Source organism: Manacus candei, unplaced genomic scaffold, assembly GCF_025592945.1.
Source record: "Manacus candei isolate 608988 ecotype Guabito, Panama unplaced genomic scaffold, ASM2559294v1 h1tg000060l, whole genome shotgun sequence".
Classification (NCBI taxonomy): domain Eukaryota; kingdom Metazoa; phylum Chordata; class Aves; order Passeriformes; family Pipridae; genus Manacus; species Manacus candei.
In genome coordinates this window covers 641,383-785,561 of record NW_026138108.1, presented here as the reverse complement: position 1 = coordinate 785,561, position 144,179 = coordinate 641,383, and the positions used below count along the sequence as shown (strand labels likewise).

Below are 144,179 nucleotides of genomic sequence, written 5' to 3'. Positions count from 1 at the left end.
AATACAGTAAATAAATACTATATTACTATTTAAAAAATCTTGTTATATACATGATATAATTTTTTAATTGAGTTTATCATTATATTTATCTGAGACTATTACAGCTGGACTGAGAATATATAGGAGTCAGAAAGAAGCAGAGATTAAAATATGGCTCTTTTGCATTCACAACCTGTTTTCCACTGCTGAAAACAGTGGACAAGGAAACAAGAAATCCACAGTGGGCATTCATCACTGTCCCGCTATCTAATTTTTTGGTCATGGTGTTTGGTGGTCTGACCTTCCTTTTCCCAACAGGACTCACTTACCTTTCAGGATCACTATGTTTTCTACCCATTTAAAGCCTAACCCCTTCCATTCCCAGAGGATCCAAATCCACACTCCATACAGATAACTGAATTGAATTTTAAATACTGATTCTTTCCCTGCCTTTTAGCTAGAAGGATAAGTACAGGCACATGCCTACATAAAGGCCTTTGGCATGAAGAAACTCAAGCTGAAGGACTTGTTTCTAGGAGGTGAATCACACTGGACGCACCTGCTTAGGCAAGTCTAAACTCCACACTGTGTGAAGTTTATCACACCTGGGTGTGATACTGAAACTAGGAAAACTTGTATGTGTCACTTTCCTTGGCAGCACCACGGCTCCTTAACACCCTGTTAGCAAAGCCCAAGCTCATACCTGGCTGAAATCACCACTTTATGAAAGGTAGTGACAGAAACAAAGTTAAATCTTGGAGAGAAACAAGTCTGTGCATGCATACATGAATACCAAAATGGAAATAAAAATGCTAACTCAAGCATACTGTAGTAGGACTTAAAAAGTCAGACTCATGGACTTCACATGTCACCTTCACCTGACACCCTGCTGCTGAGTGAGCAGTGAGAGAGAGGAGTATCTGCTGCTGAAGACAGAAGGGAAAACCAATATGTTATCAATACAGGGCTGTAGCAGAGGAGTAAGGACTCTGCAGGTCAGGTGAGACAAGGAAAGATTTGTACTGTTGCCTTGTCTTTTTTTTTTTCTCTTTTTTCTCCAGTGTGTCAATTATCACCTGAGTTTCATGGAAATCAGGTTCTGTCTGGGAGGGCTAAGAAACTGAAAACTCATATTTTTGGACAGTTTATCACAGAGTTTTTAGCAAGCTATCACCTCTGCTTCTAATCAGCTAAGAGAATGCAGGACAGGCTTTTTTTCCAAAACTGTCAATACTCAACTGCTAAAACTGCTCTGTTTATGCCTTGTCCCCTTCACTGTTTAGTGGGGTAAGTCTTCTGGACAAAAGGCACCAGAAAACATAGGTATTGGTCTATGAATCCATTTTTCCCCAGGCTAGCACCTGTTGGGTCTGCCCGAGTTAAGTCAAACCTGCTGGTACCTCAGAAACTATCAGCTAGGATCTTCAGGACCATGAATAGACCAGGGCTTTTCTCCTCCTTCATCACTGGGTGACTGGCTGAGAGGGGCAATGCACCAGCTGGAATAAACATCTGCAGTTGGTGGGAGAGCAGCTAGATCCAGGAGGCAACAAAGACCTGACTGGAACAAAGGAGCAGGGTGAAATCACTAAACTCAGGAACACTCATGGGCTGTTGGGCCACAGAGACCAGTCAGAGCACAAACCAAAAGGAAAAGGAGGCTCACTGGTCGAGGCTGGGACTGCAGCTAACAAGGAAATTATTTTCCTGTTGCACAATCTCCTCCTCTCACACAGTCTAGGAATTTTCCTCCTCCATTCAAGAGGAAAACCCCCAATCAAAATGAGCCTTTCAGAGCTGCACAACCCAAATGGTTGTTTCTGCAGAACGAGGGGGTTCAAAGAACATGATCACTGAAAGACTAGACAGTGAAGTAGGGTCCCAGAATTTGAGCAGAAAGATTATCTTCATGATGCTGTAGCTCAGTCTTTATCTGCCACCCCTTCAGCACACAATAGCAAGGTAAATTAATTTTTACAACTTTTTTTTTTTTTTAAACGGAGAAAATTGCAGTCTTTTAGAAGGGATGAGAAGTGGTGGCAACAGTTCTGCTTGGGATAAAATAGGAGTGAGGAGGGACTCAAGATATGACTACTACTACTACAGAATCTTTCTGCTTCCTTGCACACAAGAGGAAATGTAAAAAAAGAAAAGATGGGAGAACAAGGACAGTTCTGTCTGTGGGTTAGCTTTTTTATTGCAGTTTGCAAACTGGAAAAGACTGCAGAACTAACACCAACTCTTCACATATCCTGAGCCCTGACAAGCTTTAAGCAACTTAAAATAACTTAAGCATATAGCTGCCTATATGCTCAGAGACATATATACTTATCAAGGAGGTTAGGTTTAATTATAAAAAAACTTAAAACCAGTAAAGGAAAAAGACCTGAAGGCCACAGATCCCAGCATTTGGTATTTCAGGTCACTAACTGTCAGATCCTGTAAGGGTGGTGGCAGCACCAGGGTCCACTCAGTCCAGCGTGGTCAAGCTGCTCCTTCCAGATGGAACAGACAAAGACCCAGTGGTGGGCAAACGGTGAGGGTGAGACAGTTGTGACACTGAAGTGTTTCCTTTGATAATTTTTTTTTTTGCCAGCATAACAATTTCCTATCTGAGTGGCATGAGTGTGGGTTTGGGTTTCTTTGGCCTTTTTTTTTTTAATCGAGGATGACTAACAGGCAGAATTCATCAGCCATCTTACTCATTTCATCCAGACAAACCTAGATTCCCTACTCAGCATTTTTGGTCCATTAACCTCCCATTCTATTGCCTTGTAATTATTGTATATGCTAAGAGCACACTCAGGGCTAATTTACTAAGTTTTGTGGACTTCTGTAAATGCTGATTTGGAACAGGCTAAGTAGTCACAGCTTCTAAGCGAGAAACACAGCATATAACAGCTGAAGTCTAGCACTGTGTGTACTCATGTACTTACCCAGGATAATATAGGAAAGAATGGCACAGGGAGTTTTCTCTTTCCAGATGGAACAGCCTCTAGTGTTGGGCTAGTGCTTTTCGGGGATGAGCAAGGCAGCAGAGCAACTGGTTTGGCACTAGTAAGGATTTAAGTAAAAACAAACACATTCTTCTTGTGAAGTCACTGCAATGAACTGGTATTTGCCCAATAAAATATTCAGTAAAAATATCCTGGTCCACATCTAGCTTAGCCTTTTTTTTTTTTTCAGAAATGTACAGGTATACAGAGGTGTGAACATACTTTCATATTGCTGGCATCTTCTGTTTCTTCATGTGGACTTTCCATTCACTGGTGCATCTGCAAACAGGCTAGTTTTCCTGCTTAAAAACACGTCATTAATACTCCATCTCATCAAAAGAAGATTTTAGTGCCCTCAAAATATGAAACAATAAAGATGTATTAACAAAACAAATAACTGGTAGCTGACCATACTTTCCTATCCATTACTCATGGAAGCTATTAGGACCAACCTGGATGAAAGATAAAGTCATAATTAACTTGACATTAACCGCAGTGCATTAGATATTATGTCTATAAATACCATTAAGGTTACTCAGAATTTGAAAGTTCGGAATATCCCTTCCTGCAGATGCTGTTAAAAAACAGATCCAGCATGTCTGTGGTTGAGATAAATCAGCAGATTGCAATGAAGCACTTACTTCTCTTACTCAGAGAGGAACTCCCTTTGGTTTCTGCTCTGAGTATCTTGCAACAAAGCTTCAACCCATAGTTACTTTTGTCACAAATATAACAAGCAAGCAGATGTGACCATCGAGGTGACAGTGTGCAATTTTTTCCAGATTTCTTAAATTACAGGATGATCATGAGAACATTTAGTTTATTATCAACTACATAAGCTATATCTTCTAGTATTGAATTATCCATGCCTGTTATAAATGCCAGAAGTTTTTATCTTGAAATATTTGTTGCCTTCTTGGTGCTATATGATACATGGTCTCCTGGATTAAAAAACAGCCAACCTGAAACCCACAAGACAGAGAAACTACCACAGAAGTCCTGTATCAGTGAAACTTTTTGAATAGCCCTCCATACAAATAAAGATGCAACATGCAGTGCACAGTTTACTTAGTTTATTTTTTAAAGTTCTGTCAGAAATATTGCTGTGCACTACTACAAAATATATTAAATTATTGATCAATACATCAAAGGGAATAGAAGTACTTTCCTTTTGTTCAAACATAAACCAATATAAACCTTTAACATTGAACCCAGAATAATCTTTAAAATCCATCATAAATGTATTTATTCTGTCACCATCTCTGGTTTCATCAGCAAGTTGAATTCATTGATAGCAAACATGACCAGACATATCATGAGACCACTTAAAAAACAAGTCTATACATCTCACATTATCTGAGCTCCCACATATACATCACACATATTATTTTTAGTAAAATAATTTTCCCTGCCCTGCAGGTGAAGACATTCAGAGGCAAAAAGATAACATATTTGTAATATATTATCACTGGTAAATTTGTGCCGTAGCAGCTTTGCAAATACACATATTAAGTGGGTGACTCAGGACACATTAAAGACAACAGAAATTTGGAAAAGAAGCTAAGCCACTTTTTAAATCACCTTGAGATCCAGTGATGCTGGAGTTACAGAACTAAAGAACTCCATTGCTGAATGAATTACACAGGAAATGGGTTAAATTCCCATTCTTCTTCAGTTTTGTTTTAGAGACAACTCTCAATGCTGCATACCTTTCTGCTTTCATTTAAACAGTTCTAGCAATTATACCTCAATCTACCATGGTAAAACAAGTTCTCAAAAGAAGAGATTTGGAGAAAGGGGAAAGAGGAAAATGGAGCAAGTACATGAATATTATGAATAAATATTTCATTAACATTTACAAGGTGTTTTTATGACAATAAGATCTAACTGATACTTAGCAAATTAGCACTGAAAGTCTCTCATGTAAAACTCTGTCATTACAGTAATTTGACATCACTCAGAGTTCTAGTGGGTAATATAAAAATACAAAACCAGTAGAATAGCAGCAGTGAATAAAGCATTCATATTACTGTGGCCAATGCAGTACTATACATGCAGTAGCCTTCTATTCCCTATTGGCTTGTGCTATTGTATTAACCTGAATCACTTAAAACTCTGCCACCAAACTGAGTTTCCTCCTCAGAGGCAAAGCACATCCGATCTTGCAGATATGGCTCAAAGTAAAAATTCCATTCAGAATGCAAATCTTCAAAAGCAAAGGAAGTGTTAATGCACTTAGTGGGTCTTGGGTATAACCAATGTGAACACAGAGCAAGGACATTTTTATTATTACCACTAGGGCTGAGAAAGGACCTGGGGCAGGAAGAAGCTCTCTAATTACAAATGTTTCTTCTGACTGCCCCCCACCCTCCGAAAAAAAAGAGAAGAGGGGAAAAAAGGAGAGAATGGCAGTTTTTGAGCATCTTGAAAAAAATAAGTATAACTAACATAGCTTGAAAATGGAGAACTAGTGTACAGCACCTTCTGTATACAGTGGGTCTGTGCACTGCTATGTACATTAACAGCTCTTGGTTAAGAATGGTTTAACTGGACATTCTCTAACTGAAGACACTGAAACAATAAAGCTAATAGAATGAGGCTATTCATCAAGACTACTTAAGAAGCTTAAGCCCACAGTTTTAAAGCAAGGATCTTTTCCTATTTTGAGTAATATATGCTCACCCCTCCCCTAATCACAGAGAACACACTGAAGTTGTCAATGACCAACTGCATTTACCATTAGCCAGGAAGTTCATGTTTCAGCAGTGACAACTGCTGATTGAGGGATTGAACACAATCCCTCATCTAATAGGTTCTATCTCCAGAAGAAGTTTTACTCATCTGGATATGATGAACGTGGTAGCTTGGGTCCAGGAACTTTTACATCTCATGCAGTCAGGCAGAGTATCCTCCCAAATCAATATGCTACAGTAGTCTTTCTTTACTCTTGTATGTATGCGTATGTATTAAGCATATGCCCTTTCCCCACTGATGATACTCATGGTATTGCTTTGATGAGGCCAAATAGCTGGAATACTCTTTACTATTTTTTAAGTGGCAGTCTTTAGGTTGCTTCACTAGCATGGATGAATAATACACACATGCTTATGTATCATTTAGTTCTTTCTGCTGTATCAGAATATCTGTTTAGGTTATGGGGTGAACAAAACTTTTTTCTTCCCTCCTTTAAAGACAAGATTCAGAACTTTATCAGCACCATGATAAGTTAAAATTTTAAGCACCAGTGAAATTGAACTACTCAGCTTTGACTGGTCAAAACTAACATTTATGTGGCATACAGTCAGTACAGAAAATAATAATACACGCAACATTAGGAAGCTCATGAATCCCTGACATAGTGAATCTAGTGTTTGATAAATGAGTAACTATGGAAGCCAGATTTTCTTCCTAAGAGCAAACAGGACTGCAATTTTTCCTCACACTGTTGAACTAGCAGGCTTTCCTTCCTCTCCAAATTGCTGAGAGTGGCCCAGCTTCTATTGTTTAAAGGGACAGGAAATACCCACAACAGTTGGATGTTGATATGGCCAGCTGCCCACTGAGAATTCATAGGAGGTGACATAGGTCATATGTCACGCACAACACCAAGAGATCACTCGAATAGAAGCAGGTCACAAGTTCAGCTTTGGTACAAATTCAGGTTTCAACAACAGCAAAACACATCCTGCATCACCCTATATAGTTACATCCCTTTGCTCATGTATCCACTCATAAGCTGAAAAATGTTCAGCACTAGGGGGTTCATCAGCACAAAGGTATTTCATTCAAATGCTAAACTTTTATATCTCTTGTCAATTGTGATTGACACTCTGGGCCTAGAGCACACACTTATAGAAAGATTTATCCAAGTAAAGAGAATTAGGGAGGTACTTTCAGACCATATTACAAATATTTCTTCAGTGAACTCAGCTCATAGTCGTTTAGCCTTCTCCACAACACTACCACACGTCTTTTGGAAATACTAACATCAGCTGTACATCAACATGCCACTTCCTGAAGCTAACTCCAAAGAAGGGAAGGGCCAAAGCATACCTGAACCCTAGGTGACGTGAGCAAAGTCTTGACTTCAGATTTCAAGAAAAGCATAACCAATGCAAAATTCTAGATAAGTCAATATAGAAACTGTCTCAACTTTCCCAAGCTCTGTAAAAAACAAACAAAAAAATTCCTCATCTTTATTAATTTAGCTATTTCCCTGTTACAGTATCTATTCTGAGGCACTAGGGTGAAAAGACTTACAGGACTTCTCAACATGACTTACATTTTACCAGAGACGTACAGGTTCTGCAACAGGATTTTCCTTTAGGCAGTTAAGTTTTGGTTAACAACACTTCATTTAGTCAGCTTGCTACAAAAGTAGCTTATTATTTTAATAGAGAACCATACCAAATATTTAAATACATGACCTCATACAGAAAAAAATAAACCAGCAACAAGAAAGTTCCATTCAGGTGAAGATCAACTATGTTGGTAACTATGATCTTTTACAAACGCAGCCTATATTTACAATGAAGCACTCTTATAACCTGTGGTGGAAGAACATAACTAGTGGCTCCATTCCTCTGGATAAGACTTACAGGCTACATAGGTCCATCCGTACTGCGAGCCTGAAATCCTTCTCTGCGGACACTGTTCAAATCTAGACGTGTTAGAACCTCACAGCGCACCAGAAGTGTATCATCCTTTATGAAGGTTCTTTGTTTCAAATTTTGCAGGTGCATGAAAGTCACATAACCAAAACCTTTTGGATTGCGGTGAACTGTCGGTCTCTGGAAGGCCAGTAACTCTGGCTTGGCTTCCATTACTTCTTCATGATTCTGCCTTTCTGGGCCTTCTGATTGATCCAAAATAGAAAGTCGTATCGTGCCTTGGAAAGGCCATGGCAGATGGCTGTCATATTCTCCTTGCATAGTGTGGACAAACAGAGATATAAAATTAGCACAGCGCTGAGCATTCGGTAACTGGATATGCAGGCGCAAACACAGCTTGTACCCAGGCTTTCCAGTATAGAAGCCAGGGCTGTGCATCACAACAGGTCTCTCTTCTTCCTGGGCTTTCTGAAGTCCGCTGAAGTTCTCAATCTTCCAGATATAAATACCATTACATTGCTGGGCCTCCATTTCAGTGATCTTTCCCTCCAAACTTCGGATAGTACGTTTGAGTTCTGCCATGTGAGTGTTCTGAGTCTCCATTTTAGCAATGAGTTCCCTGATTTGGTGATCTTGTCTTACCAGACGACCTTCCAACTGCTGAATAGTTTCTTTGAAGTTTTCAACTTCTGGATTACAATCGTATGTGGCACGTGACACGTGTGAGAAGAGGGCAGGCTCAAAGGGTAGGCCATTGATGAAGGGTACAGGATTTGTAGCAGTGACACTGATATTTTGAAAACTCTGAGCCATCATTCTCATGTGAACCTGAGTGAACTCCTGCATATGTCGTGCCAGTTCATTCCTTTGCATCTAGAATTTAAGAGATGTAGCATTAGGAACATATCAAACGTAACCAGAAATCACATTTTAAACCTGCACTTCAAATGGAGGCAATTTTGAGTAAAAGTCATGAGGTATTTCAGTAGTACATACAATGAGAAATAGAAACAGTGTATTTCAAACTGTGCACCTGAAAGTAAAAACAAGATATGAAGAAATATGGAGTATTTTATACTGAAAACATTCTTGATAAATATTCCAAAGGCAAGCATTATGTGTATATTCAGGGTTACTTTCTTGTTAATGAGCATTCATGATAAAAAGATTCAGGTTTCGTAGAAGTAATTATTTCCCTATTAAAGCATCATTAATTATGGTGTACACTTTCAATAACACTGTTCAACTCAAAAAAAGGTGTAGTGAAAGACTGTTAGCGATAAACATACATTTATTATTTTTTTCTGTGCTTTAAATTAGTACTGTATTCCCTTCATTGATTTGCTACAATGTTCTGTTGTACCAAATGGTGTATGAAAATTGATGTGGAAACAATGAAGGGGAAAGATCCATTTTTACAAAGAGGTAGTAAACAACTAGAAATAAGAGTATCCAGTTTAATAACTTTAGAATTTAATAAAATTGGTTTTCTTCATGGAACTCTAAGAGCCACAAGTGTATTTGGCCACAACTTTGGAAGAAATGCTGGAAGCTACTTTATTGATGTGAGAGCTGAGAAAACAGTCAGTCATGGATTAATAAAAGCAAGTTCATCAAGCAAATAGTCCACAGTTTTTAAATTTGAAAAGCCAATTTTGAAAACATGTAGTTGTTGATATCAAAAGAAAAAAAGACAAACCCACAAATCACTGAGGATTTGGGCTGGTGAATGAGACAAGAATAGGAAAACGCATTAAAAAAGCCCCAGACAAATGCCTGCAGAAGGTCTGCAACTTATGATTCTGATAAAAGGCTTACCTTTTCAGGACATCCAAAGGCACTATAAAAACATGGCACTGGGGCAGTAGGACAATCATTGTTGTAATGGTTAGGCATCTAAAACAAATGAGATTTGTTATTACTTTTTCATCAAGAGTATGCTTTTATAACATCCAAAAAGGATACAGCCGGATGGATTCTGAACTGGTACCTAAAGTCAGATCAGTTTATACCTACATAATTTCTCAAAGGAATATGGAAGTTTTGAACAAAAATATTAGCTGATGATAAAAATTCTACATCCTACTACTACGTCCTTTAACAATTCATTGACTTTGTTCTTACATCAGGCATCAGAAAGCATTTGAGTTTCCTTGCTAGACCAAACACCTTTCACTGCTAGCCTATCCTCAAGCTAGATCACAGTCCATTTCTTTCCTTTCTGAAGAACTGCTTGCACATACTCAAGGTATTTCTCTTCATTACCCTCTTCCTCAAAACATGTAAGTTACTTCAATTTTCTTGTAGTTTCCAGATCCAGCCATCTCACTGCTCTGGACCCACCCTATCCACCCCCATCTCAAAAGCATGACAACTTCAGCTGATACTTTATGAGCCCTAAACAGAGCAAAGGATAATTCTAGGTTTCACAGGCAAAATACCTGTTTATATAACCCCGTATGCTTGCCTTGTTTAAATATCATGATGAAGCAGAACACAAGTTTAATACAGGTCAGCCATTAAATCTAAACCATTAGCAAATTCACCATTCTCTGTTCCCCATTTCTGCAGTTGATTATCCTACCTAACAACACATTTTTGCCTTTGTCATTACTAAGCTCAATCCTGCTTTTCAGAGTATTTGGGCAATTTGACATGATCATTCAATATCATTTGACATGATATTCAACATAGTTGCCATCCCATTCAAACAAGGATAGGCTGCATATCAAATAACATTTATCATTTTTCTGTCAATGAAGTTATTATTGACTAGAAGAAATAATAATGGCTATTACAATAGTAATGGACAAGCAGAATTCTGATCAGCATCTGCAGTTTCACAGTGAACTACTTACAGCTACTTCCCAACAGTGGCTTTCCAATTACAAATACTCTCACTCTCTGCCCATTTTTTAACCTCCATTCAACATAAAAAACATGCAGCATGTCCCCTGTCAAGAAGCAGTACAGCTAAATAATGTGATGCGCAGCCAAAAATCCTACAGAGGTCTTACCAGACTGCAACTGCAAGCTGGAACAGCATTTAAAAGAGTACTACACCTGTACTGGACATTTTCACAGAGAGACAGGTAGAGATTTATTAGCTAGTAGACAAACTGTTTCTCCAAGTTTAAATTCATATTAAAGAAGCAATGTAAATACAGAATACAAAAATCTGACTGAGATTAAACACAGAAGGTGGTAGTCTCTTACCTGCTCCCTGATTAGCACTGTGTTGCAATATTCACAAAACACGTTGGCAAGTGGGCAGGTTTGGTCATGAAGCTTAGTGATCAAGTAGAAAAAGAGAGGAAAGAAAGAATCAATAAAGTTACAAAATTTAAGAGAGGCCTAATCACCTCTGATCAAACATCAAATTTTTATTTACATTTCAAATTTTGCATTTACCTGTATGCAACTGTGAAACAAAGTCACTCCCTTTACCCTGAAGAGTATGTTTTCTATTACTGTTTTTTCCTGGACTTATACAGGAGCTTCATAAAGTTGAAGATATTTTATTTCCTAAAGTTCTTATGCTCCAAAGAAGTCTGAATTTAACCAGAAGTTTCTAAAATACACGTTCAATTGCAGTGGAACTATATTAAAGATTTTTTTTTTATTGTTGAACTATACAAGGTACTTTTGTTTGACAATTCACAATATGAATTTCATAAAATTTAACAGTCCTTGAGATAAAACACATCTATACAGAGATAAAGAAAAGGAAACAGAAAGAGGAAAATACTATCCTCAGTATTGCATGAGTAAAAAAATGCAGAACCAGGAAAAGAATTCAGAAATTATCGTGGTCTTGTGTGTTAGCAGAGATCCCCAAAAGATTTATCTCCTGCTATATCCGTTCTCCCAGGCATAAAATGTAAAGCAAATGTAAATACTGCCTTTTGTATTCATTTGGCAGTAGATACAGGCCTCTCTGGTGGCCAAAAATCAATGGTTCTTTCACAAGTCTCCTCAGACCACAAGGTTCCCAATAAGTTTGCATTTAAACACAATCTCTCCCCATCTTTTCCTGTTCTAGGCTAATATCCTGAGTTTGTACCTTCTCACCTCTGCAGCAGCAGACAGTGCTCTTCTAGACCAAAAACTTTGTTGCCTTTTTTTTTTTAAACTGATATTCTATTTACAAGCAAACCCATGTGAATGAAGATCGAAAAACTGAGACTGTTGCTAAGTACCTCTTTATCTTCATAGGCCATAGATGTGGCACAGTTTGGGCAACACACTTGACGCCTCGGACACTCCTGGGTCATGTGCTCTTTCAAGTGGTTCTTCTGGAAGGTTCCTTGGCACTGTGGACATTCCACAGTGGAAAATTCACACTGTAACTGGTGTTCCTGCAAAAGGACAGAAGATGGATGATACTACAAACAGGTACTATCATCTCATCTGTTTTCAAGAGAAAGCACAGTACAAGACAAACAAATCACAATCTTTCCTTCATGCAAAGAAATCCTTATGCTCTTATGCTGACTTAGTAGCCCATTACTGTCCCATTACTAAGATCAGGGCTTCACGTATTCAGAGCTTTAAGAAGGCTCTCAGGTAAAAATTTAGTTTTATATTTATCCTTTCAACTGCAAATATTATTTTGCAAAGTAATTATTTCAACTAACATATGTAGCTACTTTGAGGGAATATTAAACTAACTTTAAAAAACTTGTGTGAAGTACAGATAGAACTGATCAAAAGACAAACATGAAAGATACCAAACAGAAAGCTGCATTAGTATAATTTTCATGCACTACGATGTTCACTTGAGAATAACCTACCTACAATTAAAGACTCATCAAAACCAAACACGTGCAGTTATAGTCTTGAAAGAACAATGCATTGAATCAGCATAAATGAGTACCAGGTATGACCATCTATTTTAAGTTATTTTGAATTTCTACTTGTTCATGAAAACCAGGTTTCCACGTTTTCAAAACTAATTCTCACCTCTAAGTGCCTCAGCTCCATCTTCATACTGCAGCCCTTGTTGGGACACTTCACCATTAACGAAAGGATCTCCCGTTTAGCAAAGTTGTCAGGAAAAAGTTGATTTTCAAGTAGAATTTCGTTGTCTACTGGACATTTGTGACCTGCATCTCTATAATGCAGAAAACCAAGGAAAAAGATATTCTAATATTTCTAAGAGATTTCCAAGCCTTTATTTTAAAATATTTTTACACTAGTAAGATATTAGTGGCCAAGTTAAGACACAGTAAGAAAGTCTTTGAAAACAATGGCATTTATGTGGTAATGACCAGAAAGTACGCAACGTACACTAGAAAAGTTGACAATACACAGTTTCACTAGAGGTGACAGCCCTTTTCTAACTCAATATGTTTTTTTTGTACAAATGCCGTGTTAGGTACTCTGGAAACAAACTTGAGGAGGATATAAAAAAAACTAAGAACTTACAGTCCTGTTTGTGTGAATACTTCACATAGCTCAAACATCAAAGTATGTTTCACATGCTATTTCAAAACAATTCTTTAAACATTCTTGGACTTTCTCTAATTTTGTTCACACTTTATAAACATCCAAGGTGACCGTAGCTGAGAGAAAAAGTAAAATTTTCTTTTCTTCCAGATTTACTTCATCTATTTGTCATTATTTCTCATATAGCTCATTTTGCTGGTTTTGTTGTACAACCATTTGAACAGTTGGTTATCCTTCAATTTATTTATTTATACAGCAAATAAGAGTGAAAAAATTCCAGACATGAAAATTACTAGTAACTATGAAAATTACACTGGCTTTGGAACTGAGTGTTGCATCTGAAGCCATTTTAACAGCAAACAGACTGGAAGTGCTAACTGGCAAAAGTTTGGAACGTGACGGTGGAACATGGATGCATGCAACTTGCACGAGGTAACTAAAGTTCCAGTTCATCAGGTTCTGTCTATCTGCATTTAAACACAAAAATAATTAGAAACAGACTAAAAAAAGGGATCGCCTCCATCAAATTTTTCAGTATCAGCTCATTCTGAAAGCAGAAGGCCAACATATTGATTCACAATTAAGTAAGGCAGTTAAAAAGGCATGAGGGATCAAAGCTCTGAGCTGAAATGCTAATGGAAACAGCAATAAAATGGAAAAATACATGAGGCAGAAAAATGTCAGAGACCACTTGTGGTGCAAGGATCAAAGGCCAGATCGTTGTCACTGCTTGCACGCATGAGGGGAAGGAGAACCTAGAGGGCTGTGGAGACCAGGAGGGAATTTATGTTCTTTGTTGGAAAAGGAAATAATTGCTCAGCAACTCGACTAGCAATGCGCTAGAGGAAGTGGAGGTAAAGCTGAGACCTCAAAAAGAGGCAATGAACTTCCTTTCACAGGTTTTACTTGTAAGAGCTAGCTCACCACATGCCTGGTAGTCATACTCCCAAACAAGTGGAAGAAAATACCCAGCTTGCCATTTTGTTTCAGAGCTCCCTGAGCTATGATCAGTGTGCTGATCTTTGCACAACCCAGAAATGTTCTCTCACTTCGCAACCTACAGGAAATCAGTTTTCACAGGTATAACTTGGTTACAAACACCCTGTTTAGTAGAGTACAAAGATCGCCCAGTAAGCCTGCTGATAAGACAGCAGCTTTATTTCTACACAGAAAAGCTAATCATGTATAATAACAGCCAACAACAGAATAATGTAAAATAATGATTACCAGTTCTCCAGTTTAAATAATAGCAGACAAAGGGTAAAATAAGAATGCATGGCAATTTTCCAATGTAGGAAAGTATAGTAAACAAAGAGCAATAACTGACTGTAGCATATTAAACAGGCTTCAAATATTACTTTTAAGTATGAGGATTGGGCTTAAAATGCTGCTTAGATGCACGGGCAGGCAAAGACATTGCCATACATTTCCTATCACAAAACTGAGTTTATGCACCGCAGTTCTAAATTACATTACAGTGAAGGATTTCCTGTGCTAGAATTATTTATCACATAGGACTCTGCCACCCACAACAGTACCTGTAAAACAACAACCATCTGCTACAAAGTACAATGAATATTCCTATAATTTTCACTGAAATTAAAATGCAGGTATAAAGAGTAAAGCCAGAATAATTTTGTTTGCAGAAAAAGCCCTCTTCGTGATTTTAACAGCTGAGTGGCTTAGCCTAGAAGTTGAAACAGTTGGCATACACTTTAACTGCAGCCATGCCAGCTGCTTGACAGACTGCTAGTACCCAAAGCTTTCCCTGCTGCCCCTTGTCAGCTCACAATTCTGCTTTTCCGATAAACAGAGGTTCTGGTATTTGGCAAGCTCTACAACAAACCCTAAGTCAGCTTTGACAAAAGATACAGGAGAAGAAAGACTAGAGTGAAATTTAATTACCTACTGCACCTGAACTTAGTTCTTCTAAAATTTCTAATTGAGTATTTTGTTTACAGTAACATTTGTAAAACAGTATTGGTAGTTACTTAGATAGATAAGCTTCTCCTCTACCACGACTTAAAGCACTTCAAAGCATTTCAGACAGCTTTATTTAAAAAGATGCCAAGACTTTCTGGGAGGCAAACATTTACTGTGATCAAATACATCAGGTCTAATCATGTCCCTCACACTGTAAGCTTTAAGAGTCCAGTTTTTAAAAGGTTTTCAATTTTTTTTTTCTAGTTGCAGCCACAACTTCAACATGAACTATAACTGCTTGTCTAAGTTACAAGAAGCGATTACTCAAGAAACGCTTGTACATCCTTCATAATTTAAATTTCTTAATCTCTGTGTTCACTTGAGCTAAACAGTGGGGAAGTGAGAAATAAACAGGAAAAATTTTTTCCTGATCAAATAAAGGTTGTGACAATTACTTAATGAAAAAAACCAGTACTTAGAGAATGTAAAAATCACTTTCCATTTTCATTTTTGTTCCATAGAAGCTTCTCAATGACATCAATCAATATGGTACTGTGGACAGCACATACTCCAAATCGATATTGTTCTGCAGACACTACATAATCCAAATCAATAGCTTGATCCATGGATACCAATTAAGCATGCATTCAGCCCTTCAGGGATTCAGGGAGGTCTGGCACTTTATGCTGTCTGCTCTGCTTTCACAAGCATTCATTCAAACTGCACTCCAAAGACAGATTTCATTGGGGAATGAGGGAAAACTTTTACTATCAATGAAACAACTGAAATATTACAGCGATGATCTATAGTCTCCAAGGAAAAAAATGCTTTCGACCTGTGTTTAGTATTCACTGAAACAGTCAGCACTATTTAGAGAAATGAAGTAAAATAAGCAAAGGGTGTAAAAGAAGCAAAAGCTTCTGGCCATTGAAACTTTGGAGATCTAAAACTTTGAGCAGAGCAAATGCTCTGTTAATTTAAAAAGGAAGAGAAACCACTTCCCATGCCTGGGGTTTAAGAAGGAAATTTATCTTCCTGCTAGGAGATGATGTGTTCTGAGCTTGGGTTCACTGTAGTTTCTTATTCAGTCCTGTAAATTCTAACCAATGACTGTAACTGTGCAGCTCACCAGCAGAAGCATAAGGATTAGAAAACAAGATCACTTTAGCTTGTAAAGATCTGAAAGACTGGAAATGAGACACCCATTTTTGGTAATTTTTAGTCATTTTCCCCTCAGTTTTCAACGTAGGAATTCTGTTGTCTTTGAAATGATTGCTGAGTAGACATTTCTAAAGCTCACTATATTTAAGTACTGATTTACCTTCAGAATCTATAGACATCATAATCTCAAGAGAAGATTCAAAGATTTATTTTCTTTCTTCCAGAAATACCCATGTTAAGAATATAAAACTGCTACTGCCAACAAACAGAGCAAACTCAGAGAGAACAAGTAAGGAATTTCAAAATTTAGTGGCCTTTACCATTACAACTGTCTTGTAATGCCTACAAGCATTCATGAAATTATGTACATTAACCTCTTGAAGAATTTGGGTTGGAATGTGCAAAGCAAAGGCCAGAAAGTGAAGCCCACTACTTGTGCCTAAGGAATTGGATTACAGTCAAAGCTAACAAGTTCAGGGGCTTTTTGCCTTCTTCCATGCATGTGGGTAACATGTATACCACCAAGGGATGCAGTTGGGTGCAGTTGCTTCTGCAGAATCCACAGGTGAGTCACTTGTCATGGGTGAATACTGGTGGTGTTCTGCATTTTCTGGATCCTTTTCTGAGAAATATTGATGAAACTGATGTTAACAGGAACTGTGCTGCAAATGCACACAAATTTCTGTGCTAGCTAGAAAGAATCCACTATCATAAGTAGGGAGTGCATATTAAATTTGTCTTCTCATTCTCAGCTCCAACACTTCCCCCTCCTCGATCCAAAAGGTATGCTATGAAAAAATACAGTAGCATTAGATACAACAGTGGCAGAATCCCAGAATTTTTTAGGCTGTAAAAAAGAATGCAAGTCCAATCTCTGACTGATCACCACTTCATCAACTAGACCATGGCACTCAGTGCCATGTCCAGTCATTTCTTGAACACTGCCAGAGATGGTGACTCCACCACCCCTCCAGGCAGTCTGTTCCGATGCTTAACAACCCTTTCCACAAAGAAATTCTTCCTGAGAATTTATGTAGCCGAAGTTACAGAGAAGCCCACAAAACATACAAAACACTGTATTTAGAGAACATCACTGCTGGTATACTATTCATTTAGTGAGCTACAAATAATGGACAATGGAGAAAAAGAAATGGAATAGAACTACGGACAAATGGTATGAAAAACCAATCAAGAAAGCACTGTCCTTTTTTCATGCTAAAAACAAATGCCAAGGAGAAACACGGTAACATTGAAAATAGTTTAATGATCTTTATACAAGTGTGCAAAGTAAGGTTAGAAATGAACCAATTATATATACGGCTCACACAGAATTAAAGGTATAGATTCCTACCAAAGTGACATTTGAGCTAAGTGAGCAATTGATAAGAAAAAAATTTGGCTTATGCTGAGAAGGAAAAATCCTACAGCATAATATCTAGCCTTCTATCAATGTGATCCAGTACTCACTGACACATGTGGGACATGTGCACTCTCTGCCCTCCTTGCTCTTTCATCCATTTTTATAAGCCCAGCCTGGTCTTGCCTTTGTACCTTGTTCCCGCTCCTTCATATGCCACTTGGTTTCCTGTCTCAATGATTTTTTCAAGACTATTTCCTCATCACATTCTTTCTTCCAGCTCAACAACAAAGCAGCTAATTTCAAGTGAAGAACTGAAAGCATGAGTTGCCTTATCTGCACCAAGAAACCATGTTGTCTATAGTTTCCCGTAGTTATTAAAGGAAACAATCCTAGGCAAAATACAGATTTCATAATCCTGGACAAAAAATAATCCTGGACTTTATTTGGAGGATTTGGCTCCTTTAAATAATAATTAAAAAGAAAAAGTTTAATCAATCAAGTTTTTAGATTCATAACCTGGATAAATTTGTATAAATGGTAAAATCTAAAGCTCATGAAACCTCCAAACTCATGACATTTTGTCCATATATAGTGTTTATTAGAAAGCATCTTTAATGAATTATAAATTTCCAGAGTTCTATTAGCACTCATTGGTAATGGACCCTTGGCCAGTTCTAATTAGTTTACATTGACCTTAAACTGTTCTGGTAAGTGACTTTCTTCTTAAAAGCAGCTTCCATAAATGTTTTTTTACCTTATTGATTTGACAATGCAGCCTTTGCAGAAACGGTGTCCGCATGGTGTCTGCACAGCCTCCCGAAGAGCCATCAAACAGATTGGACATTCATATTTACTTTCCAAGGGCGGATCAAACTCCACATCATATCCCTGTGTTTCTTCTGTGAAAGAACTTGGAGGGTTTCCAGTCCCACTGCTGACACTTGTGCTGTCTTCTTTGGCTCCAGCGCTGCAGGCACTGGCCATGGCTGCACAGCAGCCGCTTTCCACGTCTCGGGCTCCACAACTGCTATCACTGTGTAGCAAGCTCATAGTAGCTAATCAAGTGCTACACAGAAATGCACTGCAAGATGAAAAAAAGATGTATTAATTTAAAATATTCAAATACCTTCCTTTCAAGTCAAGAGCAAAATTTATTTCTGACCAGAAGCACTGGAACAGTTACAGATTTGGTTCTACTCGAAATCACTGGTTTGGTTTTCTCCCAGTTTCCGTTATCTTTCTAACTTATCTTGTGATATATAGGTAAGAACACTGCATCCAGTCAGTACAGTTCGAACAAACACACCCCCCTTTCTGTTATCTCTTTCATCTAACTACCTGATTTCTGTAAAAAGAGGAATACTCTTTGTCCTTGCTATGTCTACTGAAAGCATCTCTTTACCCCTTCCACATTATTTACTTCAAAGGCATTCAAATAGACTTTGCATGAAAAAATGCTGTACAGAATCATGTTTTATTGGGCGACAATAGCTCAATTCCATATTTTCCTTGCAGTATATATATCTGTTATTTAACATTTTCTGTCTACAGCAATTCACAGTATAGGTTTCAAATCAATTTAGGTGCAGGTCCACAAATAAAATACAAGTCCAAGTACCCAAACCAAGCAGATCCTCTGCTGCAATGAAATTCAAATATACAGCACTGCTGATAACATTTTAGAACTGCCAACAGGACTTTCAATGGGATAAGAAGCTACACATGAGATAAGGATAATAATTCCACAGCTCAAAAGCTATCCACAAATTACTAGCACTCAGAGTTCTTGCTCTCCTTTGCCTCTTCTAGTCTAGCTGGCAGGGAGGACAACGGACATGATTGTAAGAACAGAAGATACAAGTCACCTTTCCCTGAAGAGCAGTGAATGGCATACTAAAGCCTGTTTTTAAAACACTGCTCATCAAGCAGGTTGAACTCATAGGTATCCCCAAACAGATGGCCAGTGTTTCTACACTGAAGGAAGGAGCTTTAAAAAAAAGATCTAAACAAATATAAGTTCTAGATGTCCAAGAAATTTTCCTCTGCCTTGATTTTGTAATGGTCATAACCATTTTCTCAGAATCCTACTGTGGTTAGTTTTCTATAAATGAAATTTCTTTGAAAAACAGAGATTACCACCAGTTTCAAGGCAGTATGAGTAATCTGAGGGTTATGGAGCCAGGCATGCAAAACAAGTCCACTAACCTCAGATTTGACTGGCTTTTGCACAGCAGTATAGGCAAAGTCTTTTGTAATGTTCACTTACTGAGTTCGCTGTAATACCATTGCATCATTTAAAATATATTAGGGATGCAAATGTAATCAAGAGCTAAAGTATAAGGATTGTTCATCTGCATCACAACTGCAGACGGTGGGGTCAGCAGAATGAATAGGGCTACCTTGAGCACAAGCTCACAAAAGTAAAAATTTTCCTGCCTTTATCAGAATTTGAATATCACAATTCATTTTTACAAAATGTTCATGGATAGGAGGAGGACAGACAGGTAGTTTTACTTGGGTATTTATTATATGACACCTGAAGATTACATCAATAGAAATATTAATCACACAAGGTCTCAACTAGCATTTACTGGGAATGTATTTTGAACACATGCAACATCACAGAAATGTGCTTTAGGCCATCTACATGATAAACAGCTGGCAATACTGTCCATGCTAATACTGCATGAGCTTTTTTTCCCCAGCTATCCAGATCTTAAAAAAAAAAAAAAAAAAAAAAAAAAAAAGGCAGATCTACTGAACAAAACCAAACAGGCAAAGTTACCATATTTAGGTCAGCTACAGTCAGAATCAAAACAGAACTTTTATTTTGTTCTGTAAATATGTAACTTTCCATATTGTTGAGATATGTAGAGGTATGAGAAGTATTTGAAGATCAGCGTTCTTGACATTTCCAAAATACCATTAAGGTACAGAGCCTCAAAGCGCAGTTTGACAGCTTTGACTTGTAGTGTACAGGTCAGCAATGCTCACTTTATGCAGAAATAACTCTACAGCAGAGCTGCCTGGAACTGCACTCAAGGAGAGGTGTTCACTTCTACTGTTCTCCACCCCAATGTATTATCCCTATACATTATCTACCCACAACAGGCTTTATTAATCAAGGCTCCTAAGCACAACAGCAATACACACTAAACACCAAGTACATTCTCACCAGCAGCTTCAGCCAGGTCATGATCAATTTAATCCCATGAAGGGAGCAACTCTCCCAATGACTTAGAATGGAAGCAGAAGAATCAATGTTTATAAAGATGCCTTGTAACAGAGATTTTTTTTTTTTAGAGTGCCATCAGTAGATCTTTCTGGAGGAAAAAACCCAACTTGCTTCCATTGTTAAACTAATATAACTTATTTAGCAACTGCTGCAGAGGATGTTTAGTCCACATATTATGAAAAATCACAGGAATCAAACTGGGCCAATGGAGTGGGAATGTTGGTATGCAGCATATTAGAATCTACTGGCCAGCCTAGGACTGAAAAATTCACATAAATCTAAGCCACAAGGGTATATTTACTGAGACTAAGAAAGGGAAGAGGAACATATATCCCTTTAGTGATGTCATAAAGGAATTCAGGAAGTCGCAGAGAGAAAAATATAATAACTTTACCCAAATTCAGTTCTCACATTAATTGAAAACAAGTGTGTGACTCTTCTCTTGGGCTGTTACTAAGAAAAAACCCATACTATTTCAAATATTGCTCTTATAAGGAAGAAAACAGGATCTGAGTCGGTATAATCTCACTAGCTGAACGCTTTTTGAACTTTTTGAACACTAGCTGAACTCTTTACCCCCTTATATTGTTTCTACAGAAACAGCAGTATGTCCATTCAGTTTACAGAAAAAAACTCCTATACCAGAGTCATTTTAATGAATGAGTCACTGCAACCAGTCAACATCCCAGACGCACACAAAAATCCCCTTATTCAGTGATATACTCCACTTCTACATAAAGCTTTTTGTCAGCACATGACCGAGTGGTTCATAAAAAAAGAAGTGCAAATATTATTGGCTCTTTTTAAATTGGGAAATTCAGGCACAAAGAGGCAACTTAAACAAGGTGATTTAAAAGCCAGATTTTAAACTTTGTTCCTGTTTTCTCTAAGACAGGATTCCTCCTACTACTCTTACCCATTTCATCTTATCTGTGAAGGAAGTCTTTCCTCCACACGTATTTATAGGTGTGGGGCAAGGCACAATTTTTCAAATAAAAATGCATACTGCTGTTACTCCGACCACTAACCGAGGTCTGATTACTCCAGCATAGTTTAAAACAATTCCTCTGTGAGTTCTAACTACTATAGTAGGAATTAGTTCTGTTTCTTGTGGCAGTTACTTTACCCTCCAAGAGCAGGAACACAGATTCAATCTTGAACAGAGCAGTGCTAGTGCAAAACTGACTACAGAAAAGTATACTTTGAATGTTTAATGATAGGTGTTTTCCCCAATGAAGGTGGAGCAGACAGTTTGTGAGCCTACTGAAGCAGTTTTTCATGTTCTTCCCTTGGGGAATTTAAAAAATGCTTTGGCTGGAAGAGGATGGATTTTAAAATTCAAACTAATATATATCCCAAAACTATACTAACATCTCCCAAAACCCACATCATTCTTCCTATTGATAATAGTTGGTATTCTTCCTCTGTGCCAAACAGAACTGAGTCAAATGCAAGCACAACAATATCCAGGTATTAACTTACACCTTGTGTATACCACAGCCTTTACAACTAATCCTTTGTTCTAATGTTACTAGTTTAATACATTAAACACTTTGCTAGACTGCTCTCTAAACCTTTTTTGTTTGCCCAACAGCCAGCTTTCAGATCCAGGAACAACAGAAATTAAACTAGATCATTATATGGTAATTCTTGTTTTTGCTAGAGTGAAGTTTCTCAGGCAGAGAAAGCCTTAAACTGTGTTTGGTAATGTGCCTGAAGTACCCTCTTCTAAAGCTAGGAAGTCCTATCACGCCTGATGGGTAGAGAGATAATGGGCTTTAGCTTGCACGGGAGGTACCCAGTCCTTGGGCTAGCAAAGGCTGATTTCACTCTCCAAGGCAACAGCTGTATTGTTTGACAAAAGAAAGGGAGGTGCTTTCCAGGCCAAATGGTAATGGTCAGAACTTGTCTGATCATTACCTCTGCTGCAGAAATGTGGGAATGCCCTAAAGATCAAGCTGTCATGCCCCAGAAAAGACAGTTAAGACTACAGGGAGTCCCCATACTACTCTTCCAACTTCAAACCATAATGAACCCTTTCTTCACTAAATAACCCGTGCTATGTTGCTATCTACACTGCTGCATTACAAAGTGATTAGGCTGATGTGAGCTAGCACACTCAAACCAGAAGAGCAAACTCCTGCAAGAATAATGTACCTTATGATTGACAAAACAATGATTTCACAACAGAATTTAAACTGCCCATATTTTAAATTAACGCATGCAACAAAACTGTCTACTCTGATTTGTCAAGTCCCATAGTATATGGTGCTTAGGTAGAACTTTTACAGATTTTCATGCTCCAGAGAGCCACGGGATTAATTCAGAAATTCCTCTAAATGAAAAAATATTGCTGGTATCAGAAGATATCTTCAGACTGCCTGGAAAATCACATTATCATTAGAGTAATAAGGAGGAAATAAAATTAGGCATTTTATCCTATTTATACTGAAATATGAAACAATACCTTTGAGCATTTGGCAAAGGTGAAGGAATACTGTACAGAGAAAGTATCACTTTCCATAAGATAAAAAACTTTTAATATTAATCATTAAGTACTGAATACAATTAATTTCCACATGCCCTTTCCTAGAAAATTCACACTGATTAGCCATATAAATAAGGAAATCAATACAGAGGACTACTCCAAATCCTTTTTCTTACTTGAAGTTCACAAATATAATTAATTTGCTTGCAGCCTGGCCAGCAGATATCCAGAAGGGGAAATGCCTTGAGCACCACACCAACAGAAAAACTGGCCAAACTCCTCTCTTTTCGTCTTTTCTCCCACTGAGAACAGTTTTTTATGTATAGATTTCTGGGTCATGAGATTGACGGACCAGTGGAGTGACTTTGGATAATTTTATGGAGCAATACTTGCAACACTTATTCCCAGGCATAATAATTAATGGTCTACTGACAACTTATAAGCACCATGTGTTTCCATTATGAGGTTTGTAACTATCATCACTGTGGCCTCATCCAGGCAGAACATATGAAAATATGCAAATTCCTTTTAATTAATACCATAAAACACTTTCATTTAAAAGCTATCAAATGTCTAGACAAGCCAAAGCAATAAGAGATTTGGGCAGAACTTGTAACTGCAAAAAACAAATTCTGGTTTCTTATAAAAGTCTGCAAGCATGCTGCAAATATTTTGTTGAGGTAGCAATTTTTTTTTTTTCTAATAGCAGTACCCGCTAAGACTTTCAAGTCTTTTGGATAACCACTATACTTAACATTCTAACATGCGAACATGAAGACTTCACAGAAGAATTTTTGTTTGAGGCAAATAGAATTGAACAACATTCAGAGCTCATTAGACACTATCAAGAGCTCCTGATGCTGAAGCAGAGCAGCTCTTGGGAGTTTTGAAATTTTCCAGGTGATTTCTTTTTATTTGGAGAGAATGCTGTCAGGCTCTAATCACATACGTATTTTCATGCTGAATGTTACTTAGGAAACTAAATGGTGGCACACTCAGTTACATTCATATTTTATCCTACTTAGGTATGTCAAAACAAATTTCATTTTAGTGAGCAGTGGAAGCGTACTATACTGTATTTAACACCAAAATATTCCATGGGTTTTCCCATAACCAAAAAAGAAACCCAAGCCAAAATCCCCCAAACCTTTCTTCGGTTTATTAACTTCTAGATACAATCCATTGAGAATTGTTGAGAATAACAATATAAGGAAAGCATTGTTATTGAGAAGAACAATACTATTTAATTCTTTACTTTGGCAGTGACTCTGCTCTTTGGCCTCTGTTCTCCCTTTGCTCTCCCTACACCAAGAACACACTGAGATATGCATTGTGCCTTTCTACATCCCTCAAAAGATCTGAAGAGACTTTAAGGTGCTGCCTAATGGGGACAAAGTAAACACCAGGGCAGAAAGCACTTCAAGAGGCAGGGAGAAGCATGGCTATGAACAAATGTCATTTATGTTAGGTACAGTCTCAGGGCTAGATTTAATTACCATCTACCTCTACAAGCTTGTATCTGGCATTAGTAAAACAATCTGAGACTGGTAAAACAAACAGTGAATTAAGCAGACATTCTGAAACAATTAAAACATTTCTCCTTTTCAGTCCACCTTATATTTACTTTCATTGTCTTTTTGACATGCTTTATACCCAGAATCTTTTATCACCAGTTTTCACAGACTGGATCTAAAACCTTTTTGTATTTGCTTAGCTAATCTAAAAAAGCTATTTCTGTCTTGACAGGTTGCCATTCAATGGAGTCTGACTGAGCTTCACAAATCTTCACCTGCTGGGAAAAGCTGAAGGTAATGTGGAGTATGCAGAAGAATTATACCCAAAGCAATATCTACAAAATAATACAAAAACTAATACAGCTTGTTTTATCAGCATGTTTTTTCCTTCTTTTACTATAAGGACTAGTTCTATGGCCTTTTCACACAATGGAAAGGCAAAACAGTTTGCTTGCAAGTGTTAACACAGTTGGTGAACACAGCATAAAATGCATGGGAGATGTTCCCCCATTCCTTTTCCTACCTGTCCCTCACCGAAACTTCAAATCAACCCTGTATTTATCACTCAGTCAATGGTATCTAAGACACAAAAACCACACAGCTCATAGTTCTGCAGCATGCAGAACTTGTCAGAGGCAAACACGAAGAAATATTTTCGGCAAGCTTTAACTACTAGGTATAAGGGATATAATTAGAACATTTTCCTCCCACCTACACTGAGATTTCCGTTTAAGTACGAAAAGACTCGGCATGACCTATCTAAACCAGACGAAATTGATGGAAAGTACTACTGAAGTCGTAATTTATTACTCGTGTTAATTATCGTTAAACATAAAATACTGCCAGTCTCTACTAGAAAACAGAGCTGTCGGTTTTAGAATAGTAACCCATCTTGATAATTATCCCTTAACGTGTTACCGAAGAATTTACTTTGTATCTTCACTTCACTTGGGAAAAATAGAGCCCACGTTAAGCTGATGTGCTCGAGACAAGGGGGACCACAACTCGAGAGCCACGGGCTGCTCACGCTCCCACCGCAGTGCCATGGGGAGCTAAGAGGCAACACAAGGTCATTTCAGCCAGGCTCCCAGCCAGGTAAACCAGCGTATCTCGGAGCCCGCGCTGGCCGGTCTCAGATCGTGGCACATTTTCAGTTCCGGAGCAGCGCAGGCCGGCGCCTCAGCCCCATCACCGCCCTGCCCTACCGCAGGCACCCCCGGCCCTGCTCCGAGCCCCGAGCCCGCTCTCGGGGAAGGGGCCGCAGAGCTCCGCGGGGCTGGGCGGGCGCAGGCTCCGCTCCCGAGCCGGCAGCCCCGGCCCGGCGGGGGAAACGCTCCGTGCCGGGCGCCGCCACAAGCCCGCGCCGGCCGGACTCCCGCTCCCGGCGACCGGCCGGGCCCTCGCTTCCACGTACAGCCGGCCGGGCCCGCCGCAGCCCCCGCCCTCCCGGCCGCCCCCCGCGGCCCGCCCGGACTCACCCCGACCCGCGGCCGATCCCCGCCCGCCGCCGCTTCCGCTTCTCCTCGGGAGGCGTCGGAGCGGCGGCTGGAAGCGAGCGGGGCCGCCCGAGGCGCCCCGGCCGCTGCAGCGCCTCCTGCCGCCGCGGAGGGGAGCGACACGGGGGGGGGGGGGGGGCGCCTCGCCAGGGCGGCGGGAGGGCAGTGCCGCCGTCATCCCGCCCCTTAAAAAGAAATAAAACCGTCACCAGCGGTGTTTGTGTGAGCATCGAATGTTTATGCTCCGCCGGCCTTTACTCCGCTGCTGAGGCTTCTGTGAACAGCCGTCAGGATGCTTTTCTGGGCTCCGTTGTGAACGCTGTTAAAAACGAGGCACTGAAAGCTGGAGAGGGTGGGGGTGGTGTGTGCGTAAAGGGCTCGGGATACGCAAAAAAGCCGTTTCTCTGTGTTAAACAAATTCTTATCAGAAATAATTTCCTCTCTCAACCTCAGCTGGCCCTTGGGAACCCCTGCAGGCACTGAGGCCGGGTGCGCTCCTCCCTCGGGGCGAGCGCTGGGGGGAACCTCTCCCGGGGGTTTGGACAGCGGCCAGTTGAGAGTGAAATACCGGCACAGTGTGAGCACACAGACATCTTCATTTCCTTAGAAACGAACGAGGGGAATTCGATTGTTTGCATCGGAGAGTTTTCTTGGCAAGAATCTCATATTAACGCACATTTAAATCCAAAAAAACAACTGCTGTTCCCAGCGTTTGGGAGGATATAAGCTGGGGGTGGAGGGATTGTGAAACCACTTTTTCAGTGGTTTTCAGTGTCTCTGTCCACACGCCACAGTCCTTGGGAGCTGGAAATCAGTGGCCGGTGCCATCGCTACAGTGCCTGTCTCCCTCCGAGTGTTGAGCTCTCAGACTGCAGGGTGCTGCTGGAGCCAAGGTGCATCCCAGGCACTAACGCACCCCTCCGAGCACTGTTTGTGTCCAGAACATATTTACGTTTCTTGTTAGGATCTGCCAGGAAGTTAAGAGTAAGGGCGGAGAGAGATATCTGGGCCATTACATAGGGCTCCAAAATATCACAATAAAGAAGGAATGATATTAAGAGTAAATAAACCAATAAATACTTTGTGGACCCTCTCCTGGACAACTAGCTGAATTTCAGAGCTATCCTTTTTCTCCTGCCCAGTGATCAAACTGCATGCTACTTTCATTAGCTGTAAAACGAGGAAATTTACCATTATGGGGCTTTGTAAAACAAATATCCTTAGATGGAGGGTTTTCCATGACTAAAAAAATACTACTAATTGGCAAGGTGCCCAGAGCACTGCTGTCCAACCTATTTTAATTGAGAATTCAAGGAACTTATCTGGAGTTTTTATTCCAAGTTTAAATTAAATGCTTTTATTGAGAAGTTTCCAAATCTGTATGGCTTAGGCCCCTGGTCATATATTAATGCCCATGCTGTAAGCGAAAGCAATGCAAAAATGCTTTTCTCCACTCGGTGGTGCCAGTGGCACAGGAAAATCATTTTCCAGCACTAGATCTGTGCAGCTGAAATTGTATGAGCAATTATGCTCATATGGACATAAACCACATCCAAAGCTGTAGCAATTTGAGATAAATTAAAATCTTTAGTTGCCTGCTGTATCCCTACAAGACAATATTTTTTCAAGGTGATTTCCTGGCTACTTGAAAGTAAAGCACTTGGTTAAGCTTATGTATGCTCATGTGGTTCCTTTGATAAAGAAGCTGATGCCTGTACAGTGCAGTTTTGCATGCGAACTCGAGCTCCTGGGGGAATGGTAGAGGTAGCCAGCTACCTGGGTGAAGTTCTGAATAAGTACCCCAGAGGGCGAGATTTGCTAAACTTCTCAAAGAGCCCTGAAATTCCTTAATGCTAACAATGTGTATTGTCAGGGAGCGGTGCCTGCCATTTCAAGATAAGAGAGGAATTCAGTATGTGACTGCAGAGAGTGATTTTGATTGATATCTGGTATTGCAGTCCGATCTGATATTTTTTTGAAAAGGTCTCTCCAAATGCTAGGGAGTGAATAGTAAAAATAGGCAGGTTGATAGGAAGTCCAGGCAAAACAATTGAAGAGCTAAGCTCAAGCCCTAGCCAGCTAATATTCTCAGAGGTATATAAATGCCTCAGACATTACATCCTTCTCCCACTCTGCCTTGGCCTGGAATGATATCTATGACTTCTTTTCCACCTTATCCTGACAATCCCATTCAGATGGTTTTGGTTGGGATTTATTTCATATTAGGGTTTTGCGTGTATTAGAATCTAAGCAAGGATATGAGGGTTTGATACCTGAACTTTTTTTACTTTCTCCATGCATTGCATATTCCATACATTATTTTCTTTCTCTATACATTATTTGCTCTGGCATGAATCATTACACTAGTTAGTAGGAACTGTTGGTCTCCCATGTGGCACAAACACTCAGGACTAACCACTTCTCCAAGACATCATCTTATGGGAATTGATGGCACTATGGGCACAGACCCCGACGCTTGGGGTTCCAAGTGTCTGAACCAACTTTATTGAGAACAACGGCATCTTATATGGGCAGTTCAAAAAGTAATAAACCATCCTCAGCCAATCACATCCAAGGAGCATGTGCGATAGAGCATCAGGAACTACATTTCCCAGAGTGCCCCTCGGCAGTATTCCTGTGACACTAACCACCACAGAGAATGACTTGGAGAAGAGTGTCTAGAAAGCTACGTGGTGGAAAAGAACCCGGAGGTGCTCGACAGCCAGCTGAACATGAACCAGCAGTGTGCCCAGGAGGCCAAGAAGGCCAATGGCACCCTGGCTTGTATGAGAAATTGTGTGGCCAGCAGGGCCAGGGCAGTGATTGCCTCTCTGTAGTCAGCATTTGGGAGGTCTCACCTCAAGCCTGTGTTCAGTTTTGGGCCCCTCACTGCAACAAAGATGCTGAGGTGCTGGAGCGTGTCCAGAGAAGGGCAACTGAGCTGGCGAAGGGTCTGGAGCACAATTCTGTGAGGAGCAGCTGAGAGAGCTGGGATTTTTTAGCCTGGAGAAAAGGAAGCTCAAGGGAGACCTTACTGCTCTCTGCAAATATCTTCCTTTCAAGGAGGTTGTACCAAGGTGGGGGTTGCTCTACAGAGGAAATGGCTCACCTCAAGTTGCACCAGGGGAGGTTTAGATTGGATATTAGGAAAAATTTCTTCATGAGAAGGGCTGAACAAGTGTTGGAACAGGCTGCCCAGGGAAGTGGTTGAGTCATCATAGCTGTGGGTATTTAAAAGACATGTTGACATGGCACTTAGGGACATGATTTAGTGGTGGACTTGGTAGTGTTAGGTTTGCAGTTGAACTTGATGATCTTAAGGGTCTTTTCCAACCCAAAAGATTCTATGATTCTAAAAATTGAAAGCGTTGTAACATCAGAGTGGATAATAGAGTGGGGATCCTCTCATCTCTTTTAGATATAGCAAATGTCAAACAGTACAATTTTGCTGATTTTTCTTCTGGCTGACATCAGATGCTTTCAGGTAGGAGGCACACTAACTGGGAGATCCTGACCCGCAATCAAAGCCCAATGGCCTGCCTCAGCCAATTTCTCAGGGAAGACAGTGCAAGTCGAAAATGGGTTTGAGTCCTGCAGGATCACAGAGTCTCCCGAGAAAGAAAAATGCTTGGGTGTTTATGTAGTTATGCAACTATTGCAAATTCCTACTTCTGGAGTGTGAACTTATGTTCACATTTGAAAGGACTTGATGGATCACTAGAATTTTCACACAATTTTATGTGTGGAGACTGAAAACTTTCAGGGTGCTGTTGTATGAAAAAATTTGGTTTCTTTCCACTTTGAGTCAGTTTTTAAGACGGTTGCTCTGTGGAAACTAAACCTGAGTCTTCTTGGGCTTCTCCAGGAAAGACACTCTACTGGCCACTGTTTGTAGCCATGTATGGCCTATACCTGGTTAAGTATCTAACGGTTACTCAATATGTATATAGCTAACTTCCATATTATTGATTTGTCCTCCCTGCCCAGGGCTTTCAAGGCCCCAGACATACACCACCAAAGAGGCAATATCCATGAAAATTAAATACTGGTATCAGAAGAAACACATTTTGTGATCCCTGTTGTCAATTCACCCTTGGCTTGGCTGCTGTTGACCTGAGGAAGTGGGACATTGATCTTCAATGAAATAGCTTTGATGTGCAACACCAGTGTGGCCAGAGACTAGGTTCTGCTCTCTAAGAGTTAACAGTGAAGAAATCAGCTATGAAACTATAAAGAAGAAAGCCAAATGCAAATCTTTGTGTTAAAAAACAGTGCAGGTGCTCCTCAGAGAGAGTCTGCATACTTATCTCAGCGCTCAGGAGTCTCACACAAGATGAACTTGTTTATGTGAATTTTGTGGTTAAGCCTCATAAATTGCCAGGTGCCACCTGGATTTGAGAGTTCTGTGTTGTGTTTAGTTCAAGTAACCTGTGGTTAGCACCAGGGTCATACTGGGAGCTCAGAGGGACAGGGATAAGTGAGATAAACAGCACTGCGTTGTCTTTAAAAAGCAGAGGGAACACAGAAAGAGTGAGAGCATGCATGAGAGAGCAAACAAGCTTGACATTCGGAACAAACTGGGCAGACATAGCAGCAGCTCTACAAACTGACAGCAAGCTGAAGGTAGGCTAGTAGTATTAATGACAGCATCCCAGACGCTTGTAGGACATCCTAGTGTTGGTTCCTTTTCCTGGTGTAATGTGCAGATCAAGATTTTATTTTATACATGCTTTGTCACTTTGGAGGTTGTTCTGTTCATTTTGGAGAGACTTTCTATAAAGCAAGGTCTTCCTTGATGTGAACAAAAGTGTTGCAAACTTGCTTGTCTTCAGAAGTGTATGAAATACTGTGATCTGGGGAGAAAAGGGATTTCTTTTCCCTTTTCAAGATAAAAGGAGGCAATACTGAACACAGCTGTTTGACTCAATTAAATAACCGTGGCAGGAGATTCATGCCTGGGGTTCCCTCCATAAGAATCCGAGTGAGAAAAAAGATGTGACCCTCAACTAGAATAACAGAACACAGGCAAATTTAGCATGAGTAGCATGAGTAGCAGGAAATATTCCTAGCACTGGAAATATTTCTAGCTCTCCTAAGGGAGCTGCTGAATTCAACATTGCCTGGGAGCCAGGCAATTCAAAGTGTTTGATGAGTAGCCTGTTGTCAACAATTAACTACTGCAGAAGGTGAAGATCACATGACCTGAGAGGGCTTCTTTGTCATTCATTTCTTCCAGAACATGTTCAATGAAAGAGAGAAGAAAAAGAATGTTTAAACTTTTCCTTAGCAGGAGTAAACCCTGTCTGATTCATTTGAGCTGGTGATTAATAACAAGGGTCAGGTCATGGGTTTGGAGATGAGCATGGCACTACAGTGGCACTTACTCAAAGAGTTACAAGAGTAAAGAAAGTATTAAATATTTTGCTCTAAATATGCTGGGTGTTTCTTTATGATGACTTAGATACCACCCAGAAGAGAAATTGCTCGTGATTTAAGAGATTCTGAAGGTGCTGCTGTGGATGGTGAAATTACAGAAAATTGCATAGGGTGCTATGTAGAATAAAAGGATCTGTGAACAGTATAGGGCAACCAGCTATTCAATTACTCTGCAAGTGGTAGGAACACAGAACTATTCAGGGGCAAATGGGTTGCTGCTCAGTGGATAAATTTGACCAAGTCAGTCACAGGATGCAGCCAAGACAGTGAGGCAGTAGTAATGCTCTGAATACATCTGTGCACAGCTGCACATCACAGAACTACGAACAGCAGAATACAAGCAAGCATCTTGCTGGGTTGGATTGGTGGTGGACAGGAGGGGACTGCAGTGCAGACAGAGATATTTAGTAGCACAGGCAGCTGGACGGAACAATGTGTGCAGATGGGGGCAGTCGTATGGGCAGCTTGTTCTCAGTGGGATGGAATGAAGAGAAGCTGGGAAGAAAACAGACCTAAATTTTAGTTGCCAAGGCCTAATGAAAGATTTTGAAGTAAATCTCAGCTCTTCAGGAAAGAACTAAGCATACTGATATGTCATTCTGGATGTGGAACTTAATTAATTCATGCAGTCCCTTTCCCAATGGACTCTGAAAGGCTGTGCTGAAATGATGCTTTATCAAAAGGTTATAAATGAAATAATCTCAGAAACACCCTGGGCATCATCACTTTGGACCATGACTTGGATGTATTTCTTTATGAAGGACGCTTCCTGAAAAGACACTGAACTAAGGTTTCTAGCAAGTTATGTGGATTGCTACGTGATGATATAATCTGTTAAAGCAACCACAGCCATACCCATGTGATTTCTAGTTCTAGTACATTGTCTTAATATGCAGTTTTCCTCATTTTTATTACACCAATTGGATCAGTAAAAACAAAATAAATCAGAAAACATAATTGAATTTTCTCTATACTGTTTGTTTACTTTGTGCACTTTTCACAGCCAGGTAATGAAAAATAGGTTAGTTACTCTTGTTGTTGTTTCTACATGATTTGATTTTCTGAGACTGATGCAGTAGCAAAAAGTTTCAGTGTTTGAGGTGAAAGTCTGGTATTTACTTTTATACACACTATATTTCCATGGAAACCACATTGATACTACTTTTGGTTGCACCTCTATGAAAGCTAAAATTGGGGTCAAATTTAAACAGACATTTTCAGCTTTGCAGTACCAGTAATCCTTACAGAGAGAGTTCTCAGCAGGGTACTTAAACAGATGAGTAGTGTACAATCTATAAATATTTTCTCTACATCAAATTGCAGCCAGTATACATTTCCATATCTCCTTTAGAGTTCAGGGAACTGTAGTGCTTTGCAGCAATAGATGATACACTCTTCCTGCTTTAATGGAGCTACTCACATTCATTAAGCACAGGCTAAAGCACCTTACAAAACTGGAACCTTAATAAAGTTTGCACTGGGATTGAGTAGTATGTGCTGCCCATGTGGAATGGCATGTATTAGACACTTCAGACCAGATTCAGAACAAGTAGTGTGAGAGGAATGGTCTTGCTGATTTAGATAATACAGCACGAGACAGACAATATTGTACCTTTCAGACACCAATGGAGTTCAGTTTCACATAAAAAAATCATCAACTTTCAGAATTTAATTCTGTTGTCTGTAATAGCTTTACTTACGGTAAGTTCGGTCAGGCATAAGAAGGAAGGGGGCAGATTTAGATATTTATACCAGATTGGTGATCTAATAGACACTTAATGCATCAGGATCAAAGTCAAAACGCAACTGGGTACTTATCTGAGATATTGAATGGTCAACATTGTTGGAGCCTCTCAGTTCAGTAGGTGTCTTGGATGAGTAACTCACTTTCAAAGCATTTCTCAGGTAAAGTGATTAGAACTGTTCTATTAAAACCCATAGCATTATTGTTAATTTGGAAAATAAGCTAACCTGCATCTTTCTATTTCTCAGGTGATCTGGTTTCTGTCAGATTGAAGATGTCAGTAGCATCCCAAATGGGTCTACCTGAAGAAATTCAGCATCCATATAAAAAATTTTCTGAATGGAAATTCAAGCTCTTTAAAGTGCGATCATCTGAAAAAATGCCCTCTGATGACAGGCAGGACATAAACAAAGATCAGGCAGAAGGGATTGCTTCTTCAAACAAAGAAATCATACTGCATAAAGATGAAACAGTGTCAAGAGAAGAAAAGATGGAGTTAATGACCAATAGGCAGGCACTTGAGAAAGAGGCCCATGACATGAAAACACGAGACAATAGAGCTCATCAGAACAATCTGAAGCAACTTTGTCGCATCTGTGGAGTTTCATTTAAAACTGATTGCTACAAGAGAACTCATCCAGTGCATGGGCCGGTGGATGATGAAACTCTGTGTCTTCTGAGAAAGAAAGAAAAAAAAGCAACCTCTTGGCCAGATCTTATTGCTAAGGTTTTCAAGATTGATGTGCGAGGGGATGTTGATACTATCCATCCCACTCGGTTTTGTCACAACTGTTGGAGTATTATCCATAGAAAATACAGTAATACCCTATGTGAGGTATATTTTCCTAGGAACAGCACGATGGAGTGGCAACCTCACTCCCCAAACTGTGATGTATGCCATACTACCAGTCGAGGGGTCAAGAGAAAAAGCCAGCCATCAAGTGTACAACAAGGCAAACGTGTGAAGACCATTGTGGAACGTGCTCGACTAAACAGAGGCGTAAAGAACCAGGCACAGATAAACAACAAAAATTTAATGAAAGAGATTGTCAATTGCAAGAATATACATCTCAGCACCAAGCTGCTTGCAGTTGATTACCCAGTAGATTTCATTAAATCAATTTCTTGCCAGATTTGTGAGCATATTTTGGCAGATCCAGTGGAAACAACATGCAGACACTTGTTTTGCAGAACTTGCATCCTTAAATGTATCAAGGTTATGGGCAGCTATTGCCCCTCCTGCTGGTATCCTTGCTTCCCTACTGATCTGGTAACCCCAGTGAAATCCTTCCTGAACACCCTTGATAGCCTGGGTATAAGATGCCCTGTAAAGGAATGTGATGAAGAGATTTTGCATGGAAAATATGGCCAACACCTCTCCAACCACAAGGAGATGAAAGATAGAGAGCTCTATAGCTACATAAATAAAGGTGGCCGACCAAGGCAGCATCTCCTATCTTTGACGAGGAGAGCTCAGAAACATCGTCTAAGGGAACTGAAACGTCAAGTCAAGGCTTTTGCTGAGAAAGAAGAGGGTGGTGATATAAAGGCTGTATGCATGACTTTGTTCCTTCTAGCTTTAAGAGCAAAAAATGAACACAGAAAAGCAGATGAATTGGAGGCTATAATGCAAGGGAGGGGATCTGGACTTCATCCTGCTGTCTGTCTGGCAATCCGAGTTAACACATTTCTCAGCTGTAGCCAGTACCATAAAATGTATAGAACTGTAAAAGCTGTCACTGGGAGGCAGATCTTCCAACCCTTGCATGCTCTTCGCACTGCTGAGAAAGCCCTCCTACCAGGTTATCACCCATTTGAATGGAAACCTCCCTTGAAAAATGTATCCACTAATACAGAGGTAGGAATTATAGACGGTCTATCAGGATTGCCACTCTCAGTTGATGACTACCCAGTAGACACAATTGCAAAGAGATTTCGATATGATGTAGCCTTGGTTTGTGCCTTAAAGGACATGGAGGAGGAGATCTTGGAAGGCATGAAAGCAAAACATCTGGACGACTATTTGAATGGTCCCTTCACTGTGGTAATAAAAGAGTCCTGTGATGGAATGGGAGATGTCAGTGAGAAGCATGGAAGCGGGCCTGCTGTCCCAGAGAAGGCTGTTCGCTTTTCTTTCACAGTTATGAACATTGCTATAGCACATGGGAATGAAGGCAAGAGGATCTTTGAGGAAGTAAAGCCAAATTCAGAGTTGTGTTGCAAGCCCTTGTGCCTTATGCTGGCTGACGAATCAGATCATGAAACTCTAACGGCAATCCTGAGCCCCCTCATAGCAGAAAGAGAGGCTATGAAAAACAGTGAACTGCTGCTTGAAATGGGAGGCATCCTGAGAACATTCAGATTTGTCTTTAGGGGTACAGGATATGATGAGAAACTTGTGCGGGAAGTGGAAGGGCTGGAGGCCTCAGGTTCCACTTACATTTGTACCCTGTGTGATGCAACCCGCTTGGAGGCATCCCAGAATTTGGTCTTCCACTCCATAACCAGGAGCCATGCTGAAAATCTGGAGCGATATGAAATATGGAGGTCCAACCCATATCACGAATCTGTTGATGAGCTCCGTGACAGAGTGAAAGGTGTTTCAGCCAAACCTTTTATTGAGACCGTTCCCTCCATAGATGCATTGCACTGTGACATTGGCAATGCAACAGAGTTCTACCGGATTTTCCAGATGGAGATTGGTGAACTTTACAAGAATCCTGATGTGTCTAAAGAGGAGAGGAAGAGGTGGCAGTTGACTCTTGACAAACACCTCAGGAAGAAGATGAACTTGAAGCCTATGATGAAGATGAGTGGAAATTTTGCTAGAAAGCTCATGTCCAAAGAGGCAGTAGAGGCAGTATGTGAATTAATAAAGTGTGAGGAAAGGCATGAAGCCCTAAAAGAACTAATGGACCTCTATCTGAAGATGAAGCCAGTGTGGCGATCCTCATGCCCTACCAAGGAGTGCCCAGAACTGCTGTGCCAGTATAGCTACAATTCACAGCGTTTTGCTGAGCTCTTATCTACAAAGTTCAAGTACAGATATGAAGGCAAGATTACAAATTATTTCCACAAAACACTTGCTCATGTTCCTGAAATCATTGAAAGAGATGGATCCATAGGGGCCTGGGCAAGTGAAGGAAATGAGTCTGGAAACAAACTGTTTAGGAGGTTCCGAAAAATGAATGCCAGGCAGTCCAAATTCTATGAGATGGAGGATGTCTTGAAGCATCACTGGCTATATACCTCTAAGTACCTCCAGAAGTTCATGAATGCTCATAAAACATTAAAAAGCCAGAGCTTCACCATTGATTCAGAGGATAGTTTAGGTGACTCCTTGCCAGTGGAGGTCTTGGGAAAAAATGATTCAACAGTACTCTAAATGTAAACCACCTTTGGTGTTTGGTTTGTAATGATGTCTTTCTGCAAGGAAGCAGATTCTTTTTCAGATCTGCAGAGGTACAGGGAAGTCTGAAATGATCATTTTTATACTCCCTATCAAAGGTGCTGAGAGGAGTTTAATAAACGCCATGCCTGTTGGGAGTTTCCAAGAGACAATGCACTGGTGCATTTACTAGTTGTTAAATTACATGAAAGCAGAAACAAATTGCAAAGAAGGGTCTCTGTTTTCTTTTGGTCTTGGAGTGTTGTTTCTAAGTGATAAAATCAAAGTAGACAAGGTTTTATAGAGAGTATTATTTTGGAAGGAATACGATTCTGGAGAGTTAAGACAGTTGCTGAAAAAGGGAGCATGGCTGTTTGTTCTGTTTTACTTTTTAGAGCTATTTTGCTATTTACTTTTCAAGAGGGTTTGATTATTTTATTGATGGTTCTTTGGTTTTTATAAGTAAGGATTCGTCAGTAAGACACTTGGATAATTGATTTGGCATAAAGTTCAGTTATTTTTGTATAAAATACTGACTAAAGATGCAAACTTTGATCTCACATATTCTAAAAATATTATTTAACATATATATTGTAGTACTGCTTAGGAGCAGATGGTGATATCGCCATGCTAATTTACTATATGAAGATATAGGAAAGGTAACTGAAGTTTTTAAAATATATTTTTATCATAGCCTCTTTACTCTAAAATGCAAACTTGTTCTCCTAAGTCAGGATTTACAGTGCCTTGTGGTTATCTCATTATACAAAGCACATTCAAGCTCTGCTGTGTAGCTTACTGCTTCATGAGCATTTTAGATTTCTATGGTTACTTCAGTATATAGTACAATTTGTATTAGTATAGTTATATTGAATGAATTCCTGGCCTCACTGAAGTCACTAGTAAATCATCATTAATACCAGCAGGCCCACAGTTTCACCAAGTGACTTTAGTCACAGCAGTCCCATTTGTCAGAAGATGTTTATTACTTTGATAAGATAGATGACAGTAGGATATTTCACTGACTACTGCTGATGTACTCCAACTGTATCTGACAGGGAACTTTTTCACACCTGGGATATAACACACTCACAGCCTCATTTTCCAAATATGTGAAAGCGGAATTATATCTATTTACCTCAAAGATAGTTGCATTCATGACCAGTTAAAAAGTAATAAACTGTCTTGAAATTTCTGTATAACATATTTTACACTATTACTCAGTGTTTAGTTGGTATTTATCTCTCTGAAGTGATATTTAGTATATTCATATACTAAAATTATATGACTTCAATTACATATTCATGAAACATACTCAAGTACCTCAGATGCCCCAAAATCATCTGGCCTTTCAGATTTGCATCTGTAGCTATTACTCTGATTGGAGTAATATTTCTGAAACAAGATTAAATGCGGAAACAATCAAAGTGTGGATCTAAAAGAATCTACCTGTTTTTTTTATTTTGATGTGGCAGAAGTTGGTTCCTGAGTGTAAGTGAACAACAAACTTAAAAGAATTAATGGTCTGAGGTTTGTTTCATAGTAAAGTTTCTTTGAGGGTCTGGCATTTACCATTTATGGACAATGAAAAATAGAGTTAAGTGTTAGTAATTAATACAAATATTAGTGTTATTCTAATTATGCCTTTCTTTTGGTTTTTATTAATTAAAATAATATTTTACAAGTGTTCTGTAATTTAGGATTTTGGTTTAACATGGTTTCTTTAAACATAGTATAAATGTCAAACCTGCATTTAGAAACACAATGTCAAAACCTGCAGTTGGAAATAATGCCTTTTTTCTTAGCAGTCATAAGGACTACAACGTCTTTTGTATGGTGTACCCTGTATATCTGTATATCTGTACTTACTGACTGTTCATTTCTAGATTAATTTTTAAAAAAAATTTCTTTGAAAACAAATATTTCTCATATAGCATAACAACTAGTTTTACGTAAGTATCATTCTTTACCAATAAATGTAGATCACAAATACATCTGTTTCCCATGGAGTATAAATATGAAGAAGGAAGAAAATCTTTTAGCAGTAAATGCAGATACAGTTTTCATTTTTGGTCAACATATATTTTATTATACAGATAGTTGCACACTTTTCTTTTTTCTCTTTATGTGTATTTGGGACAACTGTATTACCTTATGTTTTATCCTTGACTTTGCTTGAATAAATTAGGGGTTTGTTTAACAATCTCAACTAATTTCATGGTGATTTTCACTCCATTTAAGTGGTGTATATAATTTTTGTTGCCTTTTGCATAGGAATGAATTTCACCCCCATGTAATCCAAACTTGTCCATTACAATGAATATGTATTGTGGAATGACAGACCAGACTTTGTTAATTTTGTACATGTAATTTCAGTGACTCTGTTAACATTTTCAAATTCCAAATTCAATTTAACAGGCTGCTGATGTAACAGCAAGTGATTTGTCTCACTATCTTTAACAGGGTTGAGTAAGTTTTATCCTTACATGTATGATTTCTTAAGACAAGCCTTATGTCCCGGGGTAACTCATCAGACTGAACAAAACCTGGATGGGGATAGAGAAATGCAGTGGGACGTGAAAGTATTCTTTTCTGAAATATTATTAAGCCATAAAGACACATTTCACATTCTACCAGCTCTGGGCAGGATAGCTGACACAGAGAAGTACTACTATTTTTTTTTTCTTTTCTGTTTTTTTAGATTTGAGTCTAGTTTAATCTTCTATTTCGCCATTGTTGACATCTTCTGTAAATCAGTTGAGAATTTTGAGCTCATTAGAACTAACAGTACTGAAAGGGTAGGTACCGTCAAGTACAAGCTTTTGTAAACAGAGCTAAAATAACAATGCTGCATGCACTGAGCCATGCATGGGAGGGCAAACAAATCCTGACTGCAGACAGGTGCATCATTTGGTTATGCAGCCTATTGTTAAGCTTTCTGATTTTGAAGAGGCTTTAGAAATATGGAGACACTTCTATTCATGGTATTCTTTCAAACTTCCACATTTTCTTTTTTACATTAATAATTGGTACAAATCCTTCAGTAATTCATGGTAAATAATTACCATCTTGTTATGAAATTGTATTGGCTGTAGTTTTTATACAATCACATGATGTTTCTTGTTTTGTTTTATTCGAGGGCTTTGTATTGTGAATTGACATGTTATGAAATGATGTGAACTATGTTAGAAGCCATGATCTTTGTATCATATTTTTTTTCTCACAGGAATAATTCTATTGCCTTAAAGCAAATCAACTTTGACTTTTAGTCTGGTAGTTCAGACACAAACTCTAGATATTTACAGCATCCTAATTTCTGATTACATTGAGTTCTTTGCTTTGTCTCACTGATGGTTTCATAATTTTACTTTTTCTTAATGTATTACAGTTTCCTAATTAATTTCCTAATTCAGTTTAAAATAAAGGTCTTAAAAATATTTACGCTTCTGACTTCTGATTTCTTAACAGTTTTTCAATGATGCACATAATTTCATGGTATCAGTCTTACTTTTCATTCAAATTCTGGATGTTTTTCATAGTTAGGCTGTTCTAATACCCAGAGGCAGCTGTGATTCCAGCCCTGTTCTGGAATTCACTAAATTAACACAAATGAAGATTCCTCTGTGAGTCTCAGCAGTACTTTCAGCACCCTTCCTCACAGGCAACTGTGTGACAGAAAAATAAACTGATATAAATCCAGTTTTATTTAGTCTGTAAATGGCTTTTTCTTCATTTAAAAATACCACCCCAGATTTTATCTAAAATCAGACTTGCACTGTTATCTACATGATGAAACATTAAGTCTCTTTACTGGTTTCTGTGCATCCTTTTCATCAAATTTTGACTCCTTGTCAGAGACCGAACTGTAAAGATTAGTTCCAATCTACCTTTCAGTTCATTATTTGAAGTTAACCTTTATTCTACTTCAGAAAAATCTTTCTTTCTTCCTTATAATGATATTTCTGGGTTAAAAGATTTATGTAAACAAACTAGTTTGGATGGAACTAATGATGAGCAAATTAAGCTACCTGATTTCTTTGTGTAATCAGATAATTAGACATCTCATATCTGCACTTTATGTCACCAACATATTTTTTTCATCTGACCTCAAATAAAAAAAATGTTGGATGGAAAAAACCAGAACTCATATAAAACAAAAAAACAAGCCTGAGAGAGTTTTCTGGTAATGATTTAACTCCATTACTCCTAAATCTGTAATAACTGACTGAATTTTCCTTTCCATGTATTCCTGTTGGGATCAGATGAAGAATAATGAGGCCTGTCCCTGCTCTTCTTCAGAGTGCTGTTTTAGAGGACTGAATATGGTAAAATTTTCCAACAGCTGACCAGCTGCAACTCTGTTTCCTTAAGTGTTTAGGGAGCTTTTCTACTTTTGCATCAAGCTTAATATTGTTCATGATCCAAAAAGACATATTAGGAAGGATTTATTTAGCACCTTTTCTAGCAGCATCAGGAGAGAGGTCAAGAGGTGTGTTTTCAATGCCCAGCTCTTCCTCTGGAGATGGGCACTCTGAGCAAGTGGACAAGGAAACATGTGCACATCTGTGGCAGTGGCCAGTGCCCTGTTTTTCCTGTGTATGTATATGGATATGGATATGCGTATAGAAACCAGAAAGTTTATAAGGTTATTGCCTTGCTTTTTTCAAATTAAAAATGGGCTCTGGTGTCACAGTTTTCGAAGTAGAGACAACAATTGGAGTTTGATTTTCAGAGGCTCAAGGCTTTCCCAAAAGTTCAGTCTTGTTTGAAACGGAATAGAACAGGAAATCAAATATGGAGGGAGGTATAGCCACCAATCATTAAAAAAAAAAAAGAAGTAAGGCAATCCTTTTGTCTTTAATACATAGGGTCTAGGAGTAAATAACTTTACAGATTCCATTTCAATCTGAATTCAATATTTTCCTTTTGCTTTAGGCTCCCAGTTGCATTATTTCCACTCATTCTAATGGTCAGTGAGTCACTCTGAACTACGACACATGCTTTGGTGCTACCACTAAAGTTTGTGCTGTGCCTTTGCTGTACATTAATCAGGTACTTCAAGGTCCAAGCACCTTTCAATACTAGTAAAATCCATATATTATTCTCATAAAAGCTGATAATAGCAGTACAGTATTACTAAAATCTATCTGGGAACCATGATGCTGTATATTGTGGTTACAAAACACACAGGTCAGTTGAATGCAGATACAATAGAGATTTATTTCTGCACTCAAATCTACTTCATTTTATCTGCTAATTCAAACCTGCCTGAGCAAGAAACATCTTGTATTGATTAGCTGGTTTTGAAGACAATGAATGCTTTTAAAGTACATGACTCAGTAAATTAAGTACTTTCTGCAGTCTTGAATGCTATGTCAAGTGTCTTCTTTACAGGCTGAAGTTCATATATCTCTTTATGTTCGAGTGCTTTCAAGTGTTTTATATTTTACTTACAACTTCCTCTTTCTGCAGTAACTACAGTCTCTGAACTGTGATTTAATGCTGTTTGTACAGCCCTTCACTGTGAGGCTGGGACATGGTTTAGCCAAGCAATTTCTCCCTCCTACTCAAATAAACCACACATTTTAAGAAAGCACAGCTCAAATATATAATACACTAATGTTATGGGCCCAATGAGGTATAACATAAAGTCTGAGTGAGAGTTGTTCTTTCATAGCCACAGTGTTAAAGAACAATAACTCAGGTAACAACTGAAAGGGGCTGCAATGTGTGCTTGTGCTTGCCACACGCTGAGTGTACCTGCTCTCAGCTCCCAGGGGCTCAAGGAGTCACTGAACCTGCACGAGGCAGTTCCGGAAATTCAGAGTAGCTCCCAACACACTGCAACCACAACACCAGTGCCCGAGTCACCAGGCTTTATCTCAGGCTGAACATCACTTCTGCTAAGGCAGTGTCAAGCTTTACCTCAAGAAAATGTTTCCATCCTTTCGTCTGCACTAGCAGACAAATTTGTCACACAATATGCTGTCTGTGGAATTTGAGATAATGACAGTAACTGGGAGAAATAACAGGCAAAAACTCAGACTGGATATTGCCCAGGAGTTCAATAACTGTGAGGAGTCCTGTTATTGTAAAATGGCAAAGTGATAAGGGGTGGAGTTTTGTTGTGGGAGTATATTGTCACTCTTTGTTGATGTCGTGATGATGTGGATTTTTTTTTGTTTTGTTGATGTAAATAAGCCCATGATGAACATGCATGACAATTCAGCTCACTAACACCTCTGACTAACCTACAAAAGGGGATGTTGCCAAATATCATTGGTTTGAAGGGACTTTACATGGGCATGATATTAATTTCTTCCTTGGAAAAACATATAGCACTATATACTCTGAGCTTATGTAAAGTAGCATGACAAAGGAAATGGGAAGTTGGCATTGAAATCTATGAATTAATACTCATATCAAAATGTTGAGAAGGGAGTTAGGGTGATATACTTCCCATTTACAAGCTCAACCCAAACCATCACCTCCCTCAGCACATGAAAAGGTTGGAAATGGAAATTTTGTACAGTTGCCTTTTACTTTTCTCTACTGTTGACTGGAGTTGGTAAGGTTTTAAGGGGAGTACTGTGGATATACATCCACGTTGATAGGAACACTGTGCTACACAGGCTGCTTTGTAAAGGAGTGGCTGCTCAGGGTCTGCACATAGTGATCAAATACCTGACAGCTGCTGCTGCTCCTGTTTTTCTTTTTTATTCAGGGATCCAGCGTGAGAGTTGGACTGTGAATACTGTGCTATTATTGTTGGCTCACAAATGTTGAGCTGATGGTATTGATTTTCTGAAAAGATGTTTGGAGCAGTAATAAAAATAAAAGTCAAGAGTGATGAGGCTTTACAAATAGCCAATAAAAGAATCCCCCAAAAAACTTATTAAACTCTTGGGCTATTCAACCTTGACAATGTCCTTTTCAATCTGAATTTAATCTTCTCCTCATGCTTTGAACAGCCAACAGCATTTGTTTCTACGCTCACAAATGCTCCACTGGCCCAAAGGATCACTTTCAGCTACAGCTTGCACTTCTAAACTTTCACACTCTACAGAGTTTACTCTGGGAGAGCAGAGAGGGAAATGGGTAGTGTAGGACCTGAGTAAATGATAAAAGTCCTCTTCATCAGAAGGAACTACTTCTAAAGTCGGTGGGAGTTCCAGCATGGAGTGTCTGTGAAGCTAGACCCCTTATTAGGCTTCATGTGGTTCTCCCAAGCATACATGCTGTCCTTTTGTAAACTTGAGGATTTACAATGTTTGATTTCCCCATGAGTAGGTGAAAAAATACAGTCATTTTTATTAAAAACTTTATTAGGTTACTAGATTTTTTAAAATACAAACACAAAGCAGTTGATGAGCACACTACCTTTAAAAAGAAATTTGATTTATACTGTGAGATGATATTCCTCAACTGTAGGCAAAACTGACATATGATCATTCAATACCTCTCAAAATAAAAAATTAATTATCCAGCATTAAATGCTCCACATGTAAGCTTTCCATAATGGAGTTCCCTGAAGAAAACTGACCTTCAGTGTCTGAATATTTCATTATTTCTGACACAAGGGACTTATTCCACTACTTTTGTTTAAGACCAGAGTAATTAGTCTCATTTTATTTCATTACACCAACAAAAAATTGGACTAATGCAGCTATAAATTAGGTGAAATATTTCTAGAACTACTAAGATAAAAAAGTAAAATGGGTAACATAATGTTCTTTATGGACAGATGCTAACAGTACTAAGTACATGGGATAATGTCTCATCCTACCAGCAGTTGCATTAAGCTTACTGGGGTGTAAGTTATAGCATAAAATACAGCATACAGTTACCAGTATCTGACTGTGTGTTTGCACAATTCCCTCTATGAAGGGGTTCCTATCTGGAGATTACAAAAATACACATAAGAGACAAAATAAATTAATGAGCTTTGAAATGTAAGAGAAACACTGAGATAATTGAAATAACAAGATCTCTCCAAGCTCCAATAACCCACCCTGCTTCAACCATTACTGTCTTTGACTGTGATTTCTTTTTCTCCCAGGTGAATTCAAATCAGCAGTGTAAATCTACTCAAACAGTCTCCGAAGAAAGGACTTTTTTGCGGACGTTGCTAACTTCATGGTTTTCTTTTTGCGCAATGGTTTCATGGGTTGCTTTTTCAGGTGCACCACCTTTGGGGGAGTTTGTAGCCCTTTATTAAGGTCAATGTGCTTGTTGCAGAAGTACTTGACATTTGCTTCGGAGAGATATAGAAGCATGGTCTCTGAGAGATCCATACATTGCGCATGGACCCAGTGGCCAGTCCCGCTGGAACACAGGATCATTGCAGGCTTGTTGAGTTCTGTCGAATAGAAAGGGACCCAGGAGTTAATGTCAATATTGCAACTGGCACAGCAGGTGATCCAGTAGCCCGTTTCTGATTCATCTTCTTCATCATCCTCATTGTAAGTGTCAGTATCATCAATGTCAAAGCTACTGGCTTCAGCACTAAAACAAAACTCCTCCGAGTCTTCAAATGGAGTGGAATCTCCAGGGTCTTCGCTTGATGTCTGACTGCAAATTTGTGTTGTCAATTCTTCTTCCTTGTCCTCTTCTTCTCGTTTGCATCTCAAAATGTAGAAGTAGTTTGCATCTGAGATTAACTGTTTGTTGGCCCCTGGAATGCCCAGCAATACAGACCCTTTGCCCATATCACAGCCAAACCATATTCTGCAGTGTTTAATATCTGGTGTCCACTCTGGGCTCTCCCTTTCAACAATCTTTATCTTACTGTCTTCCAGAACTATGGTGTTACACGCCAACCGTTTCTCGTTGTCAGAGTGGTAGCCACCGACAAGGACAAATTCAGTATCACTGATTTGAGTCACTATAGCACTTGACACTGATATCCCCCCTGGCAAGATGGTGCAGGTCACAGATGGGCTGCCCAGTGGGAGATCAACTTTTAGCTTGTACAAGTTGGGGCACCTGGTGTTATTTTGAAGTGAATGGCCTCCCAAAATATAGATTGTATCATCTCTGGCGATTGAAACGTGGAAAGAAAGTCCATCTTGAAGCTCTGGAAGCATGTATGATGTACAGCATCCAAACTCAAAATCAACAAGAAACACAGATGGCAAACAGTCGACTACGCTGTTCCATTTTTCTGTGGTTCTTTGTGCAAGAGGAGTATACGATCTCCCTCCAAATATAGCACTCATGCTTTTTCCCCGGCTATGAACTACACTAATTGTATGCCCATATCTACCTTCAGGGACATCTCCACCCAGGTCTTTCTCAATGCATTGGAACGTCATTTTCTTGCTATTTTTGCTTACCAGACTTATAAAGTAAATCTTATCAGAGAGGTCATTGTTAGGTGTTTTACCACCATGGATGATATACTGGTACTCATCAGACTTTGCATTGTTTCTGAGTGTGCAAAGAGCAGGGTAGCGGAGAGGGGGAAGGTAACATGAGTCTTTGGAGAAGGCGGCAGGTTTCATTTTGAGCTCATTCTGCTTTATATCGAGGAGGAAAACACCAGTGGGGCAGGATCTCTTTGGCCATCCTTTCTGCCCAAAAAAGAAAACATGCCCATCAAAATTCAGGAGAGAGAAGCCTGGCTGAAGCAAGGATGAGTTACTGACGGCTGATAGCATCTGCAGTGACATTTCATCTGTCGACTGGGCCATATTTTGCCTTCGAAAAGAAAAAAAAAAAACAAAAGAAACAGATCAAACATGTATTATACCCTATGAGAATTATTTAACAGTACTTGAATAAATCGTATTAAAATCGCGCTTCAGCTCACACTTTGAGAACTGAAAAGACACCCTTTCCTGGGACTCAAGAGATGAGTCAAACATGAGCTGTGTGCCAGTTATGCGGGATTTTCGACAAATTATGGCCTTTTGGCACGGAGATCACCGATGCGCCGCCAGCGCTACGCTTGGGCGATCCCCCGGGACGGGCGCGGCCGGTCCCATGGGAACGCGGCCCCGCGGGATGCTGGGGCCGGGCGTTCTCGTTGGGCTGCCCGGCTCGGCGCCGCTCCGCTCGGCTCGGGGCTGCACGGCCGCCAGTTGGCTCAGCCCGGGCGTGGGGCATCGGGCCCGGCGGGGTGAGCGGGCCGGCGGCGGGTGAGTGTGGCCGCGGGGCCGGGGCCGCTCTGCTGGCGGCGGGATTCGGCTCCGGGGCGCCCGGGGGCAGAGGGAGCAGCCCCGGCGATGCCGCAAGCCGGGCTGGTTCCTGCCCCTTGGTTGTCCCGCGGCGGGCGGGGGTACCGCGCTGGAACCGCCCGGGGAAGGGGCGCGGATCCCCGGCCTGGGCGCCCGGGAGCCGCGTCTGCCCGCGCCGCCCCCCATCCCGCGTCCCGAGCGTCTCCGGCTCGCCCGGAGCGGCAGGAGATCGGGGGACTCCTGCACATCCAGGTCCCTGGCCAGGAACATGCCCCAGTGCCCTGTGGCCAGTGGGCTGAAGTGCGTGCACAGCCGATGCAAACTTCAGTTACACGGTTTGCAGGGTTACAAGGGGGAGAAAAAAAAAAAAGTCAAGATTTGTTGGATACATTTAGAAGCGGTGATGCCCGCTCTGTTTCTAACCGTGCAGGTATCACTGAAGCGGCCGAGGCTGTTAGTGCCAGGGTGAATCACACTTGTGCTGAACAGTCCACTCAGAGATCTGGGTGGCTTGCGAGTCTCCTTGCGGTGTGTTTTCGATGTGTGGTCGAATTCTTTATCTTTCACGTTTACTATTTGCTCATACTTTCACGAGTAGGTTTCAAGGGGTATCTTTTATAAACGTGTTTGTTCAAAAACCTAAAAGAGTTCATGTAGTCAGCCTGGATAATAACACTGAAAGAGCTTTGGAGAGCACAGACACCAGGGAGGGAAATAACTGGCCTATTCATTGACACTGTCCTATGGTGACAGCAGAGACGTGCCTTTTAGTAAATGTCCAAGTTCTCTGTCCCAGCCTTTGCCAAATCCCCAAAATTTAAAGATGTGAACTAAATATTAGGAAAAAACCCTAAATCCTTCTACATTTTAAAATGTTATTCCTTGTTTTGAAATCTTTAGAATTCATATTGTCCTTGTTCCTGCTTTTCATTCTGCTGTAATAACAAAAACAAGACACAGAGGATTTCTTTTTTAAGGAAGGATCAGTATCTTCTGGTTATGTGACATCAGATCTCGGGGAATCGGGAACAACATTGCATACAGGAAGAGTCACTGTAAAAACATGGGAACTGATGACACTGACTACATCAAATTGCCATGTTCTACCATATTCCTGCACTGCCTGCCCGCAAACTGGTATGCAAACTGCTGTGCTAAAATATGGATCTGCAATGGAATGCTTTCAAAAGTGAGATGTGCTTAGGCCAGAGCACGTAGATGGAGTAGGTATAGCCGTTACTGAGTCCATTTGAAAAACAATCCATGGAATAGCTGTCTTACAAAATTGGATGTTGTGGAATCATCCAAAGATTATGGTCAAGTTCTGTTCACTGTGCCAGTCCTAATGCCTCTTCCATGAAGGTAGTAGTTTTTTCTACATTTAGGTTCCTTTTCAGAAGTACTGCACTGTAAGATCAGTTATAAGTTAATTAAATTAGTGAACCCTGTTCTGAGCATGTCAGTACACACAGCAGGTTTTGTTCTTATTATGCATGAAGAAAGATTTGCCAGGTTATTTACCTTCAGGTGATATGCTAAACAGGAATCTCTGCTGCTTGTTCCTTCCAATGATTCAAAAATGGTGTCAGAGGAGCTTGCACTAAATTGGGTTTACTGGATTAGATGTCCTTTGTCTCTTCTTTCATGTTGGTTAGTTACTTCTTTGTTTTTACAGGATCTTTAGAAAAGTAAAATGTCCTCCATACTGAAGATGCCTTAAGAAAATTAGTGTTCTTTATGATCAAATTAGTGTTCTTTATTGTGTAACACTACTGTTCTACATTTGATTGCTGGTTTATATTTGAAGTCTAAGATCAGTGAAAATTATTAAAAAGTGAGATTGATAGATACAAGTAAATAAACACACTTAAACACACTTCCTCCTTGTCATCTCGTAATATTTCTTGAACTTTACATAAACAAGCAGTTCAGTCAGTAACAGAGAGAATATTTATCTGAGATTTTTGACAGACATGGTTTCTTAGGCACTTGCTGGAGTTGCTTTGGCTTTCTGTGTTTTTTTCATGCTAATTACAGTGTGTTAACACAGTGTGGTTGCTCTTTGGCTATGCTGACCTCCACCTCTAACGTTCCAATACCACTGGTTCCTTTGGGCTTGTCTGACCCTGAACAACTTCAGGGAACCCAAAAGGTAAAACTCTAACCTCATAACCACAGAGTTTAAAGTGTTTTTGGTGGTTTTATGCTCAAAACTGTGTCACTGTGGAGTCGGATTAGCATTAGAGTTAGTGCAGAGGGAAACAGATGCCTTTGTTGTGGTGCAACACAAGTTACTGGGGAAAAGACACTACAAGAAGATAAATAAATAGAGAAGGGTGGAATTACCAGTTATGGTGACTTGAGTCATGCTTCATCATATTTGGTGTTTTTATAAAAGGTAAAGCTGCAAGGATTATACAAATATATGAGAATCTCAGCATTACTATTGTAACACCTGTATTTGAGAAGCAGTAGAGACCCGAGTTAAAAGCTAAGCTAACAGGAAGAAGAAAACTAATATTCTTCCCTATTTTATTTTAAAATCAAACAGTATTTTGAGCAGGTTTTTTGGGGTAATAGTTGTTTGTATGGCAAGATGACAATACAAGGAATTCAGATTTAGGTAGGTTCATTGGCAGATACATTTACAGAAGGATCAAATGAAGAGAGAAGGTGCTTTTTAAAAACACTAGCTAATGTAATTTGAAATTTGCTTAGTATGGAAATAGATGGATATTGTTACAATTTTGCGTGGTGTATCATTTCAGAACTATAGTAAGTGTTCATGGAGAACAGGATGAATGTCTTTTAGAAACAAGGGTTAGGATTCAGTCACCCGAACATCAAGTGACGTTTCATATACCTTTGGATATTCTTCCTTGTCTTCTAGCTTCTGCTATGGAAGACAAGTTTCCCATTGGTTCTGTGTCCCAGGTCCTATAAATCTAGGGTTTATAAAATGTCACTAGATTACAACGTTTAGGCACTGAGTCACTCCCAAGCTTATTGTCCTTTTTGGCTCCATGTAGAAATTGTTTACCTGTGTGCTTTGCCTGTTACCTGATTAGGCAACAAAAACATTCTAATCAGGAGAACAATGAATAATCAGTGCTGCTGTTTGGTGTGACATCTCATATTTTTTAACGTTAAAAGTAACGTATTTTTAATAATTTCACGGTAATTTGAATGCTGGCAAATAATGAATGATGAATGAGTTGACCTTATGAACTGTAGCAAACCCAAAGAACCTTTTTTCATTTACATAAAGATAAGATATTTGAGCAGTTCTGATTGGACACTGAGAGAATGGATTGCAGGATAGCATGGAATCTTAGTTGGTATATGCCCATTGCTGACCATTAAATTCATTAGTTTGCAAGTATTTTTAATTTGACATGAACACAAATATTTATGGTAGGATTAAATTTATTTGGCAGTATTGTATTCTTTTTCTCTGACTGATCTGCTTTTTCATTTCCAAAATGGAGAAGCATACCCCTAAAAAGCAAGTACTGTTTCCAAATTCTCTACAATCAAAATCATATCCAGACACTCAGAGAGCTCTGAAGTCCTCCATAAACAGTCTTAAGGAAGGAGGTTTTTTATATAGTATTTCTCCAAACATATACTGAGTGTATCAACCAAGTTTGCTTTGGGCAAAACAGTAATTTAGACATACCTGGCTGATAGTGGTTTTTTGCGTCCTCCGAAATCTTTCTGTGTAATTGGGATTCAAATGTGAGCAGTTTGAGGAATCTTCTCTGACAGCGCAGGGGGTTCGTGGCAAAGAGAGACAGCCTGATGGAGGGGAATCTATCTGCTTAATTTGCAGATATGCTCCTGAGAACTCGGTCTGCTGTGGCTAACAGGCTGTGACTGTTTTTTTTTCTTTCCTCTCTTGTCTTTAGATGGCACAACAAGAAACCCACCAGCCTCCAGAAGCTTTAACTCTTTGCAGTAGAACAAGATTAGAGTGACAGAAGATGTCTCTTAGTTAGATTGTAAATGTCCGCAGCATACACTTCTTTAGGGTTTAATTTTTTGTACTGTTAAACCTGTCAACCTCGTGATCTTTTTTGGAATATTTCAGTCCTATTTTAAAACGTAATTTAAAGTAAATTTTGAGTTAAAAGAAAAAATAATTTTTATAGCTAGTAAAAGAAAACAACTCTTGCTGATTGGCATATTACTTCTTTCCCCAGGAGTGCTCTGCCCCGAGTAAGCAATGACATTGAAACAGAGCAAAGTAAATGACAAATGCATGCAATTCAGTGAGTGAGGGCTGACTGAAAGTCCAACTTGAAGTCCACTAAAGTAATTAGAAGTGTCTTTTTTTTCTACTTCAGTGGCCTTCTGATCAGACCTTAAAAGACTAATAAAACTTTGCACCCTTCTGTGGCATTTTTCATCAGTTTCACAATGCTTTTCTCCAATAAAAAGTAATTAGACTCTGTGAAGTCCTCTGGGAACATGTCCTTTCAACAGCTAGCAGTGCTGGGGCACAGAGGATAAGCTGCTTGCATAACATAGCACAACAAATAAACAGAGAAACCGTGAAAACAATTCACTCTTCATAGCTCCCTGCTTTTGTTTTCCTGGCCCTACTTCACCCACTCCTGAGTTACAACATCTGCTGCACAGTATTTTTGAAATATCTCAACTCCCATTTGAAACTGCTGTGAGAATAGAAATAGAAGGAAATGGAATTTGATTAGTACAGCAAAGCAAACATACCAAATGTTTGTGAAAATTGTCTTGAGACTTTGAATAACTGTAATGCAGATAGGATGTGGTGACGTTTCTCATCTGAAATACAGCAGTGCTAAGGCACTGTGCTCTGTAGCATCCATATAGGCTTTTTACTTCTTTACTGAAAAAAGATGAAAGGAGACTGTACTGCAGAGCTGAATGCTGAAGAACTTTGCCCAAATTTAAAGGCATTCAGATCACATTTATTTTCAGTAGGGCCTAGATAATCTTGACAGCTTCTTATCTAAGTGTTTGACATAGTCTGACCCTTGTTTGGGTCTCTGATCAAAGATGTACTGGAAAAAAAAGATACAAATGTTTAAGTGAAAAATCCAACCCCCAAATTGTGTCACATTAATATTTTACATTCATTTTACTCTCTTTCTACCAGTTGACATGCCTTATCTTTAGAAATTCTTTTTCCAATTACTGTGGTTGAGAAGATGGAGAAATTAATATTTGTTGGTTACAGCATGTCAGTTTTGGATGAGGACATGGTCTGTCCAAGCTGGTCTCTGTAACTGTAAATGACGAAGTGCTTTAGAAAAGCTGCAGCAAGTAGCTTCAGAATAATGTACTTACAAGGTAGGAAAACCATGTTCAAAACTGTCCAGGTCATAGCAAGAACATCTTGGATTTGTATCCCGAATTCAACTAGCAGAGAACCCATGTGAAAATGAATAAATAAACTTTTCCTTCCCAAATTCTATTTTAATAACATTGACATAGGTAGTATGTTTTCAGCAGATTGCTCTCTGTTATGGAAATGCTTTGTTTCACTTGATTTTCTACAATTAATTTCTTAAAATAATATGTAGTTTGCATCTTCTTCATCTCAAATCATTCCAAATTGCATTGAGATATTTCTAGGCTTTTCAACATATTTTCTACCAGTGAAACAGAGTCATCTCTGAGCTGGAATGTAGATGGCTTCCTGTGGGTTGCAGTAATGCATTCCAGCTCAGCAGGGAAAGAGAAGGCTGCCTTACTCATTTGTGTAGGGTTTGCCAGCCAGAATGCAAATATGCTGGATATTTAGCCGGGACACCCAGGCTGAAACCTGTGAAAAAGGGCATGGGGAGTACAGCATCCTACAGTCTTCAATTTTCTGTCTCATCTAAAAGCAACAGTAAACAGTATTTAAGATGTGAGGGAGAGGGTTTTATTTGGAGGTCTTATCTAAAATAGCTGATTGAATCCAACTGTGCGTTGACTGTCAAATCCAGGATGATCATCTTCCAGGGTGCAGTGGCTACTGTGGTTTGGAGGAAACATTACCCTTGCCATAGGCCTCTAGATGGTCTTTAAAGGGTGCAGTGCTTTTGAAGCCATTGAAATTCATTAAAAAAACTTCTGCTCAGGTGTGGGACTGATATATTAGCACTGAAATCAAACAGGATGAATGTGCTTGTTTACAATTAAAGCCCTTAGATGTAAAAGCTCATATGAGCTGGGCACAAGAAGCATATGTTTTTGTCCATCACAGAGGTTGGCTCTCAGGCTCAGTAATGCACTTAGGCAAGCAGATGCAGCTCCCATCCACACAAATTGCTGTTGCATTAAGTGTGTACCCTTAAGGCCTCCTGCGGAATGCAATGGCAAACATCCAGTTGATTTTAACGGGATTAGCTGTTGTAGATCACATTGAATTGAGAGATGCTGGAAGGAACCTCATCTGAAAGGTTTTCTCCTTTGCAATTGAAACTTTTAGTTTGTTCCCTTGGTTCAGTTGACCTACACCTGCTCATGGGCACAGCTTGCTGCTGTTGGGTTCGCTCCAGGAGCTCTGCCTCCCACAGGTGGTGTGGGTAGCAGGGAGGAGGAGGGAGGAAAGTAAGGCAGGACAATAGGGCAGGGAGGGCTTTGTTTTGCAACTGTAGCTTTGCAGATGTCTAGACAAGAAGGAAACGGTTGGCTGTCTTCAGGAAAAAGGGTAACCTTCCTCTGCTGACTGACTGAAAATGTTTTATGTCTTTCTTGAGCAGGAATTGAGGTTAGCTCAGTTGGTGAAAACTTGGTGCTAATAACTACAAGGTCACGGGTTCAATCCCCTATGTGGGCCATCCAGCTCTTGTTGGACTCAATAGTCCTTGTGGGTCCCTTCCAACTCAGAATATTCTGTACATTTCCAGAATCACTCCTTTCCCTTTACCCTCTTTTAAAGCACCACCCTGGGATGTTTGTTAAGGTAGCAGTCTGTATCTAACAACAAGAATTTGTTAAGGACAGGCTGGAATTCCAGCTCTGCCTGCCTCTTTGCACCATGGGAGCTGATGATCTACACTCCAGGCTCTGGCTCTAGCTGTGGGGAGTGTAGGAGTGCCCTGGTAACATCTGCGTTTGTTAGTGAGGAGGAAGCACAGCTTTCTGGGCCATTTGTGAGGAGTGTTCCTAATGAGGCTGTGCTTTCACAGTTGCATAAACAACTATGATAGGCTGCCAAAAGGGCAATCCTGCATCCTTCCCTTTTTCCCACTGCATGTTCCCACTGTCTGCTTGTACAGGCACGATCATATAGCTGTAAGGCAGATCAGGAAATGTGTATTTAAAACAATTTATGCATTTGCTCAGTTTTGCTTCAGGTTTTATATTGGAAGTTTATATTGTCTGGCCAAGAAATGGACTGGAATGAAAAACCTAAGGGTGAAGAGGAAGAGAAGGTGGTGGTGGCTTTTTTGGGAGGAGCCAGGATCTAGATAAGCTTAAATTGATTCTTACGGCACTCATCTGATACAGGCTTATTCTTTTTGCAAAGGTACTATCTCATTCTTCATTGCTGTAAGAATATTGTAGCAAATCCATACTCCTCTAGAGTCTGATGATGATGATCTCATTCTTCATTGCTGTAAGAATATTGTAGCAAATCCATACTCCTCTAGAGTCTTCATCACTAACTAATGTGGTAAACAGCAGTGAGACAGCAAGGAGTGGAAATCACATAATTTTGCTCCAAAATTAACTAGTTTGCTCTTGCAGGTTGAGTTTACTTTAGTAACAATAAAGGACCTAACAATATGGGACCTAGGTCATTTATTTTGTGTGACTAAACCAGTTTTCTTGAGCAAGCTTTACACAATATTATTTACACATATATTACGTGGGATGACCTCTCCAGTACCGTTGCCTAGAGGGCAGAGTGGGATGTTACAGGGTTTTTTGTAGGAGACATCATGCTGTTACATAGCTTCTGGAACAGGTTGGAGGGGACTCTAATGTCCTGAATCATAGTGTGCTTTCTCATTGTCCTTAGTAAACAGGAAGCATCTCTGTTTTTGTACTTGGTCTCCTGACAGTTTATTACACTCTTAAGACTTGCCTGTACATCTGCGGTATTGCCAAACTATGTGAGAAGCCAACCCTCAGGGACAATTTCTGCATTAGCAGCCCACCTCATCACTATGACAGCTACTATGAGCTAGTTGCTGAACTAGCTAGCCCAAGAGAGTCCCCAGAATCAGGATCTTCATGTAGACTGACTTGTAAAACCTTTATGGATGAGAGATGTTTCAGAAATGCTTGTCGCTTAGGGTTACTTTTATGAGAGGTTACTTAGATCTGAAAAATGTAAAGACCCCTTTGAAAAAAGCTGGTTGTGACAGGTATAATTACTGTGATAGTTTTATAGGGGAAAAAGGATTGAGCAGGTACTCTGGTAACAGACTGTAAGATTTAAAATAATGTCTTTGTGTTTAGTCTCATTTTTGCAGACATAGATTACACAATCTTGATAACAGGTGTACCTAGTGGGTATTTTTCATGAACCTGTGAGTGATCGATAATAAAACTTTATGAATAACCCTATTTTTTAAAATTGAGAGTGAATTCTGGGAGAGCAAATTCGTAGCTTGAAAACCTGACTTGAGCCTATGCCAGAAATGCTAGTGAGATATTTTTTTCCCAGAAAAATAAAATTAGAGAAGATTTTACTGAGTTTGTAGAGAGGATTAGCTTACTGCTCCTTCCATTTAAAAATTCAGAATCTTGATTTTTTTTCATTGCCTTTATTATATTTAAGAGAAACATAATAAAGCACTTGAAAATGCAGCATAAACCAGGAAGCCTATATTTCACCACATTTTGTATTGTTTAATAGAACTAATCACTGCATAATTGAAATCATGCTAATATTCACTTGACCTGCCTCTGTGATTCAATACAGGGCCCTCTGATTTGTTCTAAACTGCTGGAAAGAAGACTGCATTTTGAGAAATAAAATTGATTTTGCACTATCTGCTGATGATCATCAAGGCTTAATGAACAATTACCTCAAGAAACCTCATTAAAGTTACTTGGGTGGATGAGCAGGAGTGAAATGCAAAAGGAGAAAACATAGTTGCTGTTTGAATGCAAGAATGATATTTGACTCTAAAACTATCCAAAGCCAACATAGGGAAAGGATCAGATATTCTTACCTTACTTGCCTTGAAACCTCCAAGTTAGTTTGATGCCTTTTGGGAAAAATAGGGTAAGTTTTTGATTTTAATAATAGCTACTCTCTAGCAGAACAATGCAGTCATTTCATTCCTAGTGGTGTCATTGTATCCACTTTATAAATTGTGGGGATTCCAATCCGTTAGTGTACATTTTTTTCATGACTATTTAAAGAACTCATTGCCTTGAGGCTGTGAATTGTGTGATTGCTGAAGCCCTTTACTTATGTAGAATTTACCGGTGAGCTCCTTAGCACACGTGAGAGTCTTCTTGTTATCCTGGTTTCAGCTGTTCACATCAGAAAGCTTCTCTGCAACTGACACAGCGTGGTATTCATTTAAGAGAGACTCGGGAATAAAGTAGGTGGGAGGCAGCAGAAAAGCAAAATGAAATTAAAAATACCAAAACCTTGGTAGGTTAAGTTTTTGAACACTATTGTACCGTTCATTCTAACCATATGTTCAGTTTCAGGGATAGTAGATGTTCTCCAAATACCATCCTCTGTGCTTGCTTTCATTTAGGGTGATGCTATAGCGCCCTGAGGTTCTTCAAACTAATTGAAAACGGGGGACAGGTAGTTTCAGCTACCAGTCTCTCCTCTCTATTGTTTGAGTGAATGGCTGTTTTTCTGACAGAACCTAAGCTGTCATTAGGACCTAGCTGATTTTTCTGCTCCATGAGGAGATGATTCTGTAGACCTCAATAACAGCTGTGCAAGGGAAAATCTGGAGTGAAGTTTCCTAAGTTCTGTAGGAAGTAGAGGCTGCACGGCAGAGTAAGAATTGAGATGTGTAATTTTGGTGCCACCTGATCTGGGTGCTCAATCTCAGGCTGCTGATCCAGTGGTTGTAAAGCATGGTATTCACTGAGAAAACTGTCTCAGCTTGGTTAAGGATACAACTATTCCCCCAAACTGCATATTAATTTTCTAGTTTCCTAGAGCATTTTAGGATGAAGTAATCTAAGCTTTATTGTCAGCCCTCCACTGATCTGTTTTCAAGTCATTTAAACTCCTGGTGCCCCTTTTTTTTTAATCTGTTATTGGGAATAATATTTGTTTGCTTTTCCTCATGGGAGTATTGTTAAGTTTATTTCATTAGTGTTTATAAGGGGCTTGGAGATCCTAGACACCAGATGCCGAAGAAAAACAAAAGTTTGTTATTAACATTTTCTTAATTAAATATATATATATAATTTTACAGTAGCCTTACAAATCACTGTGTTATTTCATATAATGAAATTACCTTAAACAATGATTTTAATAATTTAACCATAATGATGAATAGAAGACATTGCTTCCCTCTCAAACCACTGTAATACATAAATCACTCTGAGAGTCTGGTGAATTATATTCTGCTTGGTCAGTCCACAGAGAGATTAATGCTGATTTGATTTTTGTAAAACATCAGAAAACTTAAACTTTAGGTCATGTGGATATGCGTGTATTTTTATATCTTCAGAACATTAGTCTTCCTTACAAGCACGCAATCCAACAAAACTAGAGTTTTATATTTGAAATTATCCTTCATTTTCCTGCTGGGGTCTGAACAATTCTTTTTAGATCTTATATAACTTTAAAATCATGTTGGCAGCTTTTCCTTAGTGTAGTTGATTTGAAGTTTTACTGAAGAATTAAGCTTTCATCCTCAAAATCCACTTCTTAATGCTATGTTAAATCAAGAGAGGAAACAGAGGAACACAGGCAAATCAAACACTTAGTGTATAATGCATTTTTGCATCTTGATCATGTTTATGTATGCAAACTGATAATTTGCATTTTTTATTTAAGTTACTACTCTGTGAGACAGTGTGCCTGTTATGTGTGTCCATGCCCTCACCTATGTTTTTCTGCTTACAGTAGTGTGGACCCATGTGTATCAAAAATTAATAGTATAAGTAACTGTTTAGGATCACACAGCTTTTATAAGTAAGGGTCAAGGTTAACTTCAGCAAACTTCACCGTGAGCTCTTTCAGGGCCGTTACTTCCTGTAGAGTCTGGTTAAGTGATGAAGATCAGCTGGAAAGCTGTTGCCGTGTTACTCTCAAGTCAGAAAAGCCTCTGTGGGTTTCCCTTAGCTCTCATCATTTGTTCCCTTCTCGAGAGTGGTCCTCCCCTGGGGCTGCCCCTTTCCACCATACTCCCCTGTCCTGTGTGTTGTCTCAGCATACACACACATGCCACCGTGATTTAACATGCTGTTCAAAATCTGGGTTAGTGGCTCTGATGGTACAGTGAGCAGTGCATCTGGAGAATGATGGATTCAGTCCAAGTTTTGAATGTACAGATGTCTCAGTTGTTAAACGCAACATGCTAGTGAGTGTTGTTGCTGTTTCTGTACAGAAGGCAGGGGTTAAAAGACTGAACAACTTAAAATGAGGGAATGAACACCACTGAGAGAAGATGGCACTTCTGTGACCCATATTACCTGAGGTCTTAAATTCCAGGCATAGACAATTGAAGTTTCTCCCTTTGTACTTAAAATTTCTGTCTGCTTGAATTTTTTGGGATCTGTGTAAAGTTCCACTGACAAGATCAGAACTTCACTAGGAGAGAAGAAAAATTTGACTTTCTGCTGCCCATCTATGTGAATTAGGGACTCTTCAGTTGATTTGTTTTTTGCCTGCAGATACATATGGCTCTTCTCTTTCTATTGCAGAAGCAGCCTACTAAAGCAAATCCACCTGTTCGACTCTCAAGGTGAGGATCATGGGAGAACAACTGTTAGAGAACAGCATCCTTGATCAATTTATTAATAGCCATGAGCAGTCACATGAAGAGTTTCTAAATACATTCACCTGTCTTTTGAAAGGTATGTAACTTCCCAAATCTCCCCTTAGAAATCACAGACAGAAGGGAAGGTAAAAGGAGAAGCAGCAGTATCTAGTGTTTTTCTGCTTCTTACTTGCTTTGTGACCTTAGGCAAATCCTTGTGATGCTTTTGTTTCTCCACTCAGCAGTGGGAACCCTAAGGACAACTTTCCTTAGATTGGTTCACAGACTGCTAAGGTAGGTCTGTACTGGTGGGTAACTACGTTTTGCTTGCTTTAGGGTGGTGAGGGAATTATCCTATGGAAGGATAGATGTTTCATAAGTACATCCTGCACTGTTTTGCTTGAAAAGTTTCCATAAGAGAAGAGCCTAATTAAAGTACTTAATAGTATGAGATGGCCGAGGTTAGGGGTGTGCAAAACTTTCACAGGTTTACTAACACTAGCCTGCTGTGCTATGCCTGCGTGTTTGCCTTCTACAATGTGATTGCCTTCTGGGATTAAACAACTACCTGGAGGGATGAGGGGAGAGCAGTGGATGTTGCCTACCTCAACTTCAGCAAGGCCTTCGACATCATCTCTCACAAAATCCTTGTAGACAAATTCAGGAAGTGTGGATTGGAGGAGTGGGCACTGAGGGGAATTGAGAACTGGTGGAACGGCAGAGCTCAGATGGTCATATTCAGTGACACAGGGTCTAGTTGGAGGCCTGTCACTAATGGTGTCCCCCAGGATACAGTACTGGGACCAGTCTTGTTTAACTTATTCATTAATGACTTGGATGAAGGGGCAGATGCATCCTCAGCAAGTGTACTGACAACACAAAGGTGGGAGGAGTGACTGATAACCCAGAGAGCTGTGCTGCCGTTCAGAAGAACCTTGACAGGTTGGAGAGATGGCAGAGCAGAACAAAGGCAAGTGCAGGGTCCTGCATGTGGGAAAGAATAACCCCAAGCACCAGTACAGGCTGGGGGGCCAACCTGCTGGAAAGCAGCTCTCTGTGGAAGGACCTGGGGGTCCTGGTGGAAAACAAACTGTCAATGAATCAGCAGTGTGCTCTTGTGGCCAAGAAAACCAGTGGTGCACTAAGAAGAGCGTTGCCAACAGATTGAGGGAGTAATCCTGTCCCTCTAGTCAGCTCTGGTGAGGCTGCATCTGAAGTACTGTGTCCAGTTCTGGACTCCTCAGTGCAAAAGAGACATGGAGCTCCTGGTGTGGGTCCAGCAAGGGGCGACAGAGATGACTGAGGAACTGGAGCATCTCACTTAGGACAGGCTGAGGGAGCTGGACCTGTCTAGCATCATGAAGAGATGACTGAGAGGGGACCTCATCAATGTATATAAGTATCTGAAGGGAAGATGTCAGGAAGATGGAACCAGGCTCTTCTCATTGGTGCCAAGCAATAGGATAAGAGGTAATAGGCAGAAACTGATGCACAGGAAGTTCCACCTGAATATGAGGAAGAAGTTCTTTACTGTGCGGGTGACTGAGCACTGGAACAGACTGGCCAGAGAGGTTGTGGTGTCTCCCTCACTGGAGATACTCACATTCTATCTGGATGCAATCCTGCGGACTGTGCTCTAGGATGACCCTGTTTGAGCAGGGAGGTTGGACCAGATGACCCACTGTGGTCTCTTCCAACCTAATCCAACTGTATCCATTCTGTGCCGAGCTAATAGGTAACTTGGATGAAGGCACATCAGATTAGATGATTGGGCTGAAAAGGTCTCATGCTCTGCAGATGAAATAAAAGGTGGTGCTTAACCTTGATCTCAGCATTGCTTAATTACAGGATTGGAATTCTGTAGCTCAGGTTTATTTCTTTTAGCCATTTTAAGTCCGGTGCCGTAAAAATAAATACAAGCTACCCACAAATCTCTTTACCACCACTTTGCACTAAAAATGATGTTCTCATATTATTGCAGAAGCACTGTATTTTTCAATTACATCATGTGGCATGCTCCATTGATTGGCATTCAGAGGTCTGTCCTGTCCTTGTCCTTCAGGCAGAACTAAGTGTCAGTCACAGGCACTGAACAGAAAACCTTTGGGGGGGGGGGGTTGAAGCTGCCACAGAAATAATCTTTTGGCAACTTTCTGTCTCTCCTCCCTATGAAAAATAGAAGAGCAAGGAGACACTGGGAAATGAGATAAGAAGATTGAAAATCCAGTTGTGGTCTTATGTATGATTGATACACTGGGGATAGCTGCTATTGTAGAAGCATGCTGCTTATCATGGTGCTACTTGCAAAAAGCTTCATGTGTTTCAGTCACTTTCATTGTCACTATAGCATTTGCCACTAAAATTGTATAAAAGGTAGAGCTTTACCTGAATCAAATGCTTAGAAATGCAGGTATGATGGTATAAACTAAACAGCTCAGCTTGTTTTCCTCCTACCTTCATTTTCCTTTAAAAATACCCAAGGTGCTAGTTTGCATTATGAACTAATGACCTGCAAAAATTCCACTTAAAGCATAAGGCATTTTAGCATCAGAACAGTGCAAAATATTTTATAAAATATCACATTGTTAGTTTCTTAATTTTGCATTTGAAAAACAGTCATTTGACTTTAACTTTTTTTTTTTTGTAGCAACTTACCTGGTAGTAGAATCCAGAAGTTTTCACTTTGGTATAATGAGATCAGATATTTACTGTGGAGATATATTTGTGGTTACTGTCAGGTAAAAAATCTTACTATTTTCAGATTACCTCTCTAAATTTTGCCTTGATAATGGTATTGACCCCCACACCAAATCTTTGTACAATGAGCATTAATGTGAGAATTTGCAGTTCTGCCTAATTAGATATGGAGATATGGAGATAGCTATTTGTATACACAAATAACCAAGCATAAATATATAGGAGGTCTTTAAAAAAAATCCTTGGAAAACATTGTCATCTGATAAATTTTTGTTTGTCATAACATTGGAAACAGAAGACCCCCCCACAAAACTAATTGGATCCCATTGATTTCACAGGGTAACAGATTTATAGAAGGTGATTTTCACTTGCTTATGAATTTGTCCTAGGTCTGTATTTGGGATTGCAAGGATATTTTCCCCAGCATCTCCTAAGAATGTGATACCCTAACGATTGTTTAATTTTTCTTCATAAATTACATTTGCACACAGTAAAACTGTAAAGAATATATCTTGATATAAAGACCCAAGCATCCTTGGCTGTTCTGGCCTAGCTTAAAAGAGCTAAATAGCCTGGAGTGACCTGCTGTGAACACATTAGGATCTTCTGCTTAGAGAATAGTTTCATTCTTATAAATATGGGAAAGAGTGTAAACGAATTTTTACATTCCTGACTTCCATTTGACTTTTCATGAATTGCTAATATCCTAATCAAGAAAATCGCAGTTTTAGAATGTTTCTTTGGTATCTGAATGCGTGACCCTTGACTACTTCCATTCTTCCTTGTTCTATATTTGAAAAGATATTCTCTTAGTTCATATAGAACAAGATCTGGAGTCAAAATAAGTCCTTCTAAATTCTGTATAATAGATATCATGACGTGTATGGTGTAACTATCACACAGATAAGTTATAACTTAGTTCGACCATAAAATTATATCTTTGATATGGGAATTTAAACTTCTTGATTAAATTTCCAAAAAATCCCAATGATTTTGTTCCTTAAATTGTGCTTGCTGCAGTGAGAGAATGAGAGTTCATAGACTAATTGATAAGTAAATCCTATAGTAAGACTTTTACATCTACAGATCTGATGGAACATGGATAAAAATACATAAATGTATTTTTAAAAGTCTGACCTCAGCATTTAAAACATATATGCTCCAACAGAACATGACCTATATATCTTGAATACATAATATTTAAAAAGCACTTCCTCCATAAGTGGAAAATTTTTAACCCTCTTTTTATTGATTCTGTAATGGATGGACAGTTGAGGGCTAGGTTAAGATTCTAGTTAAGTCTCTTATTTTTCCTACTTATACCATCCAAAGTGTGCTTTTTGTCATATCGATAATAACAAAGTGAATAAATAGGTGAAAGGGCTGGTGAATCCTTGGGAATATAATTTAGCAATTAAAGCACAGATTCAGAAAGATGAATTTTTCAAGCTTTGCAGAAGTTTTGCATCTGGAAAAAAAAAGACCTCCTCTTGTGGGAAGTCAGAGCAAAGATACTGGTAAGACGAATAAGTGTTTTAGTCATTTATTTTAATACATTCATTTGTGCTGTTCTTAGAATCCCTAAACCCCCTTATGCTTATGCCAAGTTATATATTTACTTTTGTTAGTTTATTCTTTTAGCTTTGAGTATAAAAATAACCTGAAGATAAAACAGTCAACTGGCTTTTGTCTTGAGATTGTACAACTCCGTTATGTTTTTTAAGTACGGAGAAAAATTTTAAGACTGATTTATTGATTGTGCAGTTGAAGAAACCTCAGAAGAGCTGGATTTACAAAAAAATGGATGATTCAGATTTCTGTAGATGTGGTCAATGAGTGGTATCTTCAGAACTACACATTTCCTAGAACATCTCATGAAAATACACCCAACCCTGCTTTCAAAAAAATTCCCACAGAGTACAAAAGAGTTCAAATCATAGGAATAGTGTTTGAAATCTGGTGGAGAGAACTATGATGTCCAAAATTAGAAGGCAGCATCTGCTCATTTTTCTAAACTCAGAGGAAGAATGGGAAATTAACTGGAGCATACAATATCTCATTTGACCATCTGAAAAAAAACTACAGAAAAAAACCCCCAAATCCTCCAGGCTTCAAATTCTTCATCTAGATTTTAAGTTACTCCTCTCCCACTTCTGAAAATACAGGATTCTGGATCAGTCAGCTGCACAGAAAAATGCTGCCATTAATAAAATTCTTACCCAAACCCAAGTTTAAATTTGTATTTTTTTCCATAGTCTTGGGCAGTTGACCACTGAAATGAAATTAATTCCATTCCTGCTGTTCATTTTACTCTGTTTCATATACCTCACACTGCCTGGCAGTGCATTGAAGTCCAAGGACTTTGATCAGACCCATCTAAGCAAACGAAACCTTGGATATAAACTTCATAGCTTCAGTGCTGTTGTTTTGGTGCTTCTATGCCAAACAAACTGTCAAGTGGAGGAAGTTTGAAAGTGACTGACCACTTCCCTGCTTCCAGGTGGCCTGCAAGAGCCATTTTCTGTGTTGTGATCAACATCCAGCGAAAGCTGGGCGCTGTATTCAGTTCACAGTCCATTTGATGGTAGCTCTCTGCTGCTTTTTTTCATTAACCACATTCAGGAAAAACAAAAGCTTTCAACTTCCTGTATAAGTGTCAGTGGAGGCACTTTACAAATGTGAGTCTTCACAGCAGAAAGCATAGCAGAAAACTATATAAGAAATGACAGTAAATTCACTTTAATTTTAAAAATGGACCAATAGGACAATGCTAACCCCAAGTGAAATTTCAGCCTATGAGTGTATTTTCCAATAAAAGCAACTAGACAGTTCAATAAAACTAATTAAATTAATCTGTCATCCCCACGGAACTTAAACAGGGCATGAAATAGGGGAACAGCATCAATTCAGAGCTTTTTATTGATGTGTTGTGTTGGAGCATTTGATAGAATTGGTTGGGAGACAAAATTTGCAATTTTCTATTGATCATAAATTCAGTACCTATATCTGTGTAACCTTTATTCAATATAGTATAAAATCAAACATCATACAGAGCCCCTAAATGTCGGAAAAAACCCAGACGTAGAGATGCAAATTTAATAGATTATTTTTGAAATAATAATGGCTGATCTGTTTTATGGATATTTTTTGTCCTGGTATTTGCTGTGCAAGATACTTCATCTCCATTGTATAGACAGAAAAAAAATATGCCTAAAAAAAGGGAAATGACTTGTGTTCATTGCACAGTAGCTCACTGGCAGCAACAGATAAGGACAGAGGCACTCAGACTCCTGGAAACTTGGTCAGCCCTTCAATAATAGTGCTTCCCTGATAGCAGTTTTGGTTTTTTTTTCTGTGATGTCTTTATTAGTAAACAATTTCTAAAGACTGCTTCAGATAAAAGAAAAAAAGCATTTTCATTCTCTTGTATAACTTAGATTTTCTAGAATATAGGAAGGGGAAATGTTTTGTGATTTTGCTGTTGATAGCTTGATAAAGGTTCCATCATATAGTGACATATTGGCAGTGATTGAATTCTGTAGTACTATAAAAAGCAGTAACAGAGTAAACTCTTGCTGTACCTCATCACCTTGTCTTGAAAGGCATCGAAGTGTGCTAAATGCAGCTGTTGGCTTAGTTTCATGTCATTGCAATGAGGTGAGGAAGCTGTCTTTTACAGATGTGGAAATGACACAGAGCAAATGTCAGAGATCAGAGCTATATATAGTGACTTAACAGGACAATCAGGAAACAGAAATCAAGTGACTTCGCTTCCAATTTGGTGCTGAACTCTTTATAGAATTGAGTGCTTTTCTGTGTTCAGTATAAAATCAAATACAATTGCCTAATTTCAAGAAAGTAGGTATTTGCCTTTAAAAAAAAAAACAACAACCAAAACCAGACCTTTTAAGGATGCTTTAATGTTGTGATTATTATGTCTAAAATCAAGTATTTTCCTGGGCTCTCTGACATTTTATTAGTTTGTTCCCACCTACTGTAATCTTTTTTATGATATTATTTGTTAAGAAAGGAATAATTTGTATGGAGATGTCAGATGCTTTTAATTATATACAATTCACTTGTTTCTTACAGCGCTTGTCTACTTGCCTACTAGTGCTGAATTCTTCTAGGATGCAAGTACACAGAAAGTTTTCATAATTGATTCTGCCCTGATTTCTTAGTATATCTCCTGCTCTTTTAAAGTGCTCCCCACATATGTATTTAATGTAGTTCCTTGTGCTGAGAATGACTTTAAGCACATTTGTGGTTTCTTTGACTGTAAAAAAAATAAAAAAAGCAAGTCTAACAAATGCAGTGCTTATTTAAGAAATAAACTCAAATACATTCTGTTTTTCTTAGCTAAGCTTCAAAGTATGGCTTAGTGTAGCCAAAAATCAGAAGTCTGGAGCTCTTATATATTGAAATAGTATTCTCCAATTAGTTACTGTCTAATTTAAAGCTCTTTTAAACTGTCCCTGAAATGGAATTTATGAAATATAACAGTATTTGCATTCTGCAAAGTACAGTGTAGATTTTCTGAAGCTACTGGAAGCAGACCTACCTTTATCAACTGGAAAAAGTGTTACAGCTTTTATATCCTCATACTCTCTCAAATTATAGTTACAAAATACTATCAGTTTTACAGCCTCTGCCTTTACAAAGCTGTCCTTCTCCCCCTACCGCATAAACACTCTTTATTGTTAGAACTAGAAATCTGCTCTAGTATGTTGGCATTGCTTGGTGGTGTATACTAAGAGGTGTAGCTCCCTTAATAGGACTGTACTGGTTAATATCCACTGAGGATCTGTTCTAGTGTTTCTCCCATGGTTTTCTGAATTCTTTTTAAGATTATTTTTCATCTTCCTCTGTTGGAAGAAGCGGGATTTTGCTCATGAAGGCTACTGAAATTATCAAGTAACTGACTACATTAGTGTTCAAATGGAGAAGGTATCCAGCAAAAACACTGTTGAACTGTGGAAGAATCATACTTATTTTTAAATGATCAGTTGGTGTGAATGAGGTATAAACAAGAAATATTGCCCCTTTTCTAACACTGAGACTATTTAAAGCACAACAGAGACATAGATATTGATACAGATAAACACTATATAAAACCAGAACATAGGTTCCATTTAGTAAAAAGGGAGAGAGACTGATACAGTAAAAGAACAGTTAAACTTTTGAAAATTAGGAGTTCAGTTGGTTTTAGAGAAGTATTACTCTAGTACATTAAGTTAGAGCAGGCATGTGAGCATGGCTGAAATATACTTGAGAGTAGCAGTCATTCATCTTTCCCCTGAAGGAGCACACACAAGAAAAGTCCTTCCCTAAATGATTTTTAAACATAGTAAGTATTCAAAAATAACAACCAAAAGTAACAATTAGGACCCTTTTAGGTGAGAAATAGTTCCACTGAAATTACTAGTCCCGCTCTATGGACTTATCCTAGCTGAGGACATGGTGTAGTGAGATATCCTTAAAAAATTGGCATAACTTCGAAAAAAATTCAAGGCCATATTACTGATTATAGTAAAAATGACCTTTTTTGAAGGAAAAAAACCCCTAAACAATACTTTCTGCAGATTAATTGTTATTTAATTTGTTATTTAATCAGGATAAGATCAAAGAGCTTAGACAAAATGGCTGCACCAGCTGAATTTTTGTGTTACAAACATTAACTTGCACACTCAGGCAAGTATTTTAGTCAAGTTATTTTCTTTGCTGTATAGATCAAGTTTGACAGAGGAGTTCTGCTTCCTCAGTGCTACTGTGAGATCACTGTCATTGAAATTAGTGAGGATTTTGGTGGAGTAAGATTGGAATGGGATTTACAGGAACGCAGGTAGTTAGGGGATAGCCAATTCAAGTGCTGAGGGTGGGCAGATATGACACAGTATCTATAATGCATTGCCTGCTTCTTTGGGTGGCAACAGGAGGCTGTGCCCTAAGACTCTTAAAATAGGACTATGTGATGAAATGCTCTTACTTATGGACAGACATATAGAACCTTAATACTGAAATCCTCCGGGTACTTACTGTATGGGATACTTCAAGTTTTTGTGATGAAAACTTGGACAAACTGCATTGATTTACAGAGATTTATGCGTATAAATACACAGAAACAGTAAGATATCTGGAGAACATAGAATGGCTTTTTTAGGCTAAGTAACTTCAAAACACTTTGCTCTATTCTCAGCAGGAGAACATACAAGCAGAGGGAGGTTGGAAGCTTTGGTTGGATTACTGCAGAAAATCTGGGGGCTGCTTTGATTGTGTTATCAAAAATTGATAGAAGGCTTTAAAAATTGTCTTCCCAGCAAATTGGATTTTAAGCCTTGAAATTTCGTTTTTTTACCTTTTACAGCTTGTCATTTAGGGTAGATGGACTCAGCGCGGTACAACGGTTTACATAGTTACAAATAGGTAAATACAGGACCTTCTACAGTATTTTACCACCTTGTGAACATGTCAAAGTGATATTTTATGGAAACATTTCAGTGACAGTCTTTATTCTTGTTTTAAAATGTGGTTGTTTGCTGATGATGGGTTTGAAGAATGGAGATAGTGAATGAACATGAAATTTGTACTTGTGACCTCTGTTCAAGACAGTTATTATGCTACTCTGATTAAAATTGTTCTTTGTTCAGGAGTCCTGTACAAAGTCACTGTAGTATTTGAATCCCAGGTTTTTCATCAAAGCATAACTTGGAAGGGATTTAAGGGATTCACAGGCCTTCTGCTGGCCCTCAGTCCAGGATTTGAAGATAAAAAAGTAAGTTGGAACTTATAGTAGTAGCTTTCCTGTATGTTTTTTTTGTTGTTGTTTTATAGTTAAGGGGTCTGTTTATAATTCTCAACCAGTTTTTGTTTTTGGAATGAATTAATTCAATTGAAAAAAAGGTGGGAGATATTTAGTAGTTTGTATTGTTTTGTGCAGTGTGTTATCCCAAGCCAGATTTTCTATGTTATGTTACTGATTGCTCTGTCTGGTCTGGCTTTGACATGTTTCAGACCATGAGACTTTTATCATTCTTCTGGGACTACTATGTCATCTAACAGATTACACTGACAGTAAGTTTTTCCTGATAATACAGGTAGCTCTCTTCTCTGCTTTTGTGATATGTGAATCCAATATTCTTTGAAAGATGTGAGTGATCAGTGGACATTTTCAAAAGATTCCCTTCCAAATTGGAAGACAAAGAGAATTTTAAGCAATATCGAGGATAGATAGCAGGAGAGAAAATAATTTATCAAGCTTCATATACTTTCTGATACAAACGTGTTTCTGAAGTGTGCGCCATACTCTTTGGTGACACACCATTATGATGGATACTTCCCTTGAGAGACTCAGATATACTTTTCTAGAGACCTAAGTTGGCTTCTTCATTTTTAAGATACAGACAGTAAATTGTCTAAAAAGTGAGACAAAATCTGTCTGCAGGATGAATATGTGAATCTTTCCATCATTTCAACTTTCTTCCTCTGCTACATTCTGTTGTGTTTGTATCCCTTATTTTTGATTTAAGTCACATGTTGTGAAGGCCGGTGTTCTACAAAAGGATCTTGGCAGGTTGAGAGCTGTGACTGTGAATAATGAGTCAATTATCACTTAGTCAGGGGAAAGGCAGAGTGATTCGCTTGCTGGCTTGAATGTGATCCTTCCTTCTTCCCCTTTTTCAGAGACAGGAACAGAAATGGTTGAAATTCAGAACACTAGCAAAGAAATACATCTGTGATATTTGTCTGCTACTACAGATTGTAGTTTCCTTAACTTTATAATAACTTATGTGTGTTGTTTTTAATAATATTTTGTAAGATCATGACTGTTATCTGTTTCAAGGGAGCCAGTTAAGTGATACATGCATTGGGAAGCTGTAGGAGTCAGTAATTACTTTGGACATCTGAAGGTGGATCTCACTGGTCCTGAGGCACCGTGCTTGAGGCTAGCAACATAATGTTTAATTTACCTCCCCCCCCTTTAATTTATATGGCATGGCCTCATTATGCTCATGGTTGCATAGTTGATATTCTGTCTGCAGACTTGCTTTTAACAACTGCTTTGGGTTGCTTAGGCATTTTTTTTCTGAATTTTTCTTCACTTGCGGTCATTAATCTAGTATCACATTGCAGTTGGAATGTTTCATCAAAAGTAATGTTTAATATTCTGTAACCAAATAACTCTGCAATGGCCTTAACCAGAAAAAGGTTTCTGACAAAAGTTTATGACTGATCTCTTAGTAAAAGGGATAATGCTTCTAGTTGTAGTCTGGGAGTTGGTAAATGGCACATAAAGACTATGAATGCACTTGATTTCTTACCAGCTCATTTAATCTATCTAGCTTTTTAGCTGTGACAATAGCTCAGCTGTCCAGAAAATATATAACCTAATAAAGGAAGTTTGTCAGCTCATATGTACTGCCTAATTATAACTGCCCAACTATGTGTCATAGGTCTTTTGATGCTAAAAATGATATTTTCTTTGGAAAATTCAGAACCTGTATTTTCAAGAAGAATGATCTGATTTATATCCCAGAAGAATGACCACAGTGGTATCCAAAATAAGCACGGGCTAGTACAGGAATATCATGTTTGTTCAGAGTCTGTCATCTGTATGAATTATGTTGCTGATCATTCCAGTGATGATTTCTTTTGTCTCTCTGTTGGTCTGGCTGACAAAATTGTATGGCTTCTGGAAGCTTTTTATCATTTCTTATACATAAATGCTCCTGGTGTGGACAGGGAGGATACTGGGTCCTCAGTCCCTCGTTACTCTATTGGTCTGCAGATGTTTGGCTGCAGTAATTCACCAATATACACTTACCTTAAAATACACTAATATCCTTTCATGTCTTGTCAGTCTTTAAGATAAAACTTGCAAGTTCTTTGTATAAAACAGGATGTCCATCCATGCTTTACTACTACAGTAACAAAAAATTGAAGCTTTTTGAGATAGCCATTTAGTTCTTCCTATGAAGTAGGGTGACTGTAAAAGTCTCTTCAAATAGTGGGTAATGATTTTAGCAGTCAAGAATTTAAAAGAGGGTTTCTTGTCTAATGCTGCTTCATTTCCATAGCTTGAAAAAGAGAGTGTGTAGGAGGAAGAGATTGCTCATATGTACTGCTGTATCCAAATATTGTTTTAGGAAAGTACTTGCTAAAAAAGTAGTGAGAAGCCACATGTCACAGAGTCCTGGGATTTAGGAATTATTCAGAGAATCCATCTGTGATGTGAACATTAAAATCTGTTTGCTAGATTGCTCTGGTCTGGTGCAATTTTCTTTCTGTGAACCTTACTTTATATAAGAGTGTGGACTTCAGGTTATACCCAGTCTGCCAGTCCTTTCTGTGTGTCACAGTAACGGCAGCACAGAGCTGTCCCAGGGTATTAAGAATTCTGCCGTATGGCTCAGTGTAGTAACCCCAAGGGCATCATTAGTACTCTCCACAAGAATTACTTCAATGCTTGTAACATATAATTATGCTTTAGAAATGCACTACAGTGTTTCTTGTTGTTGCAAAGCGGATTTTTTAAACCAAACCCAAAAAACTTAATTGAATGAGCATTTGTTTTTCATTAAGAGAATATGGTGTGAAGCTTTTTTGAACTGATTGTCCTGTAGCTGCTTCATATTTGATAATGGGACTTTTAAAAGAAAAAGTACTGCTTTTTTATTTTGGCCATGATTACTATATTTTTTGCCATGTTGAAGGGAAAAAACCCAATTATACAGCGTGGATTTGGAAATCCATACATCCATGCACATACTTGTCTGTAAGCAGCTCCTAGATCCAGCCAGTACTGTTGACATTTCATTTGATGATCACCTAGATGTAACCTAAGTCTTTGTGCCCTGGGGCCCTGGCTGGTTGGACAGTCAGAAGCTCTTATAGTTGTCTTAATTTTGCTGTTGTTGTCCAAGGAGTTGTTAAAGGTCTGAAAGATGTCAAAAATTATCATTGAAATACTCAGTTCTGTTTCTGAATACTTCCCTATTTTCATTGAGGACTCAATTAGCCACTATTGATGTATAAAATAAGCCCAAGAGAAGTTATTCTGATCTTCTGTAAATACACTGTCAAAACGTTTTTCCAGTCTGTCTTTCAAGACCAAAGGAATTTCTTAAGGGAACAAACCCTGCTTGAACATCTATATTTGTTCTTTAATTTCTGGGCCTAAACTTTTGGCAATGAAGTATCACTGGCATACTGCTGTTTGTTAGTCTGATCCCAATAAAAAAGTATTTAGTTGCAAAATTTTCCCCTCAGATTGCTGAGCATTCTATAGCTGTTAAACACTGAAAGCAACACTGTGTAAAGAAATGAGGTGTTTTACTAACTAAAGACACAGGAGTTGAATTATAGGACCTGTCAGTTCATCTCATCACACAGCCCTGGACTGGTGGACGAGTGGTGGAGGTTCTAGTGGTGGTGTCCGTGGACACCCAGGAGCTCTGTGAATGCTGACCCTGGAGCAGCCAGTATCAGTACCAGCTCTGAGAAGAACTGCCAAAGCTCACTTCTGTACTAGACAACATGGGCATTTGTTTTAGTGGTTGTGAGGTTCACATGTGAACCAAGATACTGATGTAGAAAGTGTAAGAATTACTCCATTTGTGGCCCAGATCATCTCTGTACTGTGATCAACATCAGAGCCCTTTCTTGTGCTTGGTCAGAAGATACATCATTGATTAGTTATCTCCTTGACAAGTCAAGTGATTTTGTAAGCACAGATCCCATGTAAGCATCATTGATGGACTTTTACAATTAGAGTTATAAGTGTTGGGAGTGCAGTTGCCATTGGACTGGTGTATAGTAGTGTCTCAAAGAAGAGACTCTTCATATATATTGGTGTTTGCAGTGTCAGATGAAGACATGGGCACACATGTTATGTGCCATTTTGTCCAGAATTGAGAGAGAATTTAAGTAAAGTTTTAGAATAAAAGCTAAGGTATAATTCTACTGTCTTGCTTTTTTGGGTATTTCAGCTCTTGGTTGGTTTTATAAATTTTTCTGTACATTGCATAAGCTTTTGAGAGAATTAAATCTTCAGTATGGAGGAATAGGTGATACTCTATGCACTTGAAGTTCAAACTGAATATTCGGTTTTATGATAAGGGCTGCAAAATACTTGTTTATGTTGCACATGGAAGCTCTGAGCATGAGAGGAAAAGTGAATGTGTAAAATAAGTCAATATTAGATCTAAGGAAATACATGTTTTTCTTTTTCTTGGGTAGTGCTTTATGTTATCTGACCTGGTGTGATTCTCCTTGCAAAGAAAGAGGAGAAGACAATTCAAGGAAATCAAGTGGACTACTTAAGAAAAATATTTTTTACTTCTGAATTATCAGACAGAAATAAACAGAATGGCTCACCTGAAAGAAGCAAAGAAATGTGGGTATCTCTTCCATCACAGATGCCAAATGAGGATAAGGTAAGGAGTTACAACTGTCCAAGTGGACAGGCACCACATTCAAAGAGATGAAAATATGAAGAGATACAGTGTTCAAATGTTAGAGGCTAGTGGTATTTATCTGATTCGAGGCAAATATTTAAAATACTATGTAAGTGTTTAATGCTTAGAGAGGCACCTGCAGGGATCGTGTTTGGCAGTGGCATTTTCCTTGCTGAAGAGCTGCCATAATCCGACTATTAAATAAGGTACCCTGCAATGAGCCATGTGATGCTTTTGCCGAAGATTGCTGTTAGCAGTAGAGGTTGGCAAAAAGGAAAATAAATCTTGAGAGTATGGATGCCAGCACCTAGAGATTTATTTTGTTTCTTGTAGATTTTGGAAGCATGGAGTTCTGTGTTACCGAAGCTGGATTACTTCAGATGCCTGAAGTAATGCCTAAGTAAACAGTAGGCAGACCAGAGGCATTTTTAGTCTTCTGAAACATATGAGATTAGGGATTTAACGTGTAGAGACAGGAAAACAACAGACATCATCTGGAGAGAGTGAGATGGAAATCTGAGTCAACTTGTTAAGAACTTCTACCCTCCTACCTGAACAAAGTGACAAAGCTGTGATCTAGTCTGTTCTCAAAATTTCCCTTCATTAAAGTTTTTATTAAAATAGAAGTAGCAGGTCCTTTTGTGCAATAAACAGAGCAACACACTTAGGGGTCTTCAAATGGTGGGCCTGCCAGGCCTCAGTCAGAGCACAAAATGCCATTTTTCCTCCCCACTAGGACTATTCCACTTGAGGTGGAATCAAGCAAGGCTTTTAAAACAATCACATTCTGTCAGTTAATTGTGTAATAATAATGACAAGATTCTTTTTAACATTTTTTTTGTGAAGAATTGTGTTGCTTCATTGGGATAGTCTGTCTTTGGGTCTCTTGAATTGTCTTTCTGCCCCGTAAAGCAATGTGTGAATTCCAGTATCCTTTTTGTAATAGAACATCTTAATGCTTGTCTTTGTATCTAAGGAAAAAGGCTTCAGACATGGCTGCAGATTTTTGCCACATTTGCAGTTTAAGAAACAAATACAGTGATAGTAGAATGCATTAGAAAAATTGCTAGTGTAGTAGCAGGAGGAGGCTGTCATGGGGTAAATTGACCACTGTGATCTTTAAGCCTGCCCTGAGGAAAGGAAAGAGGGGAAAAAACTGCTATTGAAAACAGTGCTACTCCTCTAAATGCTGCTTTTTAGGCATGTTATGGTTACTTGCATTGTTGTTCCAATTGATTCAGTCTGGTCCTGTGTAGGTTTTCAGGGAAATACCCGCATCCGTTTTATTTTCAGAAGCATTGCATTCACTTCTTAAAAATTTTTATATACAACATATATAAAGCTGTCTGAACACAATCCTGAGTAATGTGTTCTAGGGGACACTGCTTGAGTAGGGAAGTTAGACAAGGTGACCTCCAGTGGTCCCTTCCAACCTTACCTATTCTGTGATTCTGTGAACTGTATGTGTAAATCAGAACAAACTTTGACTTACTTTGGTTCTGGTTTGTGCATGTAGGTATTTCTGCCTATCTACCTGCAGACAATGATGAATGAGAGATGGAAAGCTGGTAGATCAGAGGGAAAGATTCTCAGTCTGTCTGAAAGAGTGAAGGTGGGGTTTTCTTTGATTTTTTTCAGAGTGGAGATTATGATCAGAACATGACTGATTTTTGCTTTATTAACTTATAAATTACTTGCAATTTGTTGATGTATTTATTTCCCATCTGTGGGAAAGAACAATGAGAGAAATCCAAAATTTTTCAAATATTAGTGAGTATGTACTTTTAGAGTGTAAAGGTTATGTAACTCTTGATGAGAATGTTGTCAAACCAGGTTGGAAAAAATTATCTAAGAGCACTTCTAATTACTTCATAGGAACACAGCAGACAACTCAGTGCATATAGTAAATCCTCCATGGTAACACGACTTACATATAGGCTGGCAAAGGCCTTTCACCCTGTGCGTCTATTCAAAGTGATACTTGAAATGACAAATGCCTTTTCTTGTGGTACCTTTTAGATGGTTTAGACTGTTTTCAAGGAACATCAGTCTAAAAAAACAGTAGAGCAATGTCCCAGATGAAATACTAGAAACTTAATTATTCTTAGCTTTTTTACTTCCCAATCAGTTCACCATTAATGTCAAAGCAGAAGGATCAAGCTCTAGTTTGCCTACAGCATGTACTGTCTCTGTGCCATATGATGTGAACTTGCAAAATTGCATAGTAACTTATCATTTATCTTTTTCCTATGAAAATATTTTACTTCTCCATCTTTCCACTGAGTTCCTGAAAAAGTTGCTGTACAGCTTGAGCTTCTTTCCCATCACTTACATTGATATGCGGCAATTTTGGCAGCAATTCTTTGCCTATACCTAAAAGTATTTCCTTTGGTTTACACATTTCAAAGAAAATTCATATTCTTTCTTAGAAAAATGCAAGGGAGAATGGAGAAGATGAAGCAGACAATTTAGTGCATTTTTGCTTTGCTCTAGGTTGTACTAAAAGGAATGGAATTAATACATTTTAATCTATTTTGGAATTTGGGTTTTTTACAGCAAGTGGACAAGTACTTAGATTGGGAAGATATAGACTCAGATGAAGAGACATGCAGTGGTAGGTTTCCTCTCTCCATATTCACTGTCATTTTCTGTCTTTGAATGCAAGTGTATCCACATGATTAAAGAGTATGAACATGAACATGTTTCTTTGAATGCAAGAGTATGAACATTAATTAAAGAACTGTTTCTTCTCTAAAAGTGATGATATTCCTCAGTTCTTCTATTGCCACAAAATTCCCCACATTGCCCCAATTCCCCAAATTAAAGTACTAATTTCCTCACTCTTAAGAGGTAATGAGAAAATAAATAAAAAGGAATTAAACTGTGTCCTTGTGAACAGTTATTTTTGTCAAGATTTTTAGAAGTGCAGAACACTTCTTGTTAGCAACATTTCTGCATTTTTCTGCACTTCTGTTTTGTATTGAAATTATTTTGATTAAAGAAGTTTTTTAGACAGCAATTGGGTGCTAAGAGACAGTTCTGTAAAGTGGAAGTATTTAATGAAAATGTTGTCCCTACCTATTAAAATGATTCCACCCAGGGCTTAAAATAGATGAGACTAACTTTGAATTCACAGTGAAGTTCTTTAAGAGTTCCAATTATGAGTGTTTTGAGTTCTGTTGAATTGTTGAATATGTCTATAATAATTTTAACTCTCCCGCCTCTGAAAAATAAATGAAATGTTAATGTCTATAGTTGTTTGTCTATCATTAGTCCTTGTGTGGTTTTTATTGCCACCAGAATTGATACTCTTTTAATGTTTAAATTAATTTTCCTCATCTATATGTGTGATTGTGTAAAGAAACCAAGCCACACAGATTAAGGGATTTGCCTGAGGTCACTGACAGAAGCTGCTACTGAGCAGGACTTTGATCCTTGGTTTCTTACTTGTTGCTTTTTGGTTGGTCTGTCCACTCTTACAGTAAAGATTTGATTAGTCTTTCTGTATATGCAGAATTCCTATGAAGTCAGAGGGCTTAGAGACTTCTAGTATCTCATAAGAAAATAATAAACCTAATAAACATAAGTCAAGTTTACAGCAAATATTCTTACTTCAACCTGGACATTTCAGAAAGGAGGTAGGAAGACAGCAGTGCTGTATCAAGTACAGACATCAAAGATTTCTCTTGAGTGCAGTGTTCATATGTGCCCATTTTTCCCTTCATAGACCATTGTTCTGTGTTTATGCCTTAAATTCTAGTAATATCTATTAAAAAGACACTGGAGCTTACTGGTGTAAGCATAAAAATTTCACTTGTGTCATAATGAAATGATAATTGTCTATATCTAGTTCATTAAAGTATGGTTAGATAGTGTGAGTTCCAAACAGGCCCCAAATTGGTTGCTGAGAATTAAGCTCAACACTAAAATACTGAGTGGAACTGTGAGGAAAGAAGGGCTCTGCTAGTGCTTGGGGTTAGCTCGTCACATTCAGAATGATGACAGACCTTGCCTTTATCCAGCTTTTGGGTCATTTCTGTGTATTTGTGTGTGTGCAAGAGTAAATATCAATCACATACGTTTAGAAACCCCTAGTAAAACACACTTCATTTGAGGCAGACTTGCCTTAGTGCAGAAAGAAACTGTATCAACAAGACTCATCACAACATTAAGCATTTAGATTGCATTTTACAGCATGGAAACACTGCCGAGCCAGAAACTTATTATTCCTTTTAAACTCTGTAAGGAAAGCGAACAGCATCAAAATTTATACCTGGGAAACGCACAGCCTGAATTTTGCCTGGGGCTTCTTCAGTGGAGATCATTGTTAAGTCAGGGTAAAAAATTTCCCCTTGACTCCTAAGTGCAGAAAATAGCACTTATAGCTTGATGGTTGTCTTACATGTCAAAATCCACTTGAAAGGCTTCATAATAAGAGAGGTAAAATTAGAAACCATAGCAACAAAATGCAATTTAAAATATAAAATGGTGTCACTTCTATTGTTTGCAATAATAAAGTAATCTAAAATAATACCCATATTGACCACCTTAATAAGGTTTAATTCTGAAGAATTCCAGTTAGTTTATAAATGAGGCAAAGTGTGACACAAATTTGAAAGACACTCTTTTGTTGGCATTTGTAAATGCTGCCACCTATATGTCAGAACAAATGATTGATTTAAGACTTCATATTGACAAAACAAGCTAAAAATATTGTATCTTTTTTTACACAGTAAAAAATATCATACCTTGCTAGTGTAATTGCCACAAGCTTTTATCTCTGTGCTTCATTTAGCTGTAAAGGGCAGATCAGTTAGCTAAGTTAGCAACTGTACATTAATATAATAAATATTCGCACCTAGGGGCAAGTGGCTCAAAGTTGACAAGTGTGAAAAGCATGATAGAAAATAGGTGTTAAAATATCCCATATAAACTAGTGCTTTTTGGGAAATGTCCTGGAAGAGTCCTTCTAGTGTTTTTTTTTTTTTCTTTTTCTGATGTATTTTGCAAAGTTCAATGTCTTTTAAGGTGTGAATGCATGCAGCTGCTTCTTACAAATAAAAAACAGCCCATGGAGTTGGCCAATATGCAAATTCATTGTGGCTGTTTTTCTTTGACATCACTGGGCTGAAAGCCTGAAACCAGGGCAATGCTTTGCCTTGTAGGACTTTGGCACAGTAAACCATGATTGGCAAAGTAAAATTGTTGCCCTAAACTATAAACCATAACTTTAATGCTTTGTGTAGAGACAGTGTGTGTATGGTGAACTATTTAATCGCTCTTTCTCACTGCATTTAATCTGTAACTGTAAGTTGCTTAAGGCAACAATAGAGATGATCAGGCTTTCTCCAGGGATAGATGGAGAATACCTAGTGCCTGTTTGCCCTGTGTTTGATCAACAGAATTCCTTTCCAGGTCTGGTTACAAATCTCTTGCTGCAGGGCTTGAAGAGTAGTTAGGTAATAATAGGTAATATTTGTATAAAGTACAAAATATGTAAAAAGCATATCTAGAGACCTGGAGTGTGCTATTTTTTAAATACAAGAGAAAATTAAAATTAAATTAATTAAAATTACAACAGGACTAATTAAATATATGGGTGAGACTACATAGGCAAGGATGTCAGTCTCATCCTAGTCCAGCTTGGAACACTGAGTTACAGCAAATTTATCTTTTCAAGGTCCTGGTGTCTATAACCCTACAGAGGCTGAGCAGAACCCAATTGACTCAGTTACTGTGAAGCTGAGGCCAAGCATAACTACTGATTAATTAAATAATTCTCTGGGTAAATTATATCAATATCTGTTATTTTTCATAATCTGTGCCTTTTTCATTTATATTTTGAGTCTATGCTTACCTCCAGAAAAGTCAGATTGAGGAAGAGGATTCAGAGTTAAATTAGGTGGATTTTTCTAAGTACGGGGCTCCCCCCAGCTGGTGAATCCCTTTCTTGTTTTTCTCCTCCAGTCTCTGCAATCCATTTAGCACTGCCTTGAGATGATTTCACACTAGGCACTTCTTCAGGACTAACAACCTGAAGCATGAGAATCAGAGGAGACTGCAAAATTTAGCTTTTAAGCTTTTTTTGTTATCATTGCCTCCCTTCTCAGCTCCCCATCAGCAGCATTTTTGTGAAATGTAGTGTCTGAAAGTGGTAAAATCTGTGTCAGTGCATATATATTTGGGCATTGTTTGGCTACCATAAAGTTAAAGATATAGACAGGACTTTGAAGTTCTTTACTTTTGAAAGTTCAAAGCAGACCTGTGCCAGTAGATTTTTTTTCTACACCTATAATTAATGGTACACAATAAGCAAAAAGTCCAACTCAGCACTGTTGACAGATTAAATAATCACTTTCTGGGTTTTGAGGGGGAGGGACTAAAGAGAATTGTTCAGTTTCCAAATGTGCCCTCATTAAAGTATGCTGGACTTGAGTAAAATCATTGGTGTTCACTGCTATATCATCCAGGGAGTTGATTCTTTATGATATGAGAGGTGCATTTCAAAATGTCTTCTCAGTTTTTTTGATGTCACTGCCTGTTCAGTTATTTCTATATATGGTGCCGTTGGCAGTATCCAAGGCTTTCCTGTTGCTAATTAATCACCTCCACAGAGAACATAATTAGCAGCTTAATTAGGATCATCATCCAATAGTGCTGTAGCAGCAGCCTAAACAAGCTGTGAGGTACTGGCTAGAACTTACAATAGCCTGGAGTTCCTTTGGGTTCTCCCACTGAGAAGGACTGTCAAAACTCTCTAATTTTTCTCTCTGAAGGAGTTTCTTTATTAAACATTATCAGGGAAAGCAGCATTTACCAATTAGACTTTCATATGCTGTCACACAGCCAGGATAGAGAGAGGCAAAGCTCATTTCTGGCATGTCTACTGGCAAACAAAGGTTGATTACATTCTTATGGGGTGATTGAAGGGAATTTGAAACATTATTTGCATTTCTAACAAGCCTTAAAAAGTGGAATTGACATTCTGAGTATGACAAGCACTTCTCGCTAAAAGCAAAAATAAGTTTCCTTCTGTTGTCCTAATTCTTAAGAGTTATCTTTCTGAGCCATTGCCAGACTGTTGTATAACAGTGCTTCCTCCTCATCTTCTCTCTCTGGATTGGGCTGTTGAGGGGGAGAAGCTCTTAGTGCAGAAATAATCAGTGTTTATATCAGGAGGTGATACAAACCTCTTCATGTCCAGACTTCCCTTACTTTAGTGAGAGTCTGGATTTAGGGTGCACGTTTGAAACAATACTGGAAGATGCCATTGTCTTTAAGTAAGCATTCTCATCTCCCTTCTGTCCTACAAATAGTTTTGACCCAAATTATGAAAAAAGGAGCTGCAGAGCATGTGAAGACATAGATACCCGTGGACTGTGCTGTCCTTTTCAGGAAGCTTTCTCATTTAACTGGTGCAGAATCAGAACAGATGCTATGCTGAGAACAAGTACTGAAAGCGCATAGGTGGCTAGAGATTGACCTACACAACCAAGAGAATAGGTATGAAAACGAAACCACTTATGTGTGAATATGAACCAAGAAACAAAAATCCAGGAATGAAATACTCAAGGGAATTAATTCAATTCCTTTTAAAAGAACATTTTACTTTGCAACTCCAAACCCCGTTGGCTTTGAAATAGTACACTATTCCCAGAAGAAAGCTAAATGAAGAATTTGATCATGGCTTTTTTTACAAAGGCATAGCTAGGAAATCATTATTTTCAAATGCAGATTCACAGAAGAATGAGAGGTCCATAACTCCACTATTTTGGTAAAATTTTGCAGGTAGAGTTAAATAGTAACTTCATCTTTTCCACCCTGCATCTCTGTATACTCTTATTGGTTCCATTAACTAACATTTAAGCAATGCTTTGGAAATTTATTCTGAAATTTCAAGAGGAATGTAAATGTAGTGTAAAACTGTAAAGATACTTGTGTATCAGATGGAAAAAAATAGCAGGTAGATTTACATAATTCTTTGACTAAATTGCAAGACATATGGTCCCCTTAAGTTCTTTCATAAAAACATTACTGAGACAAGATGGACGCATCTGTGCTGTAGCAGAGCTGAGATTGATTCATGTTAAAAGATATTTTTCAACCTAAGGCGTATCCTTCTGATCTGTCACAGAATGCAAACCCACTGTTCCCAGTGTTTTGCTTAAGTTTGTAAAGGAAGAGCAATTCAAAAAGGCTGTGCATTTGTGAACTGTGGGCCAAATCCTGCTCGCATGGACAGGTCACATGTTGCTCTATCCCAGATATGGGGAAGTCCTCTCAAGTACCTCTTTTTGGAAAGTTTAGGGAGGAAAAAACATCCATGAAATATCCTTGGACGAGAGAGTCATCTGGCACTGCAGTGGGGAATATTAGTACTTCTACCAGGTATTTTTACTTAATGTTTTGGGAGAGTCATATTAGGATGCTTTGCAATGATTCTTAATGCCCAATGTACAGGTGATGAGAAATGAATGAGCCTACCCGCCTAGTCAATGGCAAATGAGGTATTTTATAACTTCTACTGCAGACATCTCTGCTCAGGACCTTCCATCTTAGTTATGAATAAAATGGGTGTAATCCCAGGTGTTCTCTGAGTTTAAGAGCATCTACATCCAGATTTTTTAATGCAGCATCCTCAAGAAAGAAGACCTACCTTGATTTTTGCTTAGTATAGTATTACTATTTAGATTGTAGCTCAGGACTGCATGGATCTGTTTTAATGATAGCTTATGCAACAATGAGTACAGCACACTTTGACTAACAAGATTCTGCTTGTGTTCTGAGCAGTACAAGATTTTAACAAGATTTTGCTAATTTATACGTCCACTGGAAGGTTAATGTTGACTATTTTTTATTCAGCAGGGTCATTAGTTCTTCCAGGAGAGGTGGAACAGACAGTGACTTATTGTACACCCGTTTTTGATAAGCCTATTCAACTGAAGTTCAGAAACTTGTCAGTTCCACAGCCACTGGACAGCAAACCCCAAGAGGTATGAGGTCAGATTTATTTGTTTAAACACTAGGGGCTTGGGGTATTTTTTTTTCCTTTTAGCTTCTGATGTTATTTCCACAAGAACAGGGGGATCTCGATGGAGTGTGTTAAACTGCTGTGAGTTAACATGTCATATTAGTGATTTTTAAATTGATAATGAATTCTTAAATACATTAAGAATTGAGATGAACTCTCTATTTTATCTCTCACACTGCTACTATATAATCCTACATTTTCAAAATGTGTACTTCAATACTTCAAATGCTATATGGGCTTTTTAATGTTTAATTTATTTAACTCACAGAATATTCAAGTAAACTCTTGCACTTCCTGACCTTTTAACAAATCCTTACTTATGAAGAATAATGGGCCATTTAATTTTTCAGTGATCTCATGGCTTAATATAGGAACCATTTTCTGCAACAAGGAGGTAGTGAATGGTCCCTTTAACATGACAGTTCAGAAAAAAAAAGGGTTTAAAATATACTGTGGTCAGAATTGAGATTTGTTCCCTTGGAAATGAGTAGCAGCAAGATGCTGCTGAGAGTCTGCATTGTCTAGGTCTGGTGTGGAGAGGTTTGCTTTATGGACTGTGAGCGTTTTAATGAGACACAGTCAATACAAGCTTTAATTTAGAATTGCCATTTTCCTTCAGAATTTCAATTCTTTTCAAACTGCAACAGAAGGTGTGGATTGCTCACAGGCTTATTTTAAGTCATTAAGCTTCCTATCCAAATAGTCAGTGTGAGCATTAACTTTTGGGGATGTTTCTATTGCAGAGAATTCTTCATCACTCACCACTCCTTTCCCCTGCCTGATCATTGTGATAGAAGCTGAAGTTAGCTTCTGGCTAAAATGGACTAGTTTTGATAGTTTCATATGCTTATTAATGTTCCCATGAGGCTTAAATCAAGTTTATAAATGATGCATGACCAATGAAGGTTTGGTGTTGTAGCAGTGCATATGGTGCCTCCTGTCCTGAGCTCAGTTGTATTTAGTTCCTTGCAATAAACCCTTTACTATAAGGAACAAGTCTGCTTTGGGAAAAAGTAGATGTACTAAAATGACCTCTCAAGCTTTGATGCCCACCATTCTGTGAATAAAAATACTCACTCTTTTCTCTAAGGATTGACATAATTCAAGGTTTTTGCCTCGAGATATATCCATTGGCACACAAAATAAAAAAAGGAACAACAAAAAAAACTAGAATGAGGTTTTATAGCTTTCTCATTTGATAACTTCTGTATAAAACCAAAGAGGAAGGAGGGTTGTAGCAGCCTGCAGTGTTCATAAAGGACTGCATATGATTCTTTAAACTATATCTCATGAAAAATAGATAAAGATCCCACTGCATGCAAAATTCATGTCCATTTGAGGAAAAGTTAGGTTATGAAAGAAACTGAGTATTATTACATTGGTTAAGAGTTGCTGCATTTTTCAAGAAGGATTTACAATTTTCACAACCATTTGGTTGGTGCCAGGCTACTTAAGATGAAGGCAGTTTTTCCCCTAAATTATAAACATATTTGTGTCTTCATTTAGATAATATAACTGTGGCCTGATTTTTAGAACTGTCAAGACTGAACTGGTCCATTTGAAAATCCCTCAGTGCTTCAAATTGTCATTGCCTTGAAAATTAAGTCTTTCATTGCTCATGGCAGAACTAGTTTAGAGAGGGAAAAATATTTTCCCTGGAGACATCTCTGCTTTGAAATGAGACTGTTCTCTGTCCATCAAAACAACTCTGTTAGGGAAGGGCAACAGAATGTGGCTGCCTAATTGATTTTCTTAGAGAATGGAAGACTATTCCTTATGAAAAATAGCAGCATGTCAAATGTCTATGCTGTGGAAATACTTGTGAGGCACTTCAGGGTAAGGTATGTGTCTCTGAATGTATTGCTGGGCAAAGCTTGAAAAATGAAGCTCTGGTAAGACCCAGTTTATGACCTGGCTAATTGTTAAAGAACAACTTGTCTACCTGAAAATGTTTTTCTGTCAAAAGCTGTTAGGAAGTGGCTTGGTGAATTGACCCAGCAAATTATTTGTGTTGTCCTCCAATGTTCCTTCATCTTTCTTTCCTCACTTTAGACATACATATATTACAGGATTTCAGTATCGACAGAGCAGCATACATGACCTCCCACAGGCCACTGCAGTTTGAACCAGCATGCACTCGATGGTTGAAGTACATTATCATAGAACATTTTCCTTCTCTACCCAGGAATTTATTCTCTCCTTTATTTCTACTAAAAACTGTCTTTCATAAAAGACATCATAGCTTTTTTTATGTCTTAATGCCTGCTTCCTAGGGTCTTTGTTTGTTCTTATTTCCCTCCCTGCATACACATGAGTGCAGTTGATGTATATTTTCCATCCACTCAATATAAACTTGCATTCAAAGTGGGATTCATCTCACCTAACTTCAGCTTTAGGTGCAGTCTAATTTAGTCCTTCAGTCATCAAAAGGCAGAGATAAGCAACTCCATAAAGTGATTCATCCCATTTGCTATAGGCATTTGTCATAAGATGTAATATATCTCCATCCACAAGCTCTGGCTGGGCCATTTTTTGCTAATTAACTACCTTAATCTAGAAACCTAATTTGTATATGGCTGGGATTAGGAAAAAAGAATTCTACCCTTCTATTCTCCCTTTTTTTTTTTGTCTGTAGTTTCAGCATTCAAAAAAGTATTTACCATGCCTGTCATTTTATCTTTATCTGTGGCATGGTAGCATCTATCACCTAAAATACGGCTTCCATTGAGTTTCTTTGGTTTAAGGTCTTACTGATAGGCCTCAACTGAGGTTTGTTTCTGCTACGTGCTGTGCATAAATGCAACAAGAACATGGAAGAACTTAAAGACAGGATCGACTAAGTGAAAGAAGATGGAAGAGTTATGTCTTCTCAGAGGCCAGTAAAGACACAAAGATTGAATGACTTGTCCAGAATGATGAAGCAGAAGTGGAAAACTGGACAAGATTTATTGACTTCCAGTGCAGTGCCCCAAGTTCAAGACAAACTTTTTTTCTCCTGCGTACCCCAGTATATGTTAAGCTTATATGAGATCATAGCATACGTCTTCCCCCCAGCTTTTTTAATTTGTTGTCAGTGAACTAGTGAGTTTTCCTGTGAGTATGCAATGAAATCACTGCTGAGTGTATGTGCATACTTTGCATAATTTGACCAAGTGAATCATAGATGCCATAATTACACAGAAATAGAGGTTTTAGAAGGACAGAGACAGGCTGTTCAGTTAACTGTAACTCCACTCAGATTAATAAAAGAACTGAGTTGCCAGTTATTAATAGACTTTTGAAAATGTCAACTTTAACGTATTTTATTTACGATATTACTTCATAAAACAGCCACAAGCAAAATACTTCAGTTATTAATATAATTATTGCATTCTTTCCCCCCTTTAATTTGGAAATGCAGGAACGGTAAATGAAAGTGATTTTTTCTTCGGAGAGTAAATCACAGAAGCAATCTTAAGCAAACTGGCAGTTTTCTATTAGAGCAGGATTCTATTCCCAGAGAGCTCTCAAAAAGATTTCAATTAGATGTTAAATTAGACACCTGAAATTCACATATTTCTCTCAGCTCCTTAGGCATAATAACCAGATAATAACTTGATCAGCTCAGAGGATTTGGTGTTCTATTGTAAGATGTCTTCCTTTTGAAATACATAAAAATTCCAGTTTGTAGTATAAAAGTTTTAGATTACTCATCTACAAGGAAGGTTGAAGTCAATGGCTTCTTAGGAGAAGAAGAAAAAAAAGAATCCCTACTGCTTTGAGTATTCATTTTAGAGATGGAGCATACTGATAAATATGCAGTGTGGACAAACTTCTCAAATGTGCAATGAGTGGATAACAGAAATATTGTTAATGGGGTGAAGTTGGGTATGTTCTGTTTTGGCATCTAATTTCAGTTAGGATTTTGGGGTCGAGTTTTGTAAACAAAAGTTTTTCCACTATTTTGCTATGTCTACATAAAATGTTTCCTGGAATTACATGAAGGTCAGCACAAGGTCATAGGGAATGTGTGCATACTTTCCGTAACTATGTTGGTAGAGGAAAATAGAGTTGCTTTTGTAGAATCCCTATGAAGGCTTTCTGTAGTCTAAACTCTTTTTGGCTTAGCTACCTATAGATATGTGTCGTGGTTTAACCTCAGGCAGACACCAAGCCCCAAGCAGCCACTCACTCACTCTCACACCAGTAGGATAGGGTAGAGAATCAGAAGGGGATAAGGTAGAAAACTCATGGTTTGAGATAAAGACACTTCAATAGGGAAACCAAAAGCTTGTGCACACAAGCAAAACAAAACAAAGAATTAATTCACTGCTTCCCATGGGCATGCAGGTGTTCAGCCACCTCCAGGAGAGTAAGGCCCCATCAGATGTAACAGTTACCTGAGAAAACAAATGGCATCACTCCAAAGGTCCTCCCTTCTTCCTTCTTCCCCCCACTTTATATACCAAGTGTGATGCCATATGGTCTGGAGTATCCCTTTGGTCAGCTGGAGTCAGCTGTCCCTGCTGTGTCTCCTCTCAATCTCCCACGCACCCCCAGCTTCCTCACCAGTGTGGCAGTACCAAAAGCAGAAGAGGCCTTGGCTCTGTGTAAGCCCTGCTCAGCAATAACAAAATCATCTCTGTATTATCAACCCTGTGTTCAACACAAATCCATAACACAGCCCCATACCATCCACTGTGAAGAAAATTAACTCTACCCCAACCAAAACCAGCACAATGTGGTAACAAATATTGTTAAAACCAAACTAAATGAAAAGTCTTTGTGCCTTGCATTGTATTTTAGAAGAGTGTTTTGGATTTCTGCAAATGAAAGACAGGTAGTAGAACCCTTATTGATGGTACCACTTTTTACCTGCTTACTGGTGACCTTACTGACTTTACAAAGAATTCCAGGAGTGCCTGCCTGTAAAAAAGATGAAAATGGACATGAATATGGTGTGGAGGTCAAGGAGCTGACCTTCGATTTAATGGGAATGAAAGCTTGTGTGCAGGCTTTATCTCATGTAAACATATTTCAAATGTGCTATTTATAAAAGTTAATGATAGTTTACCTGGGATAGTCCATGGACATAAACAAGATAATCTTTGCAAGCAGAATGAATGCTGTTTTCCGGGCCAACTCTATCTACAGTTTTTTCCATTATAAATGTCCACGGTCTACAGGTCTGCATCTAGGATGATTCATATGCTCCATCATCTGTTTAAGCCAGTGTAAGACAGGTCCCTAGAAAATTAAGCAATACAGATGATTAATAAAATGATACAAGCCCAAAAAATTGTTTCCTGATCATTCAGGCAACATTACAATTTATTAATAAAGGAGGTAGATATTACCCAGATGCTCTCTGCCATGTCTATCAGGTACCTGGCCACCAGAGAGGAATCCAGCTACCACTTCTCTGACTGTGGCATTAGCTGTGTCAATGCCAATTCTTACAAAATGTCACATCAAATTGTGCAGGATACTGAGCAGTCACCATAAGATGCTGACTGTTCTTCCTGCCTGTCAGCAAACAAAAAATGTATATTCTGAATTTCAATACGTCATTAGTCACTGGCTTCACCAAGGATTCATCAGAAGCTTGAAAAAATAAGCATATGTTTAAATCTTTTGCTGATTTAGTGCTGAAGTACTTAAATCTTTGAAACACATTTCTAGACATGTTATATTGACTTCTCATGGGATGGGGAGCATTCCTGTACAGTTTTAGTAGTGAGGATGTGTCTCCTGTGTTACCCTGAAATTCATTTTATGTAGCTGCTTACCATAAACCTTTTGTGTTGTGGCCCCCTGCAGTTTCTTATCAGCATAGGGCCTGCCATAGTTATTCGTTTTCATTATTTTATTTTATAGGCAGGGTGTTGATTCTAAGATATTTCAACCAGAAGGAATAAAATGCTATACAATATGTCAACAAAGCACATATTGGCAAATGCAGTAAGATTCTTAAGTTCATCATGCAAGAAATACAAACCAGCCAATTGCATATCTATGAGATGGTGAAAAGAAATTATTGGAGTCTGAAAATTGATTATGTGTCATTTTGCTCATTTCAGATCTTTCCTTCGCTGAAACTGTGTTCTGGAAATCATGTTACATTAGTATCAGATGCATGTATGCTTAAGCTTTATGTAATACTAGCCCAAATTTTAAGGATATGGAATCTGTCTTTGAAATTTAACATAGCTGCACATGACATGTCCATATCCCCTCAGCCTTGCTGCTAGAAGTGGCAGGAATATAATAGATGTATGCTAGGGTGGTTTTTAGATTCCTTGCCTTGAGCAAAATTAGTTAATGATATTCATTCAGATACAATACCGTACAAATGGGGCACATTAAATGGCTTAAATTAGGTCAAATTGAATAATTGAATTTATTCTTTTACTTAAAAAGAGCTTAATCAGCTGAGAGTGTTAGAGTCAGAAAAAATAGTTTAATTAAATATTAATTAGAAGTTTATATTTTAAGCTACCTTATTATCACTTGCAGCAATATTATTTATGTATCTGGTTTTTCTCATTACAGCTACTGGGGGATGATGTTCAACCATTCTCACTTGATGAAGAATTTGACTATGACAATGTGGCAGTGACCCCTAAGTTCTCTGAAGCTGAGCTGAAGGCCATTAAAGAATTGTCTAAAGAGAAGAAAATGGGTTCAGCATGAGCTGAAGACTGAGTCAAAGGCGTTCTGTGCAGGCTGTTGAAATGACATTTTTATGGGATAAATATAGCTCTTCATTGTACCCCTACTTAACGTTCTTACCTGTGTGGTCAGTAAATGACATCCCTGAGATTTTTTGTTTATTTTACCAGCATGCCTTGGAGTCTGTATTGGCTCAGGATAGGTATGCTGGAGTGACCAAAACAAGATGGTGGATTTCAGACTAGCACGATGGCTACTCTTGCTTATATCTGTACTGACTTGGTTCCTGACTAGTGCAAAGCTGATCCTAAGGCTGCCTTTTACCTAATTCTTTCAATAATGCAATTAAGAGCTTTTTTGCAGCTGACAAATCAGTCCTTGAGCTCTTTCTCTTAAATATACAGTTACAGGAGTGAATAAATCTGGGAAATTTTTTTCTCTGCAAAGAAATAGATATTCTTGTTTCCAATAAACATTTTGTGTCGATCAAAATTGACATGGTACAACTCCTAAAATGAAAACAGTAGCTGCTCAAAAAAACCCTTCCACACAGAGGAAAAAATAGCAATCTCATCCATTAAAGGAGTTGGCATTGAAAGGCTGTAAGATTTTACTGTTTTTTACAGCAGATGATTTTAAATACCAGCTTATAGCTTATACTCTGCATCACTGAAAGCCAGCAAACTGGAGCTGAGTAAAGGTCAGCAACATGGGTGGGAAAGAAGAGTGTGCATCTCTGATGCAAGGTAGTATGTACAGTTTCTATGAAAAGTTTAGAATTCTTTTTTTTTTTCAGCTAACTGTAGAAGCTTTGCTGTAGAGGTTGGTTTAACATCACAGCACTGCATTGTATTATTGGTCGTTTTCTGGTACAACTGCATTCACTATAATTTACTGACCAACATTTTGTCCTTGGCCTATTTCCATTATTTCTGAAGTGATAAATATGATGATAAATATGGGAAGAGTGCCTGAGCAGACAGACAAGACAACAAACCATAGGTTGTTTAAAGGCTGTGGATGAAATCTCTGGCCAGTTGGCTACTTCATTGGCATCAATTTATAAAAGCTAAGAAAGGTGTTTTGGTGTTCCAAGAGAGAGATTTTCTGGATCAGTAATTTTGTAGACCACAATTATGCTCTGAATAGCATTTCTTTTGAGGAATGACATTTACCTCGATTAGAGTGATATAATTTAAGAGTGAGATTAACAAAGAAAAAACAGAAAAGAAAGAGGTCTCACAGAAGATGTTTAAGGAGACTGATATAAAATTACAAGTACGTTGTATAGAAAAACTGGTCTGTACAGGACCTTGCTGGTAGAAGGTAATGAGTTGTTTTTCTTTTTTTAACATCTACACTCAAAAAGATGGCTATGCTGTAGTTAAAATGCTTTTAAAAATGTAATTGGCTGTGTAGCAGATTCTGCTTGGTTTTTTGAAACTTTTTTTTTGTTTTTGTTTTGGTTTATGTGAATTTATTAGAACTCAATGAAGTGTTTTGTTGAACCCAAGATATTTTAAATTAAGTGCTTTAGATCCAAATGGAATTTTCCAGTGAAACATTCAATTAAAATTTTTGGAACAGATCTAATTACTAATTCATCTGAAAGACTCATGTAATGTGTGTATAAATGGGAAGGAGAAGAAGTAAGTTCTGGAAGAGCTCCATGAGCAAATCTGTGAGAAAGAAATTGAGCAGTGCTGTATAATGATAGCAAGATCAGCCTTTGAAAGCCTCAACAAAAAAATAAGGGAGACAACCTCATTAAAATATATATGTATAGCAAAGATAATGTAAGGAACCTTCAGTCTGAGAGACCTCTGTGTACAGAATTTGCTATCCTACAGGCAAAGAATCAGCCATAAAAGTGAACTTTTGTGTTTTTTGTGGAATGATGAATTAGGTGCTTCTTGTGTGGGGTTCTTTTTTACAAAGGTGTGAGACACACAAAGAATAGATCGGTCCTGTGGGAATCCTATTGCCAGCAGAGTCAATGAGAAGACTTGTCTAGGGGTTCATAATGTTCTTCAGGCCAAATCGGCTCTGGAATCTCTTAAGTGAATTTTCTATTCATTTCATTATCAATTTTCCCTGTACATTAGGGATACATCCAGCCATTCAGTTCCTTCTCTCATAGGCAGATGATTCTCACCAAATGTTCAGAGTACCTATTATGCTCCATAAGCGTTATTCAGTATAGTCATTATATGGTTTCGTTTGATATAAAGAAGCACTTTGCTGCAGAATACCCAACAAAATTGGAACTCTTTAGCGACATTCATCTTACACAGAGAAATGGGGATAATTCACTTACATTTATACCACTCATGAGTTAGATTTTTGCTCTTTGTTAACAGACATGAATATCACAGTGAAGATTAGGCAATGCAGGCTACATTTTCTGAACATGACATTTTATTGGCCTGCCCCTGTGGTTGTTTTTGGCTTATACCTTTCATTTGATTATCTTTCACAGAGGAGGCATATTTTCCTCTTCTCCATTACCAGGCTGTCATTTTTAAGAACATACTTTATGTGCATGTTAAATTTTATACTTGCACATGGAGTTAGTTACCTGGAATTGTTTCAGTGTTTGTGAGGTGATTTGAAATCTGAATAATATATATCTTTTCCTTTTGTAGCTTCTATTCTCTTTAATTTTTAATATTTCCAGCAGGGGTTGGCAAGGGACATTTGTCATTTGTATTTATGGTTTTTCTGCACATTTTTCCTGTTTTGCAGAAGAATTAAAGGCAAAACTCTTACACTGAACAGGAAACTTGGAGTGATTCTTGGGATAGATTTAGGGGGTGCTGCAGTAGGGAACAGTTTTCTCCCTACCACACTGATGAGGAACTGCAAAATCTGTGACATTGGGTGAACCCGTTTGAAGTGAAGGGTATGTGATGCATCTCTCTAATCCCTTTGTATTCATGACTTCATTGATGTCTAAAGTGCAGTAGAGATGTGCATCCATATCAGTCAGGGAGCTTATCTGACTGGTTATGGTAGATGTTATCTACAGAAAATGTTTTTTTTTTATTAAACTTGTTGCTTACTTTGGTGTTACCAGAAGGATATTGACTGTTTCTCTCCACAGTCTTGATGGATCCTCGGGTATTGGGGGAAACTCTTTGAGTTTTATGGGAAGTAAAATAGTCCTTCCATCAGGGCAGGAATTTGAAGGGTTGTTTCCTTGGCTGGTTCTGGTGAAAGCTTGAATATTGTTAATGCACAGAGAAACTCCTTGTGGGTGTAAAAGTAACAGTAATTATTTGGTGAGATAATGGTTGTGAAAGAGTAAGATAAAAATTGAAGAAATGAAAAGAGATGCAGACAAGTCTGACTCAGACATTGTTATGGTTCTAAATATATTTCAATTAATGAACAAAGGTATCCTTTTATACACTTGCATACACACAGTGCCACTGAAAGAAAATGATTTAGTATGGAGAGTACTCACCCGATAATTCAGAACCTTTTGAAGAAGATGGCACAGAAACAAATCCCTGCTCTTATGGAAAAGGCCCTTTGATCCTCTGGCCTTCATTTTTTGCTGCTATAAACTGGCAGAACTCCACTGAGGCCATTTGTATTCATACAGAGCAGACAGGAGCCTGGTATTTACAGTCTTAGCTGAAAGAATATGGAGCCAAATCAATTCCTGATTTAACTTCACTGAATATATAGTTATGTGTATGGCCCATTATCATTATGGGGAAAGATTTCAATGAAGAGCCAGTGCAAATGAAATGTAAAAAACATATCTTGTAACTGTTCAGATGCTAATTTTGCACAGGTAATTTTGGAGTTTCTGTAGTAATGTATGCTTAGAACATTGCTTTTTGCTTTATGAAAAATATCACATACATTTGCAAGTCCTGTTCAAAGCACAAAACTTGATTACATACATAATTACTGAGGATTCTGACCTCCTTTAAAGTGTTTTCTTTTTCCCTCTGCATCTTGCCAAGGATTGGAAGTGGACTTCACCTTATCTTGGAATTGTTTTAAAAAGATCTGGCATCCTTTGTAAAAACATACACTTCCTTATAAAGGTAGGCTGTCACTTTGTCATGCAACACTAAATGCAGAAGTAAATAGGACCAAATTCCTAGTTGCTCAGCAACTTCATGTACATCATAGTGTGGGTAAATATATATTTAGTATGAAAGTGTCTTCTTGGATAGCAGGCTGATTTGTATCCTGCTGTCCTCTACCTTCAGTTTTACTTGGGAGTCTGAGCAGTAGCTTGCTCCTACCAGGGTATGAATTTTCAAAGCCCTACAAAGAGGCTGTGAGACAGTTCAGTTACACCGACCAAGGAAGCTGAACCAGCAGTGCTGTACTAGTGCTCCAGGCATACTCTAGCCTGCTGAATAGTTTAGCTGAGTGTGGCCATTCACCTCTGTTTGGCAGAGATTTGTGTTACAACCATCACGAATGTGATACTCCTGAAGATGTGCAGTGGAAAAAGTGGTGACTGACAAGGGCTGGGCCAGAGATTTGTTAGACTCCATTTGCTTTCTGGGACCTTGCTGAAGAGGCAACTCACTGCCCTCCCTCACGGGCTGCAAGTCAACCTCGGTGTTTTCAAGCCTCCCAGTAAAGCGAGGAAGCCCCTGAGAAGTGCTCCTGCTGGCCTCAGGAGGTGAGCTCCTGCACTGCGGAGCCAGGCGCCTGTGGTAGCGGAGAGGTTCCCACCGCAGAGCACTTTCTTGTGGCCGGGTGTCAGTTAGCACAGGTGGGTACCAGGGCTTGTGTCCGGAGCTCCTCTCACAGCAGGGTGTCTGTCTTTGCCAGTCATGGGAGCATGCAGTTCTCCCAGGTGCTAAATGTCTGCCCATCCCTTGGGAACACAAGGCAGACAGTTTTCCCCGTAATCATGTTAAGTAGTGGGACATCTCAAAAGATGATGAGTTTGGTAAATTTGTGATTGCTGGCTGTTGGAGGTGACTCCTTGTGTTTTGCTGGCAAGATACTGTAAGCCAATACTGCAGGTGTATGATCTGAGGAATACCACAAGTTAGACTGGAGATGGTTTCAGTGCTTGTCTACAACAAATTTGCAACAAGAAAAGCAAGTGTTAAAAGGTGCTGTCATTTTTATAGACAAGCTACTTTATTTGCAATTGCAGTACCTCACAGTTAGAATGGAAATCAATTCTAATGCCTTATGAAAATGCAGAAATATTTGTCTCATTTACAGCACTTTCAAAAAGGACAGATAATAAAATTTCCCCGATTAACGATCTAAATTTTATATACTCTGTGGTGCCCTGTTCAGTACATCTCTGGATAAATGTTTCAAAATAATAAGCAAAGATAGATCTGAACAAAATCCGCAAATCTAACTTCACACTGAATTTCAGGTTGTGGAAACTCTCTCTATATATTCAAAGCCCTCTTTGATCTGAATATTCCCAAATTTTGGGGAACTAGATACTTTACTTTAAAGATCTCTAACCAAACATTTCTGTAGCAACCATGTAGTACCAATCTGGACTAAAAAAACCAAAGCAGTCAGGGACTTACCTATATAAAAAGAACCAATGGAATGTGACAATTGAAATAACTACACTCTATAGGAAGATAATGGATGAAAGGACTCTAAAGATAGAGTAGTATTATATTTTATATAGAAAATTATATTTTTCTAGAGAATGAACCATACTAAAATATTCTGTTTACTTCATGCAATTCTAGAGAGTCTTTGAATGCCCAACTAAAAAATTATGTGTAATGATTTTGTGATTCATGTGGATTTACAACACAGTTATCTCTTGAGCCATTAAAATGACATTAAAACTTGTGTGAGATTCTTCAGTATATTTTGTGGCAGTGCTAACACCTTAAATTAAGGCTTTAGCCTCATTCTCTCATATGTTACAACAGAGTTTGTTCTTATGTGGCTTTTGTGGTTGAGGATTCTGGTGGCAGTTTCTGGAGAGCAGGTGTGTACTTGTAGCAAGTGAGCCCTAAGTTTAATAAGTTTTCTTGAATCCATCTGCTTTTCTGTCCGTATGTATAAAAACTTGTATGATATGCATAATTCTTAGAAAGAAGCGTCATTTATTATGTTGCTTATGCTCCTCAGAATAACTTAGCAAGAGGACAAATTCTACCAATTACTTGGAAGTGTTGATTCTGCCATTTAGATTTGCTGCAGATTGCACATTTGTTCTTTGAGAGAGAAATGTTGAAATGCATTTTTCATCCTCTTTTCCTTATTTTTGTTTTTGTCTTTCCTACATCACTTTTGCAACTAGCTTCCTAGAACTTGACAAGACACTACATTAATCTCATGAGCTACTTTCCTGCTGGATAAAATTTTAAAGTAAAAAATATGGAAGGCTGTTGTTTGGGCCATGAAACATCAAAGCATTTCATGCTCAAGCTTAGCATTTGCAAAGCTGTCAAAACCAAACAATCAGGAAAATACAAATAATGGTCAGCCTTCTTATTGAACGAAAATTTAATTCCAAATATCCTTTGTTTAAATCAGCTGCTTACACTTCAGCTCCGCTGCCCATCAAGGATTCTGTTAACTAACATATTTCAAAATCCAAACTGTCAAAAATACTGACAGCTTGCATTAGCTGAACAGCATTTCCCGCAACAAAATTGTGATCTATTTAAGGCTCTTTGTTTTGGGTCTTGACACATTTCCTGAATTCCACAGATTTATTTGCCATTCATGAACATTAGTAATGTCAACTGTACGAAAAACAATGGCCCAGTGGGTATCTTTCTGCTGAGAGAAGGAAGAAGAGAGCTAGTGGGAAAAGAGGTTGGCTGAGCAGCCTAACATTACTTGTGCTCCAAATGTGATGCTTGATGTCTTGCTTTTGATTCTTTTGCAGTATTTGTTATGAGAATCTTGGTTGTCAAAAGAGCTAGCTGAATAACACCCCTCCCCATTGCGGCCCCCAACCCACATGTATGAATGTGCTGGCAAACAAGCTAGTCAAATTCAATTTGCTACTATTTCAAGGGTATAGTTAGTACGTTCATTACAGGGTGTGTTTTACAAGGTGCTTGCAACTGATAGCATTTACTGACAGCCTTAGGCTCTGATCACAAGTGTTCAAATGAGTGTTTGTCTGGTATTGCTTGTAATCCTATACTTCCCAAAATATAATTTTGTAATGTATATTCTTTTGATATTTTTCACTCGCTGCCCCAGAATCAACAGATCAAAGTCATCCTTCAAAGATGATACTAAAAAAACATGACTTGGAGTGCTCTGAACAGAAGCGATGAAATTAGGAATGATATAAAATTAAGTAATGTTAAATTTAGGAAAAACAACTTGCTGAAATTTAAATACACTAGACTCTGCAAGTGCCACAAAGGGAAGCTGATGGAGCTGATTTGCAGAGGTCAGTTAAAAGAAATCTGAAAACAAAATTGGAGAATATGCTACAGGAACAGAATAGTGCATCAGTCAGGAGCTGGACTTCTTTAATGTTTTCTCTTTAAGGTACAAAAGAATGAATGGCTGAGGTTTGAAGAATTTTACTTGTTAAGATTGTCACTGTCATGAGTTCCAATTCTTATACTGGAAGAAAGGGTAGTTACTATTGTTGCAGGTTCAGTCTGATCGTTTTAGTTCCACAGCATCTCTATCAACTCTTGATTTGTACACAGGCTGGCATTCCATTTGTGAAGCATCACTGCCAGCATTTGCAAAAATGAGAAGTGATATATTATTTAAATATTCTTCTTTTTTTGAACAGCCTCATTGCATTACAATTGCACAGTAAGATAGGAGAGATGGCTTTTTTCCCCCTGCTTTTAAGAAGGCAATTTAGCTTAGAATTCTGAAGTGGAATATTGGATCAGAACCACATCAGGGCTTTGAGAAAACCTGTGTTCTATATGTAGCTCTTTGGCTCATGACTGCATTGCTCAGCCTTGATCTCTTTGCTGAAGTAAATGACATCAATTTGATCTTACTTTGGAATAATGAAGCTTTTTTTTTCAGAATCCAAAAGCATTGTCTAATTTATATTTTCAGGGCATGCTTCTTTTACTGTTTTTTCTCCTTGCCTTTATTTGTCTCAACTGCTACTATACAGCAATCAATATAACATAGGGTAATACACAGAGAACAAGGTATGGCATTGCTACATTTTTCAGCAGGAAAAGGGAACCTTCTCCGAACTGAGAGATAAAGAGGCCATTGAAACCTTTTTGTCTGGCCATCTGTCAATTTGAATAGATGGATATTGAGTTAAGCTGTTATTTTTATGAAGTATTTGTACTACCCAAATCAGGGAGGTGCTGCTTGTTGAAATAATTCAGAGGAAAACTCAGTTCAGTCAACTTCAAAGTAGTCTGTCTTTTGATGACTATAAATTCCTCTGGATGCTCCTGTCTCACTGTAGCTCTATCAGAGTCAACATAGCAAACACAGGACACACACTGTCTGTTCTAGCTGGGCTCTTGTATAATGCTGCCAATTCTCTGGGACACTTCCAGGGAGCTGTAGCTTACCAAGAGGCTCCTCAGAGGAGAATGTAATTTTTATTTATTTTCTGTTCTAAAACACACTTCCATGTAATCCTGCTTCACCCTGTCCTCCCCAAAGGAATGTCTAGGGGAGAATACCAACACCTAGGCTGGTTAGCACTTGTTGGTATAACTGAGTATTCAGTTTTGCTTTTCAGTTCACTTTCCCTAACCTTTCTTTTCGAGGTGGAATTTTTCCTTTGGTGCCAAGCACTGAGGAAACAAAAATGTGTTTCTTCAAACCACCTCCATCTTATTAACATTGTTTGCTGATATATTGCTGATATATTCAGTAGGAGAGGAAACTGATTCTACCTCACAGTAAAGTTTCTCTGTTACAAATTTAATTGTTTTAAGTACTCTGGAGTTTTCTGTGACCTCTAGGTAATTTTTTTTTTAAATGATTGTTGATACAATCTCTCAGAAGAAGGGGAGAAAAGAAGTACTTTGTTGGCCTAGTTTCAAGTAAGCTCTAAAAGTTCAAGTGGACCAATTACACATAAAAGAGAAACAATTTTTGTAAAGCTTCATTTGAATCCCAGAGGGGAAAAGTGATAGAAAATCAATTAACTTTCCACATGAAAAAATAGCTCATATTGCAAAGCTTTCCTTGCATAGTTTTCTGATTATGTTTGGAAGCAAATTGTCTTGATTATACCTTTGACGGGAAGGAAAGTCTTTTAATTAATTTAGTACATGATACAGCAGTGCTAAATTGTATCATGGAACAATTGAGTGGGCCTACACCAATATTTTTGCCCCGTTGAAAATGGATATTGCTCACTTAGCGATTCATGCTCTTGCTGGGTTGATGCAATTATCCATTGATTGCAGAGCATGTGACATGAAAATAGGAGAGGCTAAGTGGAATAAACAAAAAACCGATTTCAGTGAAGAGTCTGAAATGTCTCTTGTCAAAAATTTGGAAAAATCAAAGCTAAATTTCAGAGCCTGTACCCCCACTGGGACTGAACCCAAACCCTAAGACAGCCCCTACTTTGGGAATATTCAGGCTTCAGATGTGTTTTGTATTGGTCTTGTCCTGAAATGAGGATTGGAAGTGATTCCCTGTTAGCCATGTACTGACACAATCCTCAAACTCATGTGCAGCTATGAACTATTGATAGCAAATTTGTAGTAACATCTCCGGTAGTTGCTGCACTAGCTGCTTCTTAAACCAATTTTTGCCTCAAGCTGAAAACAACTACATTTGTTGTGTTTGCTGAGAATAGGATTTTTAAATTACAATTTTATTTACAATTTATTACAATTAAATTACAATTTTAATTCAAATGTTCTAAATATGAGAAACAACACATTCAATTTTTTTAACAAATAATGCATGTTCTTATAATGATGTTACATTATATTATTGAAAGAATATAATATTAAGGATCTTCTTGATAGGTCTGTTTGATATAGTACGTGTTCTTGTCTTGCTAAACTAGCACAAATGGGTCATGTCTCTTTCCCTGATGGATCTTGTGTGCTGGGAATATATTTACCTGCACCGTGCTTTTCATACTGAGGTGTGCTGGGTCTTTTCTGGTGAGCTATAGAATCAAATATCCAAGAGCTGAGTAATAAAGAAAAGACTCCACCATCAGAACGTCTTATGAATTCACTCATAGCTGTCTAAACTCAAATAAAATATTATCACACATTTTTCTACTATCTCAAGGCCATACACAATGAAAAATTAAAACCTGTACAAGTGAGGAACAATACTCTGATTGCTCTCTGTTCTTTCTGATTTCTTAGAGAAGGGCCAGCTGGTGAGGGGTTTGTTTACAAAAGGAAGCTAGTAAATGTGGTTATGGAAAGACTTGAGATGGGATAGGAAGTTTTCTAGCAGCAGTGTGAAGGTGAGTGTGTACTAAAAATGAATTTCAGAGGTTCAAAGTCATGGCTGTGAGCACTGTACCACAGGACTGGTATGCCCCAAGCTAGTGTTATTATAATGTTCTGCATTATTTAGAGATTTAATTTAATTAGAGGTCTTAGGTTTCATAATTATCATTTTGAATTGTGACAAAATTGGGCCGAAAAACATCAGTATGCAAGAAGTGCTGTCAGATGTGCTCTCTAGGCTTGCGTACCAATAAAAATATTTATTTTGACCAGAATGGCAAAGCTGGGAACCAGAATGGCTCTGCATGACATTGTAGAATTAGATAGAGAGGCGCAATTTGCACCAGTTAATTCAGTAAAGATTGATTTCCTCAAGGATAGGTTTAAAATCTACTTGTGGTTCACCGAGGGTGTCAGTAGGGTGAAGGGGCCAACTCAGTACCTGCCCCTCCCTGAATCCAGCTGGTTGCTGCCAGTCATTTGGACCATCTGGGGACAGTGACCTTGACCGTGATGATCAGGCTTAATTAACTGCGTGTAGTCAGTAAATGTATCCACACTGCTGGTACAAACACATACTTGCTTTTTGCATCATGAATGGTCCAATGTAGCCCTCCACCTTCCTGTCAATAGAGATTATAAAAAAAAAAAATATTTTTCCTTTTTTGTTATTTAAATTTGTCTTTTCTATCATCACAGATGCCATACATTTATGTACTTTTTTAGTTCTCCCAGTTGAAAACTACTAAAAATACAGTATGCCTTCACAGAGTTTTATTTTGATTGCATTAAGGTTCTGTGTTTAATGTTTAGCCTTCTTCATCAAGAGGGAAAAATACATTCTTGCCCTGTTGAAAGGCAAAGATAGGTCGTTTAAGAACTCTGCTAGTGCTGAGATCAGCATCACACTTAGCCAAGACCTAACCTCTCTAAAAAATATGAAAGATTGTGTCAAAGGTAATTGAAAATGTCACTGATACTTAAGGGCAATCATGTATAGCTAATTGTTTCCACTGTGACTAGAATGTGATTTCCATTGGATTTCCATTGGATTACTCTAGGAAAGATGCTTCTTGACAGTTTCAGCAAAAATATTAAAGAAATACGGTATATTTAGAAAAAAAACACCACCCCTGATCTATTTCAATTCCTGAATTTAGCTCTGGGATCATTAATTCCTAACTCGGTTCCTGTGCCCCACAACAGACCAATGGGAGACTCCCAAATGTGCTGTTTGCTGGCTGACCTCCTCAAGAGACTAATGGCACTGCTCCAGACATTGTTTACCAGTATCTAAATACACAATAAAAAAAAAATGTTGGGGAGAAATTACTTACCCTTAATATTTTCCTATTTCTCTAAAATAACACGAAAAGGAGGGTAATTGTATTGACGCTGTAAAACCAATTCTCGGTGCAGAGCACACGGTGGCAATGTTGCACCACTCCTGGGCAGCTCTCCTGCGGCACTTACCCAACCCAAATTCATTTACTGAGCAATAAATAGATAGATGGAGTAGAGTGCTGCTTTACCCAGGGAATATTATACTTGTACATGGTAGCACTGATTATGTTTTCTCTTAAAATAGAGAGAAAGGTATAGGAAAAATAATTTTTCTTCCTTTCTTTTTACCACTTTTGTATTATTTGCATGCATCCTAAGCACAGATACAGTTTAAGTTTTGCAGAAATAATGTAGCTGGTATTGGAAAAAGATGTGACTATTTAGTTTTGTTCCATAAACTCAAATACACCTGCCTTAGAGGAGCACTTAGGATCATAAAAACCTCTACCCATCACATACAGAGAGAAATTGGGAACCGTGAAGGTTTCTCCCTCTCAAAAGAAAGCTTTACTATTTAAACAAGCTAGCCATGAACTCTCTGTTTCAAAAACATCTCTAGCCTAAATGTAAGCTTCCCTAAATGTCTACAGAGAAATAGAAGGAAACTTTTCCTTGGCAGGAAAAGTTTCAGGCACATGTAAGGGTGAGTTCCCAGGTTCAGTGGCCATGGACAGCTCTCAGTGCAAAACCCCTCAGAGCTGTTGTGGTCACCTCTGGCTTTCTTCTCTGTTCAGCCTGACAGGAAGGCCCTTCAGAGGCAGACTGAGTAGCAGAGTACTTACAGTACAAAGGCAACACTGCTGAGTATTTCAGGTCTCTGAGGCTGTTGCCTTTCATATTTATCCTGCTTTTGGTGTGCTGTTGCAGCTCCACCAGCTCAGTTCCCAAGCCACGGTCTTCCATGGTTTTTCCTCTGCTTTCAATGATCTCTGTGCCCTGGCAGACAAATCCTTCTCTGTGCCTCTGTCATGGCTCATCTGATTTCCATTTCACCAACACAAAATGAATTGAGTTTTCTTTCCTTCTGGGTTTTTTTTGAGCTTTTTAGGTCTAGACATGTTATCAGCTACTGCCTGATTATTCTGATGCTCCTTAAAGAGTTTGGATTCAACTCTACATCTTGTCTTCTTATAGAACAAGAAGGAAAATACAGGTTATTTCATCTAACAAACAATGCTATGCTGTCTTTGTTCCCTTCTCCTAATTCTATCAGACACAAATGTAAACTAAAATGAAAAAAACCAAATGCCAAAGTGTGAGAGCAAGCTCTCCAAGTAAGCAACACTCAACCATCTGCTTAGATTCATGCTAAGTACAGGACAGGCAAGTACATTCAAAATGGTTGGTATAGGGTGATTTTTGTGAGCAACGCATGCTCACAAAGACCAGCAAAAAATAAATATAAGGAATTAAACAAGTATTTTGATCATGTAAGGTTACTGTAAATAAAAGCCATCTAAATCTGCTGAAAATATGTTGAAGTAATTGATGCAGCAATAACAGAGAAATGGAATGGGTTTTTTTTCTGTGTCTAAACCCCTTTTTAGGTGTATACTTCCAGGGTGAAAATCAAGAGTCCTACAATTCCATGTCTTCTTTTTTAATTCACAGGAGGTCTAGCTTAAGTGGAAAAAAATGGAATGGAAACGGGCCAACAACTGATAATCAGGAGTTTGGTACCTTGGTCGTTCTTACCTCTCCTTGCATCCAAAAACCAAGCTGGAGGCCTTCAAAAATGTATTGAGAGAGGAAACTTAAGTGACATACAATTATTTTTCAGGTGTGTAACAGCTCATAAGTTAGATCATTATTTCTACTATCAGTATTTTTTAAAAAGAGAAATAAATAAGAAGAAATGGCCATGGTAATGAATTTTCTGAAATGTGTCATCCTTGAGCAATTCAGCTGGAACTGTAAAGAACCCATTTCAATCCCTGCACGTGAGCCAAACCTGCCATCCGTGCCACTGTCTCTGCAGGGCAGACTGACACAGTTACTAATCTTTCAATCATATTACCCACCCTAAGAGCAGCCTTTCGGTGTTGCTGGTGAAACTTCTTCCAACTTGCCATCTTCCCTGCCTCAGAAATGCTATGATAGCTCCCATACTCAGTGCTGTTTTTCTTTCATTTCACCCTATTTAGCCTCTGCCAAGTCCCACGTTGCCCAGCACCTGTCAATAGTGCATTGGGATTGCACTACTGTGTGTAACTTTTTGTGCTCTTTGCTTTACAGCCCACACTGCTGGAGATTAACAATCCAGATGAATTTCATCAGGAGCCCTTGGCCCAGCTGCTTACAGTCACAAGGCAAAGAAATGCACCACCCTTATGCCTCAGTGATTTAGCTTACCTCTATCTTTCTGTTTTTATTTTAAACCTGAGTTTGAAACTGACAGAAATAAAATAAAACACTACTAGTAAGAAAATGATAAATCTCTTTTGTAAAAATTGTCATCTGTGAAGTGCAGAGAAATAGCTAAACATTTGTAATTTAGAGAGAAGGACATTAATAAGACCCTTAAAAAAATTCTTGCTGGCTTTTTCTTGTTTTCTCCCCTCATACATATGTAAAATATTAGTTTGCTAATCTCAAACAAGTGCTAAAGGCCCAAACATCTGCCAGTTGCTCTAAAAAACATATGCTTTTGGCACTTCATATTGATGGCATGATGATCTGAGGCATCTTCCACCAATCTTTTTTAAAAGACAGTACCAGTGTCATTTTCATAGTCAAGGTCTTAAGTCCCTGGGATGCCCAGCAAGGTGTCATTGGTGTGCAGATTTATTTCCACTGAGCAGCTAGAAGTATTTCAGCAAGGGAAAGATGCTGAAAAGAAATATAGTAGGTATAAATAGTAACATCAGACCCTGTAGAGTACTGACTGAGGGCTAGAAAATTACAGAGGCTGTGATATTTAACTCTCATCACTAGTTCACAGCTGATGTATCTTTACTCTCCTACCCTGATAATATTTTACTTGGTCAAGGTTTGATGGTAACAAACAATAAAATCCATAGTACCACATACATTTTCTTTTCTGCAGGAACGGCACATGGAAAAAGTGTGAACATCACATGTAGTTGTTGAATGAACAGTCCTGCTTTCATGAAGTACATCAAAGAAAGGATTTACTGTGTGGGTTTCAGATGTAATATAAGCTCTTTTAGAGGCAGAGGTTGAGATTCCCCATTCAGTTCTGCAAGAGTGGATCATAAAAGCACGAGTAGTTCAGACAGGACCATGGAAATGCAATTGTCCAGCCTGCCCCGCAACTAAAACTAGTTTGTCCTCATAGGAAGTGACACAGTCTAGAAAATGGTTAGTGGAGACAATGGCTCTGCTATCCTGATTATCTCACTTTATTCTTCTCTACTATCCTGTGATCACTGGGCAATCTGTTTTGTAGCAAACACCATTTGAGATCACACTGTCTTTGGGAAACTTCCTTTTCATGCTTTATTACTTCTCAGTGGAAGCTATTTGTTTTGGGTGGTCTGGGCATCTGCAACAGTATAAGAGACCTCCTGCAAGATGCTTAAAATATTCCAACATTTTCCATGCTCTTCTATGACAGATGTTTTGTCCAGTCATATTACTCTATTATCTTGAAAATAAGTTCCTATTAAAGAAAATGCAGACCTAGTTTCCCCCCCTTTTCCTTACTTCAGAAATCTGTTCTACTGCATTATTGAGATCAGAGTAGTGAACCAGCAGCAGCATGCAGTAATTTTTACCCCTTCCATAAAGGTATTATCTTTCTTTTTCTGGTCATATAATATTTTCCAAATTGAAAATTTATTAAAAATCCTTACTCTTTAGGACTCAGTCTGTTTGGTTTATTGCTGTTGTGGAATTAATTGTATCTGGTTCACTCTTTTTGAGATCACTGGGAGTTTGTTTCTTCCCCAGAAATCGTTATTTTGAGATCCTCAGTTCCATGAGCAATCATACTTTTGCCCTCATGTTCAACATTGTTGTTGCTACTGAAAAAAATATTGGGTTTTAATCTGTAGAGTATAAAAAGAGTGTTTTTGATCTCCCTGCCAGACTCCTTACCCACTGCATGATGATCTAACTTCTTCTGTGATTAAGATCTGTGATACAAAGGAATGTGTCTGATAATAAAATTTACCAGTGGGTATGCTGGGAAGTGCTTTAAATATAGAAAAGGGCCAGAACACCACTCAGGTGGTTGGAACCACAATGGTTTCCCTTCAAAATAGAAGCAACTTGAATTAGATGAAATCCGGTAATATATAGTGAAAGGAAATTCATGTGAGGAGAAATTTGCCAATAATCAGCCCTCCTGGGATCTCACCAGACTCCTGTTAAGGAGAATGGGAAGGGGACTTTGACATTATCAACATAACAGAAATTCAACCCAGCTCTGTGTCGTCTTCTATTCTGGCCCTTTAAAATATCATCTTCCTTAACAAATAACATCTTGGACAATAACGAGGACTTAATGTATGTTCCTCTACGATATTATAAGAGCATGGATCTGTTAATTTAGTTTGTTAATGGCTCATTGGTGTGTTTGCAATAGATTTTTACTGTTCCAAACATCTGAAAGACAGAGAGAAAGAAAAGTCTATTGTCTAAGTTTTTGTTTTCTCTGAGTGTTACCCCTGAAGGCACATGTATTTGCTTGAAAATAATTGCAAATGTCACAACTCTGACTAAAGCATGTGTCACCTGACTTTCAGGGATAAGGGCACTTAAGTTGCCAGTAAACTCCAGCCTAGGAATACTCTGGCCTTTTCAGTTCCTAAAACATATTTCCTAAGCAGCATTTCCCTTCTAGTCTGTAGCAACAAGATTTGATATTTATATATTGCCCCACACATGCATCACATAATGTTGCCAGATTCTTTATGATTAACTGATGTAATTGACTTCTGAGATAAAAAGAAATTTATGTGGGAGAATCCACAGAATAAAACAAAGTTACAATTGTATTCAAAAGTTGAACTAAGAAAAGGAGGAAATAGACCTTTCGTGAGGACAACCATTCCTTCAGGGAAGCAAGTGTAAGAAAAGCCACTGCATCAATATGGTGAGGAACAAGGGCATGACAAATTTATCCCACACCTTGGCAGTGTATCTGTCTCAGTGTATCACAGAGAATGCAGGAAAATACAGAACATACATTCAGGAAGTCAGAGCAGGTAAGGAGCATGCTTCAACTTTTCAAGAAGTCTTCTGCTCTCAGGAAGGACTGACTTGTACTTATTTTTTGAACTAGACTTTCACTGCTCAAGTATTAAGCTTACTAGTATCGACCTACACTACATCTGTCTTAATACACCTGCCTTGTATCTGGATGTATTCCCGGTATTAAAAAAAAGACTCTAAAATAGACAGTGGGTGTGCACATCAACAAACTTGCAACTGAAATTGCAGATCTCATATGACATTCTTTTACTAACTGATGTGTTGAATGGGTTTTTGTTACTGTTACTACAAATTAATTCCAAAATTAAAGCTTTGAGCACTCCTCCTAGCAAACTTGCTTTATAACCACCTGAACATCTCTGGGCTTACAACTGCAGATTTCTACAAGAGCTATATTCACTCAACAACATTTTTGTGGGAATTCAACAAAATGGAAAACAGAAACAGAAACCTCCAGACAATGGTGTAAGCATAGCGCACAAGAAATCAGACAGGAGAGTAGTCATTTGAACATTAGGAATATTTCAGATCTTATTGCAGCTATGATGAGAAGGAAAGGTTTTTGTTTTTGTCCTGAAAGCTTCATGGCTTTGCTTGCAACTTTTGGCTTTTACCACTGTGTGCCTGGATAAAAGACTGTGAGGATGAATACAATTTTCTGTTTGCTTGATGAAGGAAAGGTTTTAAATTAGTTATAAAATGACTTTTGTTGATTTATTCATTTTCCCCACTGGAACATGGTGTGATTCTAGAAAATATGTCTTACTGATGAGGACAAACTGTGAGATCCCACAATTCCAGAGGGATGTTCAGTTGCTCTGGGGTAATTTGTATCCAGGGAGTGGTGCACGGTGCCTCCTATTTGAAGAGTAGAGGAGGTCTATCTAACCTTCCTCACTGCGTATATTAAAAGCTTCTCGTTTTGTTTCATATCACAGCAAGGAATGACAGACACTGCGTGAACCCCCAGCTAGTTAGTTTTTCACTACAGAACTGAACTTCAGCAAAGACAGATAAATAAGAATACTTCCAGACCTAAAGAAACCCGTTGTTCTTGTGTTAATAAAAGAAAATTGAACAAAGGAAGGAATAAGACAGAGAAGATTAAGTGACTCCTTATCTCATAGCGCAGTGACATTTTCTTATCCTTCTTAGAATTCATGGCCAGCTCTAGGAGTTGTGTTAGTAAACTTACATATTAAAATTCAAAACTACTTGCTGAACTTTAAAATATTTTCCCTAATGCCCATTAGATTGAAAAGAAATCTTCATTACTTCTCTATTTGTGAATGACTTCCTTCTGTCAATGTTATTTTGTGAGTTACCAGTCGCTGAGGCATTGCTTTACCTTTATTTAGAGTGGTTGGAAATGCAGAGTTATATGTACTATGAAGTAAGTAATAATTTATGACAAGGTGTGCGGTATGCAAAATGTCATATAGTTTGCAGAGATTAATGCATGAGCCAAGTGCAAATACATTAACTTAACCAACTATCTGGAAAGCAAGATAAATGAAAGAGGGAAATGAATGCAAAATAGGAAGAAAAAGGCATTGTAGTGACAGAAAACACTATATAGCATATGTATTTAATATAGGGACCTTATGAATTAATGTCTCATCTCTGAGTCAAATACACAGATACTTGTCTCAATAGGGACAGTTGTATAAATCAGAATGGGCCAGTTATGCCTGAAAATCAGAAAAAGTACTGGAGGCTGAGTTTAGCAAATCTTAGTCTGTTCTAGGGTGTCACACATCTAGGTATGTGTTTCTAAAACCTTTCTACAACATTTTAAAGCAAATATCCATGTCTTATTCTGCTAAGTCCCATTTCTGCAGTGCATGTTAGTAGAAAAGGTAAGACGACTCATTTTCTTCAAGCCAGTGCATTTCTAATGAATTGCTTCGTGCTGTGATCTTTGGGAATGGTATGCTTATACCCTCAGGCACACACATAAAGCCATGAGCACAAATTGTTTCAATACTTATCTGTGGTCCATCCCCAAGTTATCTACAAAAGACTCTAGGTTTCTTGGTTACACTCTAAACCTGGCATGTTTTCTGTGCCAACTCCAGAATTTACACTGTGAAGCTCCTGACCTTCAAGTCAGGGGCTTTCCCTGACGTCTTCTGTGTTGACACTACTTGCCTTACTATTTACTGTGATTAGCTAATTTCAGCCTTTGCAGGCATAAGTAAGTTTAGGCTTAATGAAGGCCATCTGAATCTCAAAAAATCGCACCATTAGGAACGTGGACCTGCCATCTTCCTCTCTTCCTGTAGTGCCTGACTCTCTTCCCCCCCCACCCCCACCCCACCCCTACTTCTGGCCTCAAGTGCTACAGCTTGTTAGGCTACAGAAGAAGCTAGTCTGTATGTCAGTAACTTCTCATGGTTGCAGGTCCACAACATCCAGACTTTTACATGAGAGAAGCAAAGGCATAAAAGAAAGTGAGGTTGAAGAAACAGGTTTAGAGAGAAGCATCCATTCTGGTTGATACACTTCTTCTGTCTTAGAAGCCGTGGCAGTCCTGCCCCGTGTACACGGCAGGCTCTGCTGGTGTGGTTTCTGAAGCTCATTACAAATTGCCATAGGTGATAAAGATGATTAGCTATATATTTGCTCCTGCATTTGTGGGCTACAGTGTGAAATTTAAGAGCCCCTCAATATACAGAAAGTCCACCTAGATGATTGAATGAGCCTTTCTAGCACCATGAATCTCTGTCTATAGATATATATAACCATTAGGATCCTATTTTCTGTAGGCTGAACCATTAAATTTATGGGACCAGGCAGTCTACAGAGGTAGCTGCCATTCTATGAGATTGAACATATGCTGCCTGCTACACTGAAATGCACAGTACCTTGTTCTGAAAGTCTTTGTAGTTCATTTAAATCTGAAATAAATCATACGTATGGAAAATATACTCTAATTTTAGAGGCAAGGAAAAATATAACGCAATCTTATTTGACTGATTTAATTTGAATTTGGAGCAGAAATCATAAAGCTGCAACCAGAGGAAGTCAAAAAAGAATTCCTCACATGGTCTTTGTTTTTTTTTATTTCCACGGTTGCTATTTAGAGTGAAATCAACCATTCAGATATAGGCTCCCTTTTCAGATAATATTCTCAAAACACCCTTATGGAAAAGGCTATCACAATGGCTGTGATAAAATTAAGATGCTTTTGAATATGCAAAAGTAAAAGTATTAAATCTCAGTAATCACTTATACAGATTATTCATGTTTCAGGAAAGGATACAGTTTTAAACTTTTGTATGCATAATTAAAAAAAAATACTAAGAAATAGAAATATTTCCTATTTCAATTCCTTATTTTAACTGACAATAGCTAGAACTGATGACAACAGGAACTATATTCTGCATCACTAGCAGAAAAGTAAGTGCTACATATGGAATAGAAGTGTATTACAGACTGGAAATTCTATGCTTTTAGCAAAACATACCTTGGAAACAATTAATTACAATTATGTCTTTCTCAGTCACTAAAAATATGTGTGATCTACTTTTTAACTAGCTTATTCATAATTTCCTTAAATAGCTTGTTGGTTAATATGGTAAAAAAGAAAAAGAACACATGAAAAACACATGAAACCCCCCATATCTTCTGCTCTGTCTTTGCTTTGGGGACTTAGTTGACATTAGTAAAGAAGAACAGTAGCTACTAAACCAGCTTGCATGTGGATGAACAGGAACAAAAGTCACCTTGGCTCATGTCAAATAGTGGCTCTGAAGTTTATAATCAGCTTCTTTTTGGACTCAAGATTCAAGGAAATCCCTTGAGTAAAAGTCATTAATGAATTTTTTTCTCCCCTCATGAGTTAAAGAATTCTGCATGTCCTGCACTCACAGTTGTCACTAAGTTAACGCATCTCAAAAGTTTCTGTGCATGTTAGAAAATAAGGTCATATTCACCTTAAATACACTCTGAAGGCTGCCTTTTGTAGGCCATCTCACTGTTATAAAATTAATTAATTTTTTTTCTTAACAATGCATTGTCTCACACCTTTTGTTGTGTACACTGGCTGTTCCAAGTGTATCTAATCATAATTTTGAACTATTGTTCAAGTAACAAGGGAGAAACTGTACTGACAATAGTGCTAAGTGTTGTTTGCTTCCGGCAATCTGCAGAGATTTGTTGGTTCATTTCTTTTCCCAACAGTATCCTCATGAGTATCCACGCTGCCTGACAGTTCTCAAAAGAAAAGCATCCAATAATACCTACTTTATAAGTTAGGCCTATTTACCTCATTATTTCTTTTTGTATCCTTCTCCTTGGAATAACTCTTAACCTGCATCTAAACTCTTCTTAGTTATTATTCTATATATTTAGGATACAGAAGGCTCTTCAAGGAATCTACTTCTCACTCTGGGAAAAATATCTAAAGGGATTTGAGGTATATATATTTATGGATGAAAATCCATAATATATCCTTTATTGATTCATGTCTGTTGATATTCTGTTCTTTGTTCAATTTCGTCAAACCAATTTGGCACACTGAATCCTGTAATTTTTAATTATACTGCATTCTTACAGTTGCTACACTTTTTTTTTCAGGTTTCTCTTGAGGACTCTTCCAAAACTGGCTTGCTTCTCAGCCAGAGAGCTTGCCTGCTGGTGCACCCAAAGGCCTTATGTTCAGCCTCAGGGGATGATGGGCTGTTTCTTTAGCTCTCCCTTGGCACACAGGTGAGTTGAGGGGGAAGAGAGCCATCTGGATCAAGTAGCTACTCTTCACAACAAGGCTACAGAGATGTACAAATGAACCCAGCTATGTATGGGATTCATATCTGCATTAATGAGCTAAGAGAGAGCTTAACAGGTGCAATTTAAAGACAAATTAAGCATTTCTACTCAGTAAATTTTGGAACAGCCTCTGGGTTTGGTTATATAGTTACACTTTTTGGTTTTGGTATTCTTTGTCTTCTTACATGTTTTGTCAAATAAGATGTAGTTCATAGAGGTGAGGTTAACAGTGAGGAAAAATGCTAGTTTCTTTTATCTTCTACTCAGTAAACGTATTGTGATTTTTCCTAATTTAATTACCAATAAATTATATACTTTATTAATTCTGCTGATTTTCTGATGTGTAAACTTTTGATCTTATAATGTTTTACTATGTCTATTATAAACTGAATCATTATGTACAATAGCATAATTGCACTCTAGGCCTGCATAGTATTTGTTCCAAAATTTTTGGTCCACGTGAATTTTGAGATGTAGTTTCTTGTCAGTTCTTTCTTTTTCTTTAGGAATGATAGTGAAAAATACTAGAATAAAACTTTATTTCATGAACTTTTATTTCAATTATCTCTATTTTGTCTGCTATGAAAAAGAGAAACTGCTTCAGGTAAATATTTTTTTTACTCGATCCCTTCAATTGCCTTAAAATCAGTCTATGAGGGATAACTGTATACCTCAGTCCCTTTTCTTTCTGTTCAAATCTATCCAGATTACCAATACTGTCTCTATTCCTTCCACTTATCTTCAGAACATTTTTTTCATGTCATTTATCTTACAGCCAGAAATTGAACCATATTCCTTTATTGTTTTGAATAGTTTTCTGATTGATTTTGAAGGGATTGAAATACCCTATATAGCAGCATCCACATAAAAAGGAAATTTTATGAATGACATTTCCGGTTTTATTGCCCTTGTTTTTTCTTCCTCTCTCTTAGAGAGGTTCTGCTGACACGGCAAAAGGTGCCGACAGATACCCCATTGTGAATAGGGCTTGGTATAAATAACTGGGCTGTATGTCAAATGGCCCTCTTCCTTCTTTCATCATCTTCCTTCCCTCCAAGCTAAAAACTGGACTAAATCATAGGGGATGCCGGGAGTCATGTTTTTGAAAGACAGAGGAGATAATAGAGGGAACTAGGTTTTCCTAGGCATAAGGGGTATAGGAAGGGGTTGACCTTCCCCACAATCTCCAAACTGGAGAAAGAAAATCAGAGCCAGAGGGGAGAAATCTTAATCTCAGAAGATCTCTCGGGAAGGACACTTTTGTGCTTATCCTGCATAAGTAGGTCATAAAACATATCAGTTCACCACCCTTGTTTGTCACAGGATTCCTTCCTCTTTGTGGAGTGAAGCTAGATCTGCAACTAGTTAAAAATCTTCACCCTTTTAAGGACACTAAAAAGATCTATGATTTCAGAGCCTAATGTGTATTTCTACTGTTATATTTCTCTCGTCTCCCTTTGAAATTGTACAGAATGTTACAGAAACCACTTAAAAATATTTCTGTCTCAAAAAGGAACCAGGCAATCATGAATAAAGACACACAGTTTGGGTCAAGTAGGTGTCAGGACATCTGATTTCTTGCATGTTCTATAATACTTCATAGTACAATGTTCTTTCTTGTTAGGGTGCAAAGGAACTGCTTGTGTCGACTCTTGAATGGTATAATTTTCCACAGTGTATCACAATTGCTAAAAACTTCTTGTTAAATAACCATGATAAAGACCTTAGGATTTTTCATTTCATTTCTCCTGTGTGATGGTTTATCTGACAGTACAGACTGGTGGGTAAATCATGAACAGAAATGGAATCACTAAAATTATGTTGTCACAAAGCTACTGGTAAGATCAGAAAGTTCTTTCTCATTTTTTTTTTGCAATGTTTCTGCAGCTAAGGCCATCTGTAATTTGTAATCAGATTACTATTTCCTTGAACCTCCCAAACTGATTAATTGTTGGAAATAATCAACAAGTCTCTCCACTCAACCCCCTACATTGTGCCCTACTTATCTGTAAGGAAGCGGGGGACAGTACACAATGTAAAAACACCAGGTAAGTGTGCACAGTTATGCCCCTTCTGCGTGGGTGGTGAGCCTGCAGTATGTCACAGAATCACAGAATGGCTAAGGTTGAAAGGGACCACAGGGGGTCACGTGGTCCAACCTGGCTCAAGCAGGATCATCCTAGAGCACATTGCACAGGATTGCATCCAGATAGATCCTGAGTATCTCCAGTGCGGGACACTCCATGACCTCTCTGGGTAATCTGTTCCAGTGCTCACCCACACAGCAAAACTGTTCGTCCTCATATTGAAGTGGAACTTCCTGTGCATCACTTTCTACCCTTTGCCTCTTGTCCTACTGCTTGGCACTACTGAGAAGAGCCTGGCTCCATCCTCTTGACACCCTCCCTTCAGATACTCATAAATATTGATGAGTCCCCTCTCAGTTATCTCTTCTTGAGACTGAGTAGGCCCAGCTTCTTCAGCCTGTCCTTGTAAGAGAGATGCTCCGGTTCCCTGATCATCTTTGTATCCATATGCTGGACTTGTTCCAGGAGCTCCATGTCTCTCTTGTACTGAGGAGCCCAGAACTTGACACAGCACTCCAGATGTGGCCTCACCAGGGCTGAGTAGAGGGGCAGGAACACCTCCCTCAACCTGCTGGCAATTCTCATCCTAATGCTCTGCCCATCTGTCATAGGAAATATTGTTTATCAGACACACTCCTTTGGATGCAGGGATGGCAGGCCTATGTTGAAGAGCCTGTATGTCACTCGAAGACTACATGGAGTAAAGCTTATTTCAAAAGGAAAAGTGTGGAATGGAGCATGCTGCGTGGGCTGTATAAACAGTCACACACATCAATTAAACCCCAATCTGTCCTTTCAGAAAACAAAGGATCTTATGCACTAATTACAGTTGAGTGAAAGATGTGGTATTGGATTTTACTAATCAGAGATTGTTCATTATTCAAGAAATGTAACAGCTTTCTAGCAAAGATTTAGGTGCTTAGAAAGGTACACTGTAACCCAGATTTGTCATTTTACTGTCTGGAATATATGACAAGAGAAGACAAGAGAGGAGAGAAGACAAGAGAGGAGAGGAGAGGAGAGGAGAGGAGACAGGAGGGAGGGGAGGGGGAGGGAGGGGAGGGGAGGCGAGAGAGTAGGGGAGGGGAGAGAGGAGGGGAGGGGAGGGAAGGTACACCTTTCAACTATTTTTTCAGTCATTATCTCAGATCCAGCTCTAACTTCAAAAGAAGGGAACACTCACAAAAGGAAACGGGACTTTGGTAACTAGTTATGGGCACAAAACTGAATTGGGAGGACTGAAATTCAGTTCTAATCCTTACTGGAAAATAGTTATATTTGATATAGTCCAATGAAAGGCACAGTGATGTAAGGACAGATGGGTGTAGAGATTGTGAGAGAGTTGGTGGGTGGGTAGAGCAGATGGAGAACTTCAGTAAAAAGTGTCACTGGGAAATGGCACTGATGGGTAGGGTTAGTGTGGGAACACAAAATGCACAGAAGACAAACACAAGGGGTTTTGTAATCCAGTTTTCAGCTGATAAATCATATTTTGCACTCCTGTCCATCTCACTGTCCAGCCAAGACCATTGTATGGTCCAAACTAGGTGTATAAAAATAAGTGCTGTATAGTCTTTCCTAATCACATGCAGCTCACTGACAAGACTGGGATTGATTTACCATTTCTACAGACTTTTCTCTGAAATGTTGAGCTCCCAGAATCCAGCTGAGATTAAAACATATGAGAGCAGGTGAGGGAACTGGAGTTGTTTAGCCTGGAGAAGAGGAGGCTCAGGGGAGACCTTATTGCTCTCTACAACTACCTGAAAGGAGGTTGTAGCCATGTGGGAGTTGGTTTCTTTTCCCAAGTCACAGGTGGTAGGACACGGGGAAATAGATTCATGCTGCATGAGGAGAGGTTTAAATTGGATATTATGAAAAATTTCTTCACTGAAAGGGTGATCAGGCATTGGAGCAGGCTCCCCAGGGAAGTGGTTCTTCCAGGGAAGAACCATCATTCCTGGAGGTATTTAAAAAGCATATAGACGTGGCACTTAAGGACACAGTTTAGTGGTGGACTTGGCAGTACTGGGTTAATGGTTGAATATGAAATGATTCTATGACCTAAACTATTCCATGAATGTGCCGCCCCAGCAGACTGTCATGTAGGCTTGGGAGATGAGAGAGAAGCCCTTATGTGGGCTGAAGTGCTCAACTACTGTGTTGTTTTGGAAGCTGCTCTGCAGACAAAAGGCAAGTGAAATCCCACTGCCCATTTCTCTGTGATCTGGGTCTGCAAGAATAAAAGCTGTCTAAGAAGGATGGCAGCCTTTGTGCTGGCACTGTTTTTACACTGTGATGTGTGCTGAGGTACAGCCAAATGTGCAAAAACACTGCCAATCAACAAAGACCCACTTTGTAAGGGAAGCTATGACCTACTTCTGTAAAGACAATTCTTTCTGGTAGGAAGAATAGCTTATTCTATATTTAATAGCAATATATAAGGAAAGTGTAGCTGTAGGGAAGGCATTAAGGGAGGGAGGGAGGCGGAGAGGGAGGAAGGGAGGAAGGGAGGAAGGAAGGGAGGAAGGAAGGAAGGAAGGAAGGAAGGAAGGAAGGAAGGAAGGGACCCCTTATATTATCCAGTGCATTACTACCTGCATGTATACATATAATAAAAACAGGTTTTGCTTCAGATAATATAGACTCTACATGGCATGAAGAATAATCTGAAGGTGATGACTAAGTCTGGTTTGTGGATGATCTGAGGGGAGAAATGATCTGCCCCCCAAAATGGGCAATTTGTTGTGACAGTGATTAATGGCATGGGAAAGCAGAACATCAAGCATACTTCTGTGTTTGCCTCCAGGTGACAAGGTATTGACAGTTAGGAGTCATGTCAACATGAAATCCTATTGGCTTTTTATGTAGCTTGCCTTTCCCTAAAGTGACAGTTTGAGAGATAAAGCTGGATAGTCTGAATTGACCTGTAGAGACTACTTAGACATACAGTTTCGGGATGCCATGATATAACTTGGTTTCCCTCCCTATACTGTAACCTGCAATCCCTAAGTGTGGTCAGGAAGTCCTTGAATATTATGAGCAAAGAAGCTGAGGCAATAAATTGACAGAAGAGGTATAGCTGGGCCTAACACTTGCCATCGACAAATCATAGCTGTGACTGGAAACACCTATAAAATCTAGAAACCAAATTGTTCTTTGACAGATGGAAGAGAAAAAAAAAAGTCCCCTTCAACAGAGTTGAGGAGGAGATGAGAATAATTTTTAATTAATAGTGTAGTTTTTCATCTGATTGCTAATACAGTTTAATTTAACATAACTTCTTAAGAAAAACAAGTGAAAAATGTAAGCATGGTAAGAGATTAAGGATACCTCCTGGGTAAGCAACATAGGAAAAACAAAGGAAAAGTAGTTGCTAATTGTGAACTGGCAGGGCAAAGCTCAAATAAGTAATCAAAGTAAAAGACAACCCTTGAAAAAACTAATCAAGTATAGCATATCTCTCTGGAAGCAGTGTTGCAGCAAAGACACTATTCCTGGTACTCAAGGCACATAAAAGTGAGATCTTGTGACTCTCTGGGGAGTGCCTGGCTGGAGAGTTTCACTACAGAAGTAATACAAACCTATTGATGTAGTTGCAGTTAGAAATCATAAGAGATATAACACCACTTTGTCTCATACCTGCCATAGTATTAGCAAAACCCTCAGAAGTTATGGCTTGATGCCTTAATCAACAGTGGTGGAAACACCAAAGTTGCACATTTGCAGAGCTGTAGGGGCCCATCTCTTGAAGTATATGCATGTGAAAGATGGAATTCTGGGTGCAGCTTGCCCTGAGCTGTTCCTTTAGGGTAAGGAGATTGCAGTAAAACCAGGGTAGATGTTTTTTGTGAGATTTTCACACAGCCACCCATTGTAGCCTTTAAAATCAGTTTGAGAGTTACAGCTCAGACAAATGTCAGATGGTTGGTCTTTTATTAGTATCTGTTTACCCTGACATCTGTAGAGTCAAGAGAGTTGTTGATGTCAGCCAGAGCTTTGTATGGAGATGTATATACAAGGCCATTAATACACTTTCAGTAGTTACACATCAGTATGGCCCACTGCATTATGTTTTTGAGTCATTCCAAGGCTCTCGAGGACACATGTTGAAACATAAGAAGTCAACAGGCAATTAAGTAGTGAATCTGAGAAGATGATATGCAGTGAACATTAGACAGTAAATGTGACTCATTTCTTGTTTCCTGGATAATCACAGCTTGGAACAGAGTTGCTGAAATATCTTAAACTTTTCTGTGGACTGAAAGCAGAGCTTGTGAAGCACAGACAATAATATTTAAAGGGGTTTCTGAGAACTGATTTTTTTATAGTAAAATAGTAAAGTTATTTAAACATATTGTCACCTTAAAAGGAAGGAAGCCTTACAAAAAACCCCAATAAAACCCCCACCAAACAATGGATTTCTGCATAGGAAGCTGGCTGTAAAATGATAAATTCACTGTGAGTTTATTACTCTTTATGAGTCTTGCAAAATGAGCTACTGAACATGGGACAATTTATATTACTCAACCTTGTAAAAAGCAAGGGCATATGAGCAATACATTGAGACGGTGCATAGAACCAGCAGAATCCATTCATTCATTCATTCATTTATTCAACCAATGCATTCATTTCAGAAGGCCATGCATTTTTATTGCCAAGGTAATGCATTAGCTTTCCATAATGCAAATGGAACTGAATGTGTCAAGGAGCACAACTGTATTTTAACGTGCAGTTAGAAGATCTGTATTAATAATAGGCTCATATCCCAAGACAGATTTACTCAGTTTAATTTTGCCTGTTGCAAAGGAGAGGTTAAATCTAGATACATTATTAAGCAGATAAAGCAACTTTTTATACAGTCCTTAGAAAAGCATTTGGGAGATTTGTCATACAGCACAGACAAACCACATGTTTATCAAACAGCTCCTGGAGCAGTCCTATTAACCAAAGGTAGGCTTTATTTATTATTTAATTTTAATAGTAGATCTGATAGGAAGACAGTTTTCAATTATTCCAAACTTAATCACTGTTTTTCTCCTTTTCTTGCCCCATATGTTTTCTATTTTTTTATTAATTTTTCTAGGTGGTGAGGAGAGGGGAGAAGGAGGCAGGAAATGATATAAGAAGGGAGAGAGCAAATTTGATGGGAGAAACTCAACAAGTGCTCTGTGGTTAGAGGTATTTCCTGGGCTCAGCTCCTCCCTGAAGGTGAGGGAACTCAGAGCTGTCCTCTTGACTCCAGCTGAGCCTGGAGTTGGGGCTAGGCGCACTTTCACAGAGGAGAATGAAAAAGTTGAGTGCCTGGCCCTGAGGTAACATCACTTACAAAGATCATACTGATCTGAAGCAGTAAAGCTGAATCAAAATTAGGTCTTTTCTGTGCCATCACATTGAATTAGTATGTCCAGATAGCTAAATCAAACTTTGTGACAGAAAGCTGCTACCAGGACAAAGTCCTGGAATTTGGAAGCAGAGGCAGGATCTTCTTCACCATATGCTGTACCTGGGTAATGAACTGTGTACTGTGCAGTTGTGTCTATGGTCTTCTCAAGTGCACAGCACAGTAGTAGATAGTTCAAGCAATTTTTGGGAAGAGAGATATAAAGTCTTTTCAATATACTTGTTCCCCAGATAATAGCAGTTAGTTTGTTGAACTCAATCTTTCACATGGCAAAATTCATTTTTATCTGTTTTTCAGAGCTGAGCTGCTGTATAAACTCTTAGAGGTCAAACTTGATGCCTACAAGGATGACTATTTTGTCTGAGTGTTCAATGTATTTCTCACCTTCACACTGGTACTCAGGCACAGAGGAGAGACAGCTTTAGCCTAGCCTACCCTCCTCCTCTTATCTCTTTCAAGCTTATTAACTATTCCTCAGCAGACAGGAGGAGCCATTCTATGTTTCAACGTGTTTCCACAAAGCTGGAAGATGAACATTACCAGTGGCTTCATGAAATTTACGTCAGATTGTTGTTATGTTTTATTTGTCAGAGCTACTTAGCTTGTGACATCCAGAGGGCTCAGAATATATCACAGTCTTCCCAGGGAGTGCAAGAGAGGCATTTGCCAAAATAGAGAGCTTATTGTCTCCCCTGCCTGCACAGCCAACTTCTCTTTAATGCTGAGATAGATGAAGACACATATCAAAGGGGTGAACTGGTGCCCTACAAATTTACAAGGCCTGGGGTCAAAGATAAAAAAGTATCAGAAGGCACCAAGTTGTAAATAAACAAACACTTTAGTCTGTGAGAAGAAATAAGAAAAAAAACAAAGATAAATTTGCCTTCAAGCTACTATGCTGTTTATAAAACACGTGCTTGGGTGTATGCATATAAAGTATGCATCAATATACATAGCAAAACCACATACCATTAAAACTAGGCAATTTTGAGACATTCCAAGAGTAAATTTTATTTTTTAACAACAAAAATACATGTTTGTGAGAGTGATAACATTTCAATACTCATTCTACTGAGGGTAAGGACTTGAAAATTGGAGCTGCAGTAGGAGTTCTCAGGGATGCATTCCCCAAAAAGTAAAGCCTTGTGGCTCATAATAGGAAGTGTTGATCTAGTAACTTTGTATGCATCTGTATTTACATGGTTAGTTAGACCTTTAAAAGGCTTTTTACTGTGACAGTGCCCTGCATTTCTGCATATGTGTCTTCCAAAATGCCTTGCCACTTTAGAAATGCACATCATTTGGCCTTCTTGCAAGAGGCATAGTATCCTCTCGGCACAGGATATTACAAAGTTATGACTTCATTATATTTTTTATCTATAAGCCAATTTAATCAGACACAAAACACAGAAGTCCTTTCATTTGCATCTCATTTTATTACACTGCTGTTTGCAGATCGTTTACAGTAGTGTCACTGGTCCTTATTTCTGCTCCATGTAGCCAACATTATTCATGTGCTGTGTCTTATTCATTAAGGTAGGACCCTTTGAAGTTTAGAATGGCTTAGCTTCTCTGTGGACTTCTAATAATCCAAAGAAGAAAAACACAACTATATAGAGCTTTTACATGTCCCTCTCTTAAAAAATGAGGGGGAGCATAAGATGCACAGAAGGCCCTCCAAACTCTGGTTGCTATAAAACTGAAAATTTCATTTCTACAAACCTCAGGGACAAACTGCAAGGAGTAAATTCCATGACAGTATCCATTTAATGGTGTGTATTTCAAAGGCTGTAAGACTGGAATGAGAGAGAGAGAGGCACTCTGTGTGCACGAGAGAGGTGAATGTGGAGAAATGAGAAGGACTTGGTAGCATTAAATTAAATGACAAAAACGTCCAATATTAACTACTCTGCAGTAGAGCTGTTCAGAAGTTGTATTTCACTTTCTCAAAGCGAAATATTCTTAAGTTTGAAAATGAATGGCTTATAGGGACAAAGAAGAATGGATAGCAAATTAGTGCATCCATGTCAATACTGCACAGACAAACTTTATGCAAGGTTTGTTTATTTTGTGTTTTGATTGGTGTTTTATAGGGTCAGGCAAAAGTTTGCGTAGAGATGGGCCCATAATGAGGGTCTTGCCAGCTTTTTAAGTGAGCGGTTTTCTATCCTGCAGAAAGTCTATTCAGGGGACACTTCAGGTTTACAAGTGTAAGAACAACTGATTTCTGTTGCCTTGAGACTGAGAAGCCAAGGACGGGTAAGATCTATGGATGGAAAGCCCTATGGGATGCTGGGGTGGTCCTTCTTCCAGCAGCTGTGGGATCCAGCCTTTGATGGCAGCCTTTGAAGCAGCAAGAGCAGCTTCTGGCACGGGCAACACTGCCAGCACTGCCCATGCCCCACACGAGGCCCCCACTCCTTGTGACCAGCACGAGATACTTTTATTTTCCAGGACTATTGCAAGGTAAAGAAACAGGCAAGGCCCTCCTATTTTGCTGCCCTTTCAGGGTAGCACTGCAGAGAACTGTCTTCTTTGCTGCATCCTAAGACTTACGTGATATACTAAGATGGAAGGAAATGAATTTCAAGTAGGCGAAAATATGGGAGTACAACATCTTTTCTCTCTAAATTTTAAAAACTAGCTTGCCTAGAAGGAATGGTCATATTTAACACTGAAGGAATAACACTGCAAGGCTAAAAGGATTTCACAATGGAGATGGGGCGAGAGGGGGACAGGAGGGTTAAAGAAATATGTTATTCCAGGGACATTACACTATTTAGGGAGGGGGTTTTCTTGTTATTCATGTCAGAAGTAGTCTCTCTGCCAAATCCATCACAAGAAATTCTGGCAATTAATCCACACAGACACTTATACATCTAATCAGATTTGAGATACTTGTGTTCTTGTCACAGGTAATGTTTTCTAGTTACTTACAACTCGTATAAATTGACATTTGGCTGAAGCTAGCACCTGCAATGAACACGTGAACTTTTGCTTGTCAGTAAACCACCTCAGACTTTTTTGATAGGAAGAGAAGAGAGGAAGATAAAACAAAGCACTGGGAGATGTTGAAACTTTCAGAGAATCATAGAATTGTTAAGGTTGGAAAAGACCCCTGAGATCATCAGGTCCAACTGTTAAGCTACTGCCATCTTCACCACTAAACCATGCCAATTCCACATGTTTCTTTGAACCCTGCCAGGGATGGTAATTCCACCACTTTCCTGGGCAACCTGTTCCACTGCCTGACTACCCTTTTGGTGAAGAAATTTTGCCCAATATTCAATCCAGACCTCCTCTGGTGCAATTTGAGGCCGTTTTCTCTTGTGCTATCACTTGTTAAATGTGAGAAGAGATCAACACCCACCTTGCTACAACCTCCTTTCAGGGAGTTGTAGAGAACATTAAGGACCCTCTCAAGCCTCATTTTCTTCAGGCTAAACAACTTCCATCTCCCTCATCTGCTCCTCACAGACTTGTGCTCCAGCCCCTTCACCAGCTCTGTTGCCCTTCTCTGGACACACTCCAGCACCTCCACGTCTTTCTTGTAGTGAGAGGCCTAAAACTGAACACAGGATTTGAGGTGGCCTCATCAGTGCTGAGCATGGTGGGGCAATCACTGCCCTAGTCCTGCTGGCCACACTATTTCTGATGCAGGCCAGGCCTTCTTGGCCACCTGGACACACTGGCAGATGATGTTCAACCATTTGTTGATCACCACCTCCAGGTCCCCTCCTGCCAGGCAGCTTTCCAGCCACTCTACCCCAAACCTGTAGGGCTACCTGGCATTGCTGCGACCCAAATGCAGGATCAGCACTTTGCCTTGTTGAACCTCACACAGTCAGCCTTGGCCCATTGATCCAGCCTGTCCAGATCCCTCTGCAAAGCCTTCCTACCCTCCAGTAGATCAACAGTCCCACCCAACCTGGTGTTGTCTGCAAACTTACTGAAAGGGCACTAAATCATTGATAAAAATGTTAAACAGGACTGGTCTCATCACTGAACTCTGGGGGACACCACCTGTGACCAGCTGCCAGCTGAATGTAAGTCCATTCTCCTCCACTCCCTGGGCCTGGTCATCCAACCAGTATTTTACACAGCAAACAGTGCACCCATCCAGGCCAGGAGCGACCAGTTTCTCCAAAGAATTCTTCGGGAAACAGTGTCAAAGGCTTTACTGATGTAGACAACATTCACAGGCTTTCTCTCATCCACTAAGTGGGTCACGTTGTTTTTGATCAAGCAGGACCTACCTTTCCTAAACCCATGCTGGTTGGGCCTGATTCCTTGGTTGTCCTGCATGTGCCGTGTGATGGCACTCAGTATGATCTGCTTCATGATCTTCCCTGACACTGAGGTCAGACTGAGAGGCCTGCTGCTCCCCAGATCCTTCTTCTGGCCCTTCTCGTAGATGGGCATCACATTTGCTGACTTCCAGTCAACTGGGACCTCCCTGGTGAGCCAAGACTCTGGTTTATGTTTTAAAGGGGCCTGGTGAGCACTTCCTCAGTACCCTTGGGTGCATCTCATCTCACATCACAGACTTGTGTGTGTCTGAGGCACAACAGGCACAATTTCCTCCTGGATTATGGGGGTTTCATTCTGCTCCCCAGCCCTGTCTTCCAGCTCAAGGAGCTGTGTACCTTTAGGACAACTGGTCTTGCTATTTAGAAACAGAGGCAATGAAGGTATTAAGTAACTCAGCCTTTCTCACTATGTTTCCCTTCACATCCAGTAAAGAATGGAGATTCTCCTTAGCTCTCCTTTTGTTGCTGGATCCTACGGACAAGAGCAGATAGCATTACAGACTGTATTTTACCCTCTCTCTCCAGAAGCTGCATCTCAAAACAATTACCAAGCCCCAGCTCTGATAACATAATTCTCATCCCACATCACTGCCCAATTGAAAGAAAAGCTGATTTTAATTCTGATTATGATGATCATCATTACCCTGCAGTAAGACGTGTGCTGGCAGCACCACAGCTATATCAATGTTGATGGGAAACTGTGTTCCAGTCACACGTTTTGCTACAGGCGGGACACTCTCCCAGCCACAGGGGAGTCCATGGAAGACCCAGGAATATAATCTGCTCTCTCCAGCAGTCTTTTAAAAAGTAGTTCATATTTTTTCATGTTGAGGAAAGATGCAAGGACAACATCTTGCTTTTTGTTGACAAAAGGGAGCTCAAAGGCATTTATGCTTCCAATCCAGGGACCTCTGTCATGTGCCTGAGGTTAGAGTGGGAAAACTGCTCTCCTAGGCTGTGAAAAGTGCCATCATTAGTATATTCTTCGTAAACCTCAAGATAAATTTTAGGTTATTGACTCTAGTGACAATAGAGTGACATCTTTGTTTTAATTGTGCCAAATAATATCTATATAGTGATCTTGATAGTCACTGGAGATTTGTTTAGGGAGTAAAAGCACCCTAAAAATTAAAAGCACCCTGGAGTCAACAAGATCATTTCAATTCATAACAATCAGAAAATTTGTTGTATTTTTTAAGGCACTAAAAAAAACCTGGAAAAAAACGCTGATATGTCCTTAAAACTTAATGCAGTGAAAAATAAACTATTGCTGCATTATATTTTTTAATACTGTCATTATAAAATTAATATTTTTGCTTCACTCTCAGAAATGGTGCAAATTGTAAAGGTTTTATTTTCCTCAAGATCTAGAAGCTGGTGAAAAAAAAAAATTATATTCCCGTGAATAAATTCCACTTAGGTCATACTTATTTTGATGGAACTGAGGATCCTTTTAGGATCATCTAATAACGCATTTTTTTAAAGTAAAAATATAGCTAAAATTATCATCATAAGTCTTAGTCCAGTATTCATACCTAAAATGTCCGACAGTTTGAACGAACAATGTATTATTTTCATATGAAAAAGGACTATCTGCAGTGATTGGTCGAAACAGTAAAAAAAATTGTCATACAACGATTTCTTATAAAATAGATTAAATAGTTTGAGAACCAAAAGCTAGCATGTCAATTTGGTGCCTGACTGCATGATGAGAATTATGTTCTAAAAATCATCAGTGTGTCCTGAAACAACGACTTAGTCTCAACAAGTTGGAAAAAAATACGTATTGCTGATTGTCAGTTCTTGTTTTCACAGGAAAACATTCATCAAGCAGGAGGGCTAGATGAGTGGGCTCAGATTAGACACTGTGAAAATCACTGCTCTCATGAATTAGAGAAAGTGAATCTCTGGATATAAGTGGTAGGCTTTTAAAACAGAGGTGGCACAGTCTTATAATACCAAGCTTCCTGTAATCACCACAAAGTGCTTTTCTTTCTTCAATGCAAACAGAAGCTGCAGTATTACCAAGTAATTTACATATAAATTAATCCATATTAGACCATATGAATCATTCACTCCTTCAGGGGAGTGATCACCATCCAGTTGGTCTGGTCACCTAAGCCAACATATCCATCATAATCATCTGTTTTAAATCATTAGTTTGACACTCCTGTTAGCAGGCCTTGTGTTGCAGTTCTACTGGAGATAGGCCTAAGTAACAAAGTCCTGCTCTGCAGTTCAAGTTTCCAGTTATTTGGCACAATCAAGAGTGATACTTAAATGTGCAATACTGCTTCAGACTGTGCAAACATGATCAGATGCACAGGGACACCAAGGAAAGCTGGGACCTTGCTGCCTCTGATACAGATTCCAGTGAAGGTAGCAGTGCTAAATGCCCTTCTCATGAAACATCAGCCAATCTTCAGTGCTTCCAACTTTTTCTTTAGCAACAACTGCCTCTAATTTCTGCTAAAGAAATTGCTCAATTTCAGCAGCAGCAATTTAATCTTCCTGGCATACATTTCTTTTTCTGGAAAAGTGGACCTGCTTAGGTTAAGGAGTGAAGGTGTGTTGAGAAATCAGAAATTGCTGGATACTAAATCTATGAGCCTGACAATTCCTGAACTCATCCAGCTCCCTCTGGGACTTACATCTTGGTTTATAGCACAGAAGACAGTATTTCAAAATTAAAAAAAACAAACCAAACAACCGAATAAACCAACCTCTATCAATCTTGCCTAATTTACTGCAGCAGATGTGTGAAAGAAGCATAGAATTATGGAAGGACCTTTTCTTTCTTTTTTTCTCCCCTCCCCCCCCCAATTTCTGGAGTCAAATTAAAATGGAGTACTATAATTAAAAGGTTATCTAGTATAATAACCTAGCCAGAAAAAGGGAGAAGGCTGTATTATTCCATGAATTGTTTTATGAAGTATCTCTGGTATTGACAATCAGTGACCTAAATCCTTCAACAAGGAGAGATTTACAAGGACTTGTCTACAGAGGCAAAGTGTTTCTACAGACTTCAGGCAGCCCTGGGACCAGGGATTAGCAGAACTGCACATAAATATGGCTTACAGCTACAGAATGCCACAACTGGGAGCCTTCAATAGGAAACTATGTGTAAACATGCCTGTGGAAACAGGCTTCACATACTGATCATGAAATATACAGGATTTTAATAGCTTTACAGACCTTTGCATCGGACTTTGCAAAGGTACTTTCCTTTATTAACTCACACTATGTTATTTATGTCCATAGAATTTTGCTATCAGGCATGTTTTTGGTTTAGGGTTATTTCAAAGTCTCGTACTTGGAAAATCCCAACCTGTAATACTCCTTTTGGATCAAGGATGAGTGTTAATCTCCGCCTAGCACTGTCTTCTTAAAGGGCTCCATTTTTTGTTGTTGATGTTGTTTCTTTCTTCCCCCCCCCCCCCCCCCCCGTTGCTTTTAATGAATGATAAGCATTACAAGATGGATCAGATAGAATTTAAATATCACAAGCTATTAAATACTAAACACTTGAGGAATACTTAATTAAGCAGCATTACACAACAGGTGGTCAGGTTCTGAGTGGCTATCACATTCCTGAGATGGTACTAAGCTGCAAAAGCCCATTTAAATACCTTTATGAACCACCTCAGAATGGTAGTAATTAACTACTGCAGAAATTTACTGTCTAAAAAGCATATTCTTATCAATAAAATGAATGCAAGGTTTCACAGCACTGCCCTTAATGGGCGTTACTGCCACACTAAAACCAGTACTGGCAAATCATTTTGCAGCCCATTTGGGTTCAGATAACATTAAAGGTGTTACATAATACTAATTTTAAGCAGAATTCAGCTGGATAAGTAAGTGGAGTAGAGATTGCTGCTACCTGTGTAGTGCTGGAAATCTGTGATTAGCATCCTTTGATAAATGAAACTGGTGAATCTTAAGTCTGGTCTTCAGAGACTGCGGCTACATCCACCTGTGAAAATGTATTCTGATTGCCTGACTGTACTTTGACATTAACTGCCGAAACTGCAGCCACTGTGGATTTGATGTGGCTACGCATATCATTAAAGCAAGAAATTAATTCAAGAATCATTGTGTCGGGGCAGCATAGTGACTGGGGTCTGGTGTACTGCTGAAAGTACTGAACTTCCTGTCTGAGCAAGGTAAATTATCATACCCCTACAATTAATGGTCACTTTAGTTGTTGCATCCTCCATCACATGTTGGGGCTCCTAACCCCATGTGTTCAACAAGGGACAGATTACTTTCCACATGACTAAATCCTCAGCAGAAGCAAGGAAAGATGCATGCTAGTGTATCACATATGCTGATTAAACATGTCAGAATCTTAAATTGCCTTTCTTCTTTTGGCTTAATGTGGGATCATTTTCACTTCTTTCCCTAAGCTGCTGGGTGTTTGTGCACTATGAAACAGTTACTATATGTACTTCATGGATCGTTGTTGGGCAAAGCAATATCTTCATTTACTTAATTCTATCTTTCCAGAATCCATCAGTATGCCATAAGTATGCCAAGGAGTGAAATATTCCAGCCCCCTGAGCAGCTTCAAGGACCCGTCATCTCTTTTAAAGTCTGTCTGACAGACTATATGTCTTTCCTCTCCCCTTAGAGGGGAACAATTACCCAAGCCATGCATATGGAGCCCAGGGTCAGCAATGGATTTCTTAACCATAAAAATGACATGACTTTGAAGCCCATTGTCTCACTGCCTTGGTGGGCCAGAAAGTAGGATTTTTATCTGTTTTGAGAGGAGAAAATTGCAACTTGCTAGCAATTGCTTCTGAACTCTGGAATGGGCAAAAACAGCAAATGTAATTTCATGTAATTGGTAAAGTGAAAAAAAGAATTCAATAAAGGATGTTTTGACACATGCTGAGATATGCTGGTTTTAGTCAAAATTATAGAAATATTCAGCTTTACTTGAGTTAGAAAAATTCTCATGTAATTACTTAAAATTATCTCAAATGTTTCTGAAGTGGTCTTTTTCTAACAGTTGTAGTGAAATGACAATAGAAGGAAATGGTGCATATTTGTGTTACAATCATTTCAAACCAGTGCTGATCACCTATTTGTGTCATCCTTTGCCAACATATACTTCTTATATATCAAGTTAGCAAAATACTGTAGTATCCTTCAGGATTATAAGCATTACATCAGGGCAACATATTATTATGTAATAATAACATTAATACATTAGTTATCAGATAAATCAGTGTCAGTATTGACATTTGCTATTTCATACATGCTATTCTTCCTAAGCATTGAACATTGACTCATTTATGCAGGTGAAAAAGACAAAAAAGGAAAGGCAGTAACTTGTGAACCAGGAGATATTTTTAAAATGTGTTTTTAAATTATATTTCTATTTTTCAACATCTGCCTTTGGTAGCCCTTCCTCCCTCAGCACAGTTTTTAGTCAAGGCATTACTATTATTGTTTGTGTGTTGAGGATGCAGGATACTCTTTCAAAGGCTTTATTTAAAAGAAATAAAATCTGTAAGCACTCTCATTCTCAACATCACAGTATAAATATTTAACAGAAGAAAAGCAACAAATATCTGGGGACAAGAGTATGAAAAAACAAGTTCAAATTCATACTCTCATTGAATAATTTCATCTTTGGTCTTAGTACTATTTATTTATCTTGTGAAGAAAAGGTTGAGTCAAGAGAAAGTGTGAGTCCCTGAAGGGGGACAGAGTGGATGTCCTAGCACTCAAAAGGGATTAAAAAGAGACTGATAGTAAAAATATCAGTGAATTAGTTGACTGACACTGAGTTACTGGTGGAAGTACTGCCCCACCAGCTTGCCTGATGCACAGATAGATTTTTCTTCAGTTCCCAGACTCCTGCAATTATGTTGCTGTTGTAAGCAAAGAAATATTTCAAATAATGATAGCAATTAACAGTAAAAACATACGAGACTCATGTAGTGGGCTTAAGACATAAGCACAGACAATCCTGCTTTCTCTTGATGCTATGAAAATATCTTTACACTGCAAGATAGCGTTTTAAGTCTCCATATATTCTTTTCTTTTTGGAGTTGAAATAAGAGTTTTGGATTGACAGAGTGAAGTTGTGAAAGTATGAGACTTAATGCAGTTTCCAAAATTGAACTCTCAATATTTAAGCCTTACTGAGCACCAGGAACATAAGCATCCTGGAGCTTTGCTCTCAGACCAACATCCAAGGCCCAGGTGTCCAAAGTGAGGTAAGGTGCCACTGATATGCCTGAAGTCCAAGGCTGTCATCCATAGATCAGCTTCCTGTGTCTCATAGAAATGCAGTTTGCAGGAACATGAGCTTTCAGTAGCAAAATCTTTGTAGTCTTGAGATACAACATTCTCAAGAGATAGAAAGGCATTAATAGAGCAGAATAATGAAGACTGTTCTAATTCTGTTTTATTACTTATACCAGCCAGTGTTAGTGACATGTAAGAAGTGAGAATTCTCTTTATGCTATTAAAAGCTGCTAGGAAAAAATTATGGCTTGTTGTTCTTGAAAGACATCTTTCATACTGGACAAAAAGAATCAATTTAGCTTTCTCTAAGAGGTAAAGATTTTAGATTCTCTTTAAAATCAGCAGTTTAATAGGAAACTCCCCCTTCATGTTAACGTAAGTTTGTTTACTCACAGAAGATATTTAGATTTTTAACATTTGTACTTCAAACACTCTTATCCTCAAAGTACCCAAATCAGCTTTTCCCCCCCCCCTTTTTTTTTTCCTTTTTATGAAGTGGGATTTTGATTCAGATAAGACTGTGGATAAATGCCCTTGGACTTTCTGTAAAGGCCACTCATTGAGTGCAACTCCCGCTGAGGTCAGTGGGAGTTTTTTCACAGACTTCACAAAGGCATTAGGTCTGCCCTGTCTGGGTGAGTTAACAGTAGCAAAAGTGCTGTTATAAAAGCAGAATATCACGATACCAATACTGATAGCTCATAGCCAGCTTTTCAGGTCAGTCTGTGAATTTAGGAGGCTAAATACAATGGGAGCACTGGCTCCACTGAAACACATGTAGAGGAAAGCTTTCAAGAAGAGACCTAATTTTTAAGAAGAAATGTAAATAAATACAATGTTTTAAAAGAAGGTATTTAAGCTGATTGAGGCTGGAGTGCGGGATAGAGGCAGGGACAAATTGCTAAAATAACTGGAAATGAGGAGATGACCAAAATCATAGCAGTTGAGGCTTTGGACAACACCGATGTAGATGGGGGATGTGCATTTACAGGAACTCTCATGGCTTGATGCCAAGCTTTGAGATGAATTGACTACTTCCTGGAAAAGCTACCATGTGCTGAAGGTGCTCCCTCAGCTGGGATCTGGAGGGCCAAGAGAACATTGGTTGTACAAGTATTTAGAAAATTTTAACTATAGGGAATCTGTGTCAGGCTAGTTCAGGTCACAGCCCTTTCAGTTTCTGCAGGAATCTCTGTAGTTATAAAGAGATTTTTTTATGTAGGTCCTCTTGGTGCAATAGCAGTTAATCTGACAGCAGGAGGCAGGGGGTATTGACATGCTTAAGCTAGTTTTGTGATTCCCTGTGAACTGAAGATAGCACCCAGAAAGGTTTTAACCCCATAAAGATTGTCAATTCGTAATTATTTGTTATCTTTGACGTTACAGAATTTTCCTGTCTTACATTTAGGACATTGCTTCTTTTGCAGCCATCTTGTGATAATATTAATAATCCCCTTCTTTCATTTGTATTATCTCCTTGGAAATATTTATAGACTATGTTCATATTCCCCTGAGACATTCTTTTTGCAGAGAGAATTAATTTTGTTTCCTCAGTCACTCCCTCTCTTATATATTAGACTATAATCCTTCCACAGTGTCATTTTCTTGCCCTTCTTTGCATTGTCTCTACTTCTACAATATAATTTTTAATCATGGGCAAGAGAACTACATATAGCTTCTTAAATATAATTGAATACACGTCATCTGCTCTTTTATCTCCTTGACTGAACAAAGTGTAAGGTCAGGGTGTTACTTTCAAACTTCGTTGGTGTGCTAGAACTCTCATTTCAAGAGAATATCTTGTATAAGCCCCTGAAATTATTCAAAAATGTATGGAAAAATGCAAAAGACAGATCTGGTTGTCTCTTTACAATCCTACAGAAGGCCCACTGTTCAAAATGACCAAATGTAATTATTATCCAGATTACATTGATTAAAAAATTTTAATGTTTCTTCAGCTTTTTATATAAAAAATGAAAATATGCTACCCAAATAAATTCCAGAGCTCTTGTGTTTGCACCAAGAGGATCCCTCACTGTCTCTGTGCCAACTATGTATGGCCATGAGGCACCAGCAGCCACAACAACTCACATTTCAGTGCCCTTTGCACAGTAAGTGGCATGAGAGGGACCCTCCTGTATAGCACCACTCATGGTGGGGCAAGAATCTGTGAGGAGGGTGATGCTGGCCTGTGGTAGTAGAAGAACTAGGTGTCCCTCATTTGATAAGATGGGATGACTTTCCGGGGATATGCTCAGTGCAACAGCATTTCGTTGGAAATGCTAAACTGCACTTGGGCTATTTTAGTCTCAAAATAATATGAAAAAGAGAGTTTCAGTCATACAACATTAACGTTTCAGGTAGGTGAACAATGAGGGGCAGAAGGAATGAACTTTAATCCATTTTTATAATTTCACTTGTAAAATTGGAGCCAAAACCAGCTATCATCAATATTTTTACTAAGCATTTTTCAAGGCATATTGGAACAACCCCTGAGGAGGATTTCAACTGTTACTTGCCCTTTAATGCCTGGTACATGTCCAGCTATTGTCCTATAATTTAACTCCAAAGCCAGCACTCTAGGTTTCATTCAGATAGATGTTCTTTACAGAAGTACTACTTCAGTTTAGATTAGAAAAAATATTAAGACTGCAATCTGTTCTTGTGATTCATATATCTGTTCATTTGTTCTTGTAATACTACTACATCTACCAGCCTCATTAACCATAATAGACCTTTAAGCTCCTGGTGGGTTATAGGTTTTTAAAATGTTACAAAGCAATTCTAGTCACTATAATTTAAACATGATGTTGTTGTTATTACTGGATCTATTTTATGAGCTTTTTTTCCTAACTAGGGATATGCAGAAATGCTTGTTTGCGTATTGCACTTGGCTGCAGTGGTAAAAAAATCTAGGTATTTACAGTTGATGAATGGTGGGTACTGAGCTCTTGAATACCTAGTGCAACCTTCTGCCCTAGCACCAGTGAAAGTGCCACAGTATAATAGTAATGAAGAATATTACATACCTGGCTCTGAAAATTAGCCCAAATTGTGTTCATTATGCATGAAGATACTCATATTCACTGTCAGGAACTTTGCCAATGCACCTTCACGATATGATCAAATGACAGAGCATTCTAAGGCATTATTGAATCCTACACTGAGAACTTGTAGATTTTTGCCTGTAGAAAATAAAATTGCTTTAGTCGTTCATCAATAGTAGTCATAAGAAAATGTATCTTCTATTCAGTGCAGGGAGATCCAGTCAATTCCTAGATCAAGATAAAGACATTGGTTGTATTTTGAATTATATTTTATCCCTAAAGAGTAGCAAGCAAAATACCACATTTTGCTTTTATAATACTAATAGTATTTCTTTGTCTCATAGAACCATACTTTGTAATTATCCAACATTCCTTTAAGGATCTTAAAGGCTTTGTCAGAATCAACTAGTACGACCAAATGACCTCAGTGTTAGTTAAATATGCACACAGTTGCTACTGTATACACTAAATGCATTCATTTGGCAGCTATCCACTGTTTCAAACATCTATAGTGGTGAGATGATTGTTGGAGAGCCAATCTCTGATATTCAGGATCAAGCCCATCCCAGATCTTTTAGATACTGAGCAGCCAATTCCCAAATGTCAGAAGTCAAGCAGATGAGGCAGAAGGCCAGCTTGGCTGAACAGGTATCTTCTCTTGGAGATAAGGCAGAAAAGGAAGGTGTGTGCCCAGTGGAAGCAAGGTCAAGTGACATGAGAAGAATTCAGAGATGCTGTTTGCCACTGTAGGGAGAAAATTTGTTCGGCCAACTGGAGCTGAAGCTACCAGAAATGTGGAGGATAATAAAAAGAAGTTTTTCAAACATATTAATAACAATAGGCAGTATAGAAATATCATTGGCCTGTTACAGGATTAGGATGGTCACCTCATAAACAGGGACAGAGACAAGGCAGAGGTGTTTAACACTTTCTTTGCCTCTGTCTTCAACACGGATGATGGACCAAGGAGATCTCAGTGCCCTGGGCTGGAGGACCATGACTGTGAGAATGATCAACTCCCAGCAGACTGTGAAACTGTGTGGGATCTGCTGCTCCAGCTGTATGCCTAAAAATCTATGTGGCCTAATGGGATTCTTTTCAGAATCCTCAAAGGTCTACTGATGTCATCACAAAGCCTCTCTTGATGATTTTTGAGTGGTCTTGGGAATCTGGAGAGATCCCAGCTGACTGGAAGCTGACAAACATTGTCCCAATTTTCAAGAAGGGAAAGAAAGACCTTGGAAACTTCAGGCCTATCAGTCACACTTCAGTGCCTGGGAAAGTAATGAAGAAAATTATTCTGGGAAGAATCGAAAAACACCTGAAAGACAATGCTGTCACTGGTCACAGCCAGCATGGCTTCATGAGAGGAAAGTCCTGCTTATTAAATCTGATTTCCTGTTATGAAACGGTAACCCACCTAGCTGATCAAGGGAAGCCAGCTGATGTAATCTTTTTGGATTTCAGTAAAGGTTTCAACACTGCCTCTCACAGGATTTTTCTGGACAAACTGTCCAGCACACAGCAGGATAAACACATCATGCAGTGGGTGAGCAATTGGCTCATGGGTTGAGCTCAGAGGGTAACAGTGATTGGGATGACATCACCTGTCATTGGTGGGAGTGGGGTTCCACAGGGTTCCATCTTAGGCCCTGTGCTCTTCAGCATTTTCATAAATGACTTGGACGCAGGACTAGAAGGGATACTAAGCAAGTTTGCAGACGATACAAAAGTCGAAGGAGGTGTTGACTTCCTCAAAGGCAGGGAGGCTCTGCAGAGAGACCTTGACAAATTGGAGGACTGGGCAATCACCAACCACATGAAGTTCAACAAGGGGAAGTACCGAATTCTGCACCTGGGATGGGGCAACCCTGGAATGAGATGATGGAAAGCACTGCACTGGAAAGGGACCTGGAGGTCCTGGTTGATGGTGAGTTGAATATGAGTCAGCAGTGCCCTGGCAGCCAGGAGGGACAACTGTGCCCTCGGGGGCATCAGGCACAGCATCACCAGCCGATCAAGGGAGCGGATTGTCCCACTCTGTTCTGTGCTGGTGTAGCCTCACCGTGAATACTGTGTGCAGTTTTGGGCACTGCAACATAAGAAAGATATTAAGCTATTGGAGAGAGTCCAAAGGAAGGCAATGAAGATGATATAGGGCCTTGAGGGGAGGCCATATGAGGAGCAGCTGAGGTCATTTGGTCTGTTTAGCCTGGAGAAGAGGAGACTGAGAGGAGACCTCATTGCAGTCTATAACCTCCTTGTGAGGGGAAGAGGAGGGGCAGGCACTGATCTCTTCTCTGTGATGACCAGTGACAGTATCCAAGGGAATGGTCTGAAGCTGTGTCATGGGAGATTTAGGTTGGATATTAGAAAAGGTTTCTTCACCCAGAGGGTGGTTGGGCACTGGAACAGGCTCCCCAGGGAAGTTGTCACAGCACCATCCTGACAGAGTTCAAGACGCATTTGGATGATATTCTCAGGCACATGGTGTGACTCTTGGGGATGGTCCTGTGCAGGGCTAGGAGTCAGAATCGATGATCCTTGTGGGTCCCTTCCAACTCAGCATATTCTGTGATTCTGTAAGTCTGTGATTCTGCAAGTCTGTGATTCTGCATAGGACAAACTCCAATCAGCACCAGACTTGCCTTTAAAGGGCACAAAGTATGCCAATTTGCCCACTACAGTTTCCCTTGACTTCATGCTCTGGACCTCCCTAGCCCATGAAGCTATCCCTCTCTGGGAAATAGTATATTTTTTTCTCACAAGAGGGCCAGAAAAATGCTTAGAAGTGCAATAACAGAGAAATGCAACAGACACAGGCTGGCATTTCAGGGCAGACCAAGTGAAAGTGTACACAAGAGATACAACTAAATTGAAACTCAAGAATTGACTATTTTCAGTATTTATTAATGGATTCTTATTACATTAGTTGCAAAAATGTACTTTGTTTTGGTGAAACATGGATAAACAGCATGAGCAACACATTCAAATTACTCTGAAGTAGTTGTAGCCAGTCATTCCTCTGTCCCTGAAGATGAATGATCAAAACCACTGGGCAAACATCCTTTGTACTTAACAGGAAAAGAAATACTACACCATTAAATGCTGGAATTGGAGATCCTTTTCACTGAAGTACACTGAAGGATGAACAACTCATGGGTTAGCTGAAGGACATGTTCATAGGAAAAACACAGAATTCAGGAGAATTAACTCAGTCTGGCCTTGACCAGTATTTTTTTTGCCTAGAATGTAGGTTATCCTACAAGGTTTTGGGTTTTCCCAAAGTCTGTGTTATCATTTTAATATTTGTTTATTATTTCTCACACTTTGTGAGTGTCTCAGGAACATCATAGAGTGGCAGATGTTGAAATTTTTCCTTTTTTTTTCTGAACTAAAATGAGAAAAAATCCCAACCAGGGATACATAATTAGTTTTCCTAGCTTATTAGATATTTCCTTGTGCTTCTTCTCTCAGTCTGGTGTTTAAACATGGGAGATGAAGAAGGAAATATTTGCCAAAACTGTGCTATTGCAAATATGTCAAAATGTTCAAGAGAACAAGTGGATTATTAATCATCTGAAAGGAATCAGCTGACAATCCATAAAAGGCAAAAGATTTTATTTCTATGAAAAGTATCTATTTTGTCAAATCAGTTCCTCTTGGCAGACTGACAACATTGGGCCAATAATAATGCCAAACTGTTGAAGCTGACTTTGAAACTTTAAATGAAATTCAAGTAAGACCTGCTGTATAATAACCAAGAGCTTTCCTACTGCTTTGCAATACTAAATAGATAAAACTAAATAGATAAAACTACACACAAAACAGAAGTCAGTGGAAGCATCTTGGCTAAGATACAAGTAATACACCATAAGACCACTTAACTGGAATCCCCTCTTCCTACATATTTACTGTTTCTAATAAAGCCTCAGGTATTCTGGAAAATGATCAGAAAGAATGTACACTCTAAATAAAGCTGGGCAGCTCAGAAGATGAAAGCAGTCAGAGCCATATCTTACCCTGGGGACAAAACTACAAATCTACCTTCAAGCCAACAGCGGTAGAATTCAACATGGAATGAAAATTCTCATTCATTCACAAATTTTATGTCATGTAGAAAAAAACAAACAACAGAAGAACAAGTGACTCTTGACCAACAGTGGCCTACATCTTCAATCAATGAAGCAATTTTTTTAATCTATAAAGAGTAGAAAATTTTGATTGCGTCTTGTGAAACTGTGGAGGCTCTTTTCTGTGCATGTTCCTTCTTTTAAAAGTGCAGAGGAAGATTATAGCCGAAAGGGAATGATTAAAAGTGCCAGAAGGAAAGTAAAAAGAGTGATGTCTTCTGTCACTGGAAAAATGTTTGTGGTGCAAATGTACGTGGTTTTTTGTGTGTATATTTTCCCACAGAGAGCATGGGTGGAAAAAAGTGACAAAAGTGGAAAAAAAAATCACCACAGAGTTTCAGTGAGATAAAAAAGTTTAAACAACTTTGCCCCTCTATCTCCCAAGCCTGCCTGAATCAACATGGAGAGCAACAGTGCTGGAAAGGCAGCCTTGCTGTAGGACAAAGTACCCTGTCACAGCTGGCATGGTTATTGAACTTTGAGATTATTACCATTGTTATTGCCTTTGAGCAGGGCTGGATTGTGGCTGAACGCCTCTGTGTGTGTCATGTCTCCACCACTGCCGACTTAAAATCTACATGAAAGCAATCCTGGTACCCCTATGTCTGGTCAAACACAGCTGTTGTGTTCTGACCTGAAACAATAAAAAGCAACTAAGATGCCCAAGAGACCAGAAATGCTACTCGACCACCAGCACACCTCAGGAATCAATGTCTCTAGCAAACCAGGCTTCCAACTGAGAACTCACAAAGCTGAATATCTTCAGTATATATTGAGTTAATTATTATTCTCTTGTCGAGCAACCAAATAAGATGTTTTGAGATTGTTTTGGGGGAGCAGAGAGAGACAGGGAAGAGGTAAGATTTTTTTAACGTGCAAACTAGCTTAATTCTCATTAAGCTACAACACCAGATGTGAGTTGGGCTGTAAGAATTTTGTAGTGGGTTGATTCCTCCATGGGGGAAAAATGAGTGCTGCATTATGTGTGGGAAATAATTTTAAGGATGTTTTATTCTCAAACAACAGATACCTTAGGTCATGTTCACCTTGTAAAGAGATTGCAAAAGCAACAAACAGCCTACACATAATCAATCCATCACCAAGATTTCAGCTGGAAATGCACCTGTGTCCTAGACTGTGCTGATCAGCAGCTGCTGCCTGTCTTTGTCACCTCCTTACAAGCGCTGTGAAAAATATTTCCTAACAAGCACTGTGATCACCTTTAGGAAATATTTTTCACTGGTTATTTTTGGATATATGGATGTTTTGGATTTTGAATGTTGAAATAACGTGTTCCCCCAGACCACCAGTATACGTGGAATTCAGCCCATGATATGTTTGCTGCTACTCAATGTGTGTATTACTATATCATCTCCAGTACAAATTAGCTGTAAACACACAGATTTCTGTGAAAAGCCAAGCATTGTAAGCCAGTGCTCTGATTCATGTTAGTAGCGAATGTGTAGGAGAGAAGTGATGTAGCATAAAATATAATTATTCCCTTACACTAAACAACCTCAAAAAACAACAAGCTCTGAACAAACCAACAATAGACATTTGAATGGGTGCAATGTCTTTGTACTGATTTATGACTTTGCATATGGGGATAGTGACTTTTATCCAGTAAAAAATATTGATTCAATGCCTGGTGAACCACAGCTTAAGTTTATTAGTCATCATGATATCAAATCTCTCCTGCCTGCGCATTATTGGTATGAGCTGCTCTCTTTACACCAAACTTTTGCTGGGGGTGTGGAATTAAGGGGTGCTCAGCACCCGACCTGCTCTGGATCCTGCCACCCTGCCTGAGAGTCTTGGTTCTGTGAAAGCCAAGTGGCAGCAGCAGCTGGTAGACTGCTGCCAAAAACTCCCCAGCCTCCTTACCTCATGCTGAGGTGAATCTGGTATTGAAGTAGCAGGAGCTATTCAGAAAGCTCCTCTCTCTCACTCCACAGTGAGGAAAAACCCATTTGAAACAGATGGAGGTCTCCTTAAGTTTTGGCAATGTTGCATTTACTGAAGATCCAGGGTTCTGGCATTTAACTTCCAGGAAAGATACTACAGGAAAGCAAAAGATGGCACATAATCAAGTACTGTGGGCTCTGTTTTTCAGACTTGCATCAGAGCGACTGTGGTATTTGATGGAAGACAATATTTGATGCCAAATATTTCTAGTTAAAAAAGAAGATAAAATTGTATCCCTTCAGTCTCCTCCCTGCCACTGGAAAAGCACATATAAAATTTCAGTGATATTTCCTTTTAAGGCTAAAGGAAATTCTTACTAAGGATGAGTCAGGTGAGCAAAAAGTAGTGAACATTTTTTGTTGCTGGGAATACTTTAAGGAAATTCATTTTGGTTTAAAGGGCTGCATTTAGACAGAGCTGCAAGTTGTCTTGAAAGGACTAAGTCAATAAAGCTGAAGAGTTCAGTAGTGCTAGGTATCTCCAGGTAAGGTTGGGTAGACTAGAGCCAATTTTATTTATACAAAAAATAGCTGCTTCTTATGGAGGCACACCTGTGCTTATTACTGATGAAGTTTCAGAACAGATTTCTTCTATTTCACTTTTTCATTCTTTCTAAAAACTGTTTTAGGTAGATTTTCAAATAACATCCACAATTCTTTTGGAAAAGAAAAAAAATAGCAAGTCTGTTATGTTTGAGCATAATTAATACTCTGTGACCATTTTTGTGTGCATTTAGTACCCTAGCCCTTCTGTGTTAGTATTCCAAAACAGTGACTTTTAATGTGATATCCAAAGCTTGCTATTAAATTATCCCTTACTATAGGAACCAATAAATCCAATACTTCAAGTATGGTCCTCTTCCACAAGGTTTTCCACTCATGTAACATCAGTAATTTTTCATAAGTGCAGTCCCATAGAGTTGAAGAAAAATTGAACCTTTGTTTTCAGCTACATTAGCAGTTTAGTAGTTTCACTGAACTGACTAGAGATACTATTTGTGACTCAGAAAACTCTTCCATATATTTGATTTCTGATGTTGTGTCATTAACATAAAATTATTTATTACTTGGTTTCCCCATAGCTGTAGAAGGTAACATGTTCTTACCAAAGAGGTAAGAACATATCACCTGCTATAAATATGTAAGTAAGGTATGTTTCACAGTCATGTTGGTATATTCAGATACTTAAATTATGGTGAATAAAATAAAAGTCCAAAAGTTTGTAATTACATTTGACAGTCTCAAAAAGCATGGATAGTTCTTTTTCATGGTAGCATAGAAAATACTTAATTCTGTCCCAGCTAGCCTAGGAAAATGAAATTCTCAAATGTTTGTTGAAATTTAATATGAAGGGATAAAATAAACTACATGCATTTCATTTGCAGAAAAACAACAATGTTGTATTAACAAATAGATAGATATATTTAGTAAAACAGTCCTCTTTTATAAAATAAATGAAAGAGGTGTCATTGAAAAATGGGGTTTCAGATTGGTGCTGGTCTAATTTTGTTCTTTCTGCAAGGAATATCATGTATTAGTGAGCTGAGAGCAACAAGCTAGAATTATTTTGAGATACTACATATTATTTCTTTACAATAATACAATCAACTATTCCATCTCAGGCAAATCGGTCCCTTAAGCTATAAATGTATCCTGATTATTTATCTCATAAACAGCCAAATGGAACAGGAAAAAAATAGGAGTTGTACTTTCTTACTGAATTTCTCCTGTGTGGTAAACATGCTTGCAGAAACAATTAAGCACCCTGAAAAAACATCTCTCATTTCCTGTGATGCACAGCTGAATTTGGGAACCAGCATCTGTGAATACAAGAAAATTGCTGCAATACCTGGTTGGTCGCTGCATGTTTATGAATAAATTTTCATTTACAGTGACCTTCATTGCATGTGAAATATGATGATGTCTTTTAGGCAGCTTTACCTTTTTTTGTTTTCAATTATATTGTACAATATATTTTGAGAACATCTATCTTTTATTGGCATGTGTCTAAGATTGGGCCTAAGTCTACTTGCTTATTTCTACCTATTTTCTATGGAAAAAAAAATCAATGGAAATATTCCTATTGATGGAAGCAATAAGTGAACCCTTCCTCCTTACTCCTCACTGTAATTCCTCATTTCAAGGGATGCTCCAGTTAGAGCATAGTTCCATCATACCGATTGCTGTATTTCACTCCCCCATCTGGGAGGCAGCTGAGAAAAGATATGCACTCATCACAGATGAGCACAACCATCATCCTAGTGCAACAGTGAGGGGTGCTGGGGAGCACAGTGTACAGCACAGCCTTTGAAATGCAGTGAAGAAAGGCTGCAATTGAAAAGTGTGTGTTAAATCCCTGGAACCTCTTTGTCCCCGCTATACTGTAGAAGATATTCTAAAAAGTTTATCTGAATAAAAAACAACCCTCTGTGGGCCTGAGGAAGTATTGTAAATATGATCTTGAGGAATGGAATGAGGAGACAGGCTAATTAATAAGGTAATTATTACTTGGAAAATGATAACGCTTATCTTCACCTCCATGAAGCACTCCTGGCTAAGAGACGACCTGGGATGTAGTGGAACTTGGATTTGCATTCTTTGCCCATTTTTATAGTATTACCTAAATGCTTTTCAGAAGAGAAGTGGTACTGGCAGTTTAAGCTAATCAGGCCTTGTTGGCTGGTGCTGCAGAGGTCTCCCTGTCATAACGTGATAGCCACTATCACGTTGCCCTCTTGCTTTGCCTTGTCTTCTCCCTAGGGAAGGTGGACTTGGGTCAGTCAGAGCCTGGAAACCCCACACCTTGTCTCTCCAGTAAGGCCTTGTAGGCACTGCTGCCATGTGAGCAACACAGGGGAGCAAGTGCCTAGGACAGAACAGGGAGTTAAATCTGTGTTTGGGCTGCATTTGAAATGCTGAACTACTCCAGACCTAAGTTCCGAGTTTTTCTGACTGCAGCATTTCTAGGTTTGCTCTTCACTCAGAATAACCAGCTTAGCTTGGGTTTATCTATTTAAACAGCTTGAATGGGCTTATATAGGGTGAGGATTTTTTTTAAGAATTTTGGTTTTGGGGCCTTTCTTAATACTGTGAATTTCCTGAGCTCCTTCAGTTACACCTGAGCACCATTTAGCTCTCTGTTTCACCTGGCCAACTTAAGTTAGCAAGCAAAAAAATTGGATGCCAAAATTTTAGCAGGCAGATGAAAAGCAGCATTGGAAAAATACCTGTGCCTTCACAGAACAAATAAGAAAAAAGATTTCTATGGAGTGCTTAAAACTACTGCTGTAAAGTTTATTTGCTCCCTGCTCTCACCTTCATACCTTGTTCCAGAGTCTTGTTGACTGCACTGACTCATGCGCACTCAATCAGAAGTTTTGAGGTACAGTAGCTGAAAAATGGCACTTTCTTTGTAGAAGAACATAAATGGTATTCATCCATTACTGCTTAACAGTTAGTAGCAGCTACTCAACAGTGCTGAAATTTCTGTTTGAAAGCAGGCAAAATGACCTGCAAAGTCACTTCTGGACACAAAAGGCTGGTATCACCTAAACTCTCATGTTGGTTCTCTTGCCTCTGACCTGGTGATAAGGCAAGGCAAAAAGATAAATAAGCAGGGCTGGGAAAGGGTAGGTTTTTACAAAGAAATGGTAGAAAAGTATCCAGATTTTTTTTTCTTTTCACTGAAGCATTTCTAAGTAGCAACAAAAAAGACATGCTCAAGCTGTGGCTTGTCATCTTGATTGCTGTAGGCTGATTCTATCACCAAGTCATTTGACTGGGCTCCTCTCCCCCTCATCTACAGTCCAGCCATAGTACTTTTCCCCTCACTTCTAAAGGGTGTTGTAAAGCTTAATTAGTACAAAGCCCTTTGACCAGAGATTAAAGGAGAGCAATGGTGGATGTCTCCCTCCTCTGACTTCAGGATTGAGACTGATACAAAGTGTTGCCCTTAGTGAGCTGGTGCTACTCAGGTGCTGTAAGACCCCGGGCTCTGAGCTACGAGCTCATTGAAGGGGTTTTCCTTTAAAAATATACAAGGCTCCAAAAATTCACCTGCCAATTTTTTTAAAAGGACCTTCAGTTCTTTTATACCTTGAGAGGGCACAAGGGAGAAGATGTTGCACATGTTTTCTCAGGAGATACTTTTAGTAGTAAACTTTAGAAAATAAGGGAACTTGGCAAAAGTTTGAAGTTTAAACGGCAACATTCAGCCAAAATAAAGCATTCCACAAAGCACTGACTTAGCACAATGCTAACCCATACCACTTAGCAAAATCCAACCCACCCAGTTTTAAGTTACCCAAAAGAATAAGACAGGAGATTAGGAAAAGAAGAAATAGAGAAAGAGAGAGAAAAAGAAAGAATTATAGCTACCACCAATGTAGACTCAGGTACCAGGAGTCCAGAACATGGCAGGGTCCAAATGTAAGGAGAGCACATGTTGCTGCTTTTATTTCCTTTGGCCCCTCTGTGGCCACACGCTGTGGGACTTCTGGTGTGACAGCCAGTCTGGGGCTGGGTCAGGGGCTCTGGGGTGTGGTGTGGGGCAGTGCTCCCAGTGTCCAGTGACTGACAGCTGCTCCAGGGCTGCCCAAGGAGGCTCCAAGGGGCTGGGGTGTGGGATAGGGCATCGCTTCACCTTCACGAAATTTGACCTGTCCCTTTCCCTCTCTTCCCCCCCCCCAACTTTAGTTGGTCCAAGCCAATATTTAATATAATAATCCAGTGTCTGACATGTGCGACATGAAAGCACAGGCTACTCTCAGAGAAACCTCCTTGTGATGGACAGGAGTTTCAAATGCATCCATCACTGGCCCAGCTGCATTTCAGCTGAGTGCAGCTGTAAATGTTGCATTGGTAGAAAAGCACAGAATTAGGGCACATACTGAATCCAGTTGGACAGTAAGAAAAATCCTGTAAGTAAGAGATTTTCTGAGGGACACCCTTAGCAAAAATCACTTCTCTCATGGTAGGAAGTCATTAGATGTACTTTCATTAGAATCTCAAATAAATAAATCAAAGCTTTTTTTTTCACAAGGTTAAAAAAAACCTGTGGAAAATAATCTGTGAGCACCTTGCCACTTAAAACACATCCTGAAATTTTGCTCTCAAATAATTCAACAAAACAGCAGCCATAGGACCAAGTTTTTTTTATACATCGTTGTATAATAAAGTCAGTGGAAAATGGATGTGAAACTTTGGGCTGATAGTTCCTGCTGGTGAATGATATAGAAAATACCTTAAGAGATGCTAAAAGAAAGCAAGCAGAATAATGGAGGAGACGCTGGTGCATCTGCATAAATGTCACAGATGGGAGCTGAAAGAAAGTCTTTCATGTAAATCAGGAATAATTCCCATAGATCATTAGTGCTACATAGGTAAATACCACTGAGAAATCAGAATCAGGGCCAGGATATGGATAAGAAGTGAGAGCAAGCAGATAAACATAAAAAGGTGCACATTTTTGGCTGGCTGTGCTAATATGTTCTAATTAATAGCAGTAATAGGATTTGCACAGCTAAATCGCTTCACATCACACTGAAAATTTACTCTTGATGCCTGCCTGTAAGGAGATGGGTGTGGGGAGAAGGAAGGGAGGGAGAGAAAGTAAGAAAATAATAAAGTGATGTTTCATCCTGCTCTTTTGGAGGAATCACCTCATAATTACTCAGCAAGACTGGCTACTCCCTTTACTGTTAGATTTTCTGGAGAGGGAGCTCTTTCTTTTTTCTTTCTGTGAGTGGGGTAACAGGGAGTGAGCGAAGGTGAAGTGAAGGATTAGTCTGGATAAACAATGAAACCTCAGTCTGGATGGTTTAAAACTCAGGATAATCCTCGCAAGTTGGAAGCTCTGCAGTGAGGTAGTTTGAAATGTAAATGTGACATTCTCCTCGGTAAATTAACAAGACATGACTGCAGGCTCTCCTTGTTACTACAGTCACATTCAAAGAGTCACTCATTCTCTCTCTTCTTATCTATTACTATGACAATAGACAGTCACCAGGAGCCTGCTTCAACTAAATATAAAATCAAGCTTTTACCATATCCAGAAGTGACATATGCAGTGAATTACCTTTTATTCATTTTACACAGAATTTTGTTGCTATAAACACCATATAACAGGATGCAGCTGTGCCTCTCCCCCAAGCTCTTAACACCAATTTCTTGCGTGCTTCCAAAGAAAAATGGGCAGAAGTTATCTAGTTCATGATTATGAAGCAAAAGTTTAAATGTTATTATGTAACTGCCTAAACAGAGATGATTGATCATGTTTTATTCCTGAACATGTTTGAAGGCTTTTTTGAAAGTATTATTCTAGTACTTAAAAAAAAATAAAAAAAAAATGCCTTCACCTAATATAAAAATGCCCTGACAATAACAATCATAAGCAAACATGTCGGATGATATGATATCTATACAATACAACTTCTGCTAATTCCATCTGTCCAGAACATAGAGGCACATTCTCCTGTTCAAATAGAAAGGATGGTAGCATTTAAAGTATTATTGTAACATTTTTTTGCTTCCCATTTTCTCATGAGACATCTTATAATGGGAATACTATGAAGATGGCTCTTGCCCTGTGTTTTGTCTCAGTCTTAGGGCTGTTAAGTGCAGACTTGTCC

The 144,179-nt window shown here is 38.8% G+C and overlaps 4 protein-coding genes across 4 annotated transcripts; 2 read left to right on the top strand and 2 right to left on the bottom strand.

Moving 5' to 3' along the window:
* Positions 1-4,036: 4,036 nt before the first annotated feature.
* On the bottom strand, positions 4,037-26,289 carry TRAF6 (TNF receptor associated factor 6). Its single transcript, XM_051804134.1, has 7 exons — positions 26,193-26,289; positions 18,232-18,558; positions 12,548-12,698; positions 11,785-11,943; positions 10,802-10,873; positions 9,404-9,481; positions 4,037-8,458 (listed from the first exon to the last, which is right to left on the bottom strand). The coding sequence occupies exons 2-7, from the start codon at positions 18,525-18,527 to the stop codon at positions 7,577-7,579; spliced, it is 1,638 nt and encodes a 545-aa protein (XP_051660094.1). The 5' UTR covers positions 18,528-18,558; positions 26,193-26,289; the 3' UTR covers positions 4,037-7,576.
* Positions 26,290-33,664: 7,375 nt separating this feature from the next.
* Positions 33,665-36,941, top strand: RAG1 (recombination activating 1). Its single transcript, XM_051804102.1, has one exon. It carries the CDS (start codon positions 33,665-33,667, stop codon positions 36,773-36,775), a length of 3,111 nt encoding a protein of 1,036 aa, XP_051660062.1. The 3' UTR covers positions 36,776-36,941.
* A 7,369-nt stretch (positions 36,942-44,310) lies between these two features.
* On the bottom strand, positions 44,311-46,559 carry RAG2 (recombination activating 2). Its single transcript, XM_051804135.1, has one exon. The coding sequence runs from the start codon at positions 46,468-46,470 to the stop codon at positions 44,863-44,865; it is 1,608 nt and encodes a 535-aa protein (XP_051660095.1). The 5' UTR covers positions 46,471-46,559; the 3' UTR covers positions 44,311-44,862.
* An 890-nt stretch (positions 46,560-47,449) lies between these two features.
* IFTAP (intraflagellar transport associated protein) lies at positions 47,450-102,783 on the top strand. Its single transcript, XM_051804151.1, has 8 exons — positions 47,450-47,484; positions 58,795-58,947; positions 72,822-72,979; positions 75,557-75,614; positions 81,866-81,993; positions 88,563-88,692; positions 102,005-102,173; positions 102,629-102,783. Exons 2-7 carry the CDS (start codon positions 58,845-58,847, stop codon positions 102,016-102,018), a joined length of 591 nt encoding a protein of 196 aa, XP_051660111.1. The 5' UTR covers positions 47,450-47,484; positions 58,795-58,844; the 3' UTR covers positions 102,019-102,173; positions 102,629-102,783.
* The last annotated feature ends 41,396 nt before the right edge of the window (positions 102,784-144,179 follow it).

Excerpts from the sequence above, each read along its gene's own strand:
- TRAF6 (XM_051804134.1), bottom strand. The coding sequence starts at position 18,527 with ATGAGCTTGCTACACAGTGATAGCAGTTGTGGAGCCCGAGACGTGGAA. Across the intron at positions 11,944-12,547 it reads TGGAGCTGAGGCACTTAGAG|GAACACCAGTTACAGTGTGA; the intron begins GTGAGAATTAGT and ends GTCCTTTTGCAG. Across the intron at positions 8,459-9,403 it reads CCTTTGGATGTCCTGAAAAG|ATGCAAAGGAATGAACTGGC; the intron begins GTAAGCCTTTTA and ends CTTAAATTCTAG.
- IFTAP (XM_051804151.1), top strand. The coding sequence starts at position 58,845 with ATGGGAGAACAACTGTTAGAGAACAGCATCCTTGATCAATTTATTAAT. Across the intron at positions 58,948-72,821 it reads ATTCACCTGTCTTTTGAAAG|AGAAAGAGGAGAAGACAATT; the intron begins GTATGTAACTTC and ends TTCTCCTTGCAA. Across the intron at positions 72,980-75,556 it reads AGATGCCAAATGAGGATAAG|CAAGTGGACAAGTACTTAGA; the intron begins GTAAGGAGTTAC and ends GGTTTTTTACAG.
- RAG2 (XM_051804135.1), bottom strand. The coding sequence starts at position 46,470 with ATGGCCCAGTCGACAGATGAAATGTCACTGCAGATGCTATCAGCCGTC.
- RAG1 (XM_051804102.1), top strand. The coding sequence starts at position 33,665 with ATGTCAGTAGCATCCCAAATGGGTCTACCTGAAGAAATTCAGCATCCA.